This window comes from Argopecten irradians, chromosome 2 (assembly GCF_041381155.1).
Source record: "Argopecten irradians isolate NY chromosome 2, Ai_NY, whole genome shotgun sequence".
Classification (NCBI taxonomy): domain Eukaryota; kingdom Metazoa; phylum Mollusca; class Bivalvia; order Pectinida; family Pectinidae; genus Argopecten; species Argopecten irradians.
Window position 1 is genome coordinate 5,023,558 of NC_091135.1, and position 144,179 is coordinate 5,167,736.

Consider the following 144,179-nt stretch of genomic DNA (forward strand, 5'->3'; position numbering starts at 1 on the left):
CGCAGGAAGATGAAACGTTAGGGGGGGGGGGGGGGGGGGGGCTTGGCAAAGGTCCTCAACATTTTGTAACCCCGCCCTCCCCACAGGAGCAGGATATACTTTATGTATTTTTTCATATATCATTACATATATTCCTTGTACATATGTATAGACAGTGGCGTCGCTAACAGGAAATTAATGAATACGCAAGTTAGCGTACGAGCGCCGAAGTATCGAGATTTTGGATGTTTGGGGGTCCGGGGGTAACCCCCCTCCCCCCCCCCTTCTCCCGGAAAAATGTTACGATTTAAAATGGCTGAGATAAATTTACGATGTATATTAATGAATTTGCGAGCGGCGAAGGCGGGAAATTTGATCTTTGGGGGGGTTTGGGCCCCCCCCCCGGGATGGATATTACATGTACGATTTAGAATGACTGAGATGAGTTTTACGATATATTTTTATGATTTTGCGAGAGCCTAAGACGCGAGATTTTGGTGTATGGGGGAGGGGTTCCGAGTGTCTCCCCCGGCAAAAAAAAAAAAAAAAAAAATACGATTTAGTATGGCTGAGATAAGTTTTATAATGTAATTTGGTGAATTTTCGAGCGGCGAAGGGGCGAGATTTTGTTGTTTAGGGAGGCCGGGGGTTTCCTCCGGGAAAAATATTACGATATAGAATGGCTGAGATGAGTTTTACAATGTATTTTGATGATTTTAAAGCGTTCTGAGCACGGTAATGTTTCGATTTAAAGATGCTAAACCGCTGACAAATGGTATTTTTTCACTATCAAAAAGAGGATCAAACGATTTAGTATTTTTCTTCAGTTACAAAAATTACTTACTTTATAAATACCATTACCACCATTGAAATGTTTGAGCTTCTAATTTTACTTCAAGCTAAAAATATAGAAAAAGGAATTTATTGCGTCCCGAAAAAAATCCGTGGCACTATATCCTAAAGGAATGAGGTACTGAAAACGCATGCACCAATGCCAAAATAAATTATTTTACATATAGTTATATATTTGTTTGGTGTTAATTGGACACATATATACACGATTAAACACCAATTATTGTTCAAATGATGAATATCAATTATGCTCTGTCGGCGGTGGAGCTACTTTAATGTTACCTGCATTTAGAAATGATTATTGTGAATGTCGTCATCCCATTGTGCAACCCTGCTCGTTCTGAAAATACCGGATTCACACCATCGGCACATTAATGTGTAACTCAAAATAAAAATGAATTAATTGTCTTGTTAAGACATATACACAAATTAATATTTTAAGAAACTTTTTTTGAAACAGTATTATAAACCCTTGATGGACATTTTTAGTCTAGGTCGTTTATTAAAATTCCATTATTAAAGGATTGAACATTACGTGCTTGAACGTTTAAGGAAACACGACGCGAAGCGGAAAATTTTCTAAAATGAAGTTCGAAAAATGTGCAGGAGGACGATTTTTTCTTTCAAATGTGTATTTTTAGAACATTTCGAACGGCGAAAATGGGGGGGGGGGGGGGGGATTACCTAATTCGATTTGCCCTCTTCGACATCTAGAATATAGCACTCGATTTGTAACTCTTCTGCAATCTCTTCCATCTCTAAGGTAGTCTGAGCTGACATTTCTTCTTAGAAATGCGCAGATCGAGTTGAGCTCAGTTCAGACATTACTGTTGAAACCAGGAGAGAAGAAAATGTAGAGGCCACACTGGGATTCGCACCCGGGACCTCCGAACACTAGCCGAATGCTCTATACTACCGCTGAGCTACCTCACCGATGATCGACCCAGTCTAATCCCGCTACACTCCTCCCTCCTTTTCGAAGTCTTCGCCATCGAAGACATACGAGACCCTTACGCCACCATCGTGGATATTTTAAAAGTTTGGGCGTCAATTTTGTACCAGGAGAGGAGCAAATGTAGCAAACAAACTGAGATTCGAACCCAGGACCTCCGAACACTAGCCGAATGTTCTGCCGCTTACCTGGTCACCGATGATCGGCCCAGTCCAATCCCACTACATAAAGGGTAAGCAGGAGTAGAAACTACTTTATCACATTTAATGAATTAGTGGCAACAGTTTCGAGCTACCGTCATCACAAAGAGACAACATCGTAAGTCTCGATCCATAAATAGATTGTATTATAATATAATATAAAATTATTCATTGTTTATCGATTGAAAAAAAGTTGTACTATAAATTTATACTAATCACTTATGAAGGCCCGGATTCAAGGTGGTTTTAAAGTGGAAGTAAACGGAGTGCTCGGAGAAAACCCACGTGAGTCGGGGAGGGGTGACTCCCTGACCTTTTCACGTCCGCGCTGGGGACCGAACCCCGGGCGGACGGCGTAGGTGAAAAGTGTCTTAACCACTACACCACCAGATCAACAGACATTGACTGCATTAGAGTGCTGAGGTGTACATGTATCTACATGCATCAGTGACGCATGCATGCATTAAGGTATTTACGTCTACTTATTCCCCTACCTGAAATATTGATACACAAATAGAGCGTTTAAAATTATGCTTAGAAACTAGATTTTTTACATGCGTCAATTTTCTCGGTGTCCAATTGGTTTCACACAATTGATGGTATGAAATCTATACATATGGAGTGCACTGATGCAGCTTGTGCATTCATTCTCAAACGTATGAGAGAGCTGTCGTGCTAAAGAAGTAAAGTAATTAGGGCGAGACATCGAGGCCAACATCTCTTACGTCTACACCGTGTATCGTTCATTTACGGACATCGATTCATACCAAAACGAAGGTAGGTAACGAATATCTTTTGCTTTGATTTTTTTTTACGAATTTTAGTAAAATGATACTGATAGCAAAATGAATTTGCCAAAATCATGATGTTTAGTTATTGAGTCATGTGTATGAAAAAGTACCATGTACTATGAATCAGAAGTGATGATGTATAAACACATCCTCGATTACTCCAGGGCTTCCGATTACTTACGATCTCTACACCCTGGACTATCTCATAGTTAAACTGGAGGCAACAGAATAGAACAGGTAATTTAGTCATTTGATGTACATCAAAAGAGCCGTTAACGGTTACACTGTGGTTGACTGTGTGGCTTTGATGTTAGGCGTCGCTCTCTCTGTAGTCTTCAAAGGAAGTCTTTGCTAGCCTGTGATTGGTCAAATGTTTTCCGCTGAGCTGCCTTCAATTTCACTATGAGATAGTCCAGGGGATTGTAGAGATCGTAAGTGATTGGAAGCCCCTGGAGTATCGAGGATGATTGATTTAGAGTCCGTGTCAAGTTAAGATGGACATCGGTCCTACATCTCATTTTCAGAGCCCTGTCTCGCCTTCATCAGGTTTTGTTTGAATTTCTATTAGGATAATGTTACGTCACAGGAGCCACAACATGAACAATGCCATAGCACCAGTACGGAGAAGAAAGCATTTTAAAACAAACACAGCATCGCCCTTACTTGCATATACATGTAAGGCAAAAAATGAAATATGTTTTTTTTAGGATTACATTGGCAAAAAATAGGGTCGGTAGGTCGGAAGGATTTTTTAGTGTCTTTCACTCTAAAATAATGGTCGGAACTGGAGTCTGAGATCGAAATCCCGACTTTTCCAAAAAAAAAAAAAAAATCGTATAAAAAATGGGAAAAAAATAGGGTCGCGAAAAAAATTAGGGTCGGTCGAGTAACCCTAAACAGACATATTTTTTTGTTGGCCTAATGCAAAAGAGCAGACGACACATTGAATCTCACACACAGGACCTAAACAGACTGAGAGGGAAGAGAGAGCTTACACAGATTGTCCGATACCAAGAATACAATCTAAGTAAAATTCGATGTTCATTATCTACTCTGCGGAGTAGATAAGTAACATCGAATTTTAATTAGATTGCCAAGAATATGGAATATACGAGATGAAATAATTCAAAACCCTGGGCTAGAGGTCCAGCACTTTGACAATGGCTTGTCCCGATGTCTCGAAGTTTCAAATAGCCCAGTGGCGCAGGAAGATGAAACGTTATGGGGGGGGGGGGGGGGGGCCTTGCAAAGGTCCTCAACATTTTGTAAACCCCCCCCCTCCCCACAGGAGCAGGAGATACTTTAAGTTATTTTTCATATATCATTACATATATTCCTTGTACATATGTATAGACAGTGGCGTCGCTAACAGGGAATTAATGAATACGCAAGGGGGTCCGGGGGTAACCCCCCCCCCCTTCTCCCGGAAAAAATATTACGATTTAAAATGGCTGAGATAAATTTACGATGTATATTAATGAATTTGCGAGCGGCGAAGGCGGGAAATTTGATCTTTGGGGGGGTTTGGGCCCCCCCCCCGGGATGGATATTACATGTACGATTTAGAATGACTGAGATGAGTTTTACGATATATTTTTATGATTTTGCGAGAGCCTAAGACGCGAGATTTTGGTGTATGGGGGAGGGGTTCCGAGTGTCTCCCCCGGCCAAAAAAAAAAATACGATTTAGTATGTTGGTGAATTTGCGAGTGGCGAAGGGGCGAGATTTTGTTGTTTAGGGAGGCCGGGGGTCTCCTCCGGGAAAAATATTACGATATAGAATGGCTGAGATGAGTTTTACAATGTATTTTGATGATTTTAAAGCGTTCTGAGCACGGTAATGTTTCGATTTAAAGATGCTCCACCGCTGACAAATGGTATATTTTCACTATCAAAAAGAGGATCAAACGATATTTAAGACATATACACAAATTAATATTTTAAGAAACTTTTTTTGAAACAGTATTATAAACCCTTGATGGACATTTTTAGTCTAGGTCGTTTATTAAAATTCCATTATTAAAGGATTGAACATTACGTGCTTGAACGTTTAAGGAAACACGACGCGAAGCGGAAAATTTTCTAAAATGAAGTTCGAAAAATGTGCAGGAGGACGATTTTTTCTTTCAAATGTGTATTTTTAGAACATTTCGAACGGCGAAAATGGGGGGGGGGGGATTACCTAATTCGATTTGCCCTCTTCGACATCTAGAATATAGCACTCGATTTGTAACTCTTCTGCAATCTCTTCCATCTCTAAGGTAGTCTGAGCTGACATTTCTTCTTAGAAATGCGCAGATCGAGTTGAGCTCAGTTCAGACATTACTGTTGAAACCAGGAGAGAAGAAAATGTAGAGGCCACACTGGGATTCGCACCCGGGACCTCCGAACACTAGCCGAATGCTCTATACTACCGCTGAGCTACCTCACCGATGATCGACCCAGTCTAATCCCGCTACACTCCTCCCTCCTTTTCGAAGTCTTCGCCATCGAAGACATACGAGACCCTTACGCCACCATCGTGGATATTTTAAAAGTTTGGGCGTCAATTTTGTACCAGGAGAGGAGCAAATGTAGCAAACAAACTGAGATTCGAACCCAGGACCTCCGAACACTAGCCGAATGTTCTGCCGCTTACCTGGTCACCGATGATCGGCCCAGTCCAATCCCACTACATAAAGGTAAGCAGGAGTAGAAACTACTTTATCACATTTAATGAATTAGTGGCAACAGTTTCGAGCTACCGTCATCACAAAGAGACAACATCGTAAGTCTCGATCCATAAATAGATTGTATTATAATATAATATAAAATTATTCATTGTTTATCGATTGAAAAAAAAGTTGTACTATAATTTATACTAATCACTTATGAAGGCCCGGATTCAAGGTGGTTTTAAAGTGGAAGTAAACCGGAGTGCTCGGAGAAAACCCACGTGATCGGGGAGGGGTGACTCCCTGACCTTTTCACGTCCGCGCTGGGGACCGAACCCCGGGCGGACGGGTAGGTGAAAGGCGAGTGTCTTAACCACTACACCACCAGATCAACAGACATTGACTGCATTAGAGTGCTGAGGTGTACATGTATCATGACATGCATCAGTGACGTACTCATGCATGCATTAAGGTATATTACGTCTATATTATTCCCCTACCTGAAATATTAGATACACAGATAGAGCGTTTAAAATTATGCTCTAGAAACCTAGATTTTATCTACATGCGTACATGCGTCAGGATTTTCTCGGTGTCCAATTACGTTTCACACAATGGATGGTATGAAATCTATACAAATGGAGTGCACTGATGCAGCTTGTGCATTCATTCTGCGAAACAAGCGATATCACCGTATGGTAACGACACCGGAACTAGGTATCCCCATAGGTATTAAACTCGTCTGACAATACATGTCAGATTATATATTGACATGTAATGTCAGACGAGTTTAATACATATATATATGGATATCCCCTGAAGTGAGAGTGAGAAAATCAGAAATTGGAGCAGAGGTAAGATTGTCACTTTTATCTGCATTAGAGATGTTTTTGGATTATGACGTTTGGTACACGTACAATGATATATAAATGGTTTTCGAAAAGTGTCGCGAAAAAAAAAAAAAAAAAAAAAAACAACATACCACCACACCAAGGGAGGTACCGACGTAATTCGCCTGTCGTTGGAACAGATGCTGGAAAAGAACTTTCCATCGCCCATGAATACATAATTAAGTACTACATTACTCTATTATGATATCTAAGGGTAGATTCACACAAGAAAAATACTTCTCAGTCCATCTCATTTATGACAAATCGCAATGGTGTACGGCACATGGCGAAGAAGGTGTACGGCTCATAGCAAATGATTATCTCGGGAGGTGTACGGCACATAGTCACTTTATATGAAGGGAGTTGTACGGCTTATAGTTATTATATTTACTATTATATTGTATTATATATCTTATTTGTTATCTTTATGATAATATAAGCCGCACACCTCGTTTGCTATGAGCCGTACACCCGACAGTCAAAATATGGCAACGGTACGCCACCGAGATTTAACATTGCTCCCATAACAAAAATAGATGGGCTTAGAAGAATCTTTCTTGTGAATCTACCCTTATATATAATAGATTAATGTAGTACTAAATCATGTATTTATGGGCGATGGAAAGTTCTTTTCCAGCATCTGTTCTAACGAACTTCGGTACCTCCCTTGGTGTAGTGGCATGTTTACATCTGTCACAGTTCTCGAAAACCATTTGTATATTTGTGTGGCTGATATACTCGGAAACACGTGTACAAAACGTCAGTATCCAAAAACATCTCAAAACGCAGATAAAAGCGACAATCTAAGCTCTGTTCAAATCCTAATTTTCACACTCTCGCTTCAGGGAGTACCTATATCTAGTTCCTTTGTCGTTACCATACGGTGGATATATGCAAACAGATTTGTTGATTATTTAAAGATGCTCCACCGCTGACAAATGGTATTTTTTTTTCACTTTCAAAAACAGGGGCAGACGATTTAGTATTTTTCTTCAGTTACAAAAGTTACTTACTTTACACCATTAACACCATTGAAAGGTTTGAGCTTCTTATTTTACTTCAAGCTAAAGATATGAATAATAATTAATTGCATCCCGAAAAAAATTCCGTGGCACTATATCCTATATGGAATGAAGTACTGATTGCGGATGCACCAAAGGCGAAATAAATTATTTTATATTATTTTTTTTGTGTTAATTAGACATATATATACACGATTAAACACCAATTATTGTTCAAATTATGAATATCATTTATGCTCTGTCGGCGGTGGAGCATCTTTAACCATATTGTCTGGACGCAAGCTAACGATTTTAGTCCGAACAAAATAAACTTCTGCTATACAGTATATTTTGCCTAATTGTATGTTTATGATTTGATCCAACTTGGTGTGGAGCTCCCACCCTTTAGTTGTTTGAAATATCAGAGATGGCGTCCAAGGTGACCGCCGGAAATTGAAAAAAAATCAAATCAAATCAATAGTTCCTTCAGAAATCACATAAACACAACATCGAAGCTCTATTTATCTCATTTTAAAGCTTTCTATGATACAACTGGCAAACACGGAAGTAAAATTAGTATATACATTACAAAAAACCGAGATGGCGGACAAAATAACGTCAAATACTTATAACAAAAACGATTAAAAGTCATCCTTCTTTACAACGTACAAGTTCATGCAGGTTGAATGTCAAATACAAGGTTTAAGTAATATTAGGACGTGAATTTTCAATATATATTTTTTTGAAAATGGTGAATGTCTGATCTCGTACTTAAAGTAAATGGTAAAACGCGATAGCACACTGCTGTCTCATCTGATGTCATTGTAGGATTGACTAGAGACAGTGGTAACCATTGAGGTGCTGGGATTGGTGGATATCCCGACCTAGCTACAGTGACTGATACTATCTGTCGGGGCGGTCATAGCCTACGTCATGTACGTACTTCCAGCGTTACCTTATCTTATACATGTGCAATTTGATTTCTATTCTAAATATTAAAACTATTGAATATTAAATTACCTTTATTTGATGTCCAGCTACATGTCATGGAGCTATAACACCTTAAAGAAAATGGGAACTGATGGTCCACCACCGCTTCCTGTGGTGGGGAATTTAAGGACTCTGTTTAAAGAGGTAATTACTCTCAATTTTCCTCTTATTTGCCAGAATGAAAATTATGGCTACATTTTTCTTTTATCAAAATTGATAATCAATACAGAATATGATTTTTCTTCTATTTTTTAACATTGTTTAAACAAATTTATTTGCAATATAAACAAATTTATTTGCAGTATAAATCTATTATAAGAGGAATTTTATTCATCGGTATTTAAGAGTTTTAATTTAAAAAGTGGAAAATGACAAAAATTAAAATAATGATGATAATTAAAAAAAAATCCATATAAAACTAAAAATAGTTTGCCTTGTAAATTTAAGTGTTTATATTGTATTGATTTGATGTGAACTTTGTAGGGAGTTGTAAAGGCCGATCAGATCTTTTATAAAGAATATGGTAGAATATTTGGGTAAGTACAGTGGATACGTTATCTCTGATTACGAAATGTACATTGCCACACGGCGCAGACACATGCAATTGCTGATTTATATCTCAATTGCCTCCATTTAAGTTTTATGTGCCATAAAAGGGCGAAACGTTTGACATCCTATTGTTTCTTCATTTATATATTAAAAGTTTTGATGAATTCAGATGTGAAAATCATTCAACGGCACGGACAAACATTTATAGAGCTTTATAAGCTTTGCAGCAACACAGACGTTATGCAGCGCTGTATGGTTCTTGTGTATGTTTAGCAAGAGTTCCACTATACAAAAGAACAACCCCAAAACACGAATATACCGCAGTCTCCCAAAACACACCCGCACACGTTACACAAGGCATATTTGGGAGGCCGTCCTTACATGACCCTGGTTGTTGCTGTGACGAAATATTAATCAAACAAATAAAACAAAAACCAACATATCTATAATTACTGATATAGCAGACAATCTCGAAATGAACTACATACTTATTTATCTTGAGTAGTAACAAGAAAGAAGGATGATACAGAAATCATTAAGATAATTACTGAGACGGAAGTATTAATTTAATTAATTTTAAATTATACACACTGTAATTAATAGTTATGCTTTTATTCAATCCACAGACATTACATGCGAATATCATTGATGTCGAAATGTCAAATATGCTCACGCTCTTGTAAGACGACCATTGGAGAATTGTGAGGAGTGTCGTAACACCAGCCTTCAGTGCTAAGAAGTTAAGACTGGTAAAGAAGTTATAATGGAAATAAACTCTCGAGAACTATTGCTTAGTTTCTAACTTGTCCCAATTGCCTACGTGATTCTAAACAGTCATCTCGGTAACACCTTACATTTGTATGTATTTTAAAGATGATATAAACTCATTTAAATCTAAATGAATACATCAACTATCTCTTATTCTGAGTTTGGTATATATTATGCATCTTTTTAAAAGTTAGACACCATCCTCTGAATCTGTCCCAACATAAGTTTTTGCACTGGCAATATTACAATTTGTGAAATAGGTGATTGTGAATATCAGATACCTTGAATACCCATCCACGTTGTCCCACAATGTCTTGCGTATGGTTGTTATTCAGAAAACATGGCCACCAGTCCATCCTGACACAGATGTTAACCCGATTCATTTTAATCGCGACCAGGAGGTTGAGTGCTACATGTTGTAGAATGCCTTCATTAAATTTAAGGAATTCCTTATTATTGAATTCTCCGTATGAAAGCATTTAAAATTTTAAGGAATGCTCCTTAACATAAGAGTTTTTTCCTTAACTTCTGTAATGCTTTCCTATGGGCAATTTTAAGGTAAGGAATGTTCGTGAAACTGAGCCCCGAGACCCCTTGGTCTATTGTTTATCGCGATCCAGGAATGTCAGCTTACACGTGCTGCAAATAACCGACGCGCGATTTCCATTTCAAAACATATTCGCGGAGATAAAATTAAATGGAAATTCCTTTCAATATAATTGTGGAATGTATCCAATTCGCAGATAATATACTTCATCAAACAATAAGCGAAAATAAATCACCCGTCAAAGAAAGTGCGGTTACAGTATGTTGGTATGAAATAGCTTTTTATACTACATAAAAGTTTATGAAAACATATTTTGTTATTACTGTCAATTTAAACGAAAGCCAAGTAAGTACCTCTTAACCTATTGAATACGATATGTGTAAATATTACTAGATGACGCCGCTGATCAACTCTGCCGCTGATAGATTGATGGAAAACATCGAAAGTAAGATAGCTACGGACGAGGACATTGATATCCACAGGTAGGTTTTTATCTGTTTGTTTTAATGTTTCCCAAGGGTGTATGTTTCTCTAATATTTAAATATTCCGATATTATACTATTATGCTAATTTAGCATCCACGAAATTGGTTGGAAATGTTTTACAATTAGTTTGGTTAATAATAATCATTTAAAATTGTGCTTAAAATGTTAAATATTATATATATTACAAGTGTCAGTGCATCTTAGGGGGGGTGGCTACCGATATTATGTGATTCTACAATACATTATAATAGAAACTCATCCACAATACGTTTAGGAACAGTGCAATAAAAACATGTGAAACAATCAAATAACGCTTCTTAATATTTTCAAAGATATTTTTATTTAAATTTTATAAATTTCATCAAATTCAATCATTTATTCAAATGTATTCTATAATGCGTCCGGTATTGTTTCCGTACATATTACTATCAGCATTTACTCTTGACGTCATCGCCAGTACAGGTTTCGGACTAAAAGTGGACACACAGAAAAATCCAGATGACCCTTTCCTTAAGCATGCATTTACATTTCGCAATTCCAAAACCTTAACTTTCTTTATATTGTTTGGCAGTGAGTATAAATCTTCAAATATATATTGTTATAATTAGTAAAAACCTTCAGGTCCTTTAAAACACACAACAAAATAATCATTCTTAAAATGAGCTTTTGAGTTATTAGGATATTATCATGTCTTAAAAATATCTTTATTGTGTGGGAAAGTTCCCAAGCCTAGATTTCGGTAACTTAAGTTAACTGAAACTAGTACATTTTCTGCGTCTTTTGTCATAAAAATAAAGGGGCAACAAATTGTATATCACACTGTTTGATTGACATGGCATGCAATAGTAATTTTATGAACAAAATTGTGTTACTGTAAAATGTGCATACTTTTGAGAGCGTTATCTTCACAGTAGAGACTTTTATATAATATACGATGATGCGCGATTCCATAAGTAACAATATGTTTTCGTGAGTACTGCACTCATCAGAAAATAAATAAAATGACAACATTCAGCTCAGAATGGCAATTATTATACTTTTACACATATAATGTATTACTATAATACGTTATTTAGAATCATTGACCTTACAGTTCACCAAATAAAATCCTAAAGGACTATGTATGGTTTGGGCACTTTCTGGCCCGCAAATCCGTCAAGTTTTCAAAACTGTCATTTAGTATATAAATTGATGGATTTGACATATTTAGTGCATCCCTTATTTAATTTTGCAGCTTCAGTAGCCATGGTAAGCACTCGAAATATCCATTATTTATGAAAATGTGGAAATTTTAAGTGTTAAGTTTTTGTTTTAAAAACCATAGAGCGCATCCTGGAACAAACTTTATATTTCTCCTAAAGATGTATTGGCGGTGCATACATATTCTCAGTAAATATTATGGTAGTTCAAGGATGCGCTTTATAGTTTCATAGACAAAAACTTGGCCAAAATTGTTTTCATAATTTATGCATATTTTGGATGGTTATACCATTGCAACAACAGCTCCAAAAATAGAAAACAGTCATTATATTTGAATCAGGGATGTACTAAATATCTTAAATTCAACAAATTGATCACTGAATAATAGTTTTGAAAATTTAATGGATTTGGAGGCCCGACAAGGGACCAAACTATACATAGCCTATTGCCTGATTACAGTGCTCAGACCATTCCTGTCCCGGCTCCCTCTGTGTCTGGGGTTATCAGTCACAAGAGATGCCACAAAATTCTTCATCAAAGCAACCAAAGACGCTCTTGAAGAACGAAGATCAAATCCGGGGGTACAGATTCTTTAAAAATGTGTCTCGTAGAGAAAGATAAGGAAAACGAAGTTGTTTTACAGAAAAAAGAGAGTCATGTGTTGCAGATATTTTCCCATTGCTAGTGTCATAATATTTTCCTGTCAATTTCCGAAATCGGGGTATATTTACGGGCTTTTCACGGTTCATTGATTCCTAGAATTCTTTAGGAAAACGCGAATATAGCAAAATATCAACCTACGGCGAAATTGACCAGTATACAGTATTGAGTTACCTCAATGAAATTAATAAAAATGTATTTTTCAGTGTGCAAGTTTTTCTTTTCTGACTTTCATAATAGAGGTTGAAGTTAATTTTTTTCTCCACTGATCACATAATAAAGTTGTTTTAAAGGTATAAGCAGACTTTATGAATATCATGACATAGACAGGCGATTCAGAGGAGAAAACCACAAGCCAAACAGGTACATTTTCCTCCCCCACACGAAACGTGAACTCATGTGCGTCAGTGATTATGGGGAATCATTACACAAACTATACATGTATATACAGCGTATTATTTCAGCGTATTATTTCATGCGTTGATGTTTTTTTTTTGCATGAAATTAACATTGCTCCTTGAAATACAAAACAAATGAGTAAATCATTCATACTCTAACAGAAAATTTGAGATATAGTTAAACCAACTTCTAAAATGAATTTTGACCTGTGAAAAAACCTAAAAAACCTAACCAAGATATATTGATTTACATTGAAAATAGAATAGTATCGTTCAGTTCTTTCATTCTTCTAGAACTATTCAGGTGTATGTCAACGGCTGGATTGAGACTAAAACCGAGTGTTGAAAAAAGTGAAAAGTGATTTGGAAAAGATTCCTTCCACTGAGGATTGGAAAATTTGAGACAGATTAGATTTTCTAAACAGGAATTTCAACATCATATGATCAACAGGTATATATGGCTTTTTGGAACTCAGGGAGATAAAAAAATCGATCTTATTCGACCATGTTTGTTTATTGTGAAGTAAGTTAAGCTGACATTTTCGCCCATAGCTGGGTATGCAGTTCTGGTTTTTGTTTCGGTAGCCTATCGTATCATATGATCTTTGGTGGTATTGTAGTACTGACGGATTCTGAAATAGCATCACAAGCGGTATTGTTTTTCCTGGCTGGCTATGACACGACCGCAAGCACCATGACCTTTGTAATGTACCATCTTGTCATTTACCTGGAAATCTGTGACAAGGTCATACAAGAGATTGACGATAAACTTGGTGAGGTAAGTAGTTGAAGGTTTTACACACTGATACCGACTACAATGGTATGAACTATAGAACTGTTTCATAAACTGCACCTGAATGAAAAAATACAAGAATCCATCTTAAATGAAGCAAAACGAGATAATGACGTTTGAATTCGTGATGAAAGAAAGCTATTGATATTAGAAATATATTAGAAATATATTGTATCTTGATAACGTAAAATACTAACGCTATTTAGACTTCGATATGCTGAAATTATCATTTGTACTAATTTTCCTTCATAATAATATTTTGAACATTATCGATATTATGATTTAATAGACTGTCCCAAATTATGACAATGTGCACGAGCTGACCTACCTAGAGATGTGCATCAACGAGACAATGAGACTTTATCCAATCGGGTCAAGGTAAGTGAATGGTTTGAAGAAGAAATTTTAAATTAACCGTAAACATTAGTTCGCCAAATATCGTTATTCACTTTAGAGATATAAATATGAAGTTGAAATAAAAGTATCTCAAGTTCTTCTAAATGTGTTGATTTATACTATGTTTTATGCATAAATCGTCACAGACAGAGAATTAACTAAAAAAATAAGGTAAAGGAGACAGTTGTAGCTACTAGCTATACATTCAAGCATCCACAATATTCCATGGGTAACTATCATCGTCATATTATCCACCACTGGACTATGTTATAACAAACTCCAGGTTATGTGTGCGACAGGTATTTTGGTAATTTTAAAGAATCGAATAACGGTATAATGTATGGCTTTGGAGTTGGGTTCGCCCTCTGTACTATTTAAAGGAAATATCTGTACAGGCCTGTGATTGGTCCTGAAATGCTTTTATTTTATTTTTATTATGATATATTCCAGTATATTCCGACATTGTAATAGCAACCCCTGAAATGTCGAGGATGACTTTCAGGACTTTGGATTAATTGGACATTTCCTTGAATATTTGTTTTGAAATTTATTATGTAGATTTGACCGATTGGCTTCCCGAGACGTAGTCATTGGAAACATCAAAATACCCAAGGGTATGACTATCAATATTCCCGAAGGCGCTATACACAGGGACCCGGAATTCTGGCCGGAACCGGAGAAATTCATTCCGGAGAGGTAAGTATTCCATCTTATCAGAGATGGCTCCACTTTGACTCTGTAATTATTTACAAAAGAAGAAAATGAGTAGAAAATGGTTTCAAGTATAATTCAATTAGGGTATTTAATGTAATTGAACAATTTCCTTTCATTTCTATACGCACGCCGTGGAAACTTTGCCTTTCCGTATTTGGGTGGTAAAACAAGTCATATATAACAAATGGTTATTTAAAAATACAATGTATTGAGTAATTAAAAACTATATTAATTAATAATTATCTACCGGGATGATATAATTATGTGTGAAAATAAATAAAACAATTATTATTTGGATTAGTTTTGACATACGAAGAAAATCATTTATATGCTGAAATATACGAAATATATGCTGATTTTTCAGCAACTCAATTTCCATTTAAGGAGGACGAGTGATAAAATGTTTCGACATATTACCACAAGTCCTTCACCTCTGAGTTGCGAGTTCGAATCCCATGTGGTGCAGTTGTTAGGTACTGACCGCTGGTGGGTGTTTTTTCTCCGGGTACTTCGGCTTTCCTCCAGCAACAAACCTGACACGTCCTTACATGTTGCATGACCCTGGCTGTTAATAGGACGATAAACTAATAAAACTCGTTCTTATTTATAGATTGTGTATTGAACAATTGATTTTTAAGGTTCACGGCTAAGGCCAATGCCAAAATGGACCCTTTTGTTTTCCTTCCCTTTGGAGCAGGACCACGGAACTGTATTGGTTTGAGATTGGCTTTCCTAGAAATGAAAATGGCAATCGCCCGGATGTTACAGAATTTTAGACCTATTCAGAGTCCTTATACCAAAGTAAGTATTTTCATTATAAATATTATTTGCCTAGATTATATTCAATTTATTATTCTGTGGTTTAAGATTTATTACAAATTTTACAAACCTCAGAGTTATACGTTGGTACGATCTTTTAAATACAGTAAAACAGGAAATAACAGATGAAGTAACCCCATTCCATAGTATTTCAAAATTTTAACAGATTCACATTAACCGTTCAATTGCACTTTTGAGGTATATACCAAGATATAGCTCTGAAGTAATCTGCAAATGTTTGTTTTCCGGAATATATACTACAAAACCATAGAAGAACTCCGATTCTCGCTTTCTCTACAATAACGCGGGTTATATGCCGGTAATTGACTTATGAAATTAAATCTCAAGAAGTAGGTAACTACACTTGTAAATATTGCTGAACCTTAACCTTTCATTTTATATAGGTTCCTATAGAGATTGTCAAGTCTGGAAACCGCCCAAAAGGATTTGTGGCGAAATTCGAGAAAAGGAAGTGATGATATCTTACAGTGACCCTTTAGCCATGACATAGTTTTATCAATTACTTAGTTCGTTGACAACATAAACCTCCGATGGTCTATCCAATATTCTAAACGTTTAATCTTTACTGTATATACTAGTGTGCCGAACGTTGCAAAATTCAATAAGTAAAATAAAATGTGTAAAGAAAAAAATGTTATGTAATATATCGTTATATGTGTTCAATATGTTTTAATTTGTGTGTAAAAACAATGAATGTTTATGTAATTTTTTTAATATTTACATGTAAAAATAATTTTTTGTTCAATAATATCTTTGTGTGTGTGAAAAACATATTTTTGTGTAAAAATATATATTTATGTGTGATTTTCACACACAAACATAAAACAACATCACACACAAATATATATTTTTTACACACAAACCATTTTTTCACACACAAATATAAAAAAAATTACACACAAATATATTTTTCACACACACAAAGAAATTTTGTTCACACAAATATAAAACAAAATCACACACAAATATATATTTTTACACACAAACCATTTTTTTTCACACACAAATATAAAAAAAAATACACACAAATATTTTTTCACACACACAAATTAAAAATAATGAACACATATAACGATATATTACAAACACATTTTTTTCGCACAAATGTTTTTACTTATTGAATTTTGCAACGTTCTAAACGTTTAATCTTTACTGTATATACTAGTGTTCATAAATTCTAAAGAAATGTTCTTGTGTTTAGAAATGTTTGATGGTTATATTGAATAAAAATCACACAGTGTACATAACGGCTTATTATTATTCTAACGTCCCTATCAATAAAATTTCTTCACATCACTAACTGAATCAACTTTGCTAGCCAAGGGTATTTAGTTCGATTCTCTTCCTACTACCCTTGGCATATTTCACTTTGAACAGAACGAGTGTTACCGCAGTGCGCCACCTGCTGGGTCACCGCAGTTGCGCCCCTTCCATTTACGTAATTTAAGCAACCAATTAAAAAGCTCGTATCATTATTGCATGATTGAAAAAAAATGGCAGCCTCCTTTGAAATACTCATGTTGTTTGCGACAGATTCAAAATACCAAAATATTAACATGTATGTGCGTCATTTGTTTATCAGTAAGTTCGGACACCAGTTTTTGTGTTTCATGCTTAAAATCTGCAGTATTCAATTTTGTAACGAGATCGCAGTATATCTTTGAATTGTTTACTTTGTGAAACATAAATCACGCATATATTTACTTCCCTATCTGTTTGGAGAGCAACATATACAAGGCGTTCATTTAGCTGGTCTAAAACATCTAATTTATTAAATAGACAGTAACTTCGCTAGGAGTTGCTGTTGACATGCATGGCATGCCTGGTGCCTCAATATACAAATGTAGGTCACTATACTGTCGCTTCAGTTAAGTTTTGTTGACATATCAAAGCCGCGTTTTCATCGTTCGCCTGAACCTAGCCGCATCCAATCAGAATTTGAAAGCAAAAACACCTGTTCTAAAGTGAGATATGCCAAGGGTACCTTTGTATTTAGACAAAGGGAAGTAACTTTGATTCAGACAAAGGGAAGTAACTTTGATTCAGACAAAGGGAAATAACTTTGATACATCAGATTGCACATTCTTATACAAAATAATTTACATTCATTTAATTGTGATTGATTCCGTCAAGTGGACAAGGATTTCTCAGCCTAAGTGAAATACTTTGGCAAGTCAATCCGAGACTTGCGAAGGGTTTCCAGCCAAAATCTTTCACGAGGGTTGAACAATCTCTGTCCACTTGATAGTCTCGCATTCGCTATACTCTCGGCACTGAATGAGAGGTTGGTCCGGTTCGTATACCATTTTTGTGATTCCAAATCAAGGCTTACTGAAAATTCGGTAAAGCTTTTCATTGGCTGATAGAAGCACGTTTGTTTGAATAAATTAACGTCCTATTAATAACCACGGTGGGATTCTATATTGGAACCAAGACACCAAGCTACACACCCCACCCGGTAACATTACACTGACAACTGGTGAACCAGACGTCCCACTCCCTTAATGCCGAGCGCATAAAAAACTACCACTTTTATAGACTTTGGTGTGTCTCGGCCAGAGGACAGAACCCAAAGCCTACCTCACCCTCACAGCGGCGAGTGCTCATCAGAAGGCCAAAAGTGAGGTGTTGTCAACGGACACGTTAGGAAGAATAAAGCCAGTTAGGAAGAGGAGAAAAGATAATATCCAAACTTTAGTCGCCTTTTACGATGTCACGCAATAGAAGCAGCAGGTACAGTTCTAACGCCCTACCTGCAGGGTCCACAGTCTCCAAAAGCAATTTAGTTATCACCACAATCTATATTATAGGGAGACACTAAAATACTCACGGTGGGGTATAAGAGACTATTTTGTGTTCCAGGGCGCAGACGTAGAAACAGAAGAGAGGAGTAGGAAGAACCTTAGCCAATATCAGCCGACATATTACACTCACAAGTTTTATGTGAAGAATGTACAGGTACAATTTACTTTACTGACACTCTAAACTCCAAACTTACATGTGTAGAATGTACAGGTATAAAATGCCAGTTTGCTCTTGACACTTTACACTCATACGTTACATGTGTAAAATGTACAGGTATAAAATGCCAGTTTGCTCATGACACTTTACACTCGTCCGTTACATGTGTAAAATATACAAAATGCCAGTTTACTTAAGCATGTATTTCTAGTATCAGAACATTGAGTTCTATGAGTGAAAGTGTATTTAAAACTTAGAGGTAATGTATCTGTAATTTGTCAAATTACCACTAGAAAGACAACTTTCTGTAGTCACCTATACGATTATATCTTTTTTTCCGGTTGAAGTTTATCACTGTGTAGAATTCCAGAGTAAAATGGCAAATTGTACATGTATATGTTCATGCTTAAGTAAACTGGCATTCTGTACATGCACATTTTACACATGTAACTTACGAGTGTAAAGTATCAAGAGCAAACTGGCATTTTGTACATGTACATTCTACACAAGTAAATTTTGAGTGTAGACTGTCAGTAAATTAAATTGTATATGCAATATGTCGGCTGAATCGTACTGCCCAGTTATAAATGTCAGATGTCAATATACATACGAGACTAGTACTCCAACAATGCTAGACTAAACACAGCAAGGACAGCTGATAATAAGCTGACCAGTGGACAGTCGTGTTAACGAAGTATGTACATAGTCAGGTCGACTGAATTACCATATATGGAAGAGACCCAAATCCTGTGGGACAAGGGGAATAACTCACACAGGATTCAACCGACCTGATATTTGTGTTGTGGTAAGTGCGAGAGGATCGAGGTCAGTATCTAGTACGTCTGCACCGTGTATATAACGTCCGACGTAGATGATCACTTACGGGCAGCGAAACATACAAATACCGAGGTAGGTAATATCGTTTGCATGGATTGTGTAGGTAACGGGTATTGTCAAATATCTTTCTAGGAGTTTTAGTAAACATGTACTGAACAAAAATTAATTGGGAAAATTGAGCTGTATGCATGAAACCAATGTTATTTATGTAAAATGCATGTATTTTTTTTCTATTTAGTTAAAATGCTTTCATTAAAACTGGAGACCTTTATCAGAAGCAATATCTAGACACTCGACTAAAACTAAGTCTGTGATATATTTGCATAGATATATTTCGAACATGGTGGTTTTAAATATATAACGAGTTTGTCTCGAGATCTAATGATGTAGTGCTCCTGTGTAGCAGTATATAGATATATAGAAAGACCTGTGCCAGTATGTTTTAAATAAGTATGTCATAACCTTCCACACGAAATGACATGCAAACAGATTTGTTAATAGTGTAACAATAGGGTAAAAGTCCGATATCGTATTTAGTAAATGATAGTGATATATCACACATCTGTCTCATTCACTACTAAGATCAGATTTATGATTGTAGGATTGACTAGAGACAGTGGTAACCATGGAGGTGCTGGGATTGGTGGATATCCCGACCTGGCTACAGTGGCTGATGCTGTTGGTCGGTACGGTGATAGCCTACGTCGTGTACGTACCACCAACTATAATTACTTTATTATTATTTAGGTGCAAATACATATTAAATCTCTTCTGTCTGTCTCTAAGTAAGCTTTTCGGAAATATTCGGAAGGGCGATGACATTGAAAGACAAATACCACTGTATCTCGGGAAACTCAAGTGGCCATCTTGAATTATGACTAGTAAAATTTGTTAATCTTTATCGTTATATCCGACACTGGAAATTTAAATAGTAAAACACAAGGCAGTTCAGGTGAAGCAAATTGACTATCACAGATCTGCTTTCCTTTGAATATTACAGAGACAGCGACGCCCAATTTCAAAACCACACATTCAGCCAAAATATACCGTTATTAGATTGTTGTGATGTACATCAAAGGACTAAATTATCTTTATCATCCGTATTAGGGTGTCACCCACAAAGCCTTCAGTTTTGCTCTGAAATATTCAAGGAATGGATATAACGACAGTGATAGTAACCTCTGGACTGTTGAGGATGACATATAACTGGTACCCATAGTATCTATTGTTTATTGTTGTGGTATGTCTCGACCATAGAACATATAAGACTAACGTGAATGCTCAACTCAATGTCAAACTTGAGGCGCTGTCAAGGTGGTCATCCATCAGGGAAATATTGAATATAATCAATTGTTTGTTAGGTTTAATGTCATACAAAAAGATATGATGGTTTATCATGTAATCATGTAATTATTACCCCAATTTAAGCCCTTCTGGCTTCTGGAGGTTCATCTTTGTATATGGTCAAATAATCGACCAGGTAGCACTGTAACAAGTAGGAGAGAATATGGAGGGTTCATTGGACCAGTGCTGGTTTTGGCGCGATTATAAAGTTCACAGACTTTGCAGACACGACGTTTTCTGGCAGACTGATGGTTTTCCACTGTATGCCTGTGTAATGCAGAAACTAGTACTTATGACCTTCAGTGAGGTGATCCATTTCACAAATAATTTATCAAAAACGGCTCATTATTTATGAACAATTAAAATATACTTTTATAAGTCGCACTTGAACAATAAAAAATTATATTTCATTTCAATGTACATGCATTGTATATGTTTGGCTTTGTGGTCATCTGTTTGTATAACTACAAAAAGTCGTAAATTAGTATGTTATATAGGCGTTTTGTTATGTCATATTCAACAAGTAGTCTCAGTTTTGTGTATTTGATATGCAGTTTTAATGTTTAGTGCAATTTCACTGTTATGATAAATATTAAAACTATTAAATATTTAATAACCTTTATTTGATGTGCAGCTACATGTCATGGAGCTATAACACCTTTAAGCACATGGGGATTGATGGTCCACCACCGCTTCCTGTGGTGGGGAATTTAAGGACACTGCTTAAAGAGGTAACCTATTTCCCCTTATTTTGTGAATGAACGGAAATCTCCGGATAATTTGCATTATAATTTTATTTTACATTTCATAAAGTTGAAATCCAATACAGCACATGATTTGTCTTCTACTTTTTGGTATTGTGTAAAGTTATATGTGCCGTAGCTGGGTGATTTTGAAAATCTGTGAAAATTTTGACAACTAATTTTGTCTGCATTAATCTACTGAAAACCATCAGGTTTAATGAAATCAATGAAATGGTCTCAGATGCTTTATAAACGTTAGTTACAACACATAAATTATGTACCGAAAAATTGTTGTTTTTTATGCAAAGTATGTATTTAGATGGAAACATCCATGTAGAAATCACTTTAAAATTACTTATAAGACTGAAAAAATGTGTAATAAAATTGCAGGCAACATGATCTGACCATATGTACTCATTTCACTTCACTATAGATGTAAACATAATGATTTTTGACAGTAAATTAAAACCAATGAGATGAAAGTACCGTAATTTGTAGTATGATAAATACGGCACATATAACTTTAGGGAAATTGCTTTTTAAGGTAAAGCAATTAAAAGCGAAACTTCATTCATTGGTATAAAAAAAACAAAACAAACTAGAAACATGTCAATATGACACTAAAACTCACCAAACTTATTTCCAGTATGAAATCATCCTCGGCAACAAGTGTACATAGCACTTTCGCTCATTATCCTTGGGACTATTGCAAGGAGATGGTTTACGCCGTTGGTGTATTGTAATGAATACTTTCCTTTACTTAATCAGAACTTTAAATGTGAAATTACTTAGAACTTTGTTAAGTGTGTTCTTTGTTACATAGATGTGTGTTTATTATAATAGTGATATTGGTACGATAAGCTTGTTTCTCTGTTCAAAATAGTCGTCCGCTAGAGCACTGTCCAGTCTCTGTGCACGTGGTGAATTACTTGTGTCATGCTTGGACGCCTTTCTGGAGTACATGAGATGTAGAGCTCAGACACTCAGACTGATATTTTATAATGTGTTTTTTTCTATTCTGTTTCTCTTACGCAAGGCTGTGTAATTTTAGAAATATTTATTAGAACTGCAGCAAATGTGGTCTGTGGTCACAGGGTTTAGTAAGCGATGGTGCAACGTACACCTAGGACCTACAATGATGTAAAAGAAATCAAATATGTGGCCGGTACTAAAAGTTATCCGTTTCGTCACTTTCTTTTATTACTATATAAACCTGATTTGCATAGTATTGTTGCGGAAAATTCCGAAATCGATCAGATGCTTAGAATATCGTGACTGATGCAAGAGTTTTTACGGTAATGTCACTGTTCTTAATATATAGTAGATTATCGCGGACAAGTATATCTCAGAATATGTTTTTGAAAAGTTGGTGTCACTAAATCACGGCAAAAACGGCATAAGACACTGACTTCCGGTATCGCATGCGCAGTTGGAATCTGCGCATAGCGGATGTACACAGACTCTACACCCGACAAGGAAAATAATAGTGCGAGTTCGCTCGCACTAAAAAGGAATCCGCACAAAATTATTATTATGCATTGTAAAATTAAAGTGTGTATATTGTATTAATTTGAACTTTGTAGGGAATTGTAAAAGCCGACGAGATCTTTTATAAGAAATACGGTAGAATATTTGGGTAAGTACAGTGGATATTTTATCTCTGAATTTATCTGTGAAAATTGCGGGCATATGTTATATGGTTGTTAAATATGAAAAATACCTGCCTTCAATATTCTTTCTATAGACACCGCTAAGGTTGTGTGTAATCTGCTTCTTACGTTCAAACAATTACAGTAAACCAAGTTTATTTTGCGGGGACTCATTTTTGCGTTTTCATATGCGATTTACAGCTTTATCAAACTTGTAGTTTAATCTTTACATGTAAAACTTTATCAAACATGTAGTTTAATCTTTACATGTAAAACTTTATCAAACATGTAGTTTAATCTTTACATGTAAAACTTTATCAAACATGTAGTTTAATCTTTACATGTTAAGCTTTATCAAACATGTAGTTTAATCTTTACATGTAAAACTTTATCAAACATGTAGTTTAATCTTTACATGTAAAACTTTATCAAACATGTAGTTTAATCTTTACATGTAAAACTTTATCAAACATGTAGTTTAATCTTTACAGTTTAAACTTTATTGAACTTGTAGTTTAGTCTTTAGAGGTAAAGCTTTATCAAATTTGTAGTTTAGTATTTACTGGTAGTTTAATCTTTACATGTAAAACTTTATTGAACTTGAGGTTTAATCTTTTCGCGATTTACTTTGGCAAAATCAAAACAAAAAATAACTAACAAAAATATTAATGCTAAAGAAGTATTAAAAACTTAAGAAATAAACATGTAGGCGAAATAAAGATAGTCTGTAATAATGTATTACAGGAAAACCCAAAAATATTACTTCTGAAGAAACATTAAAAACTATAAATAGAGCTTGTTATAATTCCTTTTAGGACATATGAGACTTGCAACCCGGTCCTGAATATTGCCGAGCCAAATTTATTGAAAGAAATTTTCGTGAAAGACTTCAACAGCTTCGTTAACAGACGGGTGAGTAGGAAAATATGTTGTCTTTTTTTTTGTTTCTGTCATGAAATTTGAATTAACGACCAAAAATATGCTTGATTCTCATTTAATTGGATTCCATGTGTTGTTCTACATGAGTACTAAAGAAACATTCTGATAAGGTTTATTTAAGGATTAACTAACAATGTCACAAATTTGGCAATGTCATTTGTACTTCATGGGCTGATAAAGTAAATCTTTAAGTCAAGAAAAGTGCAATAAGCTAAATTTTAATTTTGTAATTAAAATACAACGTTTGTGGATCACCCGCATCGCAGTGCAGTAAAGTGAGAGTGTCTATAATTTTTGTAAGGAGAATGAATATATGGCATCACTATGGGAACATTATGTTTTGGTAGGCTAAACTATTCAGATGCTGTTTATCTAAAGGCGTTCCGATATTGTTGAGTTTTATATATAAACTGTGTAGGGAGACAAGCAATCATTATTTTTAATTAAATAGAGATAAACAATAATTTTCTGTACACAGACTGTGTTAACAGGGGGCCTTTCAAAGATATGGTTTAAGCACAGTTTATATAAAGTCATACATTTCTATTCATTAAATGTACCGACATTCATTTTGCAGTTAATACTTTCGAATAGCATTGATGAGGAATTGTCACAGATGCTCACACTCTTGAAAGACGACCATTGGAGAAACGTGAGGAATGTCATGACACCGACCTTCAGTGCCAAGAAGTTACGACTGGTAAATGTTGCTAATTAGTTAATATATTGTGAAATGGAAATAAACATAAACTTTCGGGAAATATATATATGCGGTGTGTATCAAGAGCGTGGTGTGTGTTTTGGGAGACTGCGGTATATTCATGTTGTGGCTTCTTGTATAACGGAACTCTTGCCCATTTCATGGTGCAAATTCACTGACGCATGCATCAGAAAGCCATGTAAATATCACTAAACCTGTTGAATATGATATGTATATATGTTACCAGATGACGCCGATGATCAACTCAGCCGCTGATAGACTGACGGAAAACATCGAAAGTAAGATAGCTACGGACGAGGACATTGATATCCACAAGTAGGTTTTAATCTGCCTGTTGTACTGTTCCCACTGGATATGTATCGCTCAAGATATAATTGTACATTAAATGAAACTGATACGTACTAGTATGCGAATTAACGTCTCCTCAATAAAGAAAAAGATGGAAATATTTTACAATCGGATTGGTTAATTATAATCATTTAAAATGTGCTTTAATGGATCATTATTGTACATTACCTACCGATAAGATATTATGTGATTCTACAACGCAATATGATAGATACCCGTCGACAATAACATTGATAGACAGAAAAAAGAAAACCAGGATGACACCATCTAAAAATCTTTATTGATATAAGTTTTTGTTTAAATGTTACATATGTTACAGGCGTAGGTACACAGAAATCAAAATAATGTGAGAGACAGAGCAATAAAACAGTTTATAGCTCCTAGGATCTTCAAAGCATTGTACTAAATGAAATAATATATTGCGGAAAACATTGTACTAATATAGACACCTCATAATCTTTTTTGTGAGCTTTAGTATTATTTTGTTGAATGTGTATGCTTGTGTGTGTTGGTAGGAGGCTGGCACTGAGGTTCCCTTGCTGGCTTTAAGGTTTAAAAAAATCACAGGGTAACAGATAAAAATTCACAACTATGGCATAATCATGACAATTTGTTTTCTACAAAATGTATTCTATAATGCGTCCGGATTTCTTTCATACAGATTACTGTCTGCCTTTACTCTGGACGTCATCGCAAGCACAGGTTTCGGACTACAATTGGATACACAGAAAAATCCAGATGACCCGTTCCTTAAGCATGCATTTGCATTTCGCGATTCCAAATCCGTAGCTTTCCTGATAGTGTTTGGCAGTGAGTATACATCTATCCAATTATATTTTTTTTATTAGAGACACCGATTGACGTCCTTTTAAGCACACAACAGAATGCTAAAAATGATCTATTAAACAATTAATATATTGTTAAAAGTGACATTAACAGAGAATGTTATATCAGAAAATGACAATATTTAGCTCAGAATGAAAATTATTTTACTTTTACACATATACTGTATAGCTATAATACGTTATTTAGAATAATTGTCGTTACAATTCACCAATAAAGTCATATATATGTATAATTTCAGTGTTCCTACCATTCCTGTCGCGTGTCCCTCGACTTCTGGGGCTATCGTTCACAAAAGATGCCACAAAATTCTTCACCAAAGCGACCAAAGACGCTCTTGAAGAACGAAGATCGAATCCAGGGGTACAGCTTCATAAAATATGTCTCGTAGGGAAAGATAAGGAAATCAAAGTTGTCATGCAGAAAAGGGGATATGTTGCACAACAGCTAGTCTACCTGCTCATTGACTTATACTTTGCCTGCGATACACACAACTTCTCTAACTATAGACGTATGATAATTAAATTGATGATTCAATTGATACCTTAGTGCGATTTATACTTCTCTTGACATTATAACATTGCGTTAGTTTTAATTTAGATTATTCCAAATTTTAGGAGCATTCTATAAACGTCTCTTCTATAATTCTCTAAAAGGCATTCACATTCCCCAATTAAAGTTTCAGCAGGATCTCAATCAGTGTGCATTTTTTTTATATAATAATGAAAGCTGAAGTATTGTTCTCCAATACTCACGTAATAATGCTTTTTGATTTAAAGGTATATGCTGACTTTATGAATATAATGGCAGAGGCAGGCGGATCAGAGAAAGAGGGGAAATCCACAGGCAAAACAGGTAATTTTTAATTAAGACTCCTTTAAAACAGGCAAATTATCTCACCAATAAGCCGATCTTTATATGACGTGTGATCAATGGAAAATTGTTGTTGAAAATTATTGTAGTATATTTGTTGAATAAATATCTTTTACAGATCCCGAGAAGAAATTGTATATGTGAACGATTTTAAGTATTCTATGATAACGGTTTCGAATGTTTGTTGATGGTGAAGTAAATAAAAATGACGAGTATGCCTATAGCTGGTTATATATTATTATGCGGTCATCCTGTGCAGATTTTCGGTTTGGTAGCCGGGACGAATTATATGATCTCATGTATTATTACAGTACTGACGGATTCTGAAATAGCATCACAAGCGGTATTGTTTTTCCTGGCTGGCTATGACACGACCGCAAGCACCATGACCTTTGTAATGTACCATCTTGTCATTTACCCGGAAATCTGTGACAAGGTCATAGAGGAGATTGACGATAAACTTGGTGAGGTAAGATGTTACAGTTTTACACACAATACGGACTTGAGAATAACATGAATTATTATACCATTAGACTGTTTCGATTATAGATCGTATTATAAAGGATTTATAAAATAATTAATGGAAATGTCTATGCACTGGTGTAAGTTATCGTAAGCTATGACTCGTCGCACGTTGGGTTTTTGAGCAATTTAAGTAAAGACAAAATTTTCGGTTTTGAAGTGAATCTAGCATGAATTAAAATACCAGAAATGCCATAACCAATACCTAAATGGAAGCATACGTGAAACCATCTTTTACAAATCTAAATGAAATAATGACGTTTCAAGTTTTGAAGACATTGCTATTGGAAATATATTTCTTTTTGATAACGTTTGCTTCATGATAATATTTTGATCCTTATCGGTATTATGATTTAACAGACTGTCCCAGATTATGACAATGTGCACGAGCTGACCTACCTAGAGATGTGCATCAACGAGATAATGAGACTTTATCCACTCGCGTCAAGGTAAAGTGAATGTTTTGAAGCCAAATAAATAATTTCTTTTCCTTCCGTAGAATAAATGTAAAATTCCCTTGTTTAACCCCTTTCACCTCTGAGATATGTAAAAGTTGAAATGAAAACATCCAATGATTTTTAAGACAAAGACAATTATTCTAAATGTGTTAACAAATGATATGACTTTAACATAAACCTTCACAGACAGTGGGCTACTCTAAGTATTAAATAACAAATAACATAAACCTTCACAGACAGTGGGCTACTCTAAGTATTAAATAACAAATAACATAAACCTTCACAGACAGTGGGCTACTCTAAGTATTAAATAACAAATAACATAAACCTTCACAGACTCTTGTATTAAATAACAAATAACATAAACCTTCACAGACGTGGGTGTCTAAGTATTAAATGATAACATAAACTTCACAGACAGTGGGCTACTCTAAGTATTAAATAACAAATAACATAAAAAAGCATACTCATATTAAAACAAATAACATAAACCTAACAGACAGTGGGCTACTCTAAGTATTAAATGCAAATAACATAAACCTTCACAGACAGTGGGCTACTCTAAGTATTAAATAACAAATAACATAAACCTTCACATGACAGTGGGTCTACACTAAGTATTAAATAACATCAAGACATTGTATGTATGATAAATGGGTGTTGGGATTCGAGAATACTCTCGATTTGGTTTATGTAAGATACAAAATATTCATTTTTTTCCTAAAACTTCATATACTATGAAGAAAAAATCCAAGTGAAAATCCAAAGTAATCATGATGTCACAAAAGATCGTCGACGTTGCTTAAATGAAGTTATTCGGTCTTGCTCTCTGTAATCTTCAAAGGAAATCTATATACAGGCATGTGATTGGCCAGTTTGGGTTTTTCTCCTGAAATGTCTTAATTTTCAGTATGACATAATCCAGTCAAGGCATTGGTGGATATTACGACAGTGTGATAGTAACTGGCGAAATGCCAAGGATGACTTGTAGGATAATGTGTTAATTCGACATTTCCCCGAATATTTGTTTTGAAATTTATTTTGTAGAGTCGACCGAGTTGCTTCCCGAGACGTCGTCATTGGAAACATCAAAATACCCAAGGGTATGACTGTCAATATCCCTATAGGCGCTATACAGAGGGACCCGGAGTTCTGGCCGGAACCGGAGAAATTCATTCCAGAGAGGTCAGTATTCTATCTCACGAAGATGGATCAATTTAGACTCTGAACATGGCCTTTAACAATGAAGCAAAAGCAAAAATGATATCTAATTGACCAATTGATCTTGAAGGTTCACAGCTGAGGCTAAGGCAAAGATGGACCCTTATGTGTTCCTTCCCTTTGGAGCAGGACCACGGAACTGTATTGGTTTAAGATTGGCATTCATGGAAATGAAAATGGCAATCGCCCGGATGTTACAGAACTTTAGACCAATTAAGAGTCCAAACACGAAAGTAAGTATTTCCATTATCAACACTTCCTATAGAACAAATTGTCAAAATTATATTAATCTAATTATTTTCTGGTTTAAAGTTTAGTTCGAGTTTAAGAACATCTGGGTTATATAATTATACTTTTTAGATTGTTAGACTTTTTAAATAAAGTAAACAGCAGGTGAATAGTAACTGTAGTAATCTCATTCGGAAATAATTCTAAATAAAAGGAATTGATTTTCTTGATTTAACACCTATTTTCAAACAAGCAATACATTATTGGTAAGTTTTTAAATAAACCAGGATACCTTGGTCTAAATTGTAATTCACTCAAGTGTCACAAGTAGTGCACACTTCAATTGTACTTATACTCAGCAAGTAATCTGTCATTGTTTGAATATATTTTACACAATTATCAAAGACCCATGTTTTTGCATCCCTCTTGCTATTCACCACCTCGAGTTATACACCAGAAATTACGGTACGAAATTATACATAAAGTTTTTAAATATTAAAGTAGACAACTACATTTATAAATGCCATTGAATATATCTTGTTATTTCCTTTTATATCAGGTTCCTATAGAGATTCTGAAGTCTGGAAACAGACCAAATGGATTTGTGATGAAATTCGAGAAAAGGAAGTAATGGCATTGAACAGTGCACAACTAGCCATGAACTATTGAAACTATTTTAGTTTGTAAACAAAATATACCTTCGATAGCATTAGCATTCTTCAAAAGTGTAATCCCTATTGTATATATTTTTTCATAACTATCATAAGGATATTTCGAATGTAAAGAGATGTTTGATGGATACATTGAATGAAAAATCACACATTGTATATAATCGTCTCATAACTACATTTCCATCACCATGCTCTAGTAGATCAGAAATACATTCTTAGGGACATTGTCATAACATCAATTTGCATTTCCTTAAATGGTGATTAATATATTCCGATATTCATCTGTAAAATGGACATGATTTCTCAACCCAAGTGAAATATTTCGACAGGTTAATCCGAAGCTTGCCGAGTGTTGACGGCCAAAAACCTTCACGATTATTGCATGATATGATTTTTTTATGAATACATATGTAAGAGTCCATAACAGTGAAACAGGTGATAAATAAATATTCTCTTTCATCGACGCTTTGCTTTAATTACATTATACATACAGTGATTGAATTGTTTTCTTTCATTTTCATAATGTGACAGTGTGGGGTGTGCTGTTAAATGTCTTTAGCGGCATGCTTCAGTGAGATAGCACTATAATAGTCCCGCTGTTACAAGGAGACACAACACCCAGTACTGCATGTACCGCAGGCTACCAACACATACAGACTTTCACACACGCATTGCATTGTATATTAGGGTAGCTATATTTTATTTACACAGCTGTTAATAAGACTATTAAACCAAAGAACAGTATGATGTGTTTGTGTGTTTGATTAAAGTAACGTCCTATTAACAGCCAGGGTTATGTAAGGACGGCCTCCCATGCACATGTATATTGTGTGTATGACGTACCTGGTATAATGTCCTTGGAAATTCTGCGACAGCATGCTTTGATGTCGTTTGGTTTGATATTGGAAAGTCAGAATGTGAGATAAGAGACTGCAATATACTGTAAAAGTGTACATTTAGCTTAAAGTCTGAAGGTTTATCTATCTCGAAAATAACACCGCGAAAGGTTAATGCTTGCAGATCGCGAAATGAAGCACCCGCGGAAATATCCACTTCTACAGTATTTGAGTTGTGTTGAATAATAGAATCTTTCCCTACCTAGAGGGTGTGACAACAAAATATTTATGATGTCATCAACAATGCACGCCACGGTCACACCGCATGAAGCCATGACGTCACGTAATTGTCTTCGGGGGTTCAAAAGGTTAGGGCGCGCAATCTGTCATACCCTAGGGGTTTACAGAGAAATCTCCCACGGCTTAAACCGGTGACAAATTAGTGAATAGTGGGAGAAGTCATTGCCATAAGGAGAGGATGGAGGAGTCATATAAACCAGACCTGCGTTCAATTGAGCTACACGGTTACCTTTGCTCAATCCAGTCCGTTATAGCTATTATACTGTTGTGAGTCTCGGCCACAGCACAAACATGTATACAAGTATATTTAGTCCTACTTACGAAACTGAGAATATTTGATTGCTCGTGGAACAGTGCTTTAATTCAAAATTGTTTACTTTCATTTTCAACTAAATACGGCGATCTCGCAGTGTCCTGATGTACATGAAGTGTCTATAGTGACCTTGACATTGCTTTCATATCACCATGAAGGCACTCACTCTCCGGCTGAACATAGCTGTTATCAGACTTCGACCAGTCACTCTGTACATATTATAAGTATACAGAGTGAATCCTCGATTAGATCACTAGAGTATACAGCTATACATATATTTAGTTCACCACTTAACTAAAAATAACTGATAATACTGTCTATCGGGTCACTGATGAGGTCACTCTGGTGACGTAATGTTGACGTCACTCTAATTACACAGGTATTCTTGCTGACCATCAAATAAATATCGTCCAGATAGCTCGTTAAGGGGTGTATACATTGTCAGTGCACATTTGTATGATACTGCATCCAGTATTTCATACATGGCGATAAATGTAAATTAGAAACGAAAGCCTACGACAACACGAGAAAACTTTGATAAGCAGCAAAGTATCCAATAATAAATCGGCTGACCACACTACTATTACGATATATGTCTAAATAACTGCTCTGGTAAGGATTAGCCAATCGGGGTATCTGGGACGCTTTTACTGATAATGTTCTATATTTAAACGAATTTCTTACCGGTATAGAGGTTCATTTACAAGTTGTGAATCGTTCGTCACTGAAGTAAGTATCATCTCATTGTTAGATATCTTTATTTTCATTTTAAGTCTATGCGTCTTACAGAGCTCAATCTGTTCTTGCGGGTAGGTATCGATAGGTAATTCAACGTTTCTATAAAAAAGACGCCCTGCCCATAACACGTGACGTAACTATAATACTACCTACAAGCAAGGACAGGTAACTCTGTAATATATAAATCCAAAACAAACCGCATCTTCCTATATATTAATATGAAGGTAGCGAGCAAACATTTTGATGACACCATGCAATATCTATCTTACAAAGGTAAAGTGTGTCAAATATGTATTCTGATACATATAAACAATTTTTTATCAAACAATATACCTGCATGTATTAGAATGTGAAGCATTGTTAGACTGTAACGTTTATTTATTGAGCTATCTGTAAGAACATTTGCATGCTTTATGCATCACAGCTTACCACAATATTTTCGTTTAGCTGATAAATCGGTCTTTGTCACACCGTCGTTGAAGAAGGTAATAATAACAGTGATATTAAAAGTGGAGACTTGAATCACATCAGGATACTGACCGTAATTCTTACACAAGTAAATAACATAAATATCTTTGTGGATACCTAAAGAGCAAACATATCTTTGTTTGTACCTAAATAACATAAAGATATTTTATACCTAATGAACTTAATGGGGATCAATAATGTATGACATTTGTACCAGACATTGCCACTGCAGTATAGCATTTACAGAACCTTTAAATAATATCAAACCATCGAAGAAAATTCCGAAGTTGTCCAACAAGAGGCTTACATGCAGAATAGCGGATTGTTTTAGGTGAAATGATAGAGCTTCGCTCTTAAATAAAACCATCGACATTTCTGTTTCGGTGAGATCTATGTATTTTTATCCATTGTAGATTGCCTGAGGTAACCGATATAGCCATGGACGTGCTGGGATTGGTGGATATCCCGACCTGGCTACAGTGGCTAATACTGTTGGTCGGTACGGTCATATCCTATGTCATGTACGTACTACCTACTTTACTTATTTCATTCTTATTCACAGCAATTCTACTTAACTCTATGTGAGAAAGATATATTCATTTTGACCTCATATGTATTGTTATCAAGCACACAGAAGATGATCTGACAGACTCTTCTTCCTTTTCGTTGATTAAAAATGTCTGCCGTGCCTTACTTATTTCTCGAACTTTTCCTACAGATGGTTTCTCCTGTTATTGGTGCTTCACACACATTCTTAATGTTTGTCTTCTCCTTACACGTTGTCCATGTAACCCCAACTTTAAATTAGTAGTTAAATATGCAAATGTGAAGCAGGTTATGGTTTTTGATTGATAGATTGGAAATCAAATTCATATCTGATAATGTTGAATGTTGACTAACTCGGCTGAAACGTCTTTGTACTATTGTATACTGGCTTATTATTCAATACATATTTTGGTATTGTGTATTATGTACTTTTTCTGAAAGGCACATTATTTCAAATGTAAAAATATATGCCATGTATGACTTGCATACGTGTCAGATGCTTATTGCTCGAGTAGGAACTACAGAAAGTCTAATTGTAATAGAATTGATTATGTGAGCACGGCAAAACGCAAATTTGGCCACATAAGTAAACGGTCAACTAAAAGGTTAAATGCTGAACGTGATGGACGTATAGTGATATTATCAATATTTGAAAGAACCAAATGTTCAGGCCATACTCACTTTCTGCAGCACAACACAAGGCGGGTAATTTTGATCGTAAAACCGATCCTAAAAATAAAAAGAGAGTGTCTGTGTGGTTATAAATATTTGAAAATAACATGAAATAGTAACTTGATCGCACTAGGGTGATCTCTTGAGATGAAGGCCTAGAAAAAAACTGATAGCCATCGTATTTTATTTGCTTTCTTTCCAGCTACATGTCTTGGCATCATACTACGTTTAAGAAAATGGGGATTGATGGTCCAAAGCCACATCCAATTTTAGGAAATCTAAGGGCACATTTTAAAGAGGTAATGATTGATATATCTTTAGTGATGATTTCATGATTTGCAATTAATAGATATGGTCATATTAAAGCTATATGTGCCATAACAGGGCGTCCATTTTGACATGTTAAATTTTCTTTAGATGTATTGAAAACCATCAGGTTTAATTAATTACGCTGCAAAAATTATTCAAATGGACAGAAAAACATGTATGGTGCCTTATAAACATTAGTTACAACATCGAATTTATGCACTAAACATTTATTGTTTTTTTTATTCTTAAATGGATGTTTAGATGTAAACTTACCTGCAAATACAAAAAAATGTGAAATGAAAGACCACAACTCGGCTTCTTGGTCTGACCATATGTACTTATTTCACCTAACTGCAGAATGATGTAAATATAATACATTTTGACAAAACTGCCAATTAGCTTTAATTTTTGCTTGTTAAAACAAATAATTTAATTGATAGGAAAGGTTCCAGATGATCAGAAAGAAGTGAGACGACCACTCTAAATAAAATACATATCATTATTTTGTCAAATGAATTGTGCATGAGAAAATAACTTTTAATCGGAATGGAATAAGACATATGCGCTTGTTTTACTTGCTTTGTTTACTTTATGCTTTGTAGGGAATGGTAAAGGCCGATCAGTCATTTTACGAGAAGTATGGTAAAATGTTTGGGTAAGTAAAAAAAAATCGAGATCTTGCCGTTTCTGGTATTACATGAGGAAGACAGTTGAAGAGATAGATTACAAACATTTTTGTAGCATTTTATTCTGTCTAAGTTATGTTCAATTTACGTCACTTCAAATTAGCAATAGCAATAAATGTGGTTCATTGCATCACAAACGAAACTTAGAAGGTGAAACCCCTTGATTCTATTAGGATTGTATCACATTTCACAAGAAGAAGTAACAAAATCAGCACTGGAGAAAACTATCAAAGGAAATGTTAGTATATGGATATTTTTTTCTTCAAATAGACATAAACATGAAAGATATAATTCACAGAAGGCAATAGATTTTATATCGATCGATTTTGAATCAGGTACGACAGTTAAGGTACGGATAAAAACATTAAAAATACAAAAAGATACAAAAATATTTTCCGATGTTTCATTTATTAGAGGGATTCATTATTAATACCTGCGCATGTTTATGTATTACAGCATATATGAAACTCGATCTCCTGTATTATGTATTAGCGACCCAAAGTTATTGAAAACAATCATGGTTAAGGAGTTCAACAACTTTGTTAATAGACGGGTGAGTATGAACATGTTCACTATATTTCCATCGTTTCGTTACTTTTAACATGTATGATTCTTGGCTGCTCGGTCTAAAAGCATAATTATGTTTAAGACGAAGACATTATCCGTGCGTTCCATTTGCAGGTTCGTACCAGTTTTACCGGTACGAATCTGTTGTATATGCAATGGAACGCGCTAGGTCAGTCGAACCGAACCGGTATAAGTCGTTCGTTTCTTAGAGCGTAATTCTTGAATCATGGTGGCATCGATTTGTCATCGAAATGTGATTTGTGTTGAAAACAAGACATAAGATTAGTTGTAATTGAATTTATTACGTACAATGTACTTTGAAACTGTTTATGTATTGCTTTTATCTTTGTTATGTAAGAGTAGAAAATATTAAGTTTTCGAATTCATAGGGTATCATTCATATGGGTACCGCCATATTTGAAAAATCCAAACTAGGCCTAGTTATTGATATACTGTATCAATTCAGTACAGAGAACACTGTCAGATATTGTTCACAGTATTTTAAAATAACAATACAGTTATTGATCAACACATGTGAAAATGAAGGGATGGTGTCATATGTATCCAAATATAGAGGAATAATCCTATTGAACGCATTTTCAGGGATAGATATTTATATATTGTTGAATTTATTTGTAGGACAATATTAGAATAAAAAGATTTTTGTATGCAAAATTAACTGCACTAACTTTCGCATTCAGCATTATCATGATAACCATTTCCTCTTCTCAGATAACATTAAGAATAGTGTTTATAAATTTTATACTAATTACTACATTTTTATCCGCAGTCTACATTCAATGATGCGATTGATGAAGAAATGTCAAAAATGCTCTCACGCCTGCACGACGACCAATGGAGGAACGTGCGAAACATAATAACACCCACCTTTAGTGGCAAGAAGTTACGACTGGTAAATATGTTATAGAACATTTGAAAGGGCTACACCGCCAACGAATTGCAATTTTTATCTATTAAAACATGAATATGTGAATTAGTATTTTTCTCTATTAACTAAAGTAACTTACTTAAATTACACTATTCTGTATTTGCATATTGCAGAGTTATCTGCCCTTGTGGGTAGGTATTGATTGTGACGTCATTTGTTTGAGAGCGCAAGGTCATACATTTTGGAGAAAACGACATCAATGCGTTAAAATAATGGCTTTTCAATCGATACCTACCCGCAACGGAGCTAACTCTGTAATATGCAAAGATGGAATCTCCGTCATCGAAAAGGTTGAAGTTAAATGAAAGTATTCTACTTTGGAATTATACTATAATAATTAATCAACTGCATCCCAAAAACAAATGGCACTGTGCCCTGCATAAAAAGGTACTGAATGTGCAGACAACAAAAGCAAAACACGCTATTTTATAGGTATTTTTGTGTGTATTAGACATATATAATTAAACATCAATTATTGTCCAAATGATCATTGACGACAATAATTTAACAGAAAGAAATCATCCTCTAACTTAAGAACTGCTGCTAAGACATCTGAAATGCTTTGATATATGTTTTATGTTAGTTTATCTTTAATTTTACATACCCTTTTTGTTCTTTGCCGTACGGCGGCCTCACTCTTGTGACTTAAAGTTGAATCTGAATGTCTAGCATCTATTTTATCATTCACTGGCCTCGTAGAATGTCTTTTACAATAATATCCCTACAAGGTGGCTTAGAGCTTGAGGGACTAATGGTAACATATCTAGCACAGCTATCACCCCTACACAGAGGCCAAGAGGTAGATGGGTTGTGATAGAATGCCTACACAATACTAACCCCTACACGGATGTGTAGGTTTGTGGTAGAATGCCTACACAATACTAACCTCTACACGGATGGGTAGGTTTGTGGTAGAATGCCTACACAATACTAACCCCTACACGGATGTGTAGGTTTGTGGTAGAATGCCTACACAATACTAACCCCTACACGGATGTGTAGGTTTGTGGTAGAATGCCTGCACAATACTAACATCTACACGGATGTGTAGGTTTGTGGTAGAATGCCTACACAATACTAACCCCTACACGGATGTGTAGGTTTGTGGTAGAATGCCTGCACAATACTAACATCTACACGGATGTGTAGGTTTGTGGCAGAATGCCTACACAATACTAACCCCTACACGGATGTGTAGGTTTGTGGTAGAATGCCTACACAATACTAACCCCTACACGGATGTGTAGGTTTGTGGTAGAATGCCTGCACAATATTAACATCTACACGGATGGGTAGGTTTGTGGTAGAATGCCTGCACAATATTAACATCTACACGGATGTGTAGGTTTGTGGTAGAATGCCTGCACAATATTAACCTCTACGCGGATGTTTAGGTTTGTGGTAGAATGCCTACATAATACTAAATTCTACACGGATGTGGAGGTTTGTGATAGAATACTTGTGCAATACTCACCTCTGTTGAGTTGGTATACACTATGAAGTATGTGGGAGCAGGTCGGTGGCCGAGAGATGGAAATGTCGCGACATATTATCACAAGCCCTCTACTTTTGGGTTGCGAGGTCGAATCCCACGTTGATGTTTAACTAATAAAAACCAAACCAAGTGTATGGAATGAGCATGAAGTCTTTGCCATATGATATTAAGGCAAACCACTGGTTTTCGAAAATTACCTAAAATACAAAATAAACATAGATATTGTTAAATCTGATATATTTTCATCAACAGATGACACCATTGATCAACGGTGCGGCTGATAAACTAATGAAAAACATCGAAATTAAGATCGATGCGGACGAGGATATTGATCTGCATAAGTAAGTATTTGTTCTAAAAAAAATTTAATATTTTGTAAGTTTACACATTATATAAAACTATGACTTTCCTTCCACAAAGCATTGTTATCATTATTTTTTATTGCACTATTGAAATAGTGTTTCTTATAATGCTTTTCTTAATTATCGATATATTGTAGTTGGAACCATTTCTGGGATTTTTTCAATATCCGTATTACTCTCTGATAATTTTGTTGTATTGCAGAATGACGTCAGCATTTACATTGGACGTAATCGCAAGTACCTGTTTTGGACTGAATGTGGATACACAGACAAATCCGGATGACCCCTTTCTTAAACATGCATTCGTATTTCGTAGCTCAAAGTGGCTGATTGTTATTGCGATGTGCACTAGTACGTAAATCGATCGCATTTCTAAAATTAATCAAAAGCATTATGCCGTTTTTTATCACGTACATTGGGTCATGACTCTTTAACATTTTTCGAATGTCGCCTTTGGGTGATCTTAAGAAGCTTTGATAACACCTTGATATTTTAACTGTGTCTTCTCTTTAAATTATATTACCGTCATATAGCTTTGGTAAACGTACCTCAGGATCAAGAAATCGAATCGTATGTTAATAGGGCGTTGAACTAATTAAAAAATGTTAAAGTCAATTTACGAAAAAGTCTATAACCGATAAGCTACAAGTTAATTCCTCAGTACAAATTTCTTTCAAAGATTAATTGAGGTCATAGATAGTTTTAAGTTTTACTAAATCGTATATTAAATGAACTCGCCTTGAAGTGATTTTTTATCGCATATCTACAACAACAAACTTTTCGTAGAATTTGAATATCATGAAGACAGCCATTTAATTATCACAGTCTTCATTGCTTTTATCAAAACGGATTGCCTGTCCGACAATGTCTTTGCCCTTCAATTAATGCCATAGAAGCGCTATGCGGTCCTCTTTGCATGCTCGAGAGGCAACTAAATGATTTTGTCTTTTCCCTTTTTATGGAGGCGTGTGTAATACACGCCTGCCATCATACAATCACTCTGGTTTTCAATGATTACCGGAACACTATACCTTGCTAATCCTATCGGCAGTTTCCGGAACTACGGGACATAACTTCCCACTGTGTATTGCAACGTACGTTGTGTATTATACAGCAGTCAATAACTGTCAGAGGTTCTCCGTTTATCACATGTTTCAGTCACATTTTCCCACTTAATTACTTCAGACTTATTTTCAATGTTACAATAAGTATTAATTATTCTCAACGAAAGTGTGGCTCAATATCGGTACTTATACTAGTTTGTTTCCGTGAGTATGACTCCGGGTTTTATCATTAGTCCCCATGTAACATTTTGTATGTACTTTTTAGTGTTCTTTCCATTCATGTCCCGTTTACCCCGACTTCTTGGATTATCGCCCACAAAAAAGGCTTCACAATTCTTCGTCAAAGCAACTAAAGAGGCTCTTGCAGAGAGAAGAGCGAATCCAGGGGTATGTATTCTAGAAATATAATATGGTTCTGTTAAGTGAAAAGGAATATCTTAACACGGGTAAAAGATCTTGGCCGCCAAGACTTGACAGACATGTTTGATTATTTTCCTTCCCTACTTTGATAATTTCATAGCGTCGACATAAAAAAGGTTGCCACATGTATTGATGACGTCACTGTCTAGCGTCACTGTGAGCTGTCTTTTCCCTACCTCGGTAAAAGACAGAGTTATCTTTTCTCTAGCAATCGTGGGACAACCCTGTCAAGTATAAGAAAATACATTGCGCATGACTCTTTGGCTGAAAGAACGAAAAAGTCTTTTACTCTAAAGAATCATTTCGTTCAAATAGTTTCATAAGGCAAAAAATATGTCTGTATTTTTTTGTGTCTTTTACTCTAAAGAAATGGCTTGAATTGGAGTCTAAAATCGAAATTGCGACTAATTTCTTTTTCGTAAAAAAGTGGTAAAAAATTAGGGTCTGTCGAAAAACACTAAACAGACATATTTTTGTGGCCTAAAATAAAAACGGAATTTGATACCTGCAAATAATAAATACACAAATTGCTACACTCCATCATTTCCATAATTACAGCTGTGCAGCTCTTCTCAGTTTTCTACTGGTTCTGAATAACGTTGGCGTATACATACATGTACAAGGATATGGCATTTCGAGGTCATTCCAACACTTGTCTTTTAGAATGTCGTTATTCACTGTATTGAAAGGATATTTTAAAAATAGTGTCTTTAGGTCTACATCTTATTATCATTGTCAGCTGACACTTATATCAATTCTTCATAATTGTTTTAGGTATACGCAGATTTTATGAATATCATGGCAGAGGCTGGAAACGCAGAAGAGATGGAGAAATCCAAAAGCAAAACAGGTAAGTTAAAGTCACAACTATCGCTGCTATATTCAAAGAGTCACACACGAACATAGTACACTAACACAAGAGATTCATCAATTCCAGGGCAAAACAGGTAACTAAAAGTCACACAACACGATGGACATATTGCAGTCTCAAGGAAGCCGCACGCACTGCACACACACACACACCACACCACATGCATGAAAAGCCGTCCTTCAGTGACCCTAGCTAAGGCTGGTAGTATATTCAGCCTGCCAACCAACAACTCTTTGCAATATTCATAGGTGAAAATATGCAAGTCCCGAGAACACTAGGATGAATTTCTCCGTAGTTTTCGCTTTTATTCAGTGAAACCACGTATATTGAAAAGTGATATGTATTGTATTTTTTCTCACAGAGAACGATTGAAATACTTTATTAGTCATTCATGTTTACAATAGTGTAGTTTTATTGCAGCGCTAACAGAGTCTGAAATAGCATCACAAGCAGTGATGTTCTTCCTGGGTGGATTTGAAACTACCTCCGGCACAATGACCTTTCTTATGTATCATCTAGTTATCTATCCAGAAGTATGCGACAAGGTTTTAGAGGAAATTGACGACAAACTTGGCGAGGTAAGTAGACGCGAGGATAAACAAAATATAAAAACATCTATTATAAAAAAGAATGTTTAATGAAAAGTTATACTTTTGTCAGTTTTTAAGAAGGTAAGTAACTTTTTTAGAAGCAGCCTTTCGGGATTTACTGTGAAAATTGATTAAAAGAAAAAAAGTTAAATAACGAGATTATTTATTATTATTACGTCATGCCGAAATCTTGATTGCAAACAATAAGGCAAAACATATTATGTCTGTTTAGGGTTACCCGACCGACCCTAATTTTGTTTCCCATTTTCTACAAAAAAATAAAAGTTGGGATTTAGATCTCAGACTCCGGTTCCGACCATTACTTTAGATTGAAAGATATGTAAAAAGAAAAATTTCTTGACCTACCGTTTCTATTTTTTGCTAATGTAATCCTAAACAGACATTTTTTTTCTTTTGGCCTAATATCGGTAATATGCTCATATAAAATCATGATAGCGTGTTTATTTTTGAAACTCGGGGCCAAACTTTGATTCCGAAATTAACAAGACATACATTTGTAAACATATTTTTCGTTTTCTAACAGTCCGCCCCCGATTATGACAATGTGCACGAGCTGACCTACCTAGAGATGTGTATCAACGAGACAATGAGGCTTTATCCACTCGCGTCAAGGTAAAGTGGATGTTTTCAAGAAGATTAAATATTGTCATTTCATTTCTTAGAATAACTGTAAAATTCAATTTGTGAACTTGTTCAGTAAAATGAAATGAAAATACCATGTGGATTCTTAAATTCATTAGACACATGTTCAGAGGGAAAATGTATGTACATAGTATATGGAATAATAACTAGTTTTGAATGAATTAAAGAATTGTAGGAAATGTTATTCCTATTAATCTCCCTTTTTGTACAATTCTATTGAAGGGTAGAAACACGTTAATCACTAGTCAAAATCCATGATATTTTCACTGTCTATACATGTAGATACATAGTGAAGCATCGTTGGTATGTTGAGATCGGACAGCATCATTCATAGTAGGTCTTAAGTGGAATACTTTCATTTCCTTCCTCAAATTCTTATTTCGTTTTTACTCGCTGTTTCACTTCCATAAACTTTCTTATAACTTATACCGTTTAATGTTCTTTCATATACGACATCTCTTCCATTTGTTAATTGTTACATACCATGCTATACGTTGCAGAATTGACCGAGTGGCTTCCCGAGACATCGTTATAGATAACGTAAAAATACCAAAGGGTATGATTCTCATTATGTTGATTGGCGCCATACAGAGGGACCCACAATATTGGCCTGAACCGGAGAAATTTATTCCAGAGAGGTATAAATCTTAATGCCTATTTAGGATCCACTTTTAAGATAATTGATTATAAATCACTATCCATGCAATAGATAATAACAATGAAAGGTCAGGAAAAATGTCTTTTTTCACATAAAAATGGTATTATATAAATTACCTTTTGCAGGTTCACAGCTGAGGCCAAAGCCAAAATGGATCCTTTTGTGTTCCTGCCCTTTGGAGCGGGACCGCGGAATTGTGTAGGTTTGAGATTGGCCTTACTTAAGATGAAAATAGCCACTGCCCGGATGTTACAGAAATTCAGACCAATCAGGAGTCCTAATACCAAGGTAGGCATTTTTTATTTACGTAAGTGGGTATTTTTTATAAAGGGACAATTCAGTCTAAGAGAACATTAAAAATTGTACATATATCGGGAAAAATCCAGTTCTAATGTGATATGCCTGAAAAGCCCATGGTTGTGACATGTGTGTAGATGGTCAAACTTCTTGTATGTCGAACCCTGTACCTTGCTCGTAGAGTAATGCAACCTTTGTCTAGAACTGCTCCAATCGCTCTGAGAGTAGTGTGTTTACCTCATTAGGTGAATTGTCTTGCCTAAAAATCATTTTATCACATTCTCAGTGGTTATGTAGTTTATTTGTTAAACGTGCGTGACTTTGGCTCTGGTATGGGTACAGTGTCCATATTGTACCTGCTTAATAGTATTGATTAATGATTTGATATTTCAACGATATCAATTAAAATACTAAACAATGACGTGGAATTTGTCAACATTTTATGTTATATGTTTCATAAGAAATGTAGAACAACACATTTATGCCATATTTTGCTTCTTGCTTATGTAAAAGAATTAGCCTGAGTGAATTGTCTCTTTAAATCAACTTCCGTTGATAATTTCTCGATTGGTTTTTTCCTTTGTTTAAGAATAGCTTGGTTAAAAGTATCAACTTGGGAGAATTTGTTATCTTTGCAGTAAACCCCGCGTAAGGACACAACTATTGCACTTCTAAGACAAAATAGTCCCCATCAGAAACGTATTTATGTTTTCTTAGTACGATGAAGGTAATTATATGTAGTGGCGAATGCATATATATGAAATTAGTTGTCTATATGACGTATACGAGGTACATAGGTTATATACAGTGAATGTTTCAATCACACACGATATCAGCACTCGTGTGTGGTGTTTTTACTAAAAAAAATTCCAGCATTACGCCAAGCTATGATATTAGAAAACGGAAGAATAATCAGTTTTTGCCTTGACCGTTGGTACTAGTTGTATGGTGGGGTTATACATAATCTAGTTTGGGATACATTCTTACTGTTGCTCTTAAAACATCAAAGTAAATTAATTAATAAAATGCTTAATCGATATGAAAGTGTTAAATTCGAATAAATCTGTTATTTTGTATATTTTCATCATTTAGACTATTTTGAGCAATGTGCAAATGCTAAGTTTTAAATATAATGTGTAGTCCTTTTACAATTATACATTAGGGTGCATCTACCATGATATTAAAAATTATACAGTCGATAAACTTTTATTTCATGTTTCAACATGTAATTTTAACTAAGATCTACTTACTAAAGTGAGCCGCTGAGACATTGGAAAATTATCAATATAATATGCGTTGGAACGTCTAACCTATATAGATTTACTAGATATGAATACTCACCAAAAACGTAGTAAATAAAACATTATAGGATGGGAGTCTGTCATTTCAGGTTCCGATTGAAATTATGAAGATGGGAAACCGACCAAGTGGATTTGTGATGAAATTCGAGAAGAGGAAGTAATGAAACTTGCCAGTGATCCAATGGACACGCATACAATTTCGATTTAACTGTTTATTTTGAAAATTTGAAAAATTGTACCACTTCTTAGATAGTTTATTATAGTATTGAATTTTTCAGTAGCACACACATCTTGTTTTTTGTTTGTATGACTTGGCCATTTATAGAATCAAACGCTGTACTTGATGTTATGTGTCTTTATCAAAGCAAAACTTTACAGCTGCGATGAAAAGTATATTCCGTGTTTGCATAATACATAATTACCTGCCCTTGCGGGTAGTTATTGATTTTGACGTCATGTGTTTTTGAGCGTAACGTCATACTTTTCGAAGAAAACGGCGTGAATTGAGCTCATAAAATAATGACGTAAAAATCGATACCTACCCGCAAGGGAGCTTACTCTGTAATATGCAAAGACGGAATACATTCTTTAACATTTATATAATTGATTCTAAACGATTGACTAGTTCGTTTGATCCTTTTGTGTTTATTTAACGAAATGATGTCTATTTACATTTGACCTTGGACATATGTATTTATTCCATGTTTGTTTGTTTTTTGTTTTGTCAATTTTTTCAGTAAAGGATTTATTTTCAATATTTTTTTTCAATAAATTTTTATCACCAATCATTTTTCGTACGGTTTTATTGACATCAGAACTCAGTTCTCCTTATCAGACAGCTATATTACATGTTTGTAAACTTGTATACTGTACGATTCGGAGTTTTCTTACTAACCAAGAACAAGCGATGAAGACGTCACCTAGGATATATTATTTGGTATTTTATGTTTTATACAACAAACTTTTTGACAAACCTTTTTTTAGATAAATTAGAAGCGAGTGAGGTTGTTGTCATTATTGTAATAAAACGATAGATTGAATTCAATAAACTAATTTGATATTTAATACATTTTGTCTTGTTTTTATTTCTTTAAATTCCGATGTGAAATTCAAGCCCGATGACCACCAGAGCACCAGAAGCCACCAATACAAGACAAGCAAAATGGTATCAATGAACAGCAAAAGATACATACAATTTACATATAATATACATCGTTTTTAAGTTTTCAACTGTACGGCATATCATTTGAAATTCAAATGAATATTAGATCGCCTATGTTGATACAATCAAATGTCCCAGCATTGCTCTTTTCTCACAGTAGATATGATATATTATTATTACCTTTCAGAAAAGTTTTTTATAACTTTAATTCAACATGCTGCTTGACTACCTTGAGACACATCGCGTGTGACCAAATCACACTACTGTTGAAAACTCACCTGGTTGGTTGTGTGTGGCATACTTATTCATGTGTTATTTGTATTGAATCCTGGGCGCCATGGTGCTTGGTAAAGACATCATGACATACTCACAGCCAACAACTAATGCACGAAGCAGCAAAATACAGAAACACAGTTATGAAATAAACAAACAGTTATTCTTCGAGCCAAACTTTATTTTTCATTTCAATGTTAAAATAATTAAAGTTTACAAACAAATTTTCAACAAATTGTACCTATTAGAGACAATTAGAAGCTGTACTTTATCCTGCCACATTCTACGCATATTTTGCCGACCGAAATAAAAGCGGGTCAACAAATCGAAGACATAATTCAATGATTAAGTTGTTCTATCCAACTCCACCAATGTATTGACATTTCATTTAGGTGTGGAAAGTAGCACTAGACTTTCATTGAACATACACAATTAAGTGTATGAGACAATAAGTTGCAAAGTTTTTTTTATTTAATTCAGAGACTTTGCAATATTTACGTAATTCTTTTCACAGTCGAAATATTTGCTTTGTATTTAAATCAAATAATGATTTTTTTAAACAAAATCAGTTTTGTTTGTGTTCTGGATCAACTTCACTTTGTAGCAGATAAGATATATATTAAGTGTTGCTTCCACATGATAATATCAGCTATCTTTTAGGTACAAACCAGATGCAAGTGTCTTTCAGTTTGTATTCTGCGCGCTATAAAAAAACCAACTGACCTTCGGTCAGCCAATCAAATATCTTGTCACATACTGCGATGGTTGGCATTGTCAAACAATATGGCGACCTGCGGTAGTGTTAACCAAGTACTGATATGTAAACTTACTTCATTTACTTAAATCATCTTAAATAAATAAAGATTCAAGTACCTAAGCTTTATTTATCCTATAACGCCGAAAACGGCGTGCTTACCATTAATGCTAAACATATTACACATCTACACATATATACACACACACACACTATAACACGGGTTACACCATTCATACACAAACACTACCCAGTGTACATATGTATACGACAGGTGAGTAAGTGTGGTCAAGTAAACACGTCATTATCGTTTGCTCTGTGAAGCTTAGAGATAACATGTAATCGTGTTATATATCTACACAGAGTGTATAAATTTAACATATTGGATCCTACCTACAATGGGATGTATGTGTGTTTGTAAGTTACCTAATCCACACACGTACAGACAGAGCATATTAGAATGAATAGTCATACATAAACAATTGGTTTATTAATGTAGTTACTATATATAACGATAAAAGCATATGACATGTTAATAGAAGCATGTAGGACAGACACGTCTATGGTGGGTGCCGGTCCCATTCTTTATACATGTATTATCACCGATATATGTTATCACACATATTGACACACTCTTATCCTCCTATACAGTGCATGGTCAGTGTACATACCATTACAACCAACCAACCGGCCTAGGGTATCATGTGTGGAGCTTGAGACTGACCACTTGCTTTAACGGACCGGAGGGTACTTACTGACCAGTGGTCGACGGAATATCGCGTCAACTATTATTCGGGCAAGTACTTTGCACTGCTTGTTAGTGATGTGCCACCCAGTATGGTTATTTACAGAAGAGAAATTTAAGATGTCATATACGCATTTAATTTGCTCTCATATCTACATGTGTAGTACTGGTTTTTCTTTCATACCTACACGTGTAATACTGGCTGGTCCAGGGCAATAACTCATGTCACCTGAGGCTGTATTGCATGGCTACCCATGCAATTAAGCATCGTGACGTCACGGCGTCAACAAAATCTCTATTTCCTCGGTAAAATTTTAACATTTTTTTCACAAATATGACTGGTTTTACTATAAAAGATGCAAACAACGGAATTTGTGTTGAAAATATCACGTAATTTTTCTTGTATGGAAAATTGACTTCCAGTCGTGGATTTCTTCGAATTTATTTCAAAATGGCGGGATATTATAGTTGTAAAATTGCAATAAAACGTCGAGGTATGAAAGAAAAATACTCTTTCATAAGTGGATATGAAGGATAGGGATATTCTACCCTCGGGATCACAAAATGTTGCAAAACCCTCGGCAAGCCTCGGGTTTGTACTACATTTTATGACCCTCGGGTAGAATATCCCTATCCTTCATATCCACATATGAAAGAGTCTTATAATCTTATACAATACTCTTTAGTAGTATGAGGCGGTAGTACATGGCTATCCATGCGATACAACATCATATATAACGTTAATTTTGACGTTCACTATCAGAAAACAGGCTGGTTTTATTACAGGAAGCAATTAGCAGGATTCATATAATTTAAAAGTTTTTTGCAATTTTCAGTTGTGGTGAATTTATTTACAATCGCGGTTTTCTTAAAGCTTAATGCTACAGACGTTTTAAACTGGCAAGATATTTCCATTGTGATATTATAACAAAAAGAGTCGAAGTATGAAAGAACAATTCTCTTTCACATGTAAATATAAATGATAAGGATATTCCTCGGGATCACACAATGTTATAAAAACCCTCAGCAAGCCTAAGGTTTTACTACATTTTGTGATACTAGGGTAGTTTCTCAATCCTTTATATACACATATGCATGAGTATAATAGTAATAACTAATTTAGATATAAATATATATTATATTTGACCTAACTGTCGTAATATTAATGTGTTATATATTGCTAGATCGACTTGTCGAAATTTAAATTATAATATGTTTTAGGTCTGACCGTCTAACCATGGAGGTGCTTGGATTGGTGGTTATCCCGACCTGGCTACAGTGGCTGATACTGTTGGTCGGTACGGTCATAGCCTACGTCGTGTATGTTCATATACTAAATACTTTTTATATAAATTGTTTAGTTTCTCACAATTTGAAAATAAACATTCTTATACAAACAGCTAACAAATCAACAAATTATCCTAAACTGTCTCGCTTAGAAGTTATGATATTCGATAATGGTTAGAGTTGAGGTACATGTAAACATATTTTAATTACTCTTATGCATATTGTATATATGAACTTCAATTTCTATCAATAACGTTAGCTATTCATGTGCGTATGTCTGTGTGTTTTGTGATGCTTTCGTGCTGGGCTCATTCCATTAGTAGGGACTTTGCCTTATTAATAGTGCTATATAGCTGAAGCATGCCATTGAAGATACCGAACTACACACCCTACCCGGTCACATTATACAGGTAATGGGTACAACAGTTTCCCATTCAATTATTGATTATTGAAGATTGACCAGGAACTGAAACTCAAACATTTAAAGTTTATTGTGTGCCGTAGCCAGAGGCGACAAAACCCAGAGACATTTTCACGGGAATGGATGAACGTTCACTCAAGGCCAAAAGGGAGGCGATGTCAACGTGTAGAAGTTAGGAAGAAGTCAATCAGATAGAAGAGAGGAAATGATATTCTGAATAGAAGCCTTAGATCAACAGTTGACTGGCCACCAGGCCCTAGTTGTTGCTGAAACTTTCTCGGCAATGTTGTTCACGACATTATCTCCCCCTAGTTGGAAACTCAGTCTAGAATCGGACGAGTAGTATTCAAACCAAAGAGTGATTTGTTTGATATTCTAGAGACTGGTGACCAGCCTAGGGCTACAGTTACATTTCTAAAGTGTTTTGATGTTATGATATCATGAACTACAATTTCATTGATTTATTAATAACTTCACCTGTTTGTAGGTATATGTCATGGGAACATAACACGTTTAAGAAGATGGGGATCGATGGTCCAAAACCACATCGAGTCCTTGGTAATTTGAAGACAGTATTCAAAGAGGTAAAAGCAGACATACTGTTCATGTTATACGATGTATTTAGAAAAAAAAATTATATATAGTTTTATACCTCATGTTGATGTTTCATGTTACCATATGAAATGTAACAAATACCATATTATATTCGTGTAAAACATAGTCTAAATCGTGACAAAATAATTGCTTTCTGACTAGCCCAGCCCGTGTAAAACTGTACAGGTTATATTCTTTGGAACTCTATATTTTGTCGACAAACAAATATAACGAGTACGTTTTCTCTCATTTGAACTGAAGCGGAGTTGCTATGACAAAACTTTTTAAGATCATTCTGGGTATATCTTTTTTTGTAACAGGGCCTGAAAGCTGATAAGGTATTTTATGATGAGTATGGCAAGGTATTCGGGTAAGTACATAGAATACATGATTTTTTTCAAAGTAAATTATCCTGTCAAAGTAAAATTGCAGAGTGAATTTGCGACCCGAATTTTGGTCCTATTCTTTATGCAAATGTTGCTGAATACCTTTAACTTAGTTAATTTACAGTAAGAATAGGACAAACATACTGAATTTCTTTTCATCATGAAAAGACATTTAGCAAAAGTTTCATCAAGAATAGGACCAAAATTCGGGTCGCTTCATTTAGAAATTTTACTTTGATAGGATAACTTACTTTGAAATAATAATGCGATCTAGTCACTGAAACTGATAAATCAAACCTGCATAAGTGATATGTATTTAGAGAAATAGAGAGTTAGATAAATACTTTACGGTTAGGGTGATCTGGTGCTTCATGTGACAATTGACTAATGATCAAAAGGACACTAGTTTGAATAAGATTACCTAGTGTTTAGTATGTCCTATCATGCTTTCACTAGCCCGCCACATCTTAATTGCATGAAAACCGAATGGCGATATTATCAGGTATTTACCGGAGGTCGATGTTTTCACCCAATTACTCCAGATTTGTCCGCAAAATCTCACGATTGTTAAATAATTTGTGAATACTGTTAATCGTTTACAACTTTCAGACTGATATGTTTATTATACAATAAAAATTCAAGCTATAAATTAAAATAAAATCGACTTAGTTTATTCATTTCGTTATTTTGGCATAACCTGATATTACAGGACTTACGAAACCTGCTACCCAATCCTAAATATCGGCGATCCTAAGCTGTTGAAGGAGATCATGGTGAAGCAGTTTAATTCTTTCGCAAACAGACGAGTAAGTATCTTTTAGCATGTATATTACATCTAACTTATCACATAACTGGCCCGTCCAGCCTTGTCATACGGCCATGTCATAAATATCGAAAGACACCTGTGTAATAACACTATTATGAAATTACATATATATTTGACGTCATAATCTATATATGACGTCGAATGGTTGTCCCGTAGATGGAAACGTCACATCCGTGCCGAGACGAAATTAAAAGTTTCACTTACATTTCTACTAATAAAAGTTATGTGATAAATAGAATCTTACACTCATGACTATGTAATATGAAATTCATCAATTGTAAGGTCACATATGTCTTCATAATGATGTTATAACGGCAATGCTGACATGCTACACATCCTTAAAGAAATATTCGCTACCTGGACTTCACCTATATCGGTGCGTTGGATTTTGTCATAAGACAAAGACGCTAACCATCCCAAAGCACTACGTTCTTAATTCGATATACTTTTGTAGTATCCATGGGAAGAAAGATATAATTTCTAATTCATACCTATTTGTTTTTATCATTATCTGCTACAGATCAAATTCGTGAACCGAGATATTGAAATTGATGATTAATTACATGATTCTAAAAGAAAAGTTATATAACGTTTTCATTTTTTTCCCTTATGATTACATATCGACTTCATCGCTTGACTTTTGTATTGTTCCACAGGCTACCTTCGCGGATGCTATGGATGTTGATGTTTCTGATATGCTGACATTGATTAGGGACGACCATTGGCGAAATGTTAGAAATGTAATGACACCAACCTTCAGCACCAAGAAATTAAAACTGGTAAATGTGCATTAGAGAACTTAAATTCTTATCTATTAGAGCTACTTCCCTTCGTTTCACCACGTCACTTTATGGAACTTCTTAGAGTCATATCCCTAGTGGATTGATTATGAATAACTGTTCTAGTTTCTTAAGCTAGTGGAAATAGGATATTATCAAAAGATATTTACGTTTCTTTCACTGCATAAAACTTAGCATAATATCTAAACGTTTCTTTTATTGTGTAAAACTTAGCATACCATATTAACGTTTCTCTTACTATATAAAACAAAGCATAATATATTAACTTTTCTTTTACTGTTTAAACAAAATAAAATGTGCTTTTCTTAATGCATACATTGTGACGTTTCTCTTACAAAATCACATAAAAATAAAATTAAAAAAAGCATGCCCTATCTATTTATAGATGACACCACTTATCACCTCTGCAGCTGACAGGATGATGGAGAATATTGACAGTCAGGTAGCCACAAACGAGGACATAGATATGTACAAGTTAGTAGTTATATACTGTTGTACCAAATTATAAACTGTCATTGTAACTAGTAAATCTTAATATTATGATCACTTTAGTGCATACTTTGTGATATAAACATATTCTTAAACGCCTAATATACAAATGTATGATAATACAATGACTTCATAAATTTATATTTTGAAATATAAAGCGAAGATATTTATCTGAAAAGACAAGAAATATCATATAACTTACCTTCATGTCTGTCAAGCGACTTCAAGTTTTGTGAAAACGGCGACGTACGCAGGAGGAAAAAACCCCCAAAATAAACCTTTTTTTCAAAAAGAAGGAAAAAAAGAGAGTTAAAATGAGATAATAAGATGAATGGTAATACATCTTTGTCGTTATGAACTATAAGTTCACAAACAAATATTTACATAATATGTTATCACAAAAGTTTTTTTTATTATAAATTATATAACTATGTATATCACAGAGTACTGGCGGCCTTTACTATGGATGTTATAGCCAGTACTGGCTTCGGACTTCAAGTTGATACACAGAAAAACCCGGACGACCCTTTCCTGAAGAATTTATTCGCATTAAAAAATTCTAAATGGGCAGCAATAGTGACATTATTTATTAGTGAGTATAATCAGTTTATTATTTCCGAATAATTAAAAAAATCCATTGTATTTATATGTATTGTGTGAAATGTAAAATGATATATAAGTAAGTAGAAAGTCATGAGCAAAGGTTGAAAGAGTGCCCTCTTGCGTGAGGCTATATGTTATGGTGAGGCTGACCCCCAGGGGGTTCCGATTCCTGTCAGCTCTTCAAAAACTGCTGGGAAAATAAAATTATTTTTGTTTTTAAACAAAAACCCAATATATTATTAGTAATTAATGAATAGATACACCAATAATAAGTAAAATAAAAACCTATTAAATAAAAAACCGATGTTAAATTAGCGAAATTTAAAATTATTTGGAAAAAGGGAAAATACTAGCAAATATATTTATACGACTATGATAAGAGAAATAAAAATAAGCAGCGTGAAGTATCATTCATACATGTAGGTAATATCTGGTTATCAAGGTAGTGATGGTATGATCATATGTGTCCTTTGTGATTAGAGTGTTTAATCACTAAACACAAAAGACACATACGTGTAGATGTAATGGAAGTGAATTTGAAAAATATAAGAATTACAAAAAAGAAAAACAAACACAATAAATATAAAAATATGGCGCACGAGTGTTTTGTGTTGAATAAATTTTAGGATGAACATGGTATTTGTTTAAGTAACCTTCAATTGTACACTCATAACCTGAAATTAACATAAGGAATTTACTGCTTTGTTATTTTTGCCTTCCACGGATTATATACCTTTGCAGTGTTTTTCCCATTTCTGACCCGTGTGATGAGACTACTTGGAATAACTTACGCGAAAGAAGCCGTTGCATTCTTCCTCAAAGCGACTAAAGATTCTCTGAAGGAGCGGCGAGCTAACCCAGGGGTAGATATTCTTCTGTGTCTGTTTCTACTGAAAGAGTGCATGCAATCAAATTTTGAATTACTTCACCTCCATATCAAACACTTCATTCGTATAACAGCCTTGACTAATCTTTCTAAAATATGATTTCTTTTTTAATTTGAATGGTTTCGATCTTATGTTTGACTGTCTCTTGAATAAACTTATCAATATTTCGCGATACATCAAACATTATAAAATGTTAATTCAGGCATCAAACGACGTAACTTTATCATTTCAGGTTTATACCGATTTCATGAGTATCATGGCAGAAGCTGCAGATGCTGAACAACAGAATAAATCATCGAGCAAACTATGTAAGATAATATACAAAGAGTTATTATAGAACTGTGCTAAATTCACATGGGACTTTCTAATGATTTCAATGGTCAAAACTGGACAACATAAGCAGAACTCCACCGTCGTTTTGATATGTAAGGACGTTTGGAAGGCCAATGAAGTCATTTAGACTGGGTTTCTGTTCTATTCACTTTAAGTCCTACCCCTTTATAAAGGTAATAAATATGAAATTATCTATTTAAAGGCTTACTACCTTTCTGAAACGACTGTTGATTTTTAATATGGGAATGTAAATCGAGATTGATCCATTTGTAGAGTCCCAAAAGTTATTAACTGACCATTAATACCACACCTTCTGAACAATTTAATTAGAATAAATCAAATGTTAATTTTCATAACGCGGGTCGTATTATGTTTCCCGTCGTCGTCCTAATTACCGTACGTCAGTTGACTATCACTGCGCTAAACGCCAGACGGCAAAACAGGGAAATGTTAACTTAGAATACGCAGGGAAACTTGGTGTTACAACTTCATCTTATGTCATCGATATTATCTTATGTACATATTGTGTTTAAGAAACTTTTAATTTTTGTTTCGGAAAGGTAGTGAACCTTTAATGAATTCAGGTTTTGCATGTAAACTTTACATAATTTAAAGAATGTGCGTAACTTAAATTATAGGGTATATGTTGTGCCATTGTTTATCATATATGATTTTCAACTTCTGTGGGTTTTTTTCTTTCACTACCAAATACAACCATGATAAAATCCAATGATTTTGCAGTACTTACTGAAAGAGAGGTCGCGTCTAATGCCGTGTTGTTCTTCATCGCTGGCTATGACACGACCACAAGCACCATGACGTTTGTAATGTATCATCTCCTCATCCACCCAGAAATCTGTGACAAGGTCATACAGGAGATTGACGATAAACTTGATGGGGTAAATATCACTATGATAGGTCTTATTCTAAAGCACCTTGATGCACAATAGAAATGATAGGTCAAAATGCCCAGAATGGCGATACCCAATAAGTCTGTGTAACATGTCGCAAAAGAAAATAATTTTGAAGTAAAGGGGCGTTTTGGTATCTTCATTTGTTATCAGTAGAATATATATAAAGGCTATGTAGTCAAATATTACAATAAAACCCACCTACGAAGGGATGATGTCTAACGTGACGCTACCAAACTGGTTTATATCTTCTATCCAATTAGTTCGACGTATGCTGGTTGTTGGTCAGAGAAAAAAACAATATATACCTCTTTAAATTTTCAGCCGAACTAAACAGTTGCTTTTCTCCTCCAAATGTGAATATAACATTTTTCTTTCAACATGCCTCTCCAGATTATGACAACGTACAGGAGTTGTCTTTCCTTGAGATGTGTATAAACGAGACGATGAGGCTCTTCCCTGTCACGTCCAGGTATGTTCCTGTATAATTAATTACATTGTAGTTTTAACGATCAGGTTCGGAAAATTGAAGCAATACAGGTTACGAGTTTGTTTTTGCTAATTCGGTCATGGACATGTTTTTAAATCTCAAATATTTGTTTTTTATGTCGAGAAGGCTCAGATAATATTTGTATGAAACGCTTCAGAAAATAGCTTAAAATTATTTCTCTCTATGTGGTATGATGATTTGTACCATATTCCTTGCATGCATTTGCTAAAAGATCGACACTGGCTCTTGTTTGTTTCATTCATCATCGCTATATCTCACTGCACAATTAAAGTTATATCAGTTTCAAATATTTCTATGTATATTCAGTCTTTGGCCTATTATTTGTACAATTATTTTACAATATTTTATTATTATGATACCCCCCTTCCCCCATTTTGAGAAACTTGTTCGAAGAAACTCGCTACTGCAAATCAATTCTACATACATGAAAATTGCGAGATATTTTTCTCGCAAATCCAATTGTTTGCATTCTTTATAGTAAACCCCAAAATAGTTTCTAAAAATAAAGTTAAAATTCACCGAGAAAATAATTTTGTGTACGCAGTGACGTAACAAAGTTGAATTGGATAGTTAACCTTATACTACAGCCCAGACCACATGACTGTATGGCATTGGATAAAACAGTAATACATCCGTAGTTATGATATAATCAATATGTCCCTGGTGCCTCAGATGTGCTGTAAACCAACTGTGTTTCGCGTGCGAATATTTATCTAATTGATGTAAACATTACTTACATTGATAGTAAGGATAACCATTCATGTTTGTCTTTTCAATCCACGACAGTTCATGTTCGCGAAATTTTATTGAAATGGTAATGTGCCATTCGATAAGTTACTCTTCGTGAATTTGTGTTGAAATTGAAATCGCAACATATTGTGGTCGCGAAATAAAGTTAGTGTAGAGTTTTAACATTGAAGAAAACTAAATATATATCTTTGTAGAATTGACCGAGAAGCCGCTCGAGACGTAACAATAGGGGACATAGCAATCCCGAAGGGTATGATTATCAATATCCCAGTCATCGCGTTACACATGGATCCCGAATACTGGCCGGAACCAGAGAAGTTCATTCCCGAGAGGTGTGTTTTAAATTTCTTCATGATTTGCAAACAAAAAGAACTAGCGGATTAATTATTTGCTTTGTGTTTATTTGAAGTAAAGTTTCGTATATTATATGTATTTCCGTTTCGATTTGGCCTCATAAAATATGTAAAGTATGTATATCATATGTATTTCCATTTCGATTTGGCTTCATAAAATATGTAAAGTATATATGTTATGCTGTCTAAATTGACTTTTTATAAAAAGCCTAGATCCTTTTCTAAGTGTTTCTCTTATGCAATACAAAATCTGTGAATCAAGACAAAAGGAGCATCAAAATCATTTTTTCGTTAAGCATTACAAAACTTATCAACGACAATACATGCTTCGGAGATAGCATTATAAAAAGGTTAAGAGTTCAACTAGCTGTTATATAGGACGTCAAACCAAGTCTTATGAACCAACTAACAACAGTATAAACGCTTTATGGATATGAATGCTTAGTTTTAAAAAAATATCTAAAGCATTATGTTATTTTTGCAGGTTCACAGCTGAAAACAAGGCTAAAATGGATCCATTTGTGTATATGCCCTTCGGAGCAGGACCTCGGAACTGTATAGGGCTCCGATTTGCCGTTCTGACAATGAAAATGGCCATTGCTAGAGTGCTACAAAATTTCAGACCAATCAAAAGTCCAAATACAAAGGTGAGAATTGGATTTACAAATGTCTTATATGTTTTCTTTGGAGTTGTGTCTCTTTAATGAAGACTCTGTCTCACATAATCATAAATTCAATACAAAACTGTGAACGATCTAACTGAAGTATATTCAATTTCCATGTGTCCTGAAATTTAATATTGAGCGCCTGGATGATTAAGTGCACACATATTTTACCTTAGAAAAAAATATATTATCAGTGTAATGACAACGTAGCAGAATATGATTTCACAATAAAAAGCGGCAAAATAAGACGTTAAATATTCACATTAACTCTAAATGACTCTTTGTATGATTGCTTGTGGAAATATGTGACAATAACATTCTGGAGATTTAAAATGTTTGAATTGTCGGGGTCAGTTATTAAAAAGTTCTGGAACTCCCTCTTCACCACCAAAAGTATCTGAATTGGTCTGTTAGGCTGTTAAGAGAAGCTTTGCGACAATCGATTGCTATCGTTCGATACCAAAACCTACAGTTACGATATCATTTAAAAGATGTATACAGTGTAACGTGTCTAAACCAGTTATTACTGGGGCCAGTGTATTTGGCCGGAATAGCCAGGTTTTCAGATTATACAGATTATAAATACTATGAAATTATAAGGAAAGTATCATACATTTACGACGGAATACACAAGAATCCGACTTAGACAAGAACATGTTTTGACAACTTATGAAACTGTATCTTTTTAATGTTAATTAGTGAGTGTTCTAATTCCAGGTTCCAATTGAGACCTGGAAGATAGCAAATCGACCGGTGGATTGTTTAATGAAATTCGAGAAAAGGAAGTGATGTGTGGTTCCAGCAAATCGACCGATGGATTGTCTTTTAAAATTCGAGAAAAGGAAGTGATTTGTGGTTCCAGCAAATCGACCGGTGGATTATCTTATGAAATTTGAGAAAAGGAAGTGATGTTTGGTTCCAGCAAATCAACCGATGGATTGCCTTATGACATTCGAAATGAAGAAGTGAAGTGTGGTTCCATATCATCAATCACCAGTATCATCATGTTAAACACAATATTGACTTATATTCATGTGTGCGTGTGAGAATGACTTTAATGAAAAATCTTGTGTGTTTTATTTACATTGTTGAAGACGACATTGATGTTACCTCAGAAATAAAAGATGCTATGACAAAGGATATACTTCTGTTTCATTGGTTAATATTTGGTTGGGTTTTGTAAGCGTTAAAGAACATATCTCAAGTTTTGTTCGTATGTAAAGTTATTCCTCTGAAACCAATTCTCAGAAATTCTATAAGGATGCAAAATTCATAAAAAAAATCTGTATTTCCTCTATCTCATCGTAATTGCTAGTCACAAGGATGAAATGAAAGACCATTTAACGAGTAATAATTGTATGATAAAATCTAGAAAAACAACATCCATCTAAGCAATCGTTTATTTTTATGTAAATACTAATTTTCTTATGACCTAATTATTCTGAGCTGTTTGCCCACTGATAAAGATTATGCAAATGATACATGACAGTTACATTGCTTATTTTGAAAGTGATATAAATGTCATATGGTTAACTTTGAACACATTACATATGTACTAACGGTAGGGCGTTGGTCTTTCTCCGGTAACCCGGTTCCCGTCAGCTTCTAAATGCTGCAATCGTTAAGGGTCCTGGTTATTGATGGGATGTGAAGTTTACCAATTATTTGAGTAATACTAAAGCAATACGTACCTTGCCAATCTCCCTAAAAATAAAAACAACAATTATATTGCGATGCAACAATTTATCAGACAAACCCTGTTATTGCAGAAATAGCAAAATAAATTTCAACCTAACAATTAATACCTCTAAACAGCTACAGTGACATTCACCTTTTTCTCAGGATCCTTCAACTGCAGTCCGCCAATGAGATTTCGATTCCCCTTAGGAATTTAACAGGAGAGAAGAAAATGTAGCGGCCAGAGCGGGATTAGATCCCATCCGGGACATTCGAACACTAACCGAATGCTCCATGATCACCGATGATCGACCCAGTCCAATTCCGCTACAGGAATATTAAGTTTGGTGGAATTGTAGGAAAGAAAACGGAATAATGAAATTATATAAGCAACAACCTAAGTGATAACTTTGACAATTTGTCACTGTTCCATGCATTTCGCTGCTTTGCATATGTGTTTGTGATTTCCATTCACATATTCCATCATTTTTGAAGTAATTGTAGCATCAGTGGTCTTCGTATTTGATAAGTGAGAAATACATTTGATCTCGGCCTCGTTTCCATTCTTATCACGTCATGATCTATGATTTTTTTTATCATTTTCTAACGTTTTCGTCTAGAACCCAACAAGAAGACAGACAGAAAGAAAAAAGAAAGAAAAACATGCGTATACAGCTATTTTTATCCCCTCCGGCTTCACATCCCAAATAACATTGAGTATTATGGTAACACATAGGGCAGGACGAATAGGCGTAGCCAACCATTAGATACCCCCAACCCTCAACACACACACCCTACCTCAGATTTCGTACAGCTTACATTGGGCATTAAGGTGATACATAGACCAGGACATACCATTAAAGTTTCCCTCAGATTTCACTCTAATCCACTAAGAGCATAGTGATGAAAATACCAGGACACCCAGTCGTAGAGAAACATTACAGCCATCTCAAGTTTACCCACAGTCACATTCAGCATTATGGTGACAAAGGCCAGGACAAACAGGCGTACATACATAAACTAGCCCTGATCAGTGTTTCTTGTAGTTATTTGTTAAATGTGGTAAGATTAAAAAAACCATCAGTGTTGTTTTGAGAAAATTATTTTCCTTTATATAATTGTGCACAACGCTTTCGAACTTTACCAACCCTCCCCGGTTTTTTTTAAAGAAAAATGCAATTTCAGACAAGTAAGAAGACAACTTGATTACTTGTCCTTCGTACTGTACAATGCAAGTGAGAAATTCATTTGGCAGTGTTGGGCCTCCACACAGAAAATATTATCAAGAACGCCTGTGTATCTGTATACCTCTTATCCATCTGGTACGGCGCAGCCTCCATACTTTTACCCAACAGTACACTTGTAGAATCAATCTACCTGGTTAGTTAAACGATTTTTGAAGGATTATCCCGCGCTTAAATAGATTGTTTTAATCTGTGTTCACAGAGATTAGTTTGCTGGTCGCTCAGACATTTAACTCGTCTCATATTGATCGCAGTGAATGTAAATGATTTCACCCCAGTGCTCAGGACGCCATATACGTTAAAATAGAGATCGGACATTTACTGAATTTTAAGGTAAGTGTTTTTGTAGATGGAATGATTTAGATGTAAATTAGCGTTTATCGCTGTCGAAATGATATGAATATGGATGAGATGTAAATCGGGACTTAGCGCTTCCTGATATAAGGGGTATATATAATGTATGTATTGAAGTTGTTTGTATACCCAAATCACACGGTGAGACGGTATTATATATAAGTCACATTGATGAATTATGTATTTTAATATATTGAATGGATTTAACGTATTGTGTAAATGTGTCTGGAACGAATTTATAATTTAAGAACTGTTCGTATAGCTAGACACTGCATACGTATTTGGGTGCGTGATTCAAATATACAGTGGCTGTGTGAACCGATACAGGTGTAGTACGTATATCTTTATTATTATTTTTTCATTTCTTCATTATTGGAGAAAAAAAACTTTTTAAATGGCTTACAGTCTTTCAAGACATATTCACTCACTAAAAATGAATTTGTATAATAAGACTACTTGACTCTCCAGTATATAGTTTGTTATTTTGATGGCAAATACCCATGCGCTGTTAAATTTTATTGTTATAATGATGGGCTGTTAATATCATCATCATCATCATCATCACAATTACCATCATCACCACAACCATCATCATCATCATCATCATCATTAACCATTATGATGATCATGGACAGTTGCACTGTATACCATGCACTGTACACCATGCACTTTATAGTATGTATGAATTATATCTCAACACATCTACAGTAATGATGTATTGCGCTATGGTATCCGCTATCTACCGCCTTTTAAGCATAGTAGCCGTTATGAACAGAGGATCTGTTGGGATAATTTATGTACCAATATATTTGATAAAATCCGTAAAATTGCCGACCTTCCTTAATATCTATTGAAATAGATTTGACAGGTATTGATATATTCTTATATGGATAAAGCGAAAACTCTCAATTTTGGCACATATGTTAGAAAGTATTTGTTCAGGGGATAAAGCAAAGGATTAGAATACTTAGGGGGATATATCTAGGTAAAGTCATGCCCGAGAGGGGGGAGGGGGATAGTGAGGCGAATTGTGTAATGGTTTAAAGAGAAAGGACAGATGATATGCAACATCATCGTCGGAGACCCACGGTGATCGCACTACACTACGCTACACTTATCTGATATGTGTAGTGTAGTGTAGTGCGATCAGTCGTGGGTCTCTGACGATGATACAACCTATGCTTAGTATACGATATGCTTTTGAAAGTATCTACATATCTACAACTAACATTGTCGCTGATTGAATGTTTCTCCGTTGTCATATTCGATAATAGTAACCCCTGGCGTGTCGAGGATGCTCTGTTACGAGAACATGAAGCTATCCATATGTTTTGTCTTCATTAACATTACAACATTAATTAGTCAATATCCAATCAGCATTGACTATAAACATGTCATATATTTAACTGCAGTATTTTACTACGTTCACAAAAAAAGCTTTTGGGGTATCATGAACAAACCAACTAGTCGGATTTTTTCCGGAAGTCAGTAGTATTTTGGCAGAAAAATACAATGTTTATATATTAATTTTTTCTATTCTTAAAAAGACAAACCATCAAGCTCATTCATAATAGTGCAAAGGGATTCAACATCACAGGGAGGGTTTTATATGAAAAATCCACAGCCACCTTGTCTGTCAGTTCCCCAGGTGCAAAATATGTTAACATGTGAAAGCCTTTGTTATATACATCATGGTCTTTCAACTTTGTCACTACATTGTCGAGATTTACATAGAAAATTCAACAAGACTGCGTTTGATATAATTCATGAGGGACAGACCTATGTTGGCAGGTATAGAAAACGTTAACATGTTAAAATGTTTGTTAAACATTACAATAAACTATTGCCACGAATAGTAAATAAGACAAGCTACTTTCATTACGAAACTCGACATTTACAAGGTCAATAAACAAACCCACTGAATTAATACCTCGAGTCAATACTACGGTTAGTGGAGGCATGCAAATGGATAACTTTTGTAGGATTGTGTATAACATTTCAGAAATGTACACACACTTTTGATCGAGTGTCCTTAATCAATGAAAACCTTATCTCAAATCAATATGTTGTATAGAACCCTGATTTACCGATAATGTACTAAGCTACATAAATCCCCAGAAAAGTCTGCCGTATCGACAGTAGTTAGTCTGTTAAACTTGGACAACTGACGTTAATTGCTTTTCCTATTAACAACGAATTGCGTAATTACTTTTTTGAAATGTGATATGTCCGATGACTATGAAATGACGTAAAAGCAATGAAAGTAATGTCGAGTTCAATAGGAAACAATATATCAAGTGGATTATCGAAAACACATTGATGTGAGAATGCCATCAATAATTTCTATTGTCCGTTTTACATTCGTAAATATATTTGGAACGCTAATTAAAGTAATACATGTTCTTTAAAACACTTCAATTATAGATATTAAACTTCACTTTTTTGTCTGAAGGGTAAATATTCAGATCAATTTTTTTTTATAATTAAGAGAAATTCCGTAAACGAACGTGTTTTTCCGACGTTTTCGAACCCAACGACTGTTGGTGTTGCGATTATAAACTCATTGACTTTTTTAGCAACTTGTGATTTCTTTTACTGAGTTTCAGTGAAATCCGCCAAAATTAATTGGGTCCCAATATTGTATCATTCCGCATCAAATTTGTGTATAAAATCTTTCAGTGATGTCACTGTTAATTCCTATGTACAATATTACATAAGGATATAAATAAATATTTATATTAGAGGTCAATAATGAGCGTTAATTATGTAGATACAATCTAATGTTATGTAATCTAAGGATGTAAACCGAAAACCTAATGAAATATATACATAGGTACATTTCCGTATAGGCTTACACACGTGTACTCTTTACATAATAACATCAAAGAGTAGATTATCTCAATCCGGCATTCCATAGAAAATCTGCTATTATATATTTCGGTGATACCACTTGACGGTCTAAGTAAGGATTACTACATGTATATTGTATCGCCACTGTACATTAGATATGGTCCTTTTAAAGGGTCATTGATGGTCATTTACCAAAACAAAAACCATTTTAAATCCTTTTCATGGTGCTGTATAGGACTTCCAACAAGCATGACCTCTGTTTTATTTTAAGTTCTCTATATGCTTATTCTCAATTCATGAATTATGAAAAATATTAGGTTTGTCGTTAAATAACACACATTTGAACATTTCCTTTATGAAACATAAAATGTTGTTTTGCGTTGTTATGTATAGCATTCTGAGATATATAATTCTATTTTAGTCCTTTGTCTTACATTATTTCGTAAGTTGATGCTCCTATTGAGCAATTGTAAAGTATTAACTTCAAAGTTAAGGCTTTCTTTGGAAAATCTGGTTTTTTACAACCAACCCCCCAATCCCTTTCAAACATAAAAAAAACCCAAAAAAACACTGACCAGGGACTGCAATATCCACAGCTGTTTCGACTTGAACACTATTTGACGATCAAACATAACCATTCCCACTTGAAATGCGCCAAACATGGTCGCTTTCACGACTTTTCAATACGTAAAGAAGAGTAGTTTTCATTGACAGTTATTGTCAATACATCGTGTAATAGTCAATATTTCACAGAAATGGAGGTATTGAACATGGAGACTGTTTATATAACTAGCTCAATACACATTTTTGTTTCCTATTGATTACCAATACTAAACGTAATTCTACCATGGTCCGGTAATTAGGGACTACCCGCAATAATCCCAGCTGGAAGCTTTCACCAGATTAAACCCATAATCGGATTATTGATATGTTATTGGATTGACCTAATTTTCTATGCTCAGATAAATATCTTTTTATCAGTTTCCATTCCCGTGACTAACAATGTAGGAGTAGGCGATTTGTTTTTACCCTAGTTTCTTTGAATGTACCATCTCACTTATAGCTGAAAATACACGCTTATTGGGTACATGTACGTGTTTCCATAAATTATATTCTGTTAATTTTGAGAAAGTTTCAAGCGGGCATAGCATTTTCATTTCGTTTGTTGTATCTTTTTATGGATACTGACGTTTCAATGGGAATAATATTTCCCCTTTTATTTGTATCTAATGATGGACAATGGACGTAAATCTATTTAACTTAGTGAACCTCTTTATCTAATCATTCAAAATTACTACACCCCGACGGTTTTACAATCAAAATTTTTGTTTCACTTATAAGATATCTGAATAATCCACTAAATGGCCTATATGTCGTCTAAAAGTGATCTGACTTATTGTTTTTGTGTTGTTTTTTTTCAGGTCGGTTGCAAGTCACAAATGAAGATAAGAAGAACTTGGATGTACCTGACAATAAAGAAGATGTCTTAGTCAGGGCCACAACGCCCCTGGCAGAAAGCAATATTGTAAATTGTTTTAAACCGCTTGAGGTCTAGAACTGATAAAAATTTGCAAAAAGATTACATGTGATTATCTAAGACAGTAAGATTGTAGGCGATTATCTAAGACAATGCCTCCCCAGACAAGTCTGCAGTTCTTCAGGAAGCGACAGACCGTGGACACACTACTGTTGGAGCGTCCACAGAGTCTCCCCGCTTTCTATCAAGCCGTCGAGGTGGCACTGAAAGACATTGAGATCCAGTTGATCGAAGTACAGTCATCCTTTTACGGCCGCACTCGTACCTTAGAGGATGAAATCAAACAATGGATGCCAGCACTGGAACACACAATGCAGTTCGCTAAGATATCTGATTTGATATGTAAAGGGAATTTACAAAGTTTGTTTGACCTTTACGACCGGTCGATTGGTGATCCCACGATGGAAGTGAAGTTCGATAAGTTGTCAGTTCAGGCAGTGATGCAGGTTATCGATAAAGTGCTCTCTTACTTAAATACAGGATTTGCTTCTATCATGGAAACACTTAAATCAATTTTGGGATTTATGAAAAAATACTGTTTGAGTTTCGTAAGTCCTGAAGGTGATGTATTTTTAGAAACTGCAACAAACTACGAAAAACAGAGAAGAGATTATGCTAATGCTATCCATATTAATTTGGATGACGTCACTCAAATGGCAGTTCGCTTTGAAAAAGATGGTATGCATATTCAAGAAATGGGATCCATTCCAAAACAACTTGCAGATAAATATGACTGCAAACATGTGCCATTACTTGTGATGTTTCCAGCTGCGTGTGAAAATATCAAAAACACGTGTATTGGTATTCGGAAATGGATTCAAGCAGATCATGGATATCCAACATTTCTACAATATGACCTGCAAGATCTCGAAAAGAGACGAGATGAATTCAATAAGACAATACGTGAATTGCAATTGACGTCATCCCATCTTGATCACAAAGTCAAGGTCTACAAGAGAGATATCGCGGATAGCGAAGCAGAGCTCAAACGATTATCGTCAAAAGAAAAGATGATCAAACGGCAATCAGATGCCCTTGCTCAGGAGCTCAAGGAACTTGAGATGGAAGTAGGGTACCGTGAAATCCGACGGGAGCAGTTGAAACACGACGAACAAGAAAGTAGCACCCGGCAGAAGCTCGATCAGAACATGTCTGAGCTCGAGAACTACAAAGCTAAGCGGTTGGTACTATATAGAAAATACGAAGAGATGAAGCGCAAACTGCAGTTCCTCCAACTAAAACGCGAGAAAAAGGTACAGAAAGAAGCGGAACTTGCAGAGATACGTAAAGAACACAAGGCTTCAAGAAAAAAGTTAAGAAAGACGGAACTCGAAAACGACAGACTCCAAACAAATGTGTTGAAAATGCGAGAAATAATTCGGTTCAAGACAAGCCCAGAGATTTTGAAGAAATTATTTTATAACATGCCTCTAACAAGCAAGACCGCTGGTCTTACAAAAAGGAAGAAAGGCGCCGGCAACTTAGTAGGTACGTAGCTTATCCTCAAACAAGAAGAAAACCAGAAACTTCATAAAAATAATGGTTGCAAAAGCAACATCTGTCCGCCAAAATGTGCCACAGTTTTCTTAGCCTATCATAGCAACTCGCTTTTGAGTCATTCTCAATACCATATTATGATGTTTCCTAACATATTCTGGCGGTGGAAGAAGATAATTTGTATCAAAATCTGCGTTCTTTCCTTATTTTATTTTATCTTTGGTTTGTAAATGATCGACGTTATTGCATACTTATTATATCAAATTCATAATGTGGTTGTCAGAACGTGCAAACAAGCGTGGTTCATAAATTTTAGAATTATCATAATATAATAGTAAATTTTGTATACTGTCTTGCATATTGACCAGTGGAAACATAATGGCCAAGTGTTCATTGAGCTTGATTTGATTTTAGTTGGTGTGGTCCAATAGCTCGTTTGTTGTAATATACAGCTTTCTTACAACGGTAATAAATTTAATATTCCAACTCTAACTAAAAAAGTACTTGTTGATATATTATAATCTTGACTGGTCCTTTTACATTACAGACAAACTGGAACGGGCGTCTCGAGTTGCCGCGGCCCATATCGACGTCGACTGGCCAAAGTTATATCGCGTCCTTCCGTTTTACCCACCACGTGGTGATGAAAATGTGCGGATGGATATTGATGAAATAGGTCGTGTATTCATGCGTGATATTCAGGAAACGCAAGCCAAACAGTCCCTTGTAAAATGGCGGCGCATGCACAACAGAGCAAGCGTAGACGACCTAAAAGCCGCACTCCTTCAGGTAAGAAGAAAAGACATAGTTGAGGAAATAGACATTGAACTGGCCAAGAGGGCTAACAAGGTGAAGCAAGAAAACTTACAGAAGGCGGAATCTCCTACTAGAACTGTTCGCTTCCCCCGAGTATTGGTTCAGCCCCCACAAACTCCGAGATCAAGAAACAGTGGTATGATGTTTGTACACTAGGGGGGTAGTAATACTATAACAGTCAAACTTGCCTTAGGGACCACCTCTGTTTACAACACACCTGCGTAGTAAGACCACTTTTCTAGGCTCTCAAATGACCAGTTTCAACACAATGTCAACCTGTGTATAAAGATCACCTGGCTATGAAGACCAGTTTCGTCCCTTTGGTGGTCTCTTAAGACAGGGTTGACGGTAAATAGTCTTTATCTGTTCTATACACTTGGCAAAAATAGTAAAATGGCATCGGAAAAATTATATTTTATTACCAGCAAGGATTCGTCAGAAAACACGTGATGCTTAATAGAATTCCTTTTACAAACACCTTTTTCATCAAATGTACATAATTTGTGTATTATCATATTCAAATCAGAAATCAGAACAAGATAAATGTCGATGTTGCTATGGTTTAACTTTATGTATGACATATAGAGATCAAAGTAATACGATTGGTATGTTTCGGTACGGAAATATCCTGGAAATCTTACCTTTAACATATTATTATGATAAGAACTTATACAACATACAATTGTGAAGGAGCTTTACAATTCAAAAAGATACGTGGAGAAACCAAGCGGAGAACTCTTTCTGATGGTAGGTGCGAGATAAAAGGGATGCTTGGTAGGTGGATATGCAAATGTTATACGTAAAGTCTGATTGACAAGAAGGGAAAAAAACCCTAATTGGAAATAGTGATCTGTTATTACAATGCTTTACTTAATGTTTACATTTCATTGTTATTCAAAATAAAGAATACTGTTTTAATAAGATTATTTATGTTTTCAATTCTATATTAAAAAACGATAGCTGGTTTTTTTCCGGAAAACAACAATGTAATTCCAAGTAGATACAACTACGATTACAAACGCAATAAGTACAATTACAAATAATTAAAACTTCAATTATATATGGATTAACAAGTCAATACAATTTCATATGAATTTATACTAAATAACTTCAATTACATATGATTAAACAAGTAAATAACTTCAATTACATCTGATTAAACAAGTAAATAACTTCAATTACATATGTATTAACAAGTCAATAACTTCAATTACATATGTATTAACAAGTCAATACAACTGCAGTTACAAATGTAGTAACACACATGCCAAATAGCCTTATAGAAGCATATGTTGCTTTGTTTAAGTATAGATCGAGAATTTCGGATAATTTTAGAAAGGAATATTCTGATTTCATCACTCGTTTGCAACAGAGTAAATTGCATTTTATTTATTCTGCTAGACTCCTTCCAACTAAGATAATGGTATATTGGGCAACCCAAACCCCCGGTTCTCCAGGACGGGGGGCAAAAATGTCTTTTTTTTAAAATGAAAATTCCATACACACGAACCGGACTAAAATTGTTCATCAAGGGATAAAAATGTGTCTTAAAAGATTAATTTATTTATATATCCTTGCAAGACAATTAATTCATTATGATTTTGAGTTACACAACAATGTGCCGATGGTGTGAATCCGGTATGTTCAGATCGAGCAGGGTTGCATAATGATATAATGACTTGCACAATTATCATTTGTAAATGTAGGTAGCTTTAAATCGAAAAATTACCGTGTTAAGAACGCTTTAAAATCATCAAAATACATTGTAAAACTCATCTCAGTCATTCTAAATCGTAATATTTTCCCCAGGGGAGACAAAATCACACTAGTTTACAGTTCAATCTCCACGAAACACACCCTATCTTTTATACAAGAAGCAACGTTCTTTGAATATAACATAATTTCATCATTCTAAATAATTTACAATAAAATATTATCACTAAATTAATGTCAATTAAAGGAAACATTGATATTGATATTATTCCTTTTAAGCTTCCTAAAGTACACCGAAAATATACTAGTCACCGAATAGCCGTTCTATCCCAGAGGGGATATGGGCAGTGATGAGATTCAATGTCATCTGATGGTACATGTATATATGTATAATATAACTGAAAAGTACATCAAGTAACGATGTAATTTATACAAGACATACACTAGGTGTGCCGTGAGATTTATAAACAACGTCCCTTGGGACTTATTAATTCGTCTCGATTAAGCATATTAGAGCTAAAACAGAATGACTGATTTTGAAAAATACTGTTTAACTACAGCTGTGTTGAAATGTCTTAGTTTCCATATTTCACTATTTTTATCTGCCCGTCTAGACGTACTCCCAGGAAATACCAAATCATGCATTTTGCATTCGTTACCATAAGATATACATTACCCCTGAAGGAAACTGTTCGGGTATGGAGATTTGTGGTTTTGGTGGAATATGCTGAGGATAAATGGTCGTACGTCAAATCTGAGACATATGAAACCTACAGGAATCTGTATATCGAAATATAGATTATACACCATAAGTTCATTTGATACTTTCGAAATCATATCACAGTTTAACTATACGTATTTGTATCTGTGATAAAGTTATTGCAGTCTCACTATGAAGAAAAAGGATGAATACGAGTTCCAGGAGTTTAAGTGCTGAATGATGCGTAATTCGTTATTTGAATAAAACAATTATGAATAGGAAAAGAGTTGCAATAAGAACATCACAATGAATTTGGACATTTGAAATATGGCAACACACTTTTTGATATGGCGTTTGAAAATTAAGTCATTGCTACCAGCACACGCCAAGGCTCGCAAAAATAAAAACCTTCTTAAACTCGTTTCATAAAACCCCGTATGAAATGAACACTCATGTGTATATTAGATATGCTCTAATTTTCCACTGTTTTTATTGGCCAATACATGGCCATGTGACGATCAATATGTAGCGTATTGACTCGGTGTTTCTTTTTTTTTTAGAAACACCGAGTCAATTTTCCTTTGTGAACTTCATAACACAAAAACCGCATTCTTCAGGGTACCGTTCCTTTACCAACGCTTTTCTTATAATTACTATGCACATTAGAGATTGTTTTGAGATGTTTTGAAGAAAAGAAATATCTATATAAAAATCAAGGACCTTTGTGTCGGTCCATATGGTGTTATATCGCCCTTGTAGAATTTTAAATAATGACCGAGGGCGATGTAACACCATATCTACCGACACAAAGGTTCAAAATTGATATATATGTTTGCTTCTTAGATATTGTAGCAAGAACAATGTACATTACCTACCTAGTCTTGTTCAATTTCATTTCTTTAAAAGCCTACTACAATACCGACGTAAAAGTGAAACAGTTTTTAAAACTAATTATAACTAAGAAATTTTATATTGATGGCTTAAGATCAACACCAAACAAATACAGGAATTCCTTCGTAATCTATGTTATCAGTGAAGATTCATTTCGCTATTTTGCCGTCTGCGTTGTGAAAATAAATATTTGATTTATTTTAATTAAATTGTTCAGAAGGTGATAATAGGTGTTGTATTAAGGGTAAACTAGTAACTTTTGCGAATCTACAAAATTATCAATCTTGTTTTATATTCCCATTTTCAAAATAAAATAAAAGCCGTTTTGGGAAGGTAGTGGGCCTTTAAATCTTAATGAATTTCGCATTAATAATCTTAGCTATTCCACTAGTAATAATTTAAGTTTAATTCAATGTTTAAGCATTATGTCACTTGTTTTTTAACTTCATCGGGGTATGAAAAAAAATGTACATGCGTACTGTATGTATGAAGAAATAGAGTCTGCCAATAAGCGAGTCGGATTTAGTATAAAAACAAATAAATATTAATTATTCTGAAAACGAATTGCACAACATTTGCTCATACCACTATTTGTGAGACAGACGTTGGTGTCATGTCGCACACCTTGTATATATACACATACCACACTGGATCACACGATGTTTCGGTCACTTACACCTCACGGGCATTACACCGCATACATAGAGGATGGCGTCTGTCGAATTTACATGGCAAAATCTATAATCTCCCTGCGTCATCTGAAAAGGAAGAGAAACGGTAAGTTAATGAAAACAGATAAGTCTTGGAAAACGAGGTGTATGAATCGATAATGATATAACTGATTCAAATGACATCAAATTATGAATATTTATTGTTTTTTGTCGTTTCGTAAGAATATATCAACTGGCAACTTTATATCTTTGGTCAGGGTCATTACACTCACGATTTGGGACATATATATATAAACAAAATTATGTTGTATCGATACAATTAATGATTCTGTATTCACATGTTCTACAAGAGGTCGTAACAGAAGTGTCGGAGAAAAAGAAACCACTGAAAAAATACTGAGCAAAAAAAAAGGTTGCCTGATATAAAGAACGCAGATTTGCATGTATAAACGAATCGAATACTTTTATACAAATGAATATATCATGTATGTCTATATCTGCTGTAATATTTTTTTTACATGTCTGTCATAGTTAAAAGCTAATTTGAATTAATCTTTGTAGAATTATACAAACTTTACGGACTTTCATATTCATATTTGCCGTTTAAAAATCTTGTCCTGCATGTATGCGTAATAACTGTACCTACTGCCCCTATTGCGTGATCGTAAAAGGAGTATTTAGGATCTTATTTTTTCTTTCTTCCTAAGTTACTTTCTTCTTCCTAACGTCACCTCACTTTTGACCTTCTGTTGAGCGCTCGCCCCTGTGAGGAAGGCTTTGGGTTTTGCCACCTAGCCGAAATAAACCAAAGTCTATAAAAGTGGTACTTTCTGCTCTTGCTTACCGCTCAGCATACAGGGAGTGGAACGACTGGTTCGCCCGTTATCAGTATGATATGACTGGGTGGTGTATGTTCAGTGATATAGCACTAGTTAATAGGACAATAGTTCCACTATACAAATCATACACGACACGCTAAACACACGCTACGCACCGCACATATTGGAGGCCGTCATTATATGACTCTGGCTGTAAATATGACGTTATCTTGTCAAACAAATTAGCAAACGTTTAAAAATCGTCATTTTTACTTAAAGTTACACGAAAAAATACGCCGGTCGCCTGTTAAGTTTAGGATTTCTGATGGCAATCTCTGATAAGTTTTATTTTTATTTATTTATTTTTGTACATCTTGATTACGGGATGTATCTTTATGTTTCTTCGTCATTTGGCATGGCAGGTCAGGTCATTAATCATTGCGGGTTATGAGTGGATAAAGTTGAGGATTCAATCCCTCTTTTCCCAAATATTCATACATTTGTATAATATCTCATTTTATCTACTACATTACTTGGATGCTTTTGAAATATTGAAAGCAACATAGATTCAAGAGAAATCAAATCTTGAGAAAATATCAAATTTCTACTCCCGGACATATAATAAAAGGAATCTTTTCACTGTGGCCTACTTTAAAATGGGGGTGAGGATGGGGGTTGGGGTGTTGTTATTGGTTATATGACCATTAAACCAGACATTCAACTTAAGTCATATCATAACCATGCATCGTGTCTTAACGCATTAGTAAATAGATAGCAAATCTTATTGTGGTTAGTCATCAAAATTCCAAAAAATGTCACTTTTCTCGATCTGGCTTGAAACATATGATATGTGAAACATATCTTGTTACTTTATAAAATGAATTTTTCGTGAGTTAGAGGTGTCGGAAATATTCTTGGCTGTGCGATTAAATATTGATTCTAATAACGTATAACAACTTTCGGATTTTTTTTATTCTCTTTGGTACATAGTACCCACGATACCAACGGATGATTCTTATATGTCATGACCATTCCAATGTCCGACGTCTCATATCGCGAAAATAATTATTTTGCGAAAAAATACCCAATATTTTTGGTTAAAGTTTATTTATTTATGCGTAAACATTTGTTTGCTATTTTAAAATATTTACTGGTATAGCAATACTAAAATGTACCGGTAAGGATAAATAAGGCTGATATATAGTTCATAACGTTTACAGCAAAAACTTATAGTTTGACAATGCGCTTATTATTTTTGTTGCTTATAACAACATTCACATAGCACGTGTTTATTCCGTCAGACAGTCTTACAGTCGAGCTGCTACCATCAAGATGTGGATGCTGTATGTTCTCCTGTTTGCTGTAACAATCCACCATGGCAATGGCGAGTATTTCAATTTTATTCACCCAAAAAACTCCCTTTAAACATACAGAACAGTGAAGCTAATTTCTAACTTAACACGCAAAATGTTACATATATTGTTTGACATCTGTTAATGAAAAAAACAACACAAAATTAAATAAATCGATTTTCTGTTGTGTACAAAAAACAATAATAAATAAACAAATAAAAAAAAACAAAAAAAAAACAAAGAAAAAAGAAAAGAAAATATATGTTAATACATCGATTGCCTAATTAAGAAATAAATACAGTGGCTTAATACAAAAAGTATTGACAAAGTCCATGGAATTTTGAACAATATTCCCAGAAATTCCTAATCGTATAGATATGAACGTTTTACCAATAATTAATATAATGTACAAATTTACATTGTTATACATTTTTCAGGAGCTACATTATTGATATAAATTCATGGAGACATTATGAGAATCAAAACCACAAAATAATAGATACAATGTTTTTTTTATGGTCCACAGTATGTATTATAAGGCGTCGTACGTTTATGTCTATGTTTTTTAATTTCTTTAACAGCTTAATTCATCCATCTAGGTTTGTTTTCAATATATTACAGAAGAAAACATATCATATCAATGTGTTTGTCCAGTTAAGGCACGTGTATTATGTATAACTGCAAAGGCCCATTTGTAGTCACATAAATTACGGCATTGACAGCTTACGATAATTCACAACTGTCGTAAATGGGTCATTGTCTTTGTCATATTGAGTTTTATGTAATGATATAGGCCTAATAGATGATTGCTGATTGTATGTGTTGTTTACGTCATATCCTTGGTTTTGTTTTTAGTTAAGATAAGGCATATCTTGTAATTAAATGTATATTTGTAGTGTGACATAAGTTTTATTTCTCTGAAATGATAAAATACAGGACAATTATGTTGTGATGCCGATACTACCATTACGGCGACGCTGAATGAGTTGAAGACCATTACTGTGCCATGTAGTCCCAGATTTACGTAAGTATGTGATTCTATACAATTTACTAAAAATTCTGACAAATCCTATTTTGAAATTTCAAAATAGACAAAAACATTCACCAATCTTCCCAACAATTTTAGCTCTTAAATATATTTAAAAAATAGATTTACTTATGACATTAAAACCATTTACTATCATAATTTAGAAGACAAATAGATATACAAATATTTATCACATAATCCGCCTGATATCCAGTGATTTCGCCCGTGTAATATTTTTGCATATGTCATTAATGTAATATGACATGGAGCGATTTTTATTGGCTGAGAATTCATTGTGACGTCACAATAAAATGACGTCGGGAAAATGATGTGACGTCAGGATTACGAGGACGGCAGGACAAAATGGCGGTCTCTGCTGGATTTTCGAAATACGTTTTGACGTTACATTCTTTTTTATGTAGGTATTTGTAGATATGTGATAAAAAGTATCTTAAATTTGTGTTCATTTCAACTCGTCTCCAAGTTATAAGTTTTGCTCGCCAAGGCTCGAAAAAATAAAAACTTCTTAGACTCGTTTCATAAAATCTCATATGAAATGAATACCCATGTAAGATCCTATATATATCCTCTATTTCATAATACATACATAAAGTTTTGACACAGGTATCAAAATAAAGGAGACACAATGTAAAATATGCATTAGTAAGGTTTACCAAACTCAAAACCAAGTTTTACACGCGCGTATTTTGCATTATTATCAAATTGGTTTCTATTTCCTATCTGATGTTGAGAAGAACATGTTAAGATAATTTATGTTTTTCTCATACCTCACACTTGTGTAATACTGGCTGGTCTTGGGCAATACACTCATGTCGCCTGAGGCTGTATTACATGCAATAAAGCCTCATGAAGTCACAGTGTCAACAAAATTACCGCGGTACCGGTTTAATAAATACCTTTTTAGAAACGAGACTGTGTTTACTTTAAAAAGATACAAACAACAAGATCTGCGTTGAAATAACACGCAATTTTTATGTTTGGAGAATTGACTTGCAGTTGCGGTTTTTCTTTCGAATTTATTTCATAATGGCGGAAAATCAGGGCAGCAAAATCGCAATAAAACGTTGAGGTATGAAAGAAAAATATATGAAAAATAGGGAGGTCAAAAATAGGGATCCGGAGGTCACAAAATGTTGTGAAACGCAAGGGGAGGTCTCAGAAACGAATTTAAAAAGAATGTGTATGTTTAACTTGAATTGTCAGTTTTAAAATCAACGCTACATTCAGTGTTTAGAAACGATTTTTGTCAATATACATGGTTGTTCCACAAGTAATCCGTTATTTTTCAAATTGATTGTATATGCATGTTTTATGAAAATTAGCTTTGGAATAAAAACAATAATAGAGCTGTTTTGGGATAAATAAAATGTGTGGTTACTGCAAATGTTTGCATTGTGTTTACAGCACTCCATGTAAGTGGACTGTAAACAAGCCTACAGATGCAGATGGAATAGGAGTTGAGATCACTAGAGCCACCATAGGATCATTGTCTCGAATAATAGCTAAGAACAGCGGCGGTAAGTTTCAATATTTACATTTTCATATTTTCCCATTACTCTAATGATAGTCATGGTCTGCATGATGAGTCAATAAATGCAGCCAAAATTTATTTCAAGCTAAACATGGGCTTCATCTTACGAATTATACCAAAGACATATACAATTCTATGTTGTTACACGCTAAAGATTTTAAAAGGAAAAGAAATTGAATCATTTGAATATAACCAAACGAAATCGACCCTCTTGTTCTTACTATCAATATACTATTAATAGCTGTGTTTTAATCTATTCTGTATTTGCACATTACATAGTTATCTGCCCTTGTGCGACGGAAGTGATTGTGACGCCATGTGTATGCGAGCGTAACGTCATAGCATACTTTTATATTTACATTTTCACTGCAGCTCCACTTTGTAACATCACCAAGCGCAGTTTGCTCTCATATCGTCTATGAACTTCAAGCGCTTATTATGACGTCCATATCATTGTGACCTCTCACCTCTCAATTGTCGTGCCGGCGATCACGGAAAACGGCTGTTCAAATGATTGTTAAATCCATAACGATAACGAATGGTTGATTCATTCATTATAACTGCACAATCCATTGGGATGTCATCATTTAGTTGTAGCCAAATGTAAATATACGCATTGAACGTCTTTTAGTTTTAGTTTGCATTCATTGCCAAAATAATTGTCAACTGTAGAGAGGCAAATTCAACATAAAGCGCGCTTCATGGAATTTGTCTCTGTCCAGTTCGCATTCATATTGACAATGAATGGAAACTGAAAGACGTTCAATGCTTAACAGAATCGACGTGTGTGTCGCTCACAAAATAATGACGTTACAATGGATGATAATATTAACAATAATAAAACCTTTACTTCACGAGAATTATATATTTAGTACAGTACTTATCCTATATATAGCCCTCACAATAATATAAAGAATACAGGAACAAACATGTAATACATTCATTTTGACAGAAATAAACATTATCATATTGTAATCTTCACTCAAATACGCACAAACATGTTTTTTTAAAACAAATAAACTTTATGTTTATTGATATCAACAATACCCAGTATATCCCTTGCATATATACATAACAATGATTTATCGATCATTAACAAAAACAATAACACGATATTGCATCTACTTAGCCTATTCGGTGTTGATAATATATTTATATAGATAAAAATACATATAAAACGAGAATGTAAAGAAAATTTAGTTTGATAAAAAACATTGTTAAAAATGATTTTTAACATCATTTTGGAAGACAAAAAAATGATGGAACAGTTTTTAAACTAGCATGTAAGTTGTCTCAGAGCTTAACTCCATTTTGATGAAGAGATTCAAAATATGAACTAAGCAAGATTTGTTTGTTTGTTTGTTTGTTGTAACGTCCTATTAACAGCTATGGTCATGTAAGGACGGCCTCCCATGTATGCAGTGTGCAGCGTGTGTGAAGTTCGAGGTGCGTGTTTTGGGAGACTGCGGTATGTTTGTGTAGTGTCTTCTTGTATAGTGGAACTGTTGCCAATTTTATAGTGCTATATCACTGAAGCATGCCGCCTAAGGCACAAAGCAACATACCCCACCCGGTCACATTATACTGACAACGGGCAAGCCAGTCGTCCCACTACCTGTTTGCTGAGCGCTAAGCAGGAGCAAAAATTACCACAATTATAGACTTTGGTGTGTCTCGGCCAGGGGAAAAAACCCAGAGCCTTCCTCACAGGGGCGAACGCTCAACCCAAGGCCAAAAGTGAGGCGGTGCTATATAAGGGAGGCATAAGGAAACATTAAGTCAGTTATGAAGAAGAGAAACGATAATATCCTAAATTTAGTCGCATTTTACGATCATGCAATAGGGGCAGCAGGTACAATTTTATTGCCCTACCTGCAGGGCCACTGTAAGTAAGTTTAATTTATTTTGTGTCGTCGATCTTAACCCATAATGATACATTTAATTGCATGAAATAAAAAAAAAAGTTTTCAAATATTCAAGTTCCTACTTGCAAGGAAGATATCTCCGTTATATGTAAAGACGGAATACTAGTTTCTAACACACACAAGAGAAATCATTTATGATTGGTTACTAATTAACGTTTTGCTTTATTATCAGGCAATGAGATAGCAAATATCCAGGACCAAGTAAGCCTATCTATTTCTTTACAAAATACTGGCTCATCTTTTATTATTGAAATCACTCCTGACGTTATGGGCACTTTACCTTCAGGAGGGGAGTTCCTGGAATTCAAATACATTGCCGTCAAATCCTTTGCATTATCAGCGTTTGGTACGTATTTAAATAGCTTTGTTTTCATTTGCCTAACTAGACGTATGATACCCTTGAAACGTCGTTTTCTACATAAAATGTAAGAGAGTTTTTTTATCAATAGATGAATACAATTTGAAATGTATATCTCCATATGTATCATGTTTATCGCCCACGTGTAAGAAGAAGCATTTCATTGGTTATCTCATGTGATGAGAAATGGTCAATCATATATACACAATAATGGGTTTAACTTTAACAGGTAATTTATAGATTCTTTACAACATCAGAGTAATAACATTTATACTGCTACTACACTGATAATGACAGGACCTATCTAGGTAGATCTACATACAAAATTTTCAACACATTGTGTACGTAACTAAAGAGGTTTTTTCTATAAGCTTTGTTTTCGCAATAAAGTATTTTTTGAAATAATTGCAATTTCAGCTTTACAGTCTATACACAATCCATTTTGAAACTTTACATATGCCATATTTTTGGCTTCAAGAGATTGTTTAATTTACTTAGTTTACCTTCAATAAATGTCAACGCAAAATAATTTTATTCGAATGCATTGTTTTGATACCCTTGTTTTACGAATATTGACCTCTATACATATTTGTAAAGACTGTTGTCAAGGACATAGATGGAATCTATATATGTACATGTACACACTTGCTATTGCTTGTTGAATCATGTTATGGCGTATATCTTACGATCAAGAAATGCATCTTGCCTGTAAATGTGTTGACAAACAATATTGTTGTCGTTGTTTTGTGAGCTCCAAAAACGACATGGGTAAAGTATGATTTATTGTCCATTAGTCCTACCTTCCAGTGATTGTGACGTCATTTTTGGCGTGACTTTTGTGACTTTATAAATAACGGAAGGTGGGACTATTCGACGATAGATTGCACTTTACCTACGTCGTTTTGGGATCTCGAAACCCCCGTATTAAGCGCTGAAAATCGGTACTGTGCTTGTTTTTGCGTTAGATACTGCGTGTGGTTCAGGAGCACAGGGCGAAACTATTGACTTGCAATCCGAGCCTGGTGGGACAAGATGTATCCAAACTCCGAGCTTCCCGGATAATTATCCGTAAGTTATACACGTTTTTCTTATTTCTGAGACAACGTACTCGTCACTAAAGCTGTTTAATGCTGTGTGTCATAACCAACATAAAGCCAGGCAAACAATTTCTGAATTTCGACAGCTTATAACGCGAATATTTCGCATAGTAATGGTTTAGTCCACCATGAACTATTCAAATTACCTTTCGTCCGTGGTCGTTCCATCCGTCCTTCTGTCCATTTGTTAACAATTCTTGTTACTGTTTTTTGGTGTTTTTCCTCGTGAAGTACAAAAGGAATATTTCTCAAATTTGATATATATGTTTCGCTAGGACTCTAGCTGTTCATATTGCATTTTGGGACCAATCGGTCAACAAGATGGCCGGCAATTTCATTAGTAAAGCGACATTAGTAAATTACGCACACACCTTACTAATCGAAAAAAAAACCCATCGATCTAGAGACACAAAAGGGTACAGGTCTACACGAAGCAAAATCAGAAGTACTTGGTTCAGAACAACAGACACTCTATTCAGTAAATAATTTTTAATAAAAACGAGAATACGCACGTCAAATGCTGATTTACAATCGCACAATTAATCTTTCTTCATACGCTGATGTAACAAGAAAATTAAGAGTTGAGCGGCATCCCTAGCAGGTCATCTCCGCTATCGATAATAACAAACAAATCAATTCATAATGGCCACATACGCAATGTGATTTTCTTTGGATATAACACGCAACACCAAATGGGCCCGGCTGGTGAGCATTAAGCACAATACCAATTTCGTGGCGTCAAACGCAATCACCGAAAAACAACGTCTTATGTCTAGAATCATTGCAGATGCATCAGAAAACGAACTCCATCGTTACATATGCGGGAAATGGAGGTATCAAAGTGACACAATGAAGATTATTTAGTTCTGGGTATATGAAGTACCGACATACACTGTAGGACTTAACGTCTGGGAACCAGATTTCGAACAAGCGATGGATCCTGCTTTTGGCCTGAAAATGTACTTACAAGTACGTGAATGGGAACATCGTGATCGCTTAAATAAGCAACCATCATGGTACTGATACCAAAATGCTGAAGTCGGATATCGTTATTGTTTATAATGGTAGCCTTTCTCAATTGGAACATACGTGGTATAACGTGCGGATGCTATCGAAACTCCTGAATGATGCAAACATTTGCAAAATCTCTTAGATATAGTATTCTCTTGTTGTCATGTACCAAAGGAAGACAGCTGACAGCTACTGAATTATCTGATTAGTTGGTATTCACAGTGGAGGTATGACCCCTTGACAAACTGTACGCTCGTTGAATCTATGCTTCATCCACGATTTTTGTATGGAGCTTGGGTCAATCCAACACAGCAATATCGCCAAGAAGTCAATATTGTACAACGATACGCCGGACGGAGGTACCAAGATTTCGAGCAAATGTCTCATTTAGTTACAACACGCACCATCGGGCTAAAAGACATCTACGCCGAGATTGAACTTTGAAAGCTCATGTTCTTCAATAAGCTCTGAGCGGCCAGAAGTAATTTGATGTGGAAAATTATCTTCACGATTACACTGTGCTCCTTTATACTCGGCGATATAAATATGAAGTCAAAAAGTTTTGTTCACTCTACATGTATATTCATCACTACGGAAAAACTCAACATCTCATCTCTGTTGCTGGACTACGTGTGGCCTTTGTATTTTGTGAATAACATGGAACAATTTCTGCTGAAAAATAGTCGAAGGACTAAAGATACAAAATTATATTCATTGCACTCGTGATCCTAACCCACTGTGCCTCTTGAATTTAGAATACCCGAAAGATACGTGGAGGCTTGGCAAACTTGTAAAACCATCATACCGTGATGAGATAATCACGGTGATATGTAAACAATGTAAAAAAGAATCCAACATTACAACGGTTCACTTTCTAATCTAGTGCACGTCACTGCTCAAAAGTTGGGACTTTACTTTTTAGTAAACGTATTAGATTATCTGATTACTCAAATTTGATCATTTACCAGACGAAAAACGATGTCGGATGTCCAACGGACATTAACTCGGACTGCGAAAAGAGGATATTTATGATGGCGAATATTACTGATCTGGCTCCAGGATCATGAAACAGTCTTAGACTTATGTTTTAGTTTAGCCACTTAAAACTGACGTAACGTTTTTAACAATTTCTAGCAAGAGGAAATAAAAAAAGTTTATCTATTATATGTAGGAACCTTGATGTGGATACATGTATTGTATTTGTGGACCGATCAGTTTACAAGATGGCCGATAGGTCGCCATTTCGGATTCTGATAGTTGAAGTTTGTTACCGCTATTTCTCAGAAAGTAATGAAGGGATATTTTACAAATTATAGATGTATTTTCCTAGGACCTAAGTTGTGCATACTACATTTTGGAACGATCAGTCAACATGGCAGACAGGCCACCGTCTTGGATTTACCTCAATTTCTCAGAAAGTATTGAAAGGATATGTCTCAATTTTGATATATCGGTTCTCTTTGGATCCTGGTAGTGCATATTGCAATTTCGAAATAACTGGAAAACAAGATGGTTGAAAGCTAGCAATCTTGAGTTTTGATAATAACTGTTTTTCTTATAAAGGGCAAAAGGGATCTCTATGAAATCTCTCTTCTTCCTTTAGAATTTCGATTGCATTTTTTTTACATGAAAAAGGAACATTGTAACTGATAAGCAGCCATTTTGGATTTGTCAATTTCTCAGAAAGTACTGAAAACGTCTAGCTTCCTCATATTAAACTTGATTTTCTTGGGCCCGATTTCGGCATACATTTTTTGGGAACAGTTAAATCCAATCACAACATTGTAGATTGTGATCATATTGTTTAACTTAGAAAACTTAGTGTGAAATTTCAAATGTACATTCAATATTTGAAAAGAAGACGGAAAAGAAGAGAAAAACATAGAAAAGATCGCACATTTCATTGCTAGACTTCGATAATTCTTTGGTTGGTGCCAAGTTCTACATAGTACCACTGGTTGATAAATTAATCTTAAAATATTTTATTTAGTTAGATAAGTTTTGTTCAGTGGCATTATAATAGAAAACTTATCCACACATGTATTTTTGTATGTTTATGAAGCGGAGATTTAATAAAAGTGAAAAAAATATGGTATGGCGCGGGGTCCGTCGACATCTCCTTTAAGTCGCTACTAATCATGAGCGACTCAGTGCATTGTTTTCAAACGTGATCTGTAGAATCCTTGGGAGAAAGCAATCCGATTGTGTTTAAGCCATGCATAGCCCCCATAGATGCCGGGTCTAATAGGGAATATCCTGCAAAAATCTTTAAGCTTTAGAATTGAAAAAATAATGCTCATTTGAGCATTAAACGGTCTTCCTATGGAATCTATGCTCTATAAAGATTCCAGAACTTTGCCGATAATCTTCATATTCTTCAGAAAACAGTCCTTTCTGTAAAAAAAACCCACGAAATACATTGTACTTCTATGTTATATTTCTATTTTACGTAGGTGTTATATTGTTCCGTTTCGTGTAATTCACTCATGTCGTCTCAACATCGTGACCTCACGGCGTTTACAAAAAGAGAAAAATAATGATTTGAGTTTTATATCCACGTATACATCTCACCCTTCTTGTCCCCAAAACATAACAAATAGATAATCTACTATTGTTGTTTTATATTTGATATTGACCTAATTTTTCATTTGCAGTAGCAACCAGGTATGCAAGTGGACCATTCAAACTCCTGATCGCATCGGATATAACGTCCAGTTTTTCCATCTCGAGTCAGCCACACCCTGCAATACAGATTTTGTGACGTTGACTGGTAACAAAGATAGTGTACATAATCTTTCACATTCTTTGGGTTGAGACAGGAAAATCTAAACCCGAGATGTAAGGTTTTTCATTTGGTAAATACGAGGCTTTACCGAGTATTTGACAGGTTGATATCTTGAGGGTTAAAATCTCCTGTCGCATCCCAAAGACGGTTATGATTCTTTCCCCCTTACAGTGCCTACCACTTTTAATTTATGTTCATATTCCCATTGTATTCCCAACATGTAACCTTATCAAGCGCAGTTGTTGGAATTCATCAGCCTAAGAACTCCCATCGGCTTATTATGACGTCACAATTGTCGTACCAGCAATTACGGAAAATGGCTGTTCTATCCTTGACGTAACAAATTGTTTCTGCATTATAGACGCAAAATCACTTTAGATTTCACCATAAAATTGTAAGCAAATGTAAATATAAGCATTGAACGTCTTTCAGTTGGCATTCATAGCCAATGAATAAAGATAATAAAGAATAAAATGACGTGACCACCTAAATAAATTGTTACGCGGATGCCTAGTGAACAGGTCATACCATTAATTAAATATGACCTAATTCATGACCTAACTAATGTGAACCTACAATGTTATAATCTTAAAGGGTCATTTCAGTGAGGCTAATTTTGTTACATAATTACGAAGCAAAACATGACATAAATGTATTGTTCTACATTGCTTATGGAACATATAACAAGAAATATTGAAAAATTCACGACACTGGTTGTATTGTACCCGTTGTAGTAGAAATCACAAACAAGAAAAATAAAACTACACCTGCTTATACGATATTTAAAATTTAAAATTTGACTTGATATTAGAAATATATAACATATATTTCTGTGTGATTTCTAGCATAATAAATCTGTGAAAATATTAAAAGAATGATCATGTCATGATCAGCTTTCCATAGAGGTATGGCATTCTGGAATGCGCGATGTATATTTATTCAATCGTTTTAATCGACTTATATATAGATAATGCATGCTTGGCATCTTACAATACAAGGTTTACTTTGGTGCGAGACTTACGAAAGCCGAGGTGATGGCTTTGCGTGTCGAACACCAAAATAAAACTCGTATTGGAAGATGCAAATGTACTAACCGTGTACTCAGTTTATCTTGAAATCACTATGACATTCAAAACCAAAGCAAATTGTCAATTATTTACTTGGTTGCGCTCGAAGTGAGACGCGTATTTGATACAGATGGAAAGATTCATTCATTAAAACGAATTGCAGTGTACTCCTTTTATGACCTTGGAAAATATATAAGCGCATTCGCAAACAGTACCAGTAATTCTATTCAGTGCGTAATATCAGTGAAACAAAATGAAAAGCTCAAAAGCAATAATAATCAATTAAAGAATCACTTTACAATACAAACCTTTTGCCACGACCCAAGAAAAAGACGACAGCGGCATACGAGATTTTCGCTATCGTAAAAAAATACGTCATTCCGGGACTGAATGACGTTTCATTCACCGGAAGGTTAATGTTCTGGGCAATCTGATTAAAATCATATCTTGATTTCACGTCGGTCCGGTAAACCTCCTTTCCGTTGCATCAACAGAGAGGAGGTTGACCGGAACGGCGTGAGAATCGAGATATGATTTAATCAGATTGATGTTCTGGGTCAAGTAAGAAAAAAATTCCGTTACATGTGATACAAAAACACGTGATCGTATTGACGGATAAAGCATTTCGTATTGACGGATTGAAGTTTATCCGGCAGTACTTATCGGTCAGTACGTGGGACATTTGCAAGATAAACTTTTTATAGGTCTTACTGCCTTAAGCTTCATCGTGGGGAGATAATATCTCTATGCAAATTTTGACGTCATATATCATTGACGTCATATTAGTAATTTTCAATGACAGCAGAAATTCTTTTTGGATCAGAATAAAAAGTGAAACGACGTGAAACAATCCATATCCTGTATATATATTTTATCATACATTGAACTCTACACTGCAAATTATGTTATTTCAAGAATTAATTTTCAGTTGATAGTGTGACTGGGGATGCCAAGTGTAACAGAGACCTGCAGGGGACGACAGCTACTGATCTCGCTAGCCCTGTCATCTTGGACCTTACAATTGATAGCGACGACAATTTTCCGGGATTTCTTATATGCTTCCAAAATATCGGTATATCAAGCTTAACATATTACTATAATATCTGGTATTTGAGATTCAGGTACCACTAACATTGCATGATTTTGCTAGCTGGTATCCGCATTGATCACAGTTCTCATATATGATGGCAGTTTATTTATTGCTTTACACAACTGCTTGCTACATTAGACAACTGCCAACACGTATATGTGTATAAGCATCCACAACTAGAACAACTTTGACATCTTCAGCATATTATATAGCTTTTAGGGCCTGGTTGAGAGGGCACTATTGCCTCATAGTATTGTCGAGGGATGGAATAGTGCCCGAGCCGAAGGCGAGGGCACTATCCCATCATGAGACAATACTATGAGGCAATAGTGCCCTTTCTACCAGGCCATAATGGGTTTAGTACATCACCCTGACATGAAACCGTTTTTCATGTCATCGTAATAGAAGTACGTCAAGCGATACCTCGCAACGCTATATATCTTTCCACACCACGTTGTTACATCAAAAGTAAAACATATGAATTGTCGCAGAAATATGGGATTCTATAAAAACGGGATTCAGCTTCATGAAAATTAAAAGTAGATCAATATAGAACATTAGTGAACTGTCTTCTGTAGAAAAGCAACATTTGCTTCCATCCCCGCACACAACAGCCTGTCCGCCATCTTGACGTCTTGGTAGAAGCGCAACGTTATAATGACGTCATGTAATGGTAACGTCACAATACATTCACGTTCAATTTCGCGCCACTTCAATAGTGCCCGCTTGCCCGGGCACTATTGCAAATAGTACCCATGTGTGTAGCCAATCAGAATCCAGTATTCTATCATCTTCAGCATATTATATAGCTTTAAGGGATGTGCTCAAAGCCTACGTCTATATCCACTCAAACAGATATATTCAAATCACGCATGACATATTCTTCATCGCTGGGGTCTGAGAATGACCTTAATTCTGTCTATTTAATTAAATCTGTTCTAGACTATAAAACCCTTTTATATGGGTATATGAAGGATAGTAACATTCTACCCGAGGGTTACAAAATGCGATCCAGTGATTAAAGTGTATCCCTCTCCACTAATCCACATATGAAAGGGTATTTTTTCTCTCACCCCTCGACATTTTTCTTAGTGCTGAAAATCCCGCGATTTTAATCAAAGTAATGCAAATACAACGCAGCAGAAACAGACACATAGAATGAAATCAAATAATTTTCCAAAATCTAAATATCTAAACCATATTATCAAGACTTTGATATCAATTATGTCAAGAACATTCAACTGATCACAAAAAAATGCATATGTTTTGTTTGACATTTTTCTTAATTAAAGTTCCTATATGAAAGAAAAGATTTTAAAATTATAAAGAAAACAAAAGTCTTCATTAAAAATGAGTATTAATCCCATAATCTTGTTTCTTATGTTGCACATACACTTATTTTGGTAAAACCATCCACACATGAGGGCAGTCTTAAAATTTATAGTGCCTTTACCGCAGATGTGTTTTATGTATACAGAAAGAACATCTGATTATATTAGTTTACTTTTATAACTCTCAGGTCTATATGTCTTAGATAGTAACTCTAATTTTGATTATCATTACCAGAGATTATGTAAGTAAGATAGAGGAGTCGCCAGCAGGTAACAGTCAGGGACTACTGGTATAAGGTACAGATGACCTAAATGGCGCTGTGTATTATATAATACTCTGTGTATTCTATACACACTCTGTGTATTCTATACATACTCTGTGTATTCAACCAATCAGAAGGCAGTCTTCCCATGACTACTGATTGGTCCAAAGGATTATTATTAAAAGAATAGGGAATATATGAATGGAAGTTTATGAATGAAATTGTTCAAGAGGTCAGCACTAGATGTCACTATAGGGCAATTCCTTCAATAGTAAACCGGATAGCAATAATACAAACGCTACACGCGTTGTACTAAAAACCCACAGTAATTAGTTCTTATAAAACAACAACTATCAATTATGCTTACAGCCAAGAGGCTCATGGGCCTTGGCGTTCACCTGAAATATGATAGAGAATATAACAAAGATGTGTAAATGCTATATTTCTTGCACCTATTCGGCTAATGAAGTCGATCAAGACTAATGTCAGTATTTAATCTTATATAGTGTCAAAATGAGTCATAAGATTCACAATTTGGATATGACTTATGCCTTAGAAGGTTTGTGCAAAATGCAAATGAATTTGCTGCAGTAGGTTGGGAGAAGAAGTTGAAAATGTAAATTGTTTACGTTTGCACGACGCCGGACTTCGACACTTGGGTGACCTAAAACTGCGTGATGCTTAAACGTCATTCCCCCTTTTTTATCTCTTTACTCTAAAACCAACCTGAATTAAAAAAATCAATTTTTAAGTACAGTACATGTATATCTAAAAATAAATATCCAAACGAATATCCCATTTTCTCAAGATTAGTGTTCAAATTAATTACAGAGATCCTATCTCGTTTGGAATTATTTTAGAACTATAGGAAATATAACACACAAGAGGCTTCCTTTCCCACAGGTCATACGGCGTAGAGGTACATATATCGGTTTAGTTTCGTAATTCCTCCTTTAGAAATATTTGAACGATAGTTTAGAAAATAGGTCAAAGAAAAATATCAACGATTATATTCCAGATAACAATGGATCATAACAAACGTATGCAAGTTTACCTTAAAAAACATACATATAAAGAGCGACATATGATCTCATTTACAGGTTGGCTTTTGCTACTTGCCACTCTGCCATCATTTGATAGAATGTATATATGTATGCATGATGGGCTAGCAGCGATTGTATTCACAATCTCACTTCACCCGCTCTTAGAAGTGTCCGAATATTCTCCCCCTCCTTGTATGTAGTTATCTTTCATTTTTAATACAATTAACTTAAGGAATCTCTATATATATGTATTGCAACAGTGCAAACAACTACTACAACTACAACTACTACCACAACAACTACTTACCACAACTACTACCACAACACCTGCTCCTACAACAACTAAAACTACTACACAGACAACGACAACAGCTGGTAAGTACGGAGAGATAACACTACACGAGTTTGGCATTTGGATACAAAAAAGTGGTCAGCACGAGGCATGCAGATTGCTGACAAGTCAACATCTATCACGATGGTTGATTACTATATGAAATCTAATCGTGATGTAGTTGCAAGTTACTGACCGTAGGTCGGTAGGTTTTTTCCTGGAACTCTAACATTACTCCACATCCTGTATCTGGGGTCCCTTATATAACCCTGGCTGTTCATTCAAGTAGGACACAACACAACAGGGAGTACACTCAATTTTGATCTCGCATATCCTGATTGACATAAAATATAAATTCGGAAGTCCATATAAAAAAAAACCCGTACGAATATTTCCATAGCACTGATTCTGTTTGTAATAGTAGTAATAACTAATAACCAAGTAAACTCTAATTTCGATAATCTTTCATAATAATAATAATAATTTCAATAATCTCATCACAGTCCCCCGATACCCTTGAGTTTTACACTCTCAAATTACTAAACGTCAGGCAAAATATCTCCGTCAACCTTTGTTTATAGTGTTCTGATTAATCTATACTGAGTCCAGTAACTGATAGATCAGATCGGCTATGACATAATCACGTATTGTCATCTGGCCTGTGATTTGCTGTATTTATAACAATATCTTTTCTATTTTTCAAGCAACAACACCAACTACCACAGCAGGTGGTAAGTACTGAACAGTTTTCTTATTTTTATAATAGCTTATAGGCTTCATCAGAAAAAACATATTTCAGGAAATTAAGCAAATCCATGAATATTTACAATTGTTTTCAAGTGTTGAATTTCAAAATATATTTTTTGTTGAAAAAAAATACTATAAAAAAGTAAATGGAATTTGGATAAAACATTTTGGGTTGAAGGTATAACGTTAAACAAAGAAAAGTAAGTAGAGACTGTATTACTTTTACTATTGAAGATGCTAAACCGCCGACGAACGGTAAATTTTATCAATTCAAAACAGCAACAGATGATTTAGTAACAAATTTTACACATTTAATATCATTAAAAAGGTTTAAGCTTCTTATTTTACTTAAACATAAAATATTTAAAATAATGTATTAATTGCGCAGACAACAAAAGCAAAACAAATTATTTTTTATGTATTTTTATGTTTTGGATCTTCTCTGGTAAAATGTCATTTTTTCAGATATAAATTTTTGGGAATAGGAGTTCATACCTAAAATAAAAACGAGATATTATGAATCAAAAGATAGGTATCTAAACTAAAATTGATAATACTCAGTCTTTAATCACATAACTGTCATAACTCATCACTGCCATCAATATAGAAAAACGAGTTTAAGAGTCATCAAAAGGTGATGGGGCGAATCACAGTTTTAATCCTACTACCTTTCCGAAACAAAAATGAAAAAAAAATGAAAAAAAAAATGAATTGACATAAGAAAATAACATAAGATGAGGTTACAACACCAAACAAATGCAAGATTATATGCGTAAGCTATGTGACAGTGAAGATTCATTTCGCTGTTTTGCCGTCTAGCGCAGTAAGTCAATTTAAGCGCGGTCATTATGAAAATTAAAATTTAATTTATTATTATTAAATTGTTCAGAGGGTGCTGATAAGGGTAATATTTACATTTAGTTAATCGCTTTTGCGACTCTACAAAATTATCGATCTCGTTTTACATTCCCATTTCAAAAATCAAAAGCCGTTTCTGAAAGGTAGTTGGCCTTGAAAGTGTCATTCAAATCAAAGTAAAATAACTTCTCAAAATTTTAAAGATTTTTTTAATGCTCATTCTTTACATACTTCGCCTATTTTAGTGACGATATAATAATCACAGCTTTAGCAACAAAGAGAAACCCAAATTCCCCTAATCAATTGTAATAAATTAAATCACTCATTTAAAAAAAACGGGCCCTGAGCTCTAAACATCTCCAATAATTGGCTCATTTTGTCATCTTCACGTCAATACTCTTCTAGTCTCAGGTTTTATCGGTTATTTAAACCACATATTAACAATATTGATATTTATCAGTAAAAATATCAATAAATTGAGCTGAGCTTTACTCAATTTACTGAACCAACCAAAACACTTTTAAATGTGGTATACGAATCAACAATACATAACACTAATACATCGCTTGTGTAATATGTATTCTTTTATTTTATTACTAATCAAATCATCTATTGTTTGTTTTGACAGATGATGACGATGATAATGATGACTTCATTGAAACTGCGATATTGGTGGCATTCTATGTGTTCTTCATTAACGCACTTGGGCCATTTTTATTCTTGTAAAGAGACCTGATTACGCCGTATTGTCGTCTGTATCATCATAGCGATCGCGGTACTGCGTTTATTAAAGAAATTTCAAATTGGTAAATTATTTTATTTCATTTTGTTTTGTATGCATGAATTAAAAGAAACGCTGACTAAATAAACACTCTATCCCGCAATCAGCATTACATGTAGTATCGTCGGAATACACTAGCATCAGTTGTAATTCGCCCACCACATGTACATATATTTATGTTATATTTTGTTGTATTTAACACTAACATTTTAGCATGTGAGCTAATCTGCTGTTTCAATGAATGTTTCAGGATAACAAGAGGCCCATGGGCCTTAACGGTCATTTGACTATTGGCACAATACAACAGAGTCATTTAAATATTTAAGCCATTTTGGCCCCTGTGATCCTGTCAGGTCTCTAGGGCTATTCACACAAAAAGTTATTTCAAGATTTTAGCCTATTTGACCCCTGTGACCTTGAATGAAGGTAAAGATTTCCAGTTTGAACATTTGAACAAACTTGGTAGCCCTTCATCCCAGCATGCTACAGGCCCAATATCAGTACCCTCATCCTCGATACTCCAGGGCTTCCGATCACTTACGATCTCTACACCCCTGGACTATCTCACAGTGAAATTGAAGGCAGCTCAGCGGAAAACATTTGACCAATCACGGGCTAGCAAATATTTCATTTGAAGACTACAGAGAGAGCGACGCCTAACATCAAAGCCACAGAGTCAACCACAGTGTACCGTTATACGGCTCTTTTGATGTACATCAAATGACTAAGTTACCTGTTCTATTCTGTTGCCTCCAGTTTTACTATGAGATAGTCCAGGGGTGTAGAGATCGTAAGTGATCGGAACCCCTGGAATATCGAGGATGCAGTACCCTGGACCTTCTGGTTCTTGAGAAGAAGTCGTTTGAAGATTTTATCCTTTTTGACCCCTGTGACCTTGAATGAAGGTCAAGGTCATTCATTTGAACAAATTTGGTAGCCCTTCATCACAGCATGCTACATGCCCAATATCAGTACCCTGGGCCTTGTGGTTATTGAGAAGAAGTCGTTTAAATATTTTAGCATTTTTGACCCCTGTGACCTTGAATGAAGATCAAGGTCATTGATTTGAACAAATTTGATAGCCCTTCATCCTAGCATGTGAGAGGCCAAATATCAGGTCTCTAGGCCTCTTAGTTATTCACAAGAAGTTGTTTAAAGGATTTTAGCCTATTTGATCCTCGTGGTCAAGGTCATTCATTTGAACAAACTTGGTAGCCCTTCATCCCAGCATGCTAAAGGCACAATATCAATACCTTTTTAGAAAAAGTCGTTTGAATGAAAAGTTTACGCACGGCGGACGGCGCACGACGACTGACGGTGCATGATGACAATAGGTCATCCTGACCCTTCGGGTCAGATGACCTAAAAAGAATACACGGTCGTTGTTTTAAATGTAAACAGTATATTTGCATTGGGTGAGAATGAAAGTGGCTCGTCGTTTTCGTTTTTGTTTAGAGACACTGACCATGTATAAGACGATTTTTATTTGAAAATTCATTGACATTTTCACATAATTATTAGTGATATTTCAATGCTGCCAAAAAAACTGCATGGTCAAAAAGCTATTTTCATACATAAGCCTAGTCGATTTCTACAACTTATATGTATATTTCATTTCCACAATTTTTGCATGGACATTAAGTCGGTACATAGGTGTTTAGCATGCTGGTAAGTCAAAGACCCAATATAGACTAATATATAGAGAAAGTCTCTTTAGATTATTCTATATTGGGTCTTTGACTTACCAGCGTGCTAAATACCTATGATCGGTATATAACAAATGCTGTTGTCATACAGAAAGATATAACAAGAACATTTTTCACGTCAAAAAACTTTATTTTCTATTCTTGTTTTATAATTAGATTAATTTTATAGTCACACATCACAACATAATCAATGAACATTTGTCATTTTCAGTGATCCTAGAAACACAGTACATATATAAGTACATATATAAAAAGTCCTTTGAATTCATAAAAATCAAAAAACTTGTCCTGCATGGTTTCCAAAGAATAATATCATGATAGTTTTATCATATCATCAGCATGTTGTTACCTTTGTATTCAGTGATAGACTCAAAAAGTACATTGTATGTATCTTGGACAGGGAGAGCAAGCACATGAAGCAGCAGATAAAATTGCATTGGTCTGTGATTTATTCTCTAGGTACTCTGGCCTTCCCTCACCTTCTAAACCTGCCACATCTTAAATGACTCTGAATGTTCATGTAATGTAATAAAACACAGAAAAACAAACGTATTTTGTTCAAGCAGAGACTTTGAAAGTTCTCTGCTTCGTGGCAAAGTCAAACAAGTGAATTCAGTAAAAGTTGACTAACATGGAGATAACACTTACCATTGGTCATTGGGGCAAACAAACCATTCAACATGTAGAAATTAGAATAAAAAAATAAATGTTCTCACTTTCGTAATGTATTTTTACATAATATCAAAATATCACAATATGGGATATAAACAATATTATATCTAATTTAAACAGACCACTTGAAAAAATTAAAATAATGCCTTACAAATAGTCTACACAAATAGCACAGGTACAATTGTATAACATGTGTGATTTACAATTTATATAAATTATGATTAATATTCAATCATGCATAAATATTTGGTATAGATATGAATATTCCCTCCAATTTGTATGTAAACTTGGTATGAACACATGAATATATTCAATGCTTACAAACCTTAACAGTTCTAAAGTATGTCAGGTATTTGTCCTGTGATGTACAGTGAACCCTTGATAATCCAAACATATCCTAAGTGAGTTTTCCAGGATATCTGATTCCAATTCCCTTGTAAATTATCAGAATCAATCCCCGATATTTATCAGATTATTAGTTTCTGGACTATCTGTATATAAAAGTGTATTTCTACTGGTGTATAGGTCGCACTCACAATTTTCAGGGATAAAGTGTCGACTCCGGCAAATACAGTACTAGAATATATATACATGTATGAACACTGCATTGCGGTACATGTATATATGTAGTGTAACAAATTATCTTACATAGTTTACCATTACATGTGTATTATGTTATCAAACATTACCAGAAATAACATTGTAAGGTCATCACAGTGTTGTTGTCATGTCATAATAATATTGCAAAGATTTTATAAAAATGATGAAAAAATCAAGTATAAATCTCGACTCTTTGTATGCTACATATTGCAAATCTAATGACTTCAACACAGATTTTCCGTGGAAAATATCTTAAGTAGATTGGGGTCATGCTTACCGTACATGTACAGTCAGTTGAAGAGACAAGAAAATCTCAGTAAAATCTTTTATCCATGGCAAAATAAATGGTCACTTAATGCCAATAAGTATAAAATATACACTTAGGAATTCATAAGTTATACTTAAAAGCATCTTTCTGTCTGCGGACTTCCGCTAGAGCCTGGGCCCTAACACTGTCTGTCGGGGGTTGGAAGGCTCCATTCCAGGTGATACCAAGAGAAGTTAGAACAGATTCCATATTAGTTCTCAGAAAAGGGTTGTATTTCTTCTCCTCTTCAATGGTGGAAGGGCACTAAAATAAACAAAAGTAAAAAAACATTTAATTATGGCCACTAAAATCAAAATTGGAAACCATTTTAGAACAGCACGATCAAAAATGTAAAATAGACATCAGTTCAGACCCTCAAAGTGAAGACATTTTCTAGCATTAGTCCTTCTAGGAAAGTACCCATTAGTTCTAATGCAATTAAAAAGTGTTTGAGCTTGAGCAATTCAGCAAACATATATATGGAATCAATATTTTACAGTTTTTCTTATATTTAAAATAATAATTTAATGCCTCACTCACTATTACATTTTTCAAGTATGCTATTATGATTTATCTTCTTTAATCAGACTGGCTTTGGTTTTAAGATTCAGTTGAACATCCTGTTAACAGCCAGGGTCATTTCAGGATGCGCCAGGTTTGTTGGTGGAGGAAAAACAGATAACCTTGGGGAAAAGTAGCAGCCAGTACCTGGCATCTGCCCAACAACCAAGAGATGGAAGGCTGGTAATAATATGTTGGGACATCTTAACTACTCAGCCAGTTGGATTTGATTCTACATATTTATGTACACATGTTACAAAATCATCACTGCATGGCCCTAAATATTTTGTCTTTTTATTTTAAGTAGAACTTACCGTTGTCAGTCGTTTTTCTCTTTGTTGTTTAATCCAATCAAACTTGTCCTACAAGACATAAGCAAAACACCAAATCCTCATAGACATTTAATACAACATGTGTTCAAAGATAACAGTATTCTAACAATTTACTTGCTCTTCACACATTCAACACTGGCCTGTATATTTGGTTATGCAGTTGATTACACCAACAAAAAGATGTGAATTCATCACATGAGCAGATACTTTAACTGATTACCTTGGTATATATTACTTACCTGAGCAGCAGTGTTACTAGGCTCTAGATGACAGGCAAATTCTATATTATCATTTGCATATTCATGTCCTACAAGAAATAAAATCCAATACTAATTACTGTGAAATACCTCACTGCGGTCAATTAAAAGGAAAGTGAATGCCAGGAATCTGTATACAGATTCAAAATTACACGGCATACTAGATTCCAATTTTAAAAAGAAAGATACTATAGGCTTATGATTTAAACTGCAGCTGCTTAGAATGAATAACAATTAACTTAAGAAAGAGATTTCTAGTTTATCTATTTAAAGATGCTCCATCGCTGACAATAGGTATTGTTTCACTATCGAAACCAGGAGCAGACGATTAAGTATTTTTCTTGAGTTACAAAAGTTAATTACTTTACACCATTACCAGCATTTAAAAGTTTGAGCTTCTAATTTTACTTCAAGTTGAAAACATAAAAAAGATTTAATTGCATCCAGAAAAAAAATCTGTGGCACTATATCCTTTATGGAATGAAGTGCTGATTGCGCATGCATGAAAGGCAAAATAAATGATCTTATATTATTTTTTTGTGTTAAGTAGACATATATATACAAGATTCAACACCAATTATTGTTCTAATGATGAATGCCATTTATTCTTTGTTGGCGGTGGAGCATCTTTAAGCTACTGTATTCAACCAACTCCTGTCCCTATAAATGCCCCTCCCTCGCACTTACATGTATCTTGAATTAAATGAAAACTGAAATTTTGTGAAAATATTAGCTCAAATTTGGTCCTGTTAATCGCCTTTCATTTTTTTCATATTTTAAGTGACCTAGGCGGTTATTGAGTCAAATATGGTACTTTCATTTATTTCACTTCTAAAGTTTACTAAAGCAAACCTATATCTATACCTGGCCAAACAAGTGTCTCTCCACTAAGCTGGCAGATGTTGTCCAGAGAGCTAAGCATAGTGGAAGGTGGTCCCTCAAACATACGTCCACAACCTCCGAGGAAAAGATGATCTCCTGAGAAAACAGAGTCTGGAGCTCCAAACGGCCTGCCGTCAAGTACATACACAACATGGCCGACCGTATGTCCAGGGGTGAAGTGAACGGAAAATGTCAATTTACCAAACTCAAGGTTGTGGCCATGGTCAACTGTGCTGGAAAGACATGCAACATTTTATTACTTGAAATCAGAAACTTTTTATATTTGAAGCGTTTTTGATTTATGCTCTATCATAGATACAGTGTCAAATATATGAGAAAATTTGTTATATGAAGTTTTGGTAAAACTTTTACTTTGCTAAAAATAAACAAAATAGATATTTTTTCAAACATCTGGTAAATTGATCTGTTTTAGCTGGAATTTATAATTTCATCCTTAAGTTTCTTCATGTTTTTCGCATCTATTAAGAAATGTCTTTCTGTTCTTTGTCTAAGATTTCATAAACCCAAAAGATGTTGAGAAGAATACATATTTTGATTTAGTAAATGTTTGATAACAATACAATATTTACTTACTTAGTGACATCTGGTACATTGTCATGTTTTCCACCAAAGATCTTTATCCCAGAAAAAGCTCTTTTAAAATCTGCATTTCCTCCCGCATGGTCCCTATACATCATTAGAAACAAATCTATTAGTAATATTAGGGCGTAGATCTTCGTGCCTTTTGGGCACGAAATTGCGAAGCACTTCTAAGGTAACAGATACCCCGGTACACGAAAATATAAGAAAAACACAATCTTCAAAATTCAATCCTACACACTGACAGCTTCAGTTTGCGGCCGCCATTTTTTCATACATAGGGAGGTTGTGCCTTGCTCCAGTACTGCTCTCCCCAGTAAATATATATTTAACTAATGCAAATGCATAACAGGAATAATTAAACTTTTTTTTTTATTTAAAAAAAAATAATAATAACACTTTGAAAATTAAAGCTATAGAATGCAGTCAAAATATCCACCAAGGCGAAAGCACAAGGAATCAAGAAGTCACATAACATCAACATTGAACAAATGGTGCGAAATCACAGGATTTGCATAAGCGGCACTCTGGGCCTTGAATGGACACAGCGAAATCCGAATCTTTGAGTTCATTTCTTTGAGTTTATGCTAGACAATTATTATATCATATAGTTCTATAGTTTAAAGTGCCTCCTTTTATTTCTAAATTATGTCTTCTACATGAAATAGAAAATAAAATAAACAAGTAGAGCTTCGCTCTTCCTATGCCTTGCATGATTCATATTAAAACATCAGGCTGCGCACTTTAAGGCCTTGCCTTCAGTAGTATTATATATGTATAAGTATTTTGTTGTAGTAACTGGTTTTTATTTAATACTGCTCTTCCTTTGTGGATGCCTTAAAAATATAGATGTACTTTCTTCCCGCATGGTCCCCATACATCATTAGAAACAAATTTGTTGGTATGATTGTGAGGCATAATATATATGTATAAGTATTTTGTCGTATAAACTTATTTTTTTATCTTATACTGCTCTCCCTTTGCGGATGCCTTTATATATATATATATACCAAATGGTATATCCGATGAATAGCATGTTAAAGATGCTCTACCGCCGACAGAGCATAAATGATATTCATCATTTGAACAATAATTAGTTTTTAATCATGTATATATATATGCCTTATTAACACAAAAACTAATATAAAATAATTCATTTCGCCTTTGGTGCATGCGCAATCATTACTTCATTCCATATAGGATATAGTGCAACAGAATTTTTTCGGGATGCAATTAATTATTTTTCATATTTTCAACTAGAAGTAAAATTAGAAGCTCAAACTTTTCAATGGTGGTAATGGTGTAAAATAAGTAACTTTTGTAACTGAAGAAAAATACTAAATCATCTGCTCCTGCTTTTGATAGTGAAAAAATACTATTTGTCAGCGATGGAGCATCTTTGAACAAAAAATTTGTTCACTTAAATTTATTTGCTTATAAAATGTAATATGTAGCATTCAAATTTTAGTACCAGCAGCTTTGTTTTGATAAACAACACTGCATACAAACAACAAACCAATTTTCTTTGATTTGATTATGACACATTTGAACTCATCCAATACCGTGGTTTCGAGATTCTAAAACAATGTGGGTTAAGTACAATATACCATCGATAAGTTCCACCTTCCACTGATTATGAAGTCATGAAACTCGCATCAAATGATGACGTCATAATAACTGGATTGGGATCTCGAAATCTTATATGTCGTATTCTATATGACTGGAAGAACTAGACTGGGGACCTCTCATACCCAAACAGAGATGTGTACAATAGGCATGTAAAATGTAAAAAGTTTTATTATTAAATATATTATCAGGTTCAAGAGGGGACAACTCACCAGTGTTTGTGAGTAACAAGTACAGCTGCAGGATTAATGTTTTGTTCTCGTAAGTAATTCTGGAAACAAAATAGTCAAAAATGACAGTCAACTTGAAATGTACATGTATCATGAGATAATCATGCTCATTAGCTATTTGAAGCCATTGAAAGATATGGGCATAGGCTAGGTGAACCCAGCTGTAACCCGAAATGAAATTTAAAATAATTTGAAAGCCTTTAACGAAAACATGCTACAGCATCAATACCAGCCCTCTTTACCTGATGGTTGATTTAATAATCAAGCAAATGTAATGACTTGGCTTCAGTTAGTATTTTTATCTAAAACAGGTTTTTGTCTGTAATGCATACTGGTCAATGGTTTAAATAAATTGAGGCAGAATGGCAAATGAATGTCCGAATGAAAACCACTTACTTTTATGCATTTTTATTTCACCAAACCATACCATGACATAACTTTCAGCTAGACGAAGGTGGTAAATTATCACATATACTAGTACCTAGATCACAGATGAAAATGGAAAATCTTAAAAAAGCTGAAATTTACTTTTTTCGTGAAAACTACATGGAATTATATGTACCAGATGGCTATTTTCTGAAATTCAAAAAGGCTGAAATTAGTCAATCGGCTGAAGATTTCCATCCCTGCTAGATGTAGTACCATACACTTACTATAACCGGTTCTGCATCACCTGGGTCGACCACGATGGAGGTGCCAGTCTTACCACATGTCACAATATAAGCATAATTGTCCAGCAAGATAGGGATTGGAGTAATCGTCAGGTCTAAAAATACACACAAAAAATCTTTCATCACAGACGTAACAGGAAAGAAGACAATCTATAGTAGCTAGACCTAGGTTCAAACCCCTGAAATTTCATAATGGACTGGTCTATTCACTGATTTAGAAGAGCCTAAATTTATCTTCAGGGGTAAATGAGTTCATAAGATCATGTTCTTAGTATCCCAAAGTGGCCAACTTCAATTATATAAATTGACCTGTGTATTATAAAGACTTCTTTTAAATTTTAATATAGAGACAATTTTCATCTGGTCCCCTTGATGGTCTTTATAGACAAGTTTCAGTTTATGTAGTAACAGCTTATTTACATGTACATCTGCAGGTCTATCAAATTATTAAAGGGACAATTCAGTCAAGAGAACATTAAAATTTGTACATATATCGGAAAAAACACAGTTCTAATGGAAATTAGATCAGTCGGTTTTACTGTGATATGCCAGAAAAGCCCATTGTGGTGAAATGTGTGTGAAATGTTCTAACTCACTTGCTTCCGCCATTACACATTCTGGTCGAACATCTTGTATGTGGAACCCTGTCCCTTGCTCGTAGAGTAATGCTACTTTTGTCTAGAACTGCTCAAATTGCTCTTAAGGCAGTGTGTTTACCTTATTAGGTGAATTGTCTTGCCTAAAAAATCCTTTTATCACCTCAACAGTGGTTATGTAGTTCATTTGTTTACCGTGCGTGACTTTGGCTCAGGTACGGGTACAGCGTCCATATTGTACCTGCTTAATCGTATTGATCAACAATTTGTAATTACAATAGTATCAATTAAAATACTAAATAACAACATGGAATTGGTCAATATTTTATGTTGTATGTTTCATAAGAAATATAGAACAATACATTTATGCCGTATTTTGCTTCTTGATTATGTAACAGAATTAGCCTGAGTGAATTGTCCCTTTAAAATAAGAACACAATGTATGAAGAGGTAGAATAAATATGTAACACAAGATGTCTGCTTTTATTCTGATCTACGAGAGTTCCTTCAGTTGATTCACACTCCATCACTAACAGATTGAATAAAGGGAAGGAACTCTGGTATATTAGAATGTACTGACAGATCGAAAGTGTAAATGAAGGGAAGGAACTCTGATACATTTCAATGATCATCTTACATGAACAATCACATAATTGTGTACCAATATATGCACAGGAATATAGCATTTATAAGAATAATTTACTCATTCATCCCTGAAATTTCATAATGGACTGGTCTTATCTTTGATTTATTCAGGGATAATTGAACTGTTACTATTTATGTACCCACCATTGTATGACTTTGGCTGTATTACACTGTGTGTCTGGCCGTCTGGATATTTGGCCCTTGCCTTAGCTATGTCTCGTCTATGGTAAAACTTGCCAACACTTGTTCTTGAGTACAAGAAATACCTACAATATAGATACAAAACATGTATAGGCTATTATTGCAACTACTTGTAAATTTATATGCATTTGATAAGTGCAAAATTTAAAAAAAAAGAAAAAAAAAAAAAAAAAATTTTAAGTCATATATTGTTCTACGATTTTCCGTTATTGTTAAGCAATTTTCATGCTTGGATTTTTGCATAAATTCTATCAAATTGTATTTGGTTATTAAAAACATCTGACTGAGGCCTTTAAGGCCTTACCTTATGTACCAGGTAATATAATGTTTATTATTACATAATTTGTTTACACCAATCTATATATGAAGAAATATAATATTTTCAACTATTACACCGACCGTTCAATAAAACCTTGTTATATTGCACGGTTCGAAGTTATATTGCACGCTTCCATGGAAACGTTATATTGCACGGTTCGAGATGTTATATTGCACGGCTTTAGGAACACCTCGCTGTTGTTGTCTAGTTTTGTAGAAAACTTCCGAGGAATTACGAGTAACAGTGTGTTGCGTTATTATGACGTCACAAAGGTTCACGCTCAATTTCGCGCTGGATTTATAGATCTCGAATCAAGCACGTCATGTAGACGTTTACAGTACCGAGTAAAGGACGGACACGATGAATGTATTAGATCAAAAGGCTGCAAGCAGGTATAATAATGTGAAAACAGACAATAAGACATCCAAACCGGAGTTACAACGTGACGCACGTGCGTGGGCTATTCGTCAATCTTCAATAGGATATTAAGGTTTTTTTCCGTACGGTACGATATTGATGATTTTGTTAAGTGATTGTCGTATTCGTTTTATAAAAAAAATATTCAACTGAAAAATTGGTGATTATGTAATAAAACAAATATTCCATGGTTACTGTGCTCTAGTTCATAATATTTACCCCTCGGTGATGGTAATCAACAAATGTTATATTGCACTCGGCCTTTGGCCTCGTGCAATATAACATTTGTTGATTACCATCACCTCGGGTTAAATATTATGAACTAGAGCACAGTAACCCATGAAATATTTGTATAATACATTGTATTATGTATATCATTTATGAATAAGAAGAGGCCAAAGTGCCTTAACAGTCATGCGACTAATTTGTAGTTGAATAGGATAAAAATTAGATATGGTGGCATGGTTGCCATCTTGGATTTTGTATTGACTCTAAAAATAGTAACACTTTGTCAAGCCCTTGTCAGGATAATTTCAAGTAAGTTTTAGCTAAATTGCACGGGTAGAACTGGAGAACTGGAGAAGAAGTTCAAAATGTGATAAGTTTACACACGGTGCACAGCTGACAGCGCATGATCTTAGGTATTATAAGCGACATTGACGGACGAATATAATACCTACTGTGTCTGCTCACAATAACTGACGAAACATGATGGCTCTCAGTCTAGCATCTTGACCTTCGAGTCAGATGACCTAAACATATATAGTAATATAACGTTGCCGGTTTTTAATATAAGTCAGTGTGTAAGATTTAATTATTATCTTTATTTGAAAGGCCTTTCTAAACAGGTTAGGCAAAATCTTGTATATACCGAATAGTCCTGCATTTGAGTAATCATTTAGTTACCCAAATTCAAGATTCTGTGAAATGAAAATGGTTTAAATCTTCTCTTTTTTTTATAAAAAAGGCATCATAATTTCCCTATTGTCATAAAAATTAATTTTGTTAAAAATGTTTTAAACAACTTAATGCGTTTTCATTTCACAGAATAGTGCATTTGAACAAGGGTAACTAAATGATTAGTCAAAATGCAGAACTAATCCCGAGTGTTCCGGCCAACCTGCTAAAATCTTGATTTTTTCTTACCCAATTCTGAAAAGACAGCCACCTTCCTTGGCCATGTCTGTGACTTAACAACACTTAAACAATCAATGTAAATGCATGTCGTTGGCTATTAAATATTTAACCACCGGATTTGTCACATAAACAATAAAAGATATTTGAGGAATATTCAGTTCAGCTGCTGTTTGTTGTTGTTGTTTGCACCGGAAGTATACGTGAGACACTAATACGGAAAAATAAGAAGTCGGAATAAGGAGAATAGTTCCGTATCGTGACAAAAGGGACTGTTTTCCTTACTCTTGTTTTATTTTTAATTTACATGATCTTATTTATGGATCAATCCTTTCAAACTGCAGGATATTTATAGGAAAGTGTGTATATTTTATTGTACGTGAATATTTACACATGATTTTGGACGTTTAATTATACTGTACCCCGAAAAATTCTTTGACACTACGTACAATTTGTACATGTACATGTATGAATGCCTTATATGGAATCACAGCGTTGGGAATTAGGAACCACTGATTGTGCATGCACCAAAAACAAAATACAAAATTCTATACAGATTGTATGTATTTTTGTGTTAATTGGACAAATGTATACACAATTATACATCAGTTATGCTCTGTCGGTGGCGGAGCATCTTAAAACACGTACTTGAAAAAAGCTACATGTATGCGCCATGGGAGAAAAGGTGTGAAATAATTGACCCACGAGTGGAAAAGAACAAGTATGCTGAGTTGGCGAACGAATGTGGAAGAAAAGACTGGCATGAAACTTCCCGGTAGAGGTAGGTTGTCGAGGATCCCCATGATCAGCCAGTCACGCTTGAGGATGATCGGGACCCACGCCATCAGGGGACAAACGAGGAAGACTGTCGTCAGAGAGTTGGGGAAGGGAACAGAGAAAGAGAATCCCGCTGGTTGTAGATACGCAGATCTAGAGCAGAATCGAGAATAGCTGGAAGCCAACTGTCCAGGAATAGGGACTGATCACCCCTACTGATCCATAATCCAGAAAGAGTTTCTACATAGAGTTTTGTACCCCTCGAAGATGGATGGACTTGTGTGACGACGACGACTTTTGCGCAGCAACACTCGTAGTTATAATAAACTTTATTTCTTTTACATCGATTACGAAACAAGTTCTACAACTTATGCAAATCACTCTCGATGGTCCAGATGTAAGCGCGCGATGGGTCTTAGTGTGGGAGGAAACTGGAGTGCCCGGAGAAAACCTACGTGATCGAGCAGGTGAACCTTTTCACGTCCGTGCCAGGGATCGAACCCCGGCCGGCTAGGTGAAAGGCGAGCGGCTTAACCACTACACCACCCGATCACCGATCACACCAATAGTTGTATTCAGCTATTATTCTGTTATGCTTTGTCTAATATAAAATATAAAATGATGTTAATTGGTTTTTTTTGGTTTTTTTCTTCTTCATATAGGGTACTAAAATATTGGAATAGTTTACCAAACAAAGTGGTGGAGGCGAAGTCACTGAAAAGTTTCAAAAGCAACCTAAATGAACACTGGAAAAACTTAACAATACAATTTGAATCAGACTGCTACTAGATATAGGTTATTATTGAGGAAATTTATGCAGGTTCCTATGAGGTAAATTCTTATTTACCAGCGGAAATATATTAGACTCTTTGAGATTTAGTGGGAACATCTTGCAGATCTCAAACTTATCTGCTATTATACAAGTTATACAAGTACAAACTTTGAATAGCGAAGAAGATTTAGTAAGGATATTTGCTAATCCTTCTACGAAGGAAATGATTCCATTATGATGAACTGTGCGCAAACCAAGTTACTCTAATCAGTTTAAAAAAATTAAGGACAGTCATATTAGCTAGCTTAATGCTATCGTAAAGACTGGAAAACCGTGCGAACAGTTGGATAATCATTTAATGGTTTAAGTTACTATAATATGCCCGTAAGCCCAAATAAAAAAGACAATTAATCACGCTTACCTCCCCTCCATAAAGGACAACCTATCCGCGACTGTGTTAACCTTTTATACCCATACATACAATCGATACTATATATAATGACCAAGATATACAGGGCGACCAATAGATTTAACTAATTTTAGGTAGAATAAACTCTTTGTTATCTATGATAGTAGATAAATCCCCATTGTTAGAAAATAATATATACTAAGTATGACACAATCATTAACATTGGCTTCCTTTAAATGATCATTGAACCACACATATCACACATATCATAGTCCCTGACGGATGTAAAACAATAAAGCGCGCCTTTTCTGAACATAAATTTGATTACTATAGTATAGTTCCGATATCCACAACGGTAAATCATACGCATTTAGCTAATCTAATACAATATGTTGTGTGGCCAAATACAAATTATCTCTGTAATTCACTAAAATCAAATTATCTGGTAGTATATGTCCTATAGAAATAACATATATAACAGTGAACTTATAGATAAATAAATAAATAAATAAATAAATAAATAAATAAATAAATAAATAAATATCAATACAAAATCTTTCTTCTGTCATTCAATAAACGTTTTGAGTTTCAGGTATTCACAATTTAAGATCTAATTGTTGAAACAATTTTTACACTTTTCTAAGTTGGTTTCTAGGCTAAGCTACTGTTGCTCTAGTGCGAAGAAGCCCGCAAATGGAGATGGTCTGAAGTTGGACGATACGGTTAGGAGTTCCAGCAATAGACAAGCATCTAACGAAATCAAAGATATAGAGCATACGACATTGAAAGCAAACATTGAAGATTCTACACCGCCAACGAATGGTAAGTTTTATCTATTAAAAGAGTGGCAGACGGATACGTATTTTTCTTAAGTAACAAAAGTTACTAATGCTAGGTTTACACTATGTTCCCGGCGACCACGGTAGCCCCGTTTGCCCGAAACGTGGTGCGCCGTGGAATTTTGGCTATTTTTGCAACTGTATTCAAGTTGAGCTAGGTCTTGTGAAGTTTTGCCACGGTCTTTTACGGTTTACGTGGTGGACCGTGGATATAGGGGAAAGTGCTGTTCCCGGAGGTTAAAGGAACACTACGGCTTTTACACGTTTTGATCGGACTCCAATACGTTTTTCACGGTCCGCCAAGGCTTACTAGGATGAAAGTCTGATGCCGGGCTTTTTGGAGCAACTGAAACAATATTTATTGCCGAAAATGTCATTTCAAACACGTTTTAATTACAAAATTTGTTAAAAACATATTTGGTATAAATATATAATTATTATAGCCAAGTGTTTCTACCCAAATATTTTTTCTCTACTCATTTAATCTTCCTTTTGCAATAATAGCTTTGGTGTAATTCGAGGGTTTGAATGTGTTTGATAATGACTATTCCTATTTATTAATACAAATAATTCAATGAAGTAGCAAATATGTAGCAGGCCAGGCAATGATACCCTTATCATATTTTGCTTGCAACGTAAGACCGTAATAAGACGTAACAAGCCGTATCACGTCGGACTTTCAACCGCAACAAGCCGTAAGATGCCTTGTCAGAACGCATCAAAACGGTTTTCATCCACCTTGGCTTGCCGTAAAAACCTTGACAAACCTGGACAAAACGGCACGAAACGTGCAGCCAATCTGCATCAACCGTGATCAAACGTGGAAAAAACGCAACAGAACGTCACAAAACTTGAAATCACCGTGAGATTCTGGGGAACGTGCTTGCTGCCCGTTCCACCACGGACCGTCTTGAAGTTCTGTTACGGCCTCGTACGCACTGTTACGTTTTGTTACGTCAATCCCGTTTTATTACGTCCTGTGGCGTTCACCATCTGTACCGTGACTGCCGTGGCAAATTTTTTGACAGTTTAAAAATCTGGCACGGCATCCACGGTAATCACGACCGCTCACGTTTGTCTATCACGTCCTTCTGCGTTATCTCACGTTGTCTCGGTCACCACGTTTTGTCCACGGTGGCCTGAAACGGGGCTGCCGTGGCCGCCGGGAACATAGTGTAAACCTAGCATTACTTTAAACGAATACCATCATTGAAAAGTTTTAGCTTCTTATTTTGTACATGTATCTAAAATAATTGATTGCATTCCGTAAAACTTCTATGACACTTTGTCATATATGAAATGTAATGTACTGACTGATGCAGAAAACAAAAGCAAAACGAATCATTTTATATGTAATTTTGTGCTAATTAGACATATTAACACGATTAAACATCAAGGCCCAGTTGTTCAAAGTCTGATTAGGCTAATCACAGTTTAACGATAATTTTCAAATCAAGACAAATTTATTTCTGGTAATAGAAATTTTACAAAATTTTATAAGATATTTAAGGGTTCTTTACTTACTTGCTTTATTTAATGAAGAAATGATTACAACTTTTGCAGTTAATGAGAAATCAAAATTTCACTAATCATGTGATTAAGCTGATCATGCTTTGAACAACCGGGCCAAGTTGTTGTCCAAACGATAAATATTGTTTATTGTTTGTCGGCGTTGGAGCATCTTAAAGCATTCGATTTACTTTCTTTGTCGCCAAAAGTGTGAACAACATTGGGATGGATTACTCTGAAGAACGAAGAGTGCAATCACATGAACGAAGAGTGCAATCACATGCCTGTGACATTTTCTGTTCCTCAAAGTCAATTTGCTATAGAATATACAAAAACGAATGTAATTTGAAAAATATTTTGATATATTAAATGAAAATGAAAGAATTTTAATGTGTAAATTTAGAACAAGTAATCATAAATTCATTGTGGAGTCTGGTAGATGGATTAATATGAATGATCAAGATACAATTTGTACTTATTGTGATACCAATGATATTGGTGATGAATTCCATTATTTATTAAAGTGTCCGTTTTTGACCTTAGAAAGGAAATTATATGTTAATGAGTACTATTACACCAGACCAAATATCATAAAATTTTCACAGCTTCTGAACTCAAAGAATATAAAAATAATGAGAAATTTATGTAAATTTATCAAAGTTATGTTTAAAAAAGTCACATAATTTGTCCTCCTTCTATGTTGCATTTCTTGACTGTTGTAAATATGTTTCTCTACACAATGTATTTTGTAAAGAGACTAATAAGGTTTGAAGTTTAAAATGTCAAAAGTCATATTTTTATTATCGTTATATAAATCGATTTGGATAGAACACTACAATGCCTATACTAAACACTACAAATAGAGGATCATACATGAGCAGCTATGTAATATGAAAATCAAACTCGTTAAATAATTGGATATGCCGCGAATCTTTAGGCGAGTGCCATATCGAATTGTTGAACTCGTTTGATAAATTTCATATTACATAGTCACGAGTGTAAGATTTTATTTATTACATAACTTTCATAAATATAATTATAAGTGATTTCTTTTAATATCCCGTCGCTATATATATAAAACAGTAGAAGTCAGGCTCAGAGGTGACGTTTCCGTCTACGGAGACAATCCTATGTCATCATATATAGATGATGACGCCAAATATAAAATAAAAGTGACGTCATAACAGTGTTATTACATATGTGTCTAACGATATTGATGACATGACCGTATGACATGGCTAGACGGGCCAGTTTATGTGGTAATTATATTTCTCTGTGAGACAATTAGATAGTAAGGGCATTTTATATTCTTCGTGTATAACATATAGCACACACTTGGCATGCTTCAGTGATATAGCACTATAAAAAGGGCAACAGTTCCACTATAAAAGAAGACAAACATGAATATACCGCAGTCTCCCAAAACACGCACTAAACACAACATACACGCAACACACCACATACATGGGAGGCCGTCCTTACATGACCATAGTTGTTAATAGGACGTTAATTAATCAAACAAACAAACAAACAAATCGTTCTTTATTGATGGCTAAATTTGCATGTTGTGTCTTCTTGTATAGAGAAACTTTTGTCCTTTTATAATGCTATGTAGTATTTAAGCATTAAACTATTAAACTAGCGCATTATGAGTTGATTATCTGCAAAGCTCTGACATCTATATAGACCATAGATGCCATAGGAAGATAGTTTAATGCTTATATTTACATTATCAACTCATTTTGAGGTCTCTACATTAACTGTGAGTAAGCTAGACCAGAAAAACCGTTTATCAACGACAATTTAATCCACAAGATGGAACAGCCATTTTGACGGTGATCAGTTGACGTCACCACGTCAACATTTGTGACGTCATAATGGTCACGTTTTGGGTGTCAGTTATGCCAGCATATTCTTCACTTTGCCTTAGTTAGTATATATAGAAGAAGTCGCAAGTAAATGTAAATATATCACTGAAGCATGCCGCCGAAGACACCAAATCATGCAAGCAACAGACCCAGCCGGTCACATTATACTGACAACGGGCCAACAAGGCGCCGCATACATTGGAGGCCGTCTATACATGACCATGGCTGTTAATAGGACGTTAATTCAAACAATCGGTAATAATTCCAATTCAATCAAACAAACTAACAATAATTCGTATACACAAGTGGGATATGCCATTTGTATTACACTGAGTGAAACCTGTTAGTAACGTTATGAGTAGAATTGTATGATAGAGGATTTATATTTTATAAATAGCAAAAAAAAAAAAAAAAAAAAATGGACATAGTCATAGCATGCAACATGGCACAATTTAGAAAACAGACAATTGAAATTGGTCAGAAATTAGAAATATAAAAGCAAAAATCACTTCTATCTGTCAACTTACTAAAGTTATAGCTGATGTTTACACATAAACAGTGTATTTGGCAATGCTCCTGTTCACATATTGCTATAGCCTTTTGTTATATTGTGTCATTTTGCATGCCACAATATATATGCACAAAAGATTAACAACTACAGTATCGACACCCTATAAGAACGACATACAGATGTGTGCATGCCGTTAAGTGTTAAATAGCAGTCAAACAACCCTGTTTTATCATATGTACAGTAACCAATTTTACACACGGCCAACATTTTATCAAATATAATCCTCAGTAAAATACTTCCTGGTTCTAAAAATATGTTCTGTTAATCACCCATACCGAACGGTATTTTCCACATATACTTTGTACTGTACCGTTGCGGTAGTCAGTAGAGTGTATTGTGTTGGAGTAGGTGCCTGTGACACTATATACGACCGTGAATTACAGGGAACGCCTAATTACTGTGCCATAGAAAATCAACTATAATAACACTTGTAGCAGATCCAGAGTTGTCACAAAGTTTTACACAGAAATCTTATATTCCAGCGAGCAGTTCACGTACTAAATTAAGTCACATATATGTTGCCATGACGGAAGTGGCTCCACAACAGGAAGGCGGTCCTGACCTTCAGGTAAGTGGTCAAACTGGACAATCACGTAACCCTATCGACATAGGCAATGACGTCATGTCGAACAGTTTTGAAAAGGTATAATATAAACTATCCTGTTTAGATTAATTTGACGAAAATTTCGAACTGAAATCGTTCAGTCCTTCATGACTTGCAAAATTCGTTGCAATATGTCTGTATTAAAGTCATTTGACCGGATTACGAAAACAATATATAAAATAATACTTTAATAATGAAAATAGGAATTGCACTATTTAAAGATAAGATTTCGTTTGTCACCCCAATCGTTGTATGTGCTTTGTTCAAAGAATACCGTTGTATACAGGGATGTAAGATTTATTGCTATTGAAAAGCAATCTTATTCAAATAGCCCTTTGTCTTTGCCGAAAAAAAAATGAAAGTGAGAATTATTACCTTTTATACATGATTTACAACAAGTTTAAATGAAGAGCCCTGAGTTTGACTTTAACAAGCCATAAAGATAGTTTCCATAAACTGTTTAAATGTCCCAGGGTAAATAGCTCCCATGCAAATACGAATAACACATATGCATGCATGTATAAATTGTGCCGTGGTAACAAAAGAATAGTCGATAATCATTCACCTATTTATAACAAAACGTTCTTTGTAATATGTATACGTATAATGTACCTGCTAAGAACGATAACCCGTCCGGAACGTCATTTGGGTAGTTTAAACACATTCACCCCACGGACAAATTTAGACTCTTCTAAATCAAAGAATATAACACTCCATTATGAATTTTTGGGGATGAATGAGTTAATTTCCACCGTGTCTTCTGTGTTAAAACATAATGTCCTTGTACGGGTAGCACTAATATGGGTGAATACTAATTTTCTTATAACATGCAGAAGTGTTTATTTCAAGTATTAGATTGCCATATAAGGCTCATGTGTCATATGATTAATTTTCTATGGGTGTTTTTCTTCTAATTCTGAATATATAGCGACGTCTAATTTACTTGTGATATAATTTGTAGCAGATAACTAATCATTTTGGAAGTTGTTTATGATATTTGTTTAAAGCTTACGAATTCACAATATACAGAGTTGTAGACCTTAAAGGCTATGCTCATAAACAGTCATATTTTAACATCTTATTTTATTATTTTGCATTATAATTCCAGAAACACATTTTTGTATGCATTCAATAAACGGAATGTTTTAATTATTAAATGTTGAAATTTTTAGTAAATACAATAAACATATACCATGGCCAAAGACAGCATTATCCAATAGAGCGGAATGACTACCACTACTGTGATACGATCTATGTGTTGCAGCAAAATTTTTATCAAAGCTACAGTCTCTTTTACATATATTCCTTAACATAAGCATGTTATTATATGGGTTTGTTTACACATTTGCCAAGTTACATGATAGGTTGGGACAGACCAGACATTCACCTGGCAGATATCACTGGTATAGAGAAGTCTGGCCATAGATCAGGGTCTAATCGACAGCTCTATTGAATTGATTCTCCACCAAAGTATTTTTTTATCATTGATTAATGGTACATATGTAGGCTGGTAACTCTGCTTATTCAATAGTTTACAATTTTTAGTGAGATTGGGAAGTTCACCGATAACACCTGATTGATTGACGTAAGATCTCAGTCACTGATAAAAATATGTGGATACGGCTTGTTTAAACACAGCCTTCTATAAAGTATTGAACATTTAATGTTATATGTGCCGTAATTTTCATACTCACAATTCAAGATAAGTTTTTAATGTTATTTATCGCCAAAAGTTACCAACATATTAAAAATTACAGTATTTCAATGCATCGGGTTTAATTTTACCAGTGAAAATAATGTTTGGCAGTACTGCCAAAAATCATCATACTTACATTTATAGTGAAGTAAAATGAGTACCTACAGTCAAATAATGAAGCCAAATGGTGGTCTACAACTTAATTCCACATTTTGTACAGTATTATTAGTAATTAGTAAAGTGTTTCTGCAGGAATATGTTCCCATCTAAACACACATAAGGAATTCAACCAACAATTTTACGGTACATACCATTTGGATGGTTTCATGACTTAATTAATCAAACTCTATGGTTTGCGACAGATTATTTAAGAAAACATAACATGTCAAAATTTTGACCAAGTTACTGCACATATAACTTTGACTAGGGGATACATGAACGGCTGATATTGAATTGTTGATAATATAATTATCTCATGTTCAAAACCTAACAGTTGTATGAATTGTTATTGAAATTTTCTGTGATTTGACATTTTCAAAATTGTGGAATTATAAACTGTATAACGTTTTCAATTCGTGAGTTCAATATTTCGCGGTTTCTTATTCGTGAAGGTTAACTTTCACGGTTCAACAATTCCGATATTGCTATTAACTATTGTTCACATGTATGTAAATTATTTTCTGAATTTTTTTGTTTGTGTTTAAAATTAGCAGATCTCAGTGAAGACGCAAATATAGCGGAAATAATTCAACCGCCAAACTTAGCCTCTTTACAATAATATGTTTTGTCATTAAAATTAATTTATATGTCTTTCTGGTACTGTATCTTTCTATGATAATTTATTTTCAAGCATATAATAAGGCATATCAGACCTAATAAAAGTGTGTTATGTCTGGCCTTTATCTAAAATACGTTTTGTATAATACGTAGTAAATACTGTCGGTTGATTTTCAGCCCCGATGTTTTTACTAACCTATCTATTGTATTTTAATTATTTAATACACAACAAAATGCATTACATACACATGTTTTTAATGCAATATTCCGAACAATATCTGAATAAAAGTTCTTGGCAAATTTTCAAAGTCTAGGCGTATCGATCATTACAATTTATAACAGGCAAATTTGCATGGTACATTCACATCTTTAACGTAACTATAATACTAACTATGTACTAATAATGGAAGAACTGTGAGTCTCGCCATGTTTATTGGAATAAATTGTTGTAACATATTCAATTTATTATGCCTTGTCATTGTTCAGTATGATGTGTTGCAACCAATATTTGCATGGTGCACACCAGTGTTTATTTTAATGAGATATGTAAACATGTTCCAAGGACAAATACGCAGGACATGTCGATAATATGATTTATAACATTCTTTTATAAATGTATTGGTATTTAATCGCCCCTCTCAACACATACAAACATCTCCTTATCCATGTATTACGTGTAATAGTCAGTGTGCGTAGTAAATGTGGGACAGTACACATTTTATTACAGCGAATTAAAGGTAAAACTATTCCCTTATTACATTTTTTTTCTGTAAAACTATCGTAACCACACATGCACTATTAAACTTACCATTATTTATATTTTACAGGCCGCACTTTTATTTGCATTACGTGATAACAAACAAAAGGAGGCAATCCGTCTGTTGAAACAAGGAGCCGGTGTCGAATTTAGAGACCAGGTAATGATATATTCCGCATTTCCATACCAGTTATCTGCCCTTGCAAGTACGTATTGGTTGCAACGTCATATGCTAATAATTAATTTTCTCTTTGTTTCTGGCTTTCTGATTGGCCTATTCATTTTAAGATGGGAAAAAAATCCGAGAATGCCGCGGAAACCCGACGTTATCTTGACGTCACAATAGAACATTGACGTTGCGTATTGATTTGGAAAAAATAATCCCTTGGAAAAAATCAGTGGAATTGTACTTGTAAACGTACATGTATTTCATTTTATGAAGTAGCATGGAAAAAAATTATAAGCGTTGAAGTCACTATTTTTTTTTATTTCATCGGGTTATGAAATAAATTTTGTTTGCAAACTTTCGTGAGGTTGCAAACAAAATTTCTTTCATACCCCGATGAATTTAAAAAATAGTGACTTCAATGCTTAAGTGAAAATTATGTTATACTTTTCTTAGAAAACGACGTAAATTTTGCTCATAAAGCAATGATATTACAATGGATACTTACCCGCAAGGGAGTTAACTCTGTAATATGCAAATATAAGATATAGGATCTTAAATGGGTGTTTATTTTATATGATTTTCGGAGAGAAAAAAATATTTAAAATAAACAAAGCTACATCAACCTGCAAACCTGCATTTCGAATATTTTTACGTCAAAGTGTGCAAAAATACATCAAAGGCCAACATCTTTGAATCCTGATGTCGAAGATCAACAATAAATGTCCGCATAAACATAAGAAATGTCAACGAAGAGAGAAATAACACTCGGAGCTACATGTACGTAGATAGGTCCAACTGCATCAATTTGATTGTGCGATGGCTTTTCCATTCAATTTTTCTTATTTTACTATATTTTTTTTTTAAATTATTTTAGATATTTTGATGTTATACCGATGTTTAAACGATAAAGGAAATTACTTTATTGCTAAGTTTTAATATCTATAGACAATAAAATACATTTTAATGTGATTATAAGAAAGACTATACTATACTGGAAGTGAAAAGACATGTGGTATATACATATACTATCAATGCAATTTGTACAGCCAATGGAATGACTTCATTACAAATGCACCATTCCACACCAATATACAAATAAAAAATGACGAATAGCTCCCAAACAAAAACAAAAAAACTAAAGAAAATTATTACAGCTTTACCAGAAATAATTTCCTATAAAATCTTCATATTATATTACCAATTAATTATTAATGATAATTTATTATAATTAATATGTATCAGTTGTTCTTTTACAGACTGGATGCTACCCCTTACACTATGCAGGCCAGAAAGGCTACAATGATGTTTTGAACCTTCTACTGGAAAACGGCGCCAAGCCATTCGCTTGGGATAATGTAAGTAGTGTTAACGAATTACCCAATGCACTTATTCATCCCTGGAATTTTCATTACAAAATTGTTCAGGACAAAAACAAAAACAAAACAAACTTACAAATACAGGCATGCAGAGACTTCCTTTGAGGTTTTTTTTAATATTATTAATTAACGTCATATTAACAGCTAGAGTCATGTATCGCATGATGCGGTATACTATGTAGTGTGTAGTACGTGTTTCGGGAGAATGCGGTATATTTGTGTTGTGTCAGCTCGTATGGTGGAACTCTTGCCCTTATAATGCTATATCACTGAACATGCTGCTGAAGACACCAAGAAACACACGCCACCCATTCCAGATTTACTTACAATGGGCGAACCAGTCGTCCTACTTCCTGTATGCTGAGCCCTAAGAAGGGGCAGAAATTCCCACTTTTATAGACTTCGGTGTGTCTTGGCCAGGACAAAGAGATGACAGAGACAGTGACACCAAAATTCAAAGCTACAATTACATTATACTAGTATTTAATTCTTTTGATGTTTATGTTTAAATGAACAATCTACCTTCACAACTGTGGTCGCACACAGTGCCTTCAGTTTTGCTTTAAACTATTCAAGGGGTGGATATAACGACAGTGATAGTAGGAATATCGAAGATGGATTAATGATACTTGTAATTGTTTTAAAATTTTAGAGCAATATTGCACGATCGTCAAACTAGCAGCCTGAAGTTTTATGTTGTAGGGAACATATGCAGAGCTCCCATTTCCTCAAAATTCGCTTTTGTTTCATAAGTGATTTGATTTCAATTTCAGAATGGCCAGACTGCGCTACATAAGGCAGCTATGAATGGACATTTGAGCACCATAGTACAACTTGTTGCCAGAGGCTCCAAAGTGGATATTATAGACAGGGTTAGTAGAATTATTTCATTGACATGTTCAAAATATTGTGAATCGTCAGTTTGTTGTGTTTGGTATCGTACGTGGGTTATCTTATTTATCTGATTTGTTATTTGATTTGGATGTAAAGGATGAAACCTTTGAAATATGCAATTGAATAATCCATGGTTACTTTATCCGTCCTTTATAATGATTTGGTTTCTATTTATATTTTGGTTTGCATTATATAAATGACACGAAATATTTATGTTGAAATCAAAACTTTTATAAAATTGATAAATTCGTAGGGAGAATCTTTTAGCGATTTTACGGCATATTGTTATTATCGCAAAAAACATTATTCGTAAAATGTTGACAAATGGTTTAAAGTTGCAGGTCTGTGACTTCGCTGTATTTTTGGCACTCGAAAATATTTAAAGTGTTCTATATTTTTCTCCGCCTCTCTAAGTTTTAAACTTTCCATATTTACCGACTTTTGTAAAGTTCGTATTCGCAAAGTTATTAAACAATTCAGTTTGAATATTGATTTTTAACGTGTACACGTTTAAAATAGCTCGGAAGTCTCCGAAATATTCTGATCTATTCCGATCTGTACAGGTATTGCCGATGTTGGCCACGTGAGACGACTCGGGAGATTCCGATCTATACGGGTATCGCCGATGTCGGTCATGTGATGCAACTCGGTTTTCTGATATCACCCTAAAAATTGAAACATGGCGTTGACTGTGGCGGTTATTTAAAAACGTTTGATCTTTCATACGACATTTAACACTATGTCAGTAGTATATCGGTGCTTTTATTGATCTGAACCATCATATACAAGCACCCATACTCTCCCATTGTATGTTTTATGACAGTTTGTGACGGTGAAGATTACAAGAAATACAACTTTTAATCATGTATACAATTTTAGCATAATCGCGAAAATTAATACAGCTAATATTTTTTAGTTCATAATTTTGATTTTTTTTGAACTGTTTTAATAACCAGCTATATTAGCTGTTTCTCCACCATTTGCATTGGGTAATGCATGGTCACGTGACGTTCAATATATAGCATATTGACTCGGTGTTTCTATTTTTAATATTGCTTTGCGAGCTTCAATACCCAAACACTGCATTCTTCAGGGTGGCGTTATTTTACCAATGCTATTCTGGCAATTAATATGCACAAAAGAGATTTTGACATTTGTTAAAAAAAATGACATATCTAATATAAAAATTAAGGACCTTTGCAATTGTTGAGGTCCATATGGTGTTATATCGCCCTTGTAGAATTTAAAATTATGACCTCGGGCGTTATTGATATATATATATTATGTTATTTTTAAAACGAGGCATCCTTTTCGGTTTTATCTAGACCGGACGGTTACCACTAGAATATGCCGTAAGGAACAAACATGTTGATGCAGTAAAGATGCTGTGCCAGTTCGGATCAGAACCACTTCTCTTAGACTGGGTAAGTAATAGACTGGATAACCTGCCTTTGTACCAATTCTCTCCGCTAGGCTGCGCTCATAAGTACTGTATTTTCTGAGCGAAGCCTAGCGGAGAGTAGAAAAACTACGGCAGGCAATCCACTCTAGGTAAGTAATAATACAGTTATAACTGTATACCTTATAGACTGAACAAGTCTAAATGGTATCATCTATTGGGCCACCATTCATCCCATTGTTTGGTGATAGGTTTAAGAAATTACTGATATTTAAAACTCGCATCTCAAAGTCAAGGTAATTTGCGTTTTCTTATCCTTTTACCTTGTTATGTTTGATATTCTGGGGTTTTCGCGCCTCCATAATTAATATTTTGAGTGAAATAACGATTACTAATTGTTTGTTATTTTACTATGAATTTAAATTGTTTGCGTAAACTCAGTGATCATCAGGCAAAATACTATCGTATGTATATAAACCACGTGTAGTTATATGCTAGAGATTGAACGGTTTCGCTGGAAAGTCGGTAGTGCAAAATGTCATATTCTAGGTAAAGAGGGATAAGCAATAATGAAACAAAACAAAGGATAGCCAGTAAACAAACCACGTACATGTACTTATTTAATGTTGTGTGTTTTCAGACATGGCTGCAAGATGAGGACCTTAAGAAGAAAAAAGATATGCTAGAAATAGCTAGAGTTATTAAGAGACAGCTGATGTGTATATCGGGTTACAAGCACGGGTAAGTAGACCTCGCCATAAAGAGGGATGACATTTTGATAATAAGTTTAGAGATAGCAATATGGAATTATTTAGAGTAGGCGTCACAATACAAAAAACAGACGCAAGATAGGTTAGTTATTTGCATTTTATTTTGATGTTGTTTTTTTTTTTGTTTTTTTTTTTGTTTTTGTTTTTTTAATTTGATATGTTAAATTTGACCGACATTTGCTGAAATGAATGATTTAATACTCCATTTTTCTGGTTTACTGTTCATTTCTACTCACTATGCCTTATTTGTTTTGTTTTTTGTTGTTGTGTAATTTGAGTGGGGTGGGTGATGAATATTCTTACCTTGTTTTATTCTGTTTGTATCAATAAAACTGTAAAAAAAATATTGCACGAAATACAGACATTCTTACCATTTGTTTCTGAATTAAAGACAATCACTTGATATTGATGAATTAGCGTCTGTCAAAAGTAATTCTAAGATACATTGTACTATAATGTATTAGATGTTTTCAATTTTCAATGTAGAGTATATATTATAATACAATTATTATATTTTGTTCTCCCAATGTTCACTATTTCCATAGAGCAATTCGTCTTGATGTGGCAGCAGTGAGCCCAGTAGATGGACCGGTTGTAAAATTGAAAAACACAGGAGTTGAAGTTGAAACGGTGGAAGGACAGGAGCTCTACCACCTGTTCTTGAGTCAGACGGAGGAGGCTTATAGTAACCCACCAACTCTGGAACCAGAAGAGGAGGCGTTCGGCCATCTACTGCAATGTCAGGTCTGGGGAGCCAAGGTCAAGACGATCACCCTTACAGTAACTGTGGAAAGAGCTCTCCACAAGACCGAAGAAGTCGTACTCCGTCCAGAAACAAAATTAGGTGGCGTTGACAAGACAGATGTTCAAGAAGTTGATAAAAAACAGGTAGCTGTTTTAGAAATTAAAATATAGAAAGAAAGTGGCTACGCATGTATCCAAAACAATTCCTCAAGAAAAAAAAACTAAAGGCCTTTTCTGATTTATTTTTGCAGGTAACCGTGGTGACATTGACAGTTCCATTACCGCCTTCTGGAATTTACAAATTTGCGATGGCTACTCGAGAGAAGAAAGAGGTATTCAAACTCTCAAATGAGGCTGTTACGCTCAAACCGGAAGTAGAGCCAGAAGCGGAAATAGCCATTCCTGCTGGAACGTTCCAGTCTGCGGAACTGTCAATAAAGGTATTCATTTTGTTCTGCGCGGTATTTAGATAATCAAAATGATTACAGGAAGCATCTGGCGTCCAGCGTTATTGGAATTATACAAAATCTTCTTTTTAGCTCAATTGGTTCGGCTTTTGAGTTGTAAGCCAGAGGTCCCGCGTTCAATCCGAAGCGGAGGTCGTGATTGAATTTATATAAAATCTCTTCTTTGTTATAATAATTAACCACTTAAAACCAAATGCAATTTTCATGTCAATAATTGAGTTTCCGTTTCTTATCAACTTCAAGGCTTATTTTTGTTTAACTTATCTATGTGTTCTACCGCCATGTTTATTGGTCATTTCAGTTCGTGGATACAGCCCCAGTGAATGAAGATATTCAGGAAAATGAGGACCAAGGAAGCCAAAGGGAGGGTCCCACGTTGATGACGAATGTCCTTGACCTCAGTACCTCCGACGGTCAACAGCCAAGCAAAGACATTGAAATGAAGATACCAGTCACCTCGAAAGATAAGTCGGAGGAATTCCTTGTGCTAACATCATCAAATCCCGATCCGAATCTAGAAGAATGGATATGGGAAAAACTTCAGGCGGAAATAGACGGCCATGGCAAGGCAGTGTTCAACATTAGCCATTTCTCCATGTCAGTATTTTGTGTGTTTGCTTATTGTATTCCAAAGAATAATGCGAAAGAATTAGTAATATTGACATTTGAAAGACAAATTCTTTATTTTTATATTTCTTTATTATTTATCTTCTTTGTTTTCATACTAATTCGGACTAATTCTGATTTACCTATTCCTTATCTCCATACCTCTTTAAAATTGGCGTAAAATTCCGACAAAATCATATATGATGTCACAACAGAGACATCGGTATTGATTTGGGGAAAAAATGGAATCGTTAATACAGGGATATCAATGCTTAAATCTGTATTTTGAGATTAACTTTGATATCACTTTATGCATACTGTAAGCTAGTATATAGTATTTATTGGAAAGGGAGATAATTCTTCATTTTTACATTTTTTGACCTCCAAAATCTTATTTTGCGAAAGAAATTTCACTTCAGCGAAAATTTTGACGACACAATTTCAAAAGCTGATGTATTCCTGAGCTACTAACATTTTATTTTGCGTATACAATATTTGGCGTCTTCATTGCTTTCAACACATTTGCGAATTTATAAATTTGCGATCAAAGGCTTTGGCTGACAATCGTGCATATACTAGATATACGTTTGATACAATATATGATCATTCATGAAAAAATGAATTTGTGTTGAAGGAAAATGTGTATACTGCGAAAACTATGTGGTTCACTTTAACAAAATTTCAAGTTAGTAATGCTGATCACTCTATCTCTAAATGAAATGGCCTTGGCGATTAAGGAATATATACCGATATTGTGGAATTTAACACCTGTAGTGCTTTGATTGATTAATTATTACGTAGTGCAGAACAATGCGGAAAATTGAATTACTTGTAATCTTCTTTTGATACATTTGATTCAGAATTTAACTGTGCCAACATTATTAGTGACAATACGTTATCAGCTATTTACTGCTTGTTTCTTGCAGTTATGCTGGAGCCTCAAAGAAAAAAGTTCTGGAAGACGAAAAAAACGTTAAAACTGCAATACGCAAATCCGTCTTAAAAATGAGAAAAATTCATTTTTTGGTTATGGTTGAAAAACCACAACCATACGCAACCAAAACTGTTGTGACAATATTATGCGGGACCCCACGTAAAACCAAAGCAGCAAAGAAAAAGTTAAGATCATGCGAGTGCTTTGATAGCGGAAAAGATTTATTTGAGGTACCAGAAGGACAAATTTTTGAGGTAATGAACCGATTTATAAATCATCTTTACTCTTTCTTTTTCAGTTAAGTGCATCATTTTTTATATATAGTGATAACATAGTTATTTTTATTCAAGTAATTACTGTATTTATTAAGAAAGGAACATTATAGCATAATTTTATTCACGCTGTAATAATGTTTTAAAACATTCGAATCCTTCTAAGACTAATAAGAGTTAATGACAAACTCTGTTTACTGAGTGTATTCATTTTAAGTTAATCGTAATCGTTTACATTTCAGATTCAACTGTCAGACGGATTAAAGGACTCTTCTGGAAACACCAACTTGAATCTGATATTCAAAAGCAGCGATAGTGTGAGCAAACGGACCTTTGAAATAACCGGCTTTGATACTGAAGCTCAAGTATTATCTGGGTCGGTAGACATTTTATCCGTCATGAGACATTACCCAATGGTCGAAGTTGAGAGAGAAGAAGGCATATTGTGTTTTAGAAATATGAAAACAGTGCAAGTAAAATCCGAAGAGTATACCGAAAAGACAACATACATGGAATCTGTAAAATTCAATGTCAGGCTGGCAAGGAAAGGTTAGTTTTAGATTAAATAATCACAACATAATGTAATTCAATTATGTTTGATTGCAATTTCGGAAATGCTTTACCTGGTCGGGTATGTAATACCTCCGGTGTTATAATCGATAATAAAGACATGTATTATGTATATACAGTTTCAGAGAATCTACAAGATGGAATTAATAAAGTTGTATGATTCTGATACTACACCTTTCAACCGTGGACATTACGTGTGTGTTCCTCTAATCATTTATGGTCATATTCAACACATTACATGTGAGGTCACATTCAACACATTACATGTGATGAATATATCTTAGAATCACGGGCATTTTATACGATAATATCAAAACTTGAGTAACATTTGAGGATTAACTTGAATAGGTGTTTTTATGTTATGGAGATATAACACGAAAATCTGACTGTATTCTAAAAATCCGCGAAGATGTTTGCGTTATATCTCCATAATATAAAAAAAACTATTCAAATTAATCATCATAATTCAATTTACGAAAGAAAATCTATTTTCAAAATATCGAATTCATTTGGGGACTATTTTTTCTATGAAATCATTACAACATTATATCAGCCAATCAGAAGCGACGTTACAAACGGTGATGCCATTGTTTCCTTTATGGGCTGATAAAGTAAATCATTAAGCCAATAAAAATGCTTGTTACAAGGAAAATTGAATTATTAACATGAACAGTAATTGAACTCATTTTTGCATGCGATTTAATTACGTGTATTTCGCGATAGGATACCACAAACATTAATAGCCAGGAAATTGTTTTGATCGTGAGTGAAGCAAAATACAGAACCAAATGATTATAAATTAAATCGCCGTGAAAAGGTCGTTAGAAATTAAATATCCTTGAAAACAGCTGCTTACATTAGTTTATTATTATCAATTATAATTCTTCTTGTCGCATAGATCAAAACGAGGAGGACGAACCAAGTGCGGTTGATGAATTAGAAAGAAAAGACAAATGTGAGTGCACTGAACATATCCTTTTCATATTTACAATTGTTGAAATTTAAAAATATCTTCTATGTTATCCGATATATTTTAAATCCTTCAAGATGACACTTGTTGATGTTAAGCCTCATTGTACAGTTCAATAATCACTAGAATACAACGAAACATTTTAAACATTCGTTTTGTTATTTCATTAACTTAAATTTGGCGTTTTCAGTTAGAAATCAATTTAACGCACAATGATGTGAAGGATATACTAGTGTAGAACGAATATACGTACCCGGCTTACTATAACTTTCGGCCGGGTACGAATTGGTCCCAATGTGTCCAGTGGAGCAGTGCCTCCGAAAATCACTCGGGCACAATTTTCTATACTTTTTTGTAGGTTTCCAAGTATTTTGTGCGCATACAAGCATTTATATATGTTTTTTGTCGAAAACAAACTTAACTACCATTCTTAATATCTACCGTACCGCTCACAAAACGTCAAATTCTTACTTTGTAGACTTGCTGTATAAATTCACTGCGGAAAGGTCTTCATGTGTGTATATGTAAAACAAAATGTCTCGCTGAAAATTTGATATTTTATATGGTTCAGTTTTATTGCCTAGTGTAACCGATATAAAACAAGTACGATAAAATGCATGCAAACGTTTAAATAATGGTTTGCATAACCATTATTTTGCTTTATTAGCAGTAATAGGCAACAATTGTAGCTCTAAAGACGACAACATTTTCTTTTGAGTTACAATATTGCAGCTAATACTAGTATAACATCGTGAATGCTAATGATACCTATGATGATGGTAGTTTATGTAGTGTGATCATGTCCGTTATTCATAAGTTATGGAGCACAAATTGATTGGTCAACTTCATTTAAACACATCAACGTATAGAATATTAGCACATATATAATATTTCATAGGTATCATCCCTGCCTTGAAGTGGAAAAACTTGCGAGAGACCATGGCGGAAGTGAATCCAGACGAAGCTTTCCAACTTGCATTACAACTTGCATTGAAGCCAGATGCTGTTGATGAGATTCGAGAGCAGAGTTCTGATACTGACTTTGCCTTCAACATTATTCGTAAATGGCGATACAATTTGCCAGGTAACCACCAGGCAGTGCAGCTTCAGGAAGCTTTCTTGGCTATTGGTAAAAACAATTTGGCAGCACGGATGTCAAGTCAGGGCATAGAAGACGAGCAGCGTGATACAGGAGAATCGTCCAGTCCCGAGGACTGAGATTGAACGGTAGAAGGTTAGTTATTGAATCGTTTCAGCGAGCTTTTCGGTTGTTGTCTGCTTGGCTGTTGATACGATTAACGTCCTGTTAACTCTCAGAGTCATTTAAGGATGGTCTCCCTTGCATGGAGGGTTCTGCGTGTGTAATTACCTGTTGGGTTGTACCATTAACTGTAATGAAACTTACCAATCTTACATGTAAGTAGATATTTTGTATATGCCGCATCATGGTACGGTCAATAAAGTGATACATATAAGATATTTATTTAATTAAACTGCAATAGAAATTGGCTTTTAATCGAATAATTGAGGAAGTCTATAAAAACCGTTTTATAATGATTTAGATCAAGATATTTAACAATAACCAGGAATGTTTCCTACTTTCATATATATACTAGATTCTTAAATAGTTGAGGACGAAGACATTATAAGTTTGCTTAACTTATTGCTGTATTATAAGAAATTATCTGGAAAAAAGACAAATTACAAAAAAGATTCTTAAATGCGTAGATGATCATGTTTGCTTTGTGATATGTGTGCTATGTATATATATTATTTATATATTATTGTTGATTGCAGGCTTCCATAGAGCGGTCCGTACAGAAAACATACTGGAAGTTAACCCTGTACGAGTTATAAAACAGAAAGGAAGGTGTTTCGTTACCACTGTGACGTCACGAATAATGTTACGAATTACAGAAAAGAAACTGACGACATAAATAATCGTCATTGGAGATAGTGATAAGTAGTTATGTTCACTATAAATGGTACTCTTGTGTTGCTTTTGCCTCAGAGGAAATTCGAACAAATCTTGTCATACTCCTGTAAATTTTCCCAAATGGAACTTCATTTTACATTATCATCATAGCGATAGTGTCTTAAAGAGTAACGTTCGAATATGTTTCGGTGAGGGGATAATGATAATTATTTTCTTGAAAATACTTATTGTTCCTTGTATCATGTCATTGTCAACTTTATAGATTCAACAACTGATTCAATCGGAACGCATCATGCGTGTGGATGTGTTCCGTTACATCGAGCCATGATATATATGTACATTACCGTCAATATGATGCCACGTCATTTCATCATCCGCAAAAGTGATTATTTACTTCTCGTGTAAATATTGACAAACTGTAAATATTTGAACTTATACATGATGTATACTTATAACGTTTCCTCATTCATACCTTGCAATTGTGGCACTTATTTTTGATGCTATGGCACTGTTTTTGGCTGGGTACATAGCTTTGTAAGTGCAGATTTTAAAAAATACTAAATGAAATAAAACTATAAATGAAATAAAATATTCAATTTATAATACATTTTACTATATGATTATTTATCAAGATCTGGCGGTGACCGAAAAGAGCTCATGTTCAGATGAGCCAAACGAAATTGCAAAGTTTGAAAATGACGTTAGTTCATGAAGCTGTCTCGGTAATATTTGAAATAATTTATTAAACATGATTTTTCCAAGTATAGAATGTATTTTAAAAATATCTATCCTCGCCATAGAACATGCAAATGGAATCAGTACCATAAATAGAAGAAAAGAATGAAAAGAAAGCTTCATCAATTGTACATTTTTATGTTGACGACAGGATTTATTTCCTCGATAATATTCATGAGGTTAATTTACATGCTGTCTGTATGTTTTATCATGACTTATCTACAAATGCATATTTAGTTTTGTACACAAATGTGGTTGTCGTCATTAAATGCCTTTTTGAATTATCGATTTACGAAAGGTACCAATACACAATGCTTATATATAACTGTTGAAGACTGTTTTAAAAGTTTAAGGTCGATACCAGTATTTCTAATTTAACCTGTGAGATGTAGTCCGACTTGAGTAAAGACTCCCAAAACACCTTGTAATTACTTTGTATTCTAGTGCCATCTCTTTATAATTTGGCCTGGTTTAAATTGACGCAGATTTGAATGGCGAGGGCCGTCGATGAAGCAGAAATGTTCATTCTTCCAAACCGTCCGCTCGTATTCTATTTGTATTTTTACGAAGTATGCATGTACAATGTTATATGTTTTGATATTTGAATTACTAGATGTTAATTCCTATTTTGCAAATGCCGTCCATAATTCCGTTGCCAATTTTGATATTAAGTTATTTTGATTTTGCTATGTGGTATGCTCTGTGATTTCTTGATTTCTGTTGTTGTTTCGTTGAAGAAAAAACGACTAATTTATTCCTTTATATTGGTATTACTGTTCGAACACGAACATCTAATGTATGAATTTGATCTTCCGGCCAATATTTTACTTCGTATTATTCGCGGTTTTTGAGGTTTTGATCAAAGATTCGGCCATGACCGGCAAATTACTTTGTATTAAGCCAGGTTGTCGAATTATCCGAGTTCGTATCAACCAAGTCTCATTGTACTTGATCATTGTCAAATATAATAATGTTATCTCCATATAACTTTATATATTTTCGAAACATTGCTATGATCGCGAAAATTTGATCCGCGAAATATTATATTGTTGAATGATAGATTACCTTCACTACATATCACGAAAATTTAAAACCGCTAAAATTTGACTTTTTTGTTTTTTAAATCAAATCGCGAAAATTTTAACCCGCGAAAATAACTGGCTGTACGGAATCCTATCTGATATTGTATGAAGTCCATATCAAATTAAGAATCATGCCACCATTTCATAGAGTCAATCAACTATCCTACACATGTCTCTGTTAGCAAATACTATTGTTTTTGGCATACTTTTATCTTTTAAACAAATTTGTATAATGATTTTTGTCTCCTTCGTTGACAAAAGAAAACTGTCGGTATAAGCATCATCAATGTTACCAATAAAGCAGAGAAAATGTTGGATGACTTGGTTTTATTACTACAGCCTCAATACTTAACGTTTTATTTATTATTCAGCCCCAGTAAAATTCCCTTTCGAACAGACCGAGTTACGCATTCTTTGAGGTATCTGGTTGTGGTTGTTGTTGTATTTTCTTCTCGTGTTTTATACATAATCTCCATACTATTCGTGTAACATCCATCCCATGTTATTTATATGGGGTTTTATTCTATGTATCTATATCATTCTATATAATGGTTGTATTGTCTAAGATAATATCTAGATTACGAAACTGGTATGGATCAATTAAATTGATTGAAAAGAGCAAAACCAAACGGTCTGTTTTCTATTAAAAATCACTTAAATGAACAAACAGGTCAAAATTGATATATGAAATAATTGGATTTGTGTTTCGTTTCACTACCATATTTGACAGGGTTATTTCCGTGGTTGCTAGGGAAAGGTGAAAGCGTGTATAATGACGTCATCGACATACATGTGGAGACTATTGTCGAGGACGTCATTTATTTTTCAGGAGGCATTGCGACGTCTCTGTGATATCGACTATGTAAAAGTAATTGATTTGTTCTTTACAATATGAGAGAAAAATAATCAAACATGGGTACGTCAAGTGGACAAATATATCTCAACCCTTGTGAAAGATTTTGGGCGCCAACCCTCGGCAAGTCTCGCGTTGACTTGCCAAATTCTTTCATTTTAGTTGAGATATCCCTGTCCACTTGACAGGCCCATTTGAGCTTATATTAATTTTTATTTTTACTACGATTCATTATGAATTACCACCACCTAGATATTTTATATTCTATCAACCGGAAACGATTATGCCAGTGAGTGAATGCGTCTAAATTAGTTTAAATAGTTTGGTCATATTGGGGGAGGGTATTCTTGATTATAATATATATATATACATGTATCTTAATTAAACGAGTGATATTTAATAAAACTCACCTCGAAGTTTTTATTTTTGTTCGCCAAGGCTCGCAAAAATATTTTTTTCTTAGACTCGTTTCATAAAATCTCATATGAAATTAACACAAATTTAAGATAATTTTTATCACATAACTACAACAACCTACATTTCGAAGAATCTCACGTCAAAATGTATTGCAAAAATCCAGCGGAGGTCGCCATTTTGTCCCGCCGTCCTCGAAATCCAGATCTCATGTCATCATTCCTGATGTCATATTGTTTTTGTCTTGATGTCACAAAGAATTTCCAGCTAATAAAAATCGCTCCATATCATATTACACTTGTGATTATATGCAAAATTAGTACATCACGTGGCAGAATATCGCATTCTTATTGGCTACACACATGGGTACTATTTGCTAGTTCCTATTCCCTACCCAAATGTCGAGTTAGCTTTCACCGGATTAATAGTAAGCGGAAATAAACATAGGACCTTGCGCATGCGCGTTACGCACAACTATCAAGGGCAGACAACTCACGTTATCGAATCGAGCTATAGTGCTCGGGCAAGCGGGCACTATTGAAATGGCGCGAAATTGAACGTGAATGTATTGTTACGTCACCATTACATGACGTCATCATAACGGCGGATAGGCTGTTGTGTGCGGGGATGGAAGCCAGTTCTACAGAAGACAGTTCACTCTTGTACTATATTGATCTTAATTTTCATTAATCTGAGTGCCGTTTTTCAGAAACAGATTTCTGCAACAATTCATATGTTGTATTGTATAGTGTAACAACGGGGTGTGGAAATGGAGATACAGTAGCGTTGCGAGGTGTCGCTTGACGTACTTCTGTTACGATAAACGGGTCTCATGTGAGGGTGATGTACTCAACCCATTATGGACTGCTTGAGAGGGCACTATTGCCTCATAGTATTGTCTCTTGATGGGATAGTGCCCTCGCCTTCGGCTCGGTGGCTATTCCATCCCTCGACAAAAGTGCCCTCTCAACTAGGCCATAATAGATAAATATTAAAGGTAGGTTTCGCCCAATGAAATATAAAGACTACGAAATTGAAATTTATCCTATACATAGATATAATCTTCAGATCATTTTCAATGTATACACCGAACAATATGGGTGGTCAGTTGCCTAGCTTGACCAGGAAAATACTCTTCTAAAAATAGAGCGAAGTCAACCTTTACATAGAACATGACGTATTTTTTTCCAAAACGAGGCCGCAGCAACAAACGGAAGCGTGCAACAAAATGTCAGATAGAAGTGACAGTCTTGCCACGGCATGTTTAGGCCTAGTTAAAAAACAACAACAACAAATCGAAGTGCGAGGGACTGTTTATACATATCATATAATCTAAAACACTTCATGTTACTTACATACGCTCGCTAACTTTGTACATGTACACCAAATATACATGTAGTAAGTCTGCGGCTGTTTGTGCGCTGGCATATGTGTTGAAATTTAACTCACCACGTGCAATGCCGTTACACGAGTCCCAACAGATTCCGGCAAGTTCCGCTTGAGATGTGGCTTCTGTTTCTTCTATTGCTACATGCCATCTCTGAATTTAAATCCCTATAGATATCCCATGGTGCTACTGAATCCAGTATAATTTCCTCCACTTTGTTGCCGATTCAGATATATTTTTTTCATCTCACACACTTTCGTTCAGCCTTTTTGTTTACTTTTAGTGCGTGACAATGCGCATGCGCCAAACTTCGACAACGCAATCCATCGCAGCTTCATTTGCATATTATTTGGTCTGACGGACACCGTAATAAATCAAGGATTTCCTTCAATTTTGAATTCAAGACACATTTGTTCAATCTCAAACACATAAAGAAATTAAATTGAGATATTTTAATATGTTTTTACATCTTTTCTTCTGCTTATCACATTTTACAAAAAAAATATTTATTTGGTTGGGCGAAACCTACCTTTAAGCGGGCGAAATCACAGGATATCAGGAGGATTATGTGATAAAGGATTTACTTTGGTACGTTTTACGGCCACGCAATGATAAGCAAAACATTTTGCATGAAGATACATTAGGGTCAGCTGTATATTGTATGCAATTCAGAATATCTTATTTTTTCTGTGCTCATGGTAAGTTCAGAGATCAAAGGGTGAAAATTCACATTTTCATTATTTAATTCCCAATTAATTAAACATTAGAATAGAGATAACTAACATATTTGCAGATTTTGCCTTTAAATTTTGGGTTTCTGAAGTTCAGTTCAGAAAAAAATGATGAAATATTTAAAAAGTAGGTCATAGTGACCTAGTTAAGCATTTATTCTATTTTAGCATTAAAATGAGTAATATTAGGATTTTTCAAAGATTTGATAGCTTAAAATTGATGTTAAGTACTGCATAAGAATCTTGACACGACCTGCTAAGATGATTACATCCTAGGGTCACATTGGCTAAGTCACGTGCATAAATTAGGTCATATTTAATGAATGGTATCATCTGTCCACTAAGCATATGCTGTTTTCCCATGTTTTATGCCCGATTTAAAAAAACTTTAAAAGACTTTCCATTACTCTTTTCTGGTTTCAATTATTTGTGCCTTTATAACGTTGAAGAATGGCTGGTGTTATCATCAACCTAACGGATTAGGTAAATATACAACATTAGAAAAATTATGTGTTCCATAACCGGATAAAAATTTTGACTTATTATTTTTTCTTCGGAAATTTATTGAAATCTGATGAACTAAGCTGAAAAAATAATTCAGAATGACAGACAAACATGTATGATGCCTTAGAAACATTAGCTACAACACGAATTTATGCACCGTATAATTATTCTTTTTTATGCCTTATGCATGTTTAGATGGCCACATCCCTGCAGAAATCACTTTACAATTACTAATAATACCGTAAAACTGTGAAATGAAATTGTGGACCATAACACTCGGTTTCATGTTCTGATTACAGTTGGTAGTAGACTAAAGGTTACATTGTGCACATGGTGTGAACTACGAGTGGACACGGAGTGCACGAGGTTTAGACTACAGGTAGACACGGAGTGCACGAGGTTTAGACTACAGGTAGACACGGAGTGCACAAGATTTAGCTACAGGTAGACACGGAGTGCACTACGTTTGAACACGGTGTCCACTACAGGTGGACATCGTGTCCAGGTAATATGTCCACTACATTCAGACCACAGACAGACTAGATGATGTGTTAGGTGATATGAGAAAAGATATATTTATTCTGTAGTCTATATAGACTTTGACATATAAGAAGTATTTATTGTGATCAGAAACACAATATTTTACACATGAAATTGCCGTTAATTACTTGAAACCATTCGTACTGCAATGTTTATTCGAATTGATACATATAAAGTAAAATGTATCACTACATTATCATATAATTTAATTTATAAATGAGGACATTTAATAGAAGTTATAATTAATATAAAAGCAAATTAATTGCGTACAGATCGTTACGGTAAACCACTGCTGGTTATGTCTCATCAATGGATAGTTCAACTCGCACTTTCCCAGTAAAAACTGTTTTTCTTAGCTTGTGATAGTTAAAACATTGACTTTTATCTATTAAATCTTATTTTGAATAATTCGAACAAATGACGTAGATGAAATTCTTGTTCGAACACATAAAGTAATGAACTAACGTGAAGTCAGAGATTTACAGTGTTGGCAAATCGACGCCTAAGAAATATTTTGATCAGCAAAATATTTTGATTAAAAAGGATATATTGATGGGCATAATAATTGCAAGGACATATAAACATAAACAGATAATTAAAGGCCCACTACCTTTCCGAAACGGCTTTTAATTTTTAAAATGGAAATGTAAAACAAGATCGATAATTTTGTAGAGTCTTAAGAATTATTAATTTACCGTTAATACTGCATTTACCATCACCTTCTGAACGATTTGATTAAAATAAATAAAATGTTTATTTTCATAACGCGGGTCGTATTATGTTTCCCGACGTCGTCCTAAATACCGCGCGGTAGTTGACTATCACTGCACCAGACGGCAAAACAGCGAATTGTCTTTTCACTGTTTTCATATATTACGCAGGAAATCTTGCATATGTTTGGTGTCATAACCTTATTTTAGGTTATCGGTATGCATTTTCTGATGCTATTAATGTTTTTAAGAAACAATTGCATTTTGCTCCGAAAAGGTAATGGGCCTTTAAGTGCTTCATAAAATGTGTAACTATGTAAGTATGGAATATAGTTTTCAAAACGGCATGGTGTGTGAAAAAGTTAAGCCCTGTCAAATGTATACTTTTGCTACATGGAACCTGGCGCGTTGCAAAGCATTGGAAATATGAGAAGTCGTCCATAGACCTTAAAGGTCGGCATAACCGATTGAGGAACCTGTAAGCAAGAAATAATTTAGTATCGGGCATGTGGTTGCTCGCGAGCATCAACACTAGACAAAGGACGATCGCTAAAATGTCAGGTCACATACCTAATAATAAATTAAACAGAGTCAAAATAAATCCAACATCTGCCAATTTAAACAGTAGATACATATATAGTTGTTGATTAGACTCTGTATTTGTCAAATACTCTGTTGATTAGACTCTGTATTTGTCTGTACAGAGTCAAAATAAATCCAACATCTGCCAATTTAAACAGTAGATACATATATAGTTGTTGATTAGACTCTGTATTTGTCTGTACAGAGTCAAAATAAATCCAACATCTGCCAATTTAAACAGTAGATACATATATAGTTGTTGATAAGACTCTGTATTTGTCGCAATTATTTTTATTTTATAAACTCTGATAATTTGACAATATCCGATCTGACCTTCTATTACAAACCGCGTGAGTTACGTGGTAACAAAATGTGTGATCAATACATGGATATACTGAGATGGAGTACGTGTAATGAAATATTTTGATCGACTGCTGTACAGGTACAGTATATTGTACACTTAAAATATGCCTGCTCGAAAGGTAGACTGCAGTTGCCATGGTCACTTGGACTTCATACTGTTCGATCAACTACACAGGTATGATAATGTAAATTACCTCACATTGGTCAGACTGGGGCCTGGGGCCTTCATTGAGCCCCTTTCAATGTGTTCAGTCAGGTGTATCATCGATGAACAACACCTGTATCCGTGTACCTTATCCCGACCCCAGGAGGTCCATTTATAGCATGCTGTACTTATATAATTAGGTGGTAGCATCTCTACATATATACATTGTACTCATCACACAAATACGTACAATAAGCAACAATGCAAGTCAATATGGATATGTATTTTAACTGTTTGTTGCATTTTAATTAATTTGATAATGAAGCTTTGTATACTAAAATAAAAAAAATATAATAATAATCAAAATACCAGGTGTATAATTAACAAAAATATTTGTTTCTAGATTATTGGAACATCTAAATTTCACACAATTGCTCTTTATTAATTTTATTATTATATTTTTTTGACACTGGCTTTATACATATATCAGAAACCTGATTATTCTGACTATGTATATAAAATACATATTATGATGTTGAATAAGTACCTAAATTGATTTTGATCATTTATATACACTGCCCTCCAAAAGTTCTGTTACACATGCATTTTTTATAAATAAATTAAAAAAAACAAAATAATTTCAATTTTCTTTTAGTTAAAACGTGAATACTTTATTGTCCAAATACTTTTACAATTTTTCATGATAATGCAATGACCCTGAGTTCATGTATTGTAATGAAATTGGAATATTTGTTAAAAATCAAAAATATTGTTATTCTGTTAATATTTTGTATATCCTCCACGTGCTCTAAGTACTGCCTGTATACGGTCAGGCATACTTCTGATCAATGTTCTACATCTTCTAGCAGGTATCTCATTCCATGCTAGCTGCAATGCAGCTTCCAGTTCCCCAAGGTTTCCGCAATTGTGCTTGCGGACTTCCATACCAAGATCTCTCCACAGGTTTTCGATTGGGTTCAGGTCAGGCGATTGTGGGGGCCATTCCAAAGACTGAATATTGTTTTCATCCTTCCATTCAGTTACTCTACGGGCTCTGTGGCATGGGGCACCATCATCCTGGGAGAAAAAGTTATTACCGTAGCCTAGCAGATGTGCTGATGGTATTGCACTGTTCTCTAAAATGTCAATGTACTTTATTCCGTTGAGATTTCCTTTCAAAGGAGTAAGATTTCCAGTCCCTCGGAAAGACATAGCACCCTTAACCGTCACACCACCCCCACCAAACTTAACTGTAGGCACCGCACACTCGTGATGTAATTTTTCATTCACTCGTCTTCTCACGTACGTTCTGCCATCTGTTTGGAAGAGAGTGAATCTTGACTCATCAGTCCATAGAACTGTTGACCAGTCCACCAAGGTCCAATTTGTGTGATTCTGTGCAAATGCCAACATCTTCTGAGGATGGGTAACTGTTAAGAGTGTTTTTGTGGCAGCAACACAACTCTTCAACCCTGCATTGTGTAATCTTCTCCTCACTTGTATTGGATGCCACAACACCAGTTGGGATCCATTCAGTTCGAAGTTCAGGAACGGTCTGCTTACGATTTCTAAGACTGGCCCGGACTAGCAATCTGTCATCCCGATCCTTAGAAATACTTGGCCGACCAGAACGTTCCCGATCCTCGTAGTTACCCGTATCTTGGAATCTTTTAATAGCCCTGTACACGTTCTGTCTGTAACAAAAGAGAAATGGTCAAACTTTAAAACTGCATACCAAATTATGAATTGCGAAATCCTCAAAAGTTTCAAGGAAAACAATGATCACTCACCTGCTAGTTCCAAGTATCCTTGCAGTTTGTGCCGACGGAACACCATTACGATGGTTAAAAACACACAGAAAACGGTCTTCTCTAGATAATCGCTGCATTTCATAATTAAATCATACTTTAAGAATAACAAAAATGATGACACATGGTGAGCAGTGATTAATTTTGTCATTTAAATTAAATTTCCATGGAAATACAGTCCATAAGTGAGTTTGTTTTACTATTTTTAGGCATTTGACAGGTCTGTATAAAATATGAAATAATTGAATTATTAATAAAAACCCGTCAAGGACTTAATGAGGACAATTATTTGTATTAAAATACCAAAGTAGCATTATCCCCCTTTACTTCATTTAAAACAAATGACAAAAAAAATCTATCCCCAATAATTTTGTCGAAAATAATTTTATACAGATTTAAGAGAGTTGTAACAGAACTTTTGGAGGGCAGTGTATATACACATGTATTATTGGTAAATGCATGGTTATTACAGACATGCTTGATTTACGCATATATAGTACATAAACATGTACAGCTCCCGTCAGCTCCACTTCACAGTTGCCTGTCATGACAATATAATTGAGGTGTAATCAGCATCACTAACTATGTTTTACCTCATCCCAATTTACCCCCACTTATAAATCCTTGCCCCCAGGATACGGAGTACTCAGGCTTCTAAAGATCTATTTGTGGTTTTGAAGAGAAACCAGAGTACCCAGGCTCCCCAACATGCATGTACATGTATCTAATAACAAGGATTTTTAAGTGAGACGTCCTTGCTAATAAGAATGGTATCTATGTGGTTTCAAATTCATATAATCTTATATGTACTCATTTCACTGATTTAGGTAGTTCCAAAAATCATTTCCAGCTCTTATGTTTGTATTAATAAAATCAAAAACCTATGCGTTGTAATCAAATTGTTGGAATTTTTTTATCGGTGAATAAAGTAATAAACGCTTTTCTTGAATCGTGACTATGGAAGATACGGCACAATAACTTTAAAATACGTACTGAATCTTTTTTTCTTTTTAATTTCCTCTTTTGTGCCCAATCCCTTCGGGTTATTGTAAACTTATTCTCGCTGCGTCATTTCACCCCCTGACTTTTTCTCGGCGATTTAATATGGAACGTTTTCGCATCGATAATTAATGATCCACAGATTCAAACAAAATAAATTAAGTGTATAGTTCGCAATATATTTCAGGCATAAATCATGGAAAATACCTATTTTATTACACTCATAGTAACGCTATAGTTCAATGAAAACACAAAGACAGGGATTCAATGTTCTGTTTATTTGATGATGTTTTAACAAGGTTTAATAACGATGATTCACTAAGCTTAAAAAAGTGTACAAACTTGCATATAGTTCTACTCCTTTACCGTATAACACACTGAACAACAATTAATCTGGCAACCTGTTACTACATCTTGTGCAATAAAAGGGTCCATGAACTTGTACAATTTCCTTTGCGGACCTTATGAAATAACCACTGAGAATTCTCTTCCATTCTGATGGCTAAAACCATGCGTACAAATTTACTTTATTTTTAATATCGTAATACATAACTGTAATTCAAATATATCGCCTATTCATTAAATTTAAAGTTTAAATAACTATGGATCTTTGTCTTATTTTTTATATTGCTTCAAATAATAATAAAGAAATGTTTTATAAATCAAAACATTAAGTGATTTTTATCATCGATGGCAAGCTTTCTTACCGTTGTTTATTATTGTAGAACAAAAAACAAAACTAAATGTGGCAAAACTGTTTTGTTATTGTTTTAGTTGATTGAATTTATGCTGTCTACAGAATTTTTGTTTATACCAGTTGTATTGCATTGGATATTATAAATGTATTTTGACGGCTATCCAGAATCATCTGTGAGGGAGCTGTACAATACAAGTACTCTGGTACTACTACATAAGACATTACACTTTGACAGTCAGATGTCAAATGCTTCACAGGGAATACTATTGAACGGTTGGACTATTCAGATGATATAGGTAAGTGGCCGTTTTCATTTTTCCTATTTGTGTCAACATATTCCATCTTTTGATGGTTTGAAGAGCACCTGACGCATGTTTTGTTCCCCTTTATAGGTATAGTTTTGAAAAACAACGTGTAATGCTATACAGAACATTCAAATTGGAGCTAGAATGGGGGTCAGAGAAATGACTAGATCGACACCACTGATGGATCACTTCAAATAGCTTCTAGAATATCCTAAATATCTCCCAAATCTACCCTTCCAATGATTTCTACTGATTTTTTTATATATCTGTCAAATTACTTCTTGTCAGTTATCATTCTTTTAACTTTTGAAGCAAGTTATTTTTGTATTTGAGTTGAATTAATGATTTTCACTAAGGAGAAACCTTTCGCAATTTATCAATGATTTGACGAGATAATGTTGGGTTAGACAGGGAGATGTTCTAATTACATTGACAACAACATGTTTGATTAAGTTACCGTGGTAACATAAAGTTATAGCTACATAAGCCACATACCCTTTGTGACTTTCAACATATTATGTTACCATGGTAACAGGTTGCTATAAGCAATGTTATGTTGGTGCAAAGAATCTAAAAGTCACGCTACCTTGATAACATTGAAGATTTCGGCAGTATTATAGGGTAGTATATAAACGTATACATCACTGAATTTGTAATATATGTATATATATATATTCACTACATTTGCACATTGACTGTGACGAATGCATAAAGTAAACATTTCAAAGTGTAACTAGCAAGTAAGTAAAGCTACAAAAACACAAATAAAAATAATGAAATGTAATTTCAAATAAATATCTTTAAACAAAAATCATTGCATTGCTAACTTTTCAATCCATGATTGACAATCTTATTAAAAGCAAATCTCCTATATCGCTGTCCATAGACCGTCCACTCGAACGACACAGAATGTGACAAAGAAGGATTAATTTTGATTAGATTGCCAAACTTGCAAACACGAATCGTCAGATGATCTTTCACATTACTATTTTGTACTAATTACCGCTAAAATTTAACATTTAATAATCACTAAATGATATTACAATACTATGTACGTACCAACACCACAGATCTCATGCATAACCATATCAACTTCTGGGCAGCATCACAATGTGTAAACTTGATGAAACTTAATGGTCCAAACACGTGACTCGATCTACATTTGTGGAATACGATAAATCTACAGGAATATGAACACATTGTCCACATGGCACATAGACCCGCTCACCACCTAAAGCACCTACACGAATAATAATGGAAACTATGTCTCTAATACATCAAATCTTCTTCTGTTCTCCTTCAAGAAAAAACGACAAAAATGATCGTAATCATAAACTGGTTGTCTGCAGGATATTCTTGGTTTATCTTAATTAAGACTCACTAATCACTTACTAATCATGTTCTACAAAACAGTAAGCAGATGATATAAGAAAGTCACAATATGATTGGTCGTTTCATACCATCAGACCGTTTCACTTTTTAAGTTGCCATGCAAAGGGAAAATCAAAATATATTGCAAAAAAAAATAAGTTCAAAATTTCTATATAAAATGCATTATTTGATAAATGAACATAAAATGCATCACATTAGATATCAAGGGACAGAAATCCACTATTTATCATATAATTAGAAAGGCTTATCAATATACTCGAAAAATAATGTTTACATAATAAAAACAAAGTTATCTATAAAATCACCATACGATAATAACATAATAGAACTTTTGTATATATGGTAGTTTGATTTCACTTTTGGTGGGAGTAAACGATGTCTTTCAATACCAAACCATATAACAATGAAAACAACTTTTCTCCAAAATATAATCCTGCTTCATTAAAATTTTGATAGATACTTATGTTCTATAGTATGTACATGTTGATTGATTAACATTCATCACAGTGTCAAGGGTCAGACATAAAATAAGACCCAGGAATGTTACAAAAAAGCGGGTAAAATCAAAGCCTCTCCTAATACTTCAACTCCCAGGAATTCAGAACGATCGTATAATACATATATAACTCCAAATGATTCGAATATAAAACAAATGAACAGCGAGGACAGATATCTATACCCAGTATTATATACCGATGATCGGCCGTAACTAGTGATTCATTAAACCATAGGAAACGGCGTTCCTGATAACAGTCACAAAATAATGGACGTCAATACTGAACACAATACTGTCAAGAGCCAATATCAGAAAGAGCGTTACTTAAAATGTATCTTGAAACAATTACTTCCATAACAATGTTATTCAGAATTTCTTCTCAAATAACAAAGCTATACTGAAGGCTCAGAAGTAATTCAGGACCAGAAATATGAACTAATTTCGTTATGTAAACCGAAAAAAAAAAGTAACTTCACATGCGTTGGTATAACATGTTTTTACTACAAGTCACCTTTTTTATATGCACATTATTGAGTTTCATCTTGTAAATTGGACGCGAGTGAAGTTGATCCCCAAAAGTAATCAGGTACATTACTAGCTGAAAATGATCTTTGATGGTAAATCGCATTTTCTTTTCAAAATCATCTTTGTACCACTCTTTTTGTTGAACATCAAAACATGAACAAATCCCAATCTAAGTGTCTTTAAACAAATATTAAAATAATGGCACAAAAATAATTATGCTTAACTGTTTTGGTATGGTTTTTTGAAAAAAAAAACCCATACTACATGATGTCCATGATTTCCTGATAACCACGAGGGATATCAGTTTGAAAATATCAGATTACACATTTCATGATAACTCATAAAGAACCTGTCACCTATTGCAGATATTATAAATACTAAAATAATGAAGAACATGCTCGAATACAAATTAGTACTTATTTTGGAATAACTTTTAAAGAACGAATATTTATTGATTTATTGCAGGCGTTATGAATACTGAATACTGGAAGAGTTATGAAAAACATTTGCTTTCTGAAGACAGCTATGCATAGTCAATGGTTTTAGCTGCTAAAAACACATGTCTGTTAGAGACATGTCCGTTTTCGGTTAAACTATAATTTTCCTCTATATATAGTCATTTGCCAAAACATAATTACAAATCAATAGACAAAACACATATCATTCAATAACTAATGAATATTCAATAGACAACTAATTAACTGAACATAATTGGTGTGGGAAACACAGCTGTAGTTGCCATGCCAGCATGACATTTTGCCCTATCCGAGGCTCGGTCCTGAGAAAACCAGCACCATGGGGAAACATAGACCCCTGTAGGTCAGTGTTTCTCACAAGACTTGTCTGATATGCCAGAAACATCCAAAATGGTTAAAGAGGGTCCAGAGATACACAATGCAAAACAATGTGTTACAAAACACCTGCTCTGCATTTCTAGATTGTAGTAAGGGAATGGGGTTCCCTACGGGTAGGAAACGTATTCAGATTAACCAAACTCTCAGAGGACTTGAGAAATAAAATGCATTCAAATTAAGGAAATATGGTTCAATTTTAGTCACTATTACGGTCTAACATTGGCCACATAAGTGTGATTTGATGTAAAGCTAATTTTTGATAAGCACTAGGTAATTAAAGCTATAGCATTCTAAATACAATCTATTTTAAACTTTTCAAAGATTTAGTATTAAAGAACTGAAATTATACTACTGCTTTGGATTCTGATCTTTTGATTGAAGTATTTTAAGAATAACCTAAAAGGTAAAGTACAGTTATTAATTATTGTCTATTTCACCAAGACATGTTAAGGTATTATCATATGGTGTTAAACTGCCTTATACACATGGATTAAAATTCTCCAATTTTCCTTAAATAGCCATGTTATAAGTCCAAAAACCATAAAATCATATTCTACATTAACATAAAATGAATTAGATCATCCTTAAATCAAATAATAAATAATATATTTTATCCTTTTTTAATTCATTTTACAAAGTTAACAAATTATGAGCTTGTCAGGAACGAAGAAACGTTAACCCACAAGGTCGGCTGACGGCTGGAAGATTGAAGATTAATGTAATTAATTATTAATAAATGAATATCTAATACAAGTACACATATATGGTTCTCTACACTAAACATTGCATAATACAGTTAAAATACAAATCAAAATATACACACAAAATTTTTAAAGTATTTCTTAGAATACTAAATATAGGTATTTATATATAATTTAAGTACAACAATATCTCATGTTCACATCTCGGTCAGTTCTAAACAAACACACACACACACAAAAACACTCATGCAAATCTGAACAAACATGCTACTGATGATGCAAGCAAATTACAGTCTTACACAAAATTCATATAAAAATAATCACCGTACTATTATTTTGCTAAAATTTTCAGAATGATATACATCTATAACATAATTGCTTTAGTCTAGCTTTATAAATCATTTAACTAATAATTTAAGTTTATCTTAATTTATCCTAATATAAATAAGATGATGGTATTTCTTGACAAACATGAACAAGATTATATCAATTTTGCCGTCACTCTACCCCAAAAAATCTTTGCATATAAAATTACTGAGTAAATTACAAATCAAACAAAACCTTGAGACAATTGCTTGTTATTTAAAAAGTAAAATCAAGATACATTAGATCCATGATTTTAATACTGTAGAATAAATCCCTGTATAAAATATCAAACATTGACCCTGGAACTTCGACAAAGGGTAAAGGTCATATCAGATCAATCAGATATAAGGTCAAGGGTTAATTTTAGACCTAAGGACTAACCGGTAGATATGAACGAGATTGCCAGATGCAAAACTGACCTATGGCTAAGGTTACAGCTAACCGCAAGCCGACGTTGGCTGACCTATCTTGACCTTAAAATGACCTCATGATCATAACAGTACCTTCAAGATTATATGCCTCAGAATGAACCAGTGCCTTATTTTATCAGTATACATTGACTGAAGAGAAATCTTTAACTTAGGATTCTCCACAGGAAAGAATTTCTGAATTTCAAGCAAGAAACATTTCTTAAAATGAAATTTTCCTCTTAAATTCAGTTATGCACTCCTAGGAAAATTTCCAAGTTAAGGAATGTTGACAAAGCTGGTGCCCAGTGGGAGATTTCAGGAGGACTAGATCTTAAAATGTCAATTACATATTTCGGAATGGTTTCTAATCATTACATATAAATGATTAAAATAACAATTAAAAACACAAGCAAACATATAGCCAACTAATGATCTAAACTGTGAATTGTAATCATTGTACAACATTGTGACAATACCCTTAAAATCACTTATGGAAGTTGACTTTACGAATATCACAACAGCATACTGCTATCCCATCCATAAAATCAAAATATAAATTAATGTGTATCATGATGATCAGCTTCAAAATACATCGTTTACCAACTGATATTACAAATTTCAAGCATACAGTTCTGTCCAATGTAAAAATGCTACCTCACAGGCCCATTTTATTTCAATTCTTAAATGTACTTGACTTATGACTATACCACTCACGTTAGCAAAACCATGCCAACATCCAAGTTGTAACAAGGTATGGAAAACTCACTTATACATGTAGTATCATATTTGTTGGCAAACTAGCATATACCCCAAACTTTTTTTAACAGTTTGGCAAAGAACATCATCACACAATATTATTGAAATTGATAGTATTCCATTAATTAGCATCATTCTCTAAAGCTGATACCTTTCTTTACATGATGAAATTGAGGTAAGTAAATGTTTGATAACATTTCCTTACATTGTTTATTTTCCTGTCACGTACTCAGATTGTGTCAATGTTTGCCCTAAAGTCCTCAGTCCATCATCAGCATGGGCTTTTATACTTAACTGACAGGTCACATCTCCAGTCATGGCTCGGCTTCCCTCACTAAGCCTCACCTCCTACTTAACTGAACATCACACATAGCTGGCCATGTTTAGTCTGTCTCCATTCTTACAGTCGTGGAAGATAATTAAACATAACAAGCTTTTATCACAAGTTCTTACACTGAATACTAAACTAAATCTCCTTTCACCATTTCATATCTTTGATAATCCATTTTTGAGAAGCACTACCATCACATGCACCTGAAACACAGACAAAATTTAGTTAGAAGGGACCTTAAATAACAACGAAGTTAAAGTTTAATCTTCAATGTCTGACAATCACTGTATTATGTACTAAGCCCCCCACACAGGATACATATAGAGATGGATGCAAGGAATGTAGAAAACAAGGATCAAGAAGTCAAACAGGGTAAGGGGACAAGAGGTAAAACACAGTAAAGGGGCAAAGAATGATAAAAAAAGAGCAAGGAAACAAGGGAACAAGAGGCGAAATAGGGCAAGGCGACCACAAAGCCACAAGGGAACGAAATCAGAAATAAGGCAAGGCAACAAAGGAACAAGAGCAAAAATAGCGCAAGGCGACAAGGGAGATAAAGGTGAAATAGCGCAAGGTGCCAAGGGAGCAAAATGTGAGATAGGGCATGGTGACAAGTGAACAAAAGGTGAAATAGGGCAAGGCGACCAGGGAGCTAGAGATAAAATAGGGCAAGGTGAAAAGTGAACAAGAGGTAGAATAAGGTAAGGCAACAAGGAAACTAAACGTGAAATAGGGCAAACAGGTAACAAACGAACAAGAGGTGAAATAGGGCAAGGCAACAAGGAAACTAAACGTGAAATAGGGCAAAAAGGTGACAAACGAACAAGAGGTGAAATAGGGCAAGGCAACAAGAAAACTAAAAGGGAAATAGGGCAAACAGGTAACAAACGAACAAGAGGTGAAATAGGGCAAGGCAACCAGGAAACTAAACATGAAATAGGGCAAAAAGGTGACAAGCGAACAAGAGGTGAAATAGGGCAAGGCAACAAGAAAACTAAAAGGGAAATAGGGCAAAAATGTGACAAACGAACAAGAGGTGAAATAGGGCAAGGCAACAAGAAAACTAAAAGGGAAATAGGGCAAACAGGTAACAAACGAACAAGAGGTGAAATAGGGCAAGGCAACAAGGAAACTAAACGTGAAATAGGGCAAACAGGTAACAAACGAACAAGAGGTGAAATAGGGCAAGGTAACAAGAAAACTAAAAGGGAAATAGGGCAAAAAGATGACAAATGAACAAGAGGTGAAATAGGGCAAGGCAACAAGAAAACTAAAAGGGAAATAGGGCAAAAAGGTAACAAACCAACAAGAGGTGAAATAGGACAAGGCAACAAGAAAACTAAAAGGGAAATAGGGCAAAAAGGTAACAAAGGGACAAGAGGTGAAATAGGACAAGGCAACAAGAAAACTAAAAGGGAAATAGGGCAAAAAGGTAACAAACGAACAAGAGGTGAAATAGGGCAAGGCAACAAGAAAACTAAAAGGGAAATAGGGCAAAAAGGTAACAAACCAACAAGAGGTGAAATAGGACAAGGCAACAAGGAAACTAAACGTGAAATAGGGCAAACAGGTAACAAACGAACAAGAGGTGAAATAGGGCAAGGCAACAAGGAAACTAAACGTGAAATAGGGCAAAAAGGTAACAAACGAACAAGAGGTGAAATAGGACAAGGCAACAAGGAAACTAAACGTGAAATAGGGCAAAAAGGTAACAAACCAACAAGAGGTGAAATAGGACAAGGCAACAAGAAAACTAAAAGGGAAATAGGGCAAAAAGGTGACAAACGAACAAGAGGTGAAATAGGGCAAGGCAACAAGGAAACTAAACGTGAAATAGGGCAAAAAGGTGACAAGCGAACAAGAGGTGAAATAGGGCAAGGCAACAAGAAAACTAAAAGGGAAATAGGGCAAAAAGGTGACAAGGGAACAATAGGTGAACTAGGGCAAGGTGACAAGGGAACAAGGCCTGAAATAAGGCAAAAAGGTGACAGGGGAACAAGAGGTGAAATAAGGCAAGGCAACAAAGGAACAAGAAGTAAAATAGGGCAAGATGCCAAAGGAACAATAATTAAAATAGGGCAAGGCCATAAGGAAGAGAGAGGTGAAATAGGTCAAGGTGACAAGGGAACAAGAAGTTAAATAGGGCAAGGTGACAAGGGAACAAGAGATGAAAGAGGGCAACTGCTAGTGAACAATAAAATCACAAAATTAAGTTATCACGAAAATAAGTTGATTTACAGTAATTCGGACTTTCATAAAAGTAACACATGACATTGAGTAATAATAACAAGGGAGAGGATGAAAATGAACAACTTACCAATTGTAGGTGACTCCCTATCTGATGGCTTGGCAGCACCTAGACACTGTTTACTATTAATGTGGCGAAGTTCCAATGTCTGTAAAAAAAACCCACACTAAACTTAACAATGGAAACAAACATTGGAAACAGGGTGATCATATTGGATATCAAACAAAACATTACTACAGAATATTTTATACAATAAATAAAGGCATTAAATATCATCCAAAATGAAAACAAAGTCTGATTTTTTTTTTATTTCCATATACCTGGTAATAAAGGTCCTGAACAATCATTGCTAAAATCAACTGTTCTCAAAGACAAACTAGTTCTGGATTTTAGTTGTGAGGAATCTATGTCCAAATTAATGGGAGGAATATGTTTTACCAAGTCAAAAGCAAGAAAACTTACAAGCTGAGCTGATAGTTGCTATTTAGTTAAGTAATGTTATATGGCAAACTACTATTGTTACAGAACAAGTTCGGTAAAATAAT

General features: G+C 34.6%; 7 protein-coding genes and 1 pseudogene across 9 annotated transcripts in view; 6 read left to right on the forward strand and 2 right to left on the reverse strand.

Moving 5' to 3' along the window:
* The first annotated feature begins 2,204 nt into the window (after positions 1-2,204).
* On the forward strand, positions 2,205-16,208 carry LOC138313719 (cytochrome P450 3A8-like; annotated as a pseudogene).
* A 3,176-nt stretch (positions 16,209-19,384) lies between these two features.
* Positions 19,385-30,481, forward strand: LOC138314215 (cytochrome P450 3A8-like). 2 transcript variants are annotated; one of them, XM_069254435.1, is made up of 15 exons: positions 19,385-19,529; positions 20,059-20,165; positions 21,436-21,532; positions 23,128-23,180; positions 24,009-24,105; positions 24,710-24,832; positions 25,080-25,168; positions 25,863-26,011; positions 26,286-26,407; positions 26,824-26,899; positions 27,229-27,386; positions 27,800-27,888; positions 28,945-29,082; positions 29,189-29,351; positions 29,906-30,481. In XM_069254435.1, the coding sequence occupies exons 2-15, from the start codon at positions 20,083-20,085 to the stop codon at positions 29,975-29,977; spliced, it is 1,509 nt and encodes a 502-aa protein (XP_069110536.1). In that variant the 5' UTR covers positions 19,385-19,529; positions 20,059-20,082; the 3' UTR covers positions 29,978-30,481. The 2 variants fall into 2 exon arrangements, with proteins under 2 accessions (XP_069110536.1, XP_069110537.1); XM_069254436.1 differs by having other exon boundaries at positions 19,402-19,425.
* A 1,570-nt stretch (positions 30,482-32,051) lies between these two features.
* LOC138313729 (uncharacterized) lies at positions 32,052-58,012 on the forward strand. The gene is made up of 29 exons (XM_069254055.1): positions 32,052-32,195; positions 33,086-33,193; positions 34,093-34,189; positions 34,802-34,854; positions 35,342-35,438; positions 36,243-36,365; positions 38,149-38,237; positions 38,461-38,609; positions 39,588-39,709; positions 40,517-40,592; positions 41,034-41,191; positions 41,748-41,836; positions 42,367-42,504; positions 42,650-42,831; positions 47,074-47,107; positions 48,278-48,376; positions 49,252-49,348; positions 49,679-49,728; positions 50,454-50,550; positions 51,227-51,349; positions 51,756-51,844; positions 52,303-52,451; positions 53,204-53,325; positions 53,582-53,657; positions 54,424-54,581; positions 54,977-55,065; positions 56,049-56,186; positions 56,692-56,854; positions 57,590-58,012. The coding sequence occupies exons 2-29, from the start codon at positions 33,111-33,113 to the stop codon at positions 57,659-57,661; spliced, it is 3,012 nt and encodes a 1,003-aa protein (XP_069110156.1). The 5' UTR covers positions 32,052-32,195; positions 33,086-33,110; the 3' UTR covers positions 57,662-58,012.
* Positions 58,013-59,894: 1,882 nt separating this feature from the next.
* Positions 59,895-67,762, forward strand: LOC138314216 (synaptonemal complex protein 1-like). Its single transcript, XM_069254437.1, has 3 exons — positions 59,895-60,126; positions 64,419-66,022; positions 66,579-67,762. The coding sequence occupies exons 2-3, from the start codon at positions 64,627-64,629 to the stop codon at positions 67,001-67,003; spliced, it is 1,821 nt and encodes a 606-aa protein (XP_069110538.1). The 5' UTR covers positions 59,895-60,126; positions 64,419-64,626; the 3' UTR covers positions 67,004-67,762.
* Positions 67,763-73,933: 6,171 nt separating this feature from the next.
* Positions 73,934-90,288, forward strand: LOC138316859 (mannan-binding lectin serine protease 1-like). Its single transcript, XM_069258508.1, has 8 exons — positions 73,934-74,016; positions 75,445-75,557; positions 77,669-77,842; positions 78,820-78,922; positions 82,617-82,732; positions 84,743-84,886; positions 88,577-88,603; positions 90,106-90,288. Exons 3-8 carry the CDS (start codon positions 77,764-77,766, stop codon positions 90,201-90,203), a joined length of 567 nt encoding a protein of 188 aa, XP_069114609.1. The 5' UTR covers positions 73,934-74,016; positions 75,445-75,557; positions 77,669-77,763; the 3' UTR covers positions 90,204-90,288.
* Positions 90,289-92,066: 1,778 nt separating this feature from the next.
* Positions 92,067-102,212, reverse strand: LOC138314217 (probable hydrolase PNKD). The gene is made up of 9 exons (XM_069254438.1): positions 102,027-102,212; positions 100,088-100,209; positions 98,685-98,797; positions 98,014-98,072; positions 96,170-96,262; positions 95,558-95,808; positions 94,676-94,743; positions 94,419-94,466; positions 92,067-93,807 (listed from the first exon to the last, which is right to left on the reverse strand). Exons 1-9 carry the CDS (start codon positions 102,059-102,061, stop codon positions 93,625-93,627), a joined length of 972 nt encoding a protein of 323 aa, XP_069110539.1. The 5' UTR covers positions 102,062-102,212; the 3' UTR covers positions 92,067-93,624.
* Positions 102,213-109,046: 6,834 nt separating this feature from the next.
* Positions 109,047-124,476, forward strand: LOC138314218 (uncharacterized). Of its 2 annotated transcripts, XM_069254439.1 has the most exons (14): positions 109,047-109,327; positions 112,664-112,753; positions 114,019-114,117; positions 114,912-115,010; positions 116,358-116,456; positions 117,072-117,172; positions 117,747-118,089; positions 118,197-118,385; positions 118,714-119,009; positions 119,945-120,206; positions 120,467-120,773; positions 121,693-121,749; positions 122,663-122,998; positions 123,562-124,476. In XM_069254439.1, exons 1-13 carry the CDS (start codon positions 109,283-109,285, stop codon positions 122,980-122,982), a joined length of 2,307 nt encoding a protein of 768 aa, XP_069110540.1. In that variant the 5' UTR covers positions 109,047-109,282; the 3' UTR covers positions 122,983-122,998; positions 123,562-124,476. The 2 variants fall into 2 exon arrangements, with proteins under 2 accessions (XP_069110540.1, XP_069110541.1); XM_069254440.1 differs by lacking the exon at positions 109,047-109,327 and having other exon boundaries at positions 112,671-112,753; positions 114,005-114,117.
* A 13,448-nt stretch (positions 124,477-137,924) lies between these two features.
* LOC138314219 (polypeptide N-acetylgalactosaminyltransferase 13-like) overlaps positions 137,925-144,179 on the reverse strand; it is a 26,394-nt gene continuing 20,139 nt past the window's right edge. The window contains 2 exon segments of the mRNA XM_069254441.1: positions 137,925-141,589; positions 143,704-143,782. Coding sequence (XP_069110542.1) covers positions 141,534-141,589; positions 143,704-143,782 — 135 coding nt within the window. The 3' untranslated portion in view covers positions 137,925-141,533.

Excerpts from the sequence above, each read along its gene's own strand:
- LOC138314215 (XM_069254435.1), top strand. The coding sequence starts at position 20,083 with ATGGAGGTGCTGGGATTGGTGGATATCCCGACCTGGCTACAGTGGCTG. Across the intron at positions 25,169-25,862 it reads GAGGACATTGATATCCACAA|ATTACTGTCTGCCTTTACTC; the intron begins GTAGGTTTTAAT and ends TCTTTCATACAG. Across the intron at positions 26,900-27,228 it reads GAAATCCACAGGCAAAACAG|TACTGACGGATTCTGAAATA; the intron begins GTAATTTTTAAT and ends GTATTATTACAG.
- LOC138313729 (XM_069254055.1), top strand. The coding sequence starts at position 33,111 with ATGGACGTGCTGGGATTGGTGGATATCCCGACCTGGCTACAGTGGCTA. Across the intron at positions 54,582-54,976 it reads TTGACGATAAACTTGATGGG|GCCTCTCCAGATTATGACAA; the intron begins GTAAATATCACT and ends TTCTTTCAACAT. Across the intron at positions 56,855-57,589 it reads TCAAAAGTCCAAATACAAAG|GTTCCAATTGAGACCTGGAA; the intron begins GTGAGAATTGGA and ends TTCTAATTCCAG.
- LOC138314216 (XM_069254437.1), top strand. The coding sequence starts at position 64,627 with ATGCCTCCCCAGACAAGTCTGCAGTTCTTCAGGAAGCGACAGACCGTG. Across the intron at positions 66,023-66,578 it reads AGGCGCCGGCAACTTAGTAG|ACAAACTGGAACGGGCGTCT; the intron begins GTACGTAGCTTA and ends TTTACATTACAG.
- LOC138316859 (XM_069258508.1), top strand. The coding sequence starts at position 77,764 with ATGGGCACTTTACCTTCAGGAGGGGAGTTCCTGGAATTCAAATACATT. Across the intron at positions 77,843-78,819 it reads CTTTGCATTATCAGCGTTTG|ATACTGCGTGTGGTTCAGGA; the intron begins GTACGTATTTAA and ends TTTTTGCGTTAG. Across the intron at positions 78,923-82,616 it reads AGCTTCCCGGATAATTATCC|TAGCAACCAGGTATGCAAGT; the intron begins GTAAGTTATACA and ends TTTCATTTGCAG.
- LOC138314217 (XM_069254438.1), bottom strand. The coding sequence starts at position 102,061 with ATGGCCAAGGAAGGTGGCTGTCTTTTCAGAATTGG. Across the intron at positions 98,798-100,087 it reads ACAGCCAAAGTCATACAATG|ACCTGACGATTACTCCAATC; the intron begins GTGGGTACATAA and ends GTGTATTTTTAG. Across the intron at positions 94,467-94,675 it reads CTAGTAACACTGCTGCTCAG|GACAAGTTTGATTGGATTAA; the intron begins GTAAGTAATATA and ends TATGTCTTGTAG.
- LOC138314218 (XM_069254439.1), top strand. The coding sequence starts at position 109,283 with ATGACGGAAGTGGCTCCACAACAGGAAGGCGGTCCTGACCTTCAG. Across the intron at positions 115,011-116,357 it reads AAGTGGATATTATAGACAGG|ACCGGACGGTTACCACTAGA; the intron begins GTTAGTAGAATT and ends GGTTTTATCTAG. Across the intron at positions 118,386-118,713 it reads CTGCGGAACTGTCAATAAAG|TTCGTGGATACAGCCCCAGT; the intron begins GTATTCATTTTG and ends TGGTCATTTCAG.